Raw genomic sequence first — 129594 nt, 5'->3', positions numbered from 1 at the left:
GACCAGGCCCTAGGAAGTGCACTTTGAGAAAAAGAACAATAGGTAAATTAAACACAGCTGTTTCATCACAATTATATAAGAACAATAAGGGGGCTTTCAAAAATTCAGTTAAAGCTCATTTTTGAATTGCCCCCTTTAAAAAATAATCAAAATCTCCCCCTGTGGGACATGGGCCCCATATTGGGAAGCGCTGCACTAAAGAAGTTGAAAGAATTTGAGAGCTGCCCATTTGTTAAATCTGTGCCACAGGGACTGTTGATTTTCACAATACCTCCGGAGGACCACCACAAATAAAAACAAGTGGATAGTTGTATGTCAGAGAAATTAAAACCATTGGTGGAAAATATTGTTGTTGCAGACTTTATCCAAAGCTGATGTGGGTTTCCAGAATGTCATATTCCGGTTTTGTCATATGTGCTGAACATCTGGTAATACTAACAAGGATCACCTCCCTCTCCCTAAATATGGAATCTTTTTTCCAGAAGGAATAAACTGTTCTCCCCCCGCCCACAACCCCGGAAATTAAAGCTATTCAAAATGGTTTCAGTAAGGTTTTATTTATTAATATTAATATTTTTTTTAGCATTCTCCTTATAAATGTTCATCTGGGGTTACCACGGAGCATATTAGTATCTTCAGCAAGAGCTAAAAATGTATGGCATTATAAAGCTGCCAATGAAGAAGCCAAATATTAGTATGAGAAGCAGCAGTGTCTACAGCCTCTCTCTCTCTCTGTGTGTGTGTGTGTGTGTGTGTGTGCGCGCGCATGCGCATGGGTGTGTGCATGTGTGTATGAGAGACGGGAGGGGGAGAGACTGAATAGAGGAAAAATGGCAAATATAGTCTTGTTTTGGAAGCCTCATCCCTTTGAACATGCATATGACATCACTGCATATACAAAACGGGCAGGGCTTGCATTGCAACAATACATTCACCATTCTGCGTGTTATAGTAAGCTGTGGTGGCCCGGCAGGAGTCAGTGGAGCTGCCGCCAGACTCCGACAGTGAGGGGTCTTATGAGTTGGCCTTGGAGGAGGTGGAGGACCCTGGACAGGGTGTTGTGGCCAGGCCGGAGCTGCTAGAGCTGCCACCAGAATCCGACTGTACGGGGGGTGGTGGGTCGGCCTGGGAGAGGGTGGAGGACCCTGGACGGGGTGTCGATGCCGTGCAGGCTGGAAAGAGACGTGGTGGCCACAGGATACCTGGGGAGCATTGGATCAAGGGGGTTGCTTAACGTAAGGAACAAAGGAGGACACACAGGAAATGATTGCGGGCCTATCTTATGGACAACCCATTCTGACCACATCTGGACCGTCAGACCCGGGGGAAGGGCCCTGCGGTGAGGGATAGTGTTGTGACTCAGCAGAAACCTGTGAGTTGTTTCGGGATGCAGTATAATGAGCAGCTGTTGCTCGTTAAGGATCTCCTCCTGCGGATAAAAGACTGATGGTACCACGCCTTAGTTGCAGAAGTCAACATTCTGTCGTTCATTCGTTTGTTAGTTCCATTCTGTTCCTGGTCTAGTTCATGTTCATGATTCAAAGAAACACTTGGATAAGTGATTTGCTTTATGTAAACCTGGTTTGCTGTGAGTTTGTTTTTGCATTTGCTGTTTAACTTTTTGCCAGAGAATTTATCTATGTTTATTTTGGGCTTGCAGCCAGCTTGAGCCGGGACTTCCTTTGCAAGCTGTGTGTGGCTGTTGTTTTTGAACGAGCAAAGAGGGGGGTCAGAACAGTAAGCAATATGATAATATTTAATAATAGTATAAATTAATAACATTATAAAAAGTAAATTGGAGATGTAAAGTGAAGGAAAAACTATATAGACATCCACATCCACATGTTGGAAGAAATATCCATCTGGTTCCAAGCTGAGAGAAAGATGCTGGAAAAAACATGGAGGCTGATTAGAAGGGAGGTTTGTTGATGAAGCAGAATCACCAAACACATGTGATTCTGGGCAGCTGACAAAATGGAGTTGAGAGTGGGTGAGTTTTTTATACATCCTCTGAGCTTTGTATTTGAGCTTCCTGTTCTTTTGCAAGAACATGTCCTTTAATATTCCATTGGCTGTTGTCAGATTCCTATGGGGTCATGTAGGAATCATATCTGGCTCTATAGGCAAAAGAGGATATATTTGCCTCAGCTAATTTTGTCAGCCTTTTGTTTGTTGGTTATCTGAGTTTCTCTTTTGATCCAATTTTTCTGAATGGATTACTAAATCTGCATTTCCAAAAGATGGCCTCCTCAGTTTCTGCTTGGGGCAGAGGAACTGGGGCTGATTTCTGTCTCCCTTAAGATTTTTTTTTACTTCTCCTTTAGGGGAAATATTTTATCCTGCCTTTTGAATATTTCTCAAAATATTTCATTTCCTTAGGGGGTAGAGACTTCCCACAGACAATAATCTACTAAGGATGGGCTGAACTGAGACATAACCATAATGGAAGCAGTCCTACTAAAAGCAATAAACTGCTTGGATTGATTCCATAGCACATGAAGATTGTAATCCCCCCCATGTGAAATATTGACCAGAATATACTAAAAACACAATTAAACAAAACAATTCTTAAATGTAAAGAAAAATAATGGAAACAAAGAAAAAAGAAAAAGATGTAAAAAAAACCAAGTAAACTAAGAAATCCCCTTCCCCTACTACCTTATAGATTAAATTTATCAGTAGTTGCTGGTTTACTAATAAATACCATATAGTATTATAGTATAATCAATATAAAATATAATTGTAAAATAATACAAAATCTGGAAGGCAGCAAATTGCAGAAGATGCATATGCACAAAGACACACCACACATAAAAGATTCTTTCATTGGCATTCCAACATTTTAATATTCCATCAAATGATTCGGGAGCAAGCAACCAAAATGTTCAGAAGTAAAATGGTGAGAAGTTTCAAAGAAAACTGAGTTTCCCAACCACATTTCTGAATAATTATCCTCCAAATAGATTTGTTTTGCTGAGAATACACATCTACAGTTGACATTAAGTTTTTATTGTTACAAAATGCCTTATTCCCAAATGGGGCAATTCTACGTTCAACAATTGCACAATCGCAGCTACTCAGCAAGTCCTTTGTTATTGGTTTAAAACTAGTACAATTCCACAAGTATGTACACAGAAGAGATGAGAAACATCTCCCTGCAGCACCAGTGGCTGCTCAGATGTTGCTCACCTACCAATATGTATTATGTGTGAATTTTCTCTGTTTTAACCTTTGTAAGCTGTCTAGATGGGTAGCTATATACCTTGTAAATAAATACCGTATTTTTCGGAGTGTAAGATGCACCTTCTCCCCCCAAAAAAGAGTTTGAAAATTTGGGTGTGTCTTATATACTGAATACAGCATTTTTGGCTTCCCGAAACCCTGTCCCCTTTGCAAAAATGGCCATGCATAGCCATGCATAGAGTGTTCCTGGGGGGCGTTTTTTTTGCTTGTTTTTGCCCCCCAGCCCCCAGAAGCACTCTATAAGCCTCCTAAAGGCTGTGCATGCCATTTGTTTGACAAAAAGCGGGTCCTTTTGCGAAAAACGGACCACTTTTGAGAGGTCTGCAGAGTGCAAAGACTTTTTTTTAATTTGCCTCTTCAAAATCTTGGTGCGTCTTATAGTCCAGTGCATCTGATACTCTGAAAAATATGGTAAATTTCTAGAGGTTCCAGAAAGCTGAGAGGCACCATCAGTTCAGTTACTTTCAGCAGACCATAATTTTCCCCATCCTGCAATAGGGAAAAGGCATCTTTGGTGCAGGGTTTCCCAATCTTAGAAATTTTAAAATGTGTGGACCTCAACTCCCAGAATTTCTCGTCCATGCATATAGATACAACATGGGACTAAAGTAACTTCTAAGTAGAATAAAAGAGAACTCAGATATGGATAATTGATTATGGAGAATAGATTTGCACTCAACTTTATGTTCAGGGAATTTCATAAAGATTTGCACCCCAAGCCAGTAGTTAAAGGAAGCAATACTGAATTAGATTTTGTTCGCAAAAGTTGTATTGACTGATATTTGGTTTGGCAAATAAAGATTTGGTAGTTGTTAGTTCCATTTCACAGAGAAATGTCTAAATGTATATAGTTATTCATATTAAAGACTGGGTTCATATTTTATGAAGGGTATAATGTCGATGGTTTGGTTTTGATTTAGCACAATGGGTGAGCCTAGCCCTAAAAAGATGGAATCAATTAATGAGTTGTTTACAGGCTGGTAAACAAGTCCTTAAAGCCAAATCCAACCTCTTTCTCTCTCTGTATCACAAATATTTTAAACATTCAGGCAGCATTATGATTTTGATCTGATGCCTGGTTTATGGTGGTCAGGCAATGCTATAATTAAAAGCTTTAACATATGTGGTATGTCCTTGTCCACCTACAGCAGGGATATCCTAGCTTGTCAACTTTAAGACTTGTGAAGTTCAACTCCCAGAATTCCCCAGCCAGCCATTACAGATTAACAGAGTTGGAAGAGACATTGTAGGTCATCTAGTCCAACCCTCCCCCCCGCCCAAACAGGAGACCCTACACCAGGGGTGGGTTGCTGTTGGTTTTACTACCAGTTTGCACCCCTCTTTCGCATGCACTGTTCAATGTAAATTGTTCTTTGTGCATGCGCAATTTATAGTGAACTGCACATGTGCAGTCACTAAAATCTAAAATAGTGGGGGCCCAGCGGTGGTGAGAGAACCAGTTTGGGGGCGTGGCAGGCCTGGGGCGCTGCCTGTTCTGTGACCCAGGCCTGAATTCCACTAACAGTTTGGCTGAACCGGGTGCAATCCACCTCTGTCCTACACCATTTCTGAGAAATGGCAGTCCAATCTCTTTTTGAAAGCCCGAGTGATGAAGCTCCCACAAGTTCCGAAGGCAAGCTGTTCCATTGGTTGATTGTTCTCACTGTCAGAAAATTTCTCCTTATTTCTAGGTTGAATCTCTCCTTGATCAGTTTCCATCCATTATTCCTTGTCTGGCCTTCAGGTGCCTTGGAAAATAGCTTGACCCCTTCCTCTCTGTCGGAGTCCCTCAAATATTGGAGCACTGCTGTCATGTCTCCCCTGGTCCTTCTCTTCACTAGACTACCATGCCCAATTCCTGTAACCATTTTTCATATGTTTTAGTCTCCAATCCCCTAATCATCCTGGTTGCTCTTCTCTGCATGTTTTCTAGAATCTCAACATATTTTTATAGTGTGGTGACCAAAACTGGATGCAGTACTCTAGGTATGGTCTTATTGGGGCTTTATAGAGTGGTATTAGTACCTCTCTTGATTTTGATTGTATGTTAATGCAGCTGAGGACTGCATTTTCCCAACATCTATTGGGCACTTTAGTAATTTTCTGTTTACAAACCAGTTTGGATCTCTTTTACCTTTATGAACAATGTGGCCGCACTTTTTCCTTATGAATCAGAGCATGTGCGAGAACTAGAAGTGAAAACTGAGCCTGTCACTGTTATTGTGCAAGACTAGGAGCTAGGTGACTTGCAAACTACAGTTTAAAGAATGAAGTTCTCATATGGTGTCAAACTGTTCATCTAAATTATAATTATTTACATTAAAAGGCAATTGTTTTTTTAATTTCTGTACTTTTTTTCCTGGCAGCATCAAGTATTGAGAGGCGAAGAAAGGGAGTGAGGAAAATATGCACTATTGTACTATATATGTCTAATTCAGTAATTGAATTGATGGGTACTGACCACAACATTTTTGGTGGTTTAGCCTATATTCGCTCTGTCTAGTTTGGATTTTTTTTTTTTTTAAGAAATGAAAGGCATTTAGTATAATTAATTACATGTGATTTTTCTACCATTTATTACTGTAGGGCAGGGGTGTCAAACTAGATTTCATTGATGACTGCATCAGGGCTGTGTTTGACCTCAGCAGGGGGGTCGCTGGCCAGGGTGGATGTGGCCAGCTTGATGTCACTCAAGTCGGGGTGCCTGCGGTAGCCCGAGTGCTCTGCCAGCTAAAGTGGTCTACCAAACTTTGTTTTTGGCTGCCATGATATCCTGCAACCCTCTCCCAATGAAAACGAAGCTCGAAAGGGCTGCACATGGTTCTCCTGAGGTCCATTTCCACAGGCAGAAGATTGTAGGAGGCCATGGCAGCTGAAAATGGAGCTCAGGAGCCTTTTTTTGCTGGCAGAAGCACTGCAGACCAGTCCTTTGCTATTTCCAAGGTGGCCAGATCTAACCACCCTGCAGGCTGGATCTGGGCCCCGGTCTTGAGTTGACACTCTTGCCGTAGGGCATGCACTGCAGGACCCAAGCCAGCCATTTTTAAGCTACGTTTTAACTAGACTTTGAGCAAGCTTGATACAGGCCATGTACTAAGGCTGTAATTTAATGTATTTAATGAAAGGCTGTATTCCATGAAAGGCTAAAGCAAGTAGTGTCTCAGCAAACAGCAGCACCTATTTAAGAAAATTCTGTGGATATGTCCCAGGAATTGAGGTTGATTTAAAGGAGAAGCTACATCCAGCTAACTGTGGTTTACCTTGAAAACCTCGCAATGTAGATTTGATCAGCATTCAGAGTTGCTGAGAATTAAGTGGCATGTACATTTAAAAAATATATTGTTATTCAGATTGAAGAACTTCCAATAATCTGGAAACTACAGACTGAAGTGGGAAACTAAAAAAGATATATTGCCGAGTACTTGCCCAGAAACAAACATGGAAATAGTAAAAAGGTGGCCATGGAAATCAATCTGCTATGGAGTGTGCAGCATGGTATGACTGTTGTGTGTTTTTAAATTATGTATTGTTATGTATCGTTTATTTCTTATTTTTTGTCTGTATCCCCCCTTCCCTGATTTGATTTGTTAGCTGCCCTGAGTCCCCTTCGGGGGAAAAGGGCGGCATATAAATATAATAAATGAAATGAAATGAATGAAATGCATATTACTTGCCGAATCAACTGGCCTGAAAATGGACACAATTTTCCAAGCATCAGACCCATAACTATAAAATTTATTTGCTGCCCATTTTGCCAGTGAAGAATGCCCCAAAGATAGACCATGATAAGTAGGAAGGCCATCATGGTGGGCCTTAAAAGTCTAGGGCAGTGACCTTTTTGGCATCGTATCCAACCTAGTATGCGTATGCATGTGCTAGAGCACCAGAAACCCGAAGACCAGGTGGCCGGCACTCACATGTGTGCGTTGGAAACTAGAAGAGCAGCTGGCGACGGCATGCATGCGTACAGAGGATGTGCCATACAGAGGTGGGTTGCTCCTGGTTCGGCCTGGATTGGGCAAACTGGTACTAGCAGCGGTGGAAGGCTCAGGCCACCCACGAGCGGGAGTGTGCCCAAACCGGTAGTAAAAAAATTGGCAACCCACCTCTTGTGCCATGGGTTCGTCATCACGGGCCTAGGTCTGGGTATTGGAAATATGAACAAGAGGGGGCATTTTATCATGCTTGATGGATGTGCCAAAAAGGAAAAAAATGAATTCAAATACATATACTAATTTAGAAGATTTTAAACAGTAATACACAATTGAAATCTAAGGTTTTCCTTTGGGCTGATCGATAAACAGTTGGAACAAGAGTCATGGAACTTTTTTTAAAAATATAGAACTGCAGCAAGATATGTGCAAAGGGGAAAAGATTCAATATTAGCCACAATGGAGGAATGTACAGTGAAGGTGAGGGGAGTCGTCAAAATGGCCAAATTGACGTATTTGATCAGAAAAAAGACATTAAAAGTTTACTATTGACAAGAAACCTCCTACAATTTTTTTACATGAATCAGAAAAATGAAATTATAACCCCTGGTTTTGATGTTTGAAAAAATAAAATAAAAATGGAAGTTATCTTGTAAACTTAGACTAAGAGATAAATTTATGCTTTTAAACGCTGTAAAGAAAATCAGAAGTTACTTCTTTATATTCTTTCCTTTCTTTTTACAGTTTTGGCTTTGTTTTATTCTAAATATTAGAATTGTTAGTTTTCATGACGATTAAAATCTTAATAAAATTATAGTAAAAAGAAAAAGAAACCAATGTAGACATAATCAGCAGAGGGACAGCCCTATTCAGAAGAGAATTTCACTACTTTAAGGAGGGAGTGTAGCCAAACGTTCCTATTGGATTTCAAACTTTTAAAACACTCCCACAAGTGCCAAGTATGAACTCAATCTTAGTTTTCATAATAATAAGAAAGCTGTAGATGTATTAAAAGCACAGCTAGAAATCACACATTTTTCCCTCCAAAAGGGACGGAGCAAAAGCGAGGCTCGGGCGCTTTCGTAGCGCCCCCTAGTCTCCTGCCTTTTGTGAAAGAGCCCTTGCGTAAAGAGCGTAACTGTAAAGGATCAGGCACTCCACCAATCACTGGAGCCACTTGTGTGGAAGAGACGTGCTCAAGCGAGCCCGCCTCTTCCCCCCCCCCCTCTCCCCGTGATCTCACCAGCTTCACATTCCCTATTCCTCAAAACTGCACATGTTGCGGTCGGGATTCCACCCAGCTCCGTCGCTGTTGCGCGTGCGCAAAAGTGAGACTACAGTTCCCGAGAGCCTTGAAGAAGGGCTTGCGGCGCATGCTCCCATCCGGGACAAACACGCTGTTCTCTGTCTCCTCCTCCCTTGCTGCTGATGCAAGAGCTGAGCGCGGCGGCGGCTAGGCGAGCAGGACGGGTTGAGCGAACGAGCCGGAGCGATTGACTTCCTGGGCGGCGTTGTGGGGTTTTTTTCCCTCCCCCCCCCGAAACGGGCGCTTCTAAGTTTCTCCATTGACGGTCAGGGAGAGCCGTCGCCATGTCGGGAGACGAGGTGAGGACAAGAGAGGTGCCCAGGCCTGGGGCGGCGGCGTGAGGCTGGGGCTGTGGCCGCCGCCGCCATGTGAGGAGCCGGGCCTGAGGCCTGCCCGCACTCTGATGAGAGCCCGGTTGAATTGGCTTCCCTGAGCAAAGCCATCTCCCTTCTCCCAGTCTATGTGGGACATTTAGGAGCCAGGCTTATTTTTCACCTGAGCAGTTTTTGAGGGAAGCTTCTCCTTTGTCCTTGGCCGCTCTTCCCCGTTTAATTAAGGGAGCCATCCATTAACCCCCTTTCCCGCGGTCAATGCCACCTCCTTCCCACTGCGGTTTATTTGAGAAAGCAGGAAAGTTTTATATTAACCCCCCCCCCCCGCTGTTTTTAAAAAGGCAATACGACAGACACGGTTGCGGGATGCGTCTAACGTGCTTTGAATGGAGGAGCGTCTTCCCTGCTATACTGCCTGATGAAATGTTGATTTTTGGGTATGGCGTGTTTGGCTCGGAAATCTTCGCTTTTGGGTTCCAGTCTTAAAAGGATCCCTATGAGGTTGCTGCTAGTCTAGCGGCCCGATTTGGTGTCTATTCAAAACGTCTCAAATTTGTAATAACCGAAGCGGTGCTTTCAGATTCAGTAAAAGACTGAATCTGTGCTTGCAAGCACTCTGGTGTCTTTTTATTCCAGAGTAATTGTTGATAATTTTTCAGATCTCTAGAAGGAGCACCAAGACACCTCACATTATTAATATATCCAGGAGAAGCTGTGGCTCTATTAGAGTTGGGTGACCCAATACATTTAAATTAATAACGTAATTTTGAACTCCCTAGAATATTTCATGGGCAGAATAATCCTAATATTCCACCGGAATCCTATTCAGCCTGAGTGCTCTGATGATTTCTAAAGATCTACTGATACCTGAGCAAAAACCTGCTTGGCTTTCCTATTTAAAGGGAAAATGCCTCATTTTTAAATTAAAAGGAATTTTATATTTGGAAGCTTTTGCCATGATCCTTTAAAATATTCCTCTTAAGAAGTATGTGAATCAATTTCTTCCTGTTTTTGAAAATATGTTTCAATTCTTAAATGTGGAGACTAGTTTTGCAGAGGGAAAATTGTTTTATCTTTCAGCCCTTGAGAAATTCTGGGCAATACGGAATATGAATTCGTAATAGATTAGAATATAAAACCAATTTGAGTAGACCTCTACATTATTTATAAAGCTGGTGTTGTCAAACTTTATGGTATTGCTACTCCATAAAATGACTTCATGTGCTTTGCTGTGAATTGAACTAATTTCATTTCAGGTTTGGATTTGGAAAATAAATACACCACTTTTGATCATTAAAATTTAATCTGCATGTCACAAACTTTGTTACTGCGACTTTTCACTGAAGGCATGCCATAAAGCAAGAGTGAGATTTGGCAGTTGCTTTGCCTAAGCAAGTTTGATTAGATAAAAATCCAAACCCCTAGAATAAGCTATTATTCAACTGTCAGTTCATATTGTCAACTCCCAGTGAATTATTAAAATTATGCATGATTGGTTTCTGATTCAGTTTGGTTGGTGGAATGATTCATTTTAGGGTCCCTCTTTATAACAGAAACACTTAGAAAACAGATGTAAAATAAGGGTTTTTAGGAATAATTATTCCTAAAAATAATGCCTGCAGAAGGATGAAAAATGATAATTACCAAATATTTAGAACTTTTCTGTTCTCCATAAAATAAATGATTTAATAATAACAAAATGTCAGTTATACTGGTGCAGTTAAGATGGCTATAAATGTATTTAATTTTTTAAAGTCATTAAATAATGTGGTTTGTGCCAGTATTGTCCGTATAGATCTGTATTCCATATGTAACGATGAACATAATCTTATTTGAAATATTATGAATTCAGGAATAGACACATGTTTTTTTCTTTGTTTACAACTGTTTGGTGGCATATGAATCATAAGTCCAAAATGTAGAAATTTGGTTTTCCCTCCAGCCAAAAGAAATTTAATTTCATCTTGGTATAACAAAGTACTTTACATGAGATGAAAATGTGATTGTATTATACCAACTGAAGGTAATGAATGTATAGGTATTTTGTCTTTTCTCCTCCTGCCTGTAGCTTTCATGCCCCATTATCTGTTTTAAAAAGTTTACCAATTGAAACAACATTGGGACATGTGAAGAATTCTTCCCTGTTCTATAGTCCAATTTATTGACTGGCTCACTGGATATTTGTTATCCTATCTTGACCACTGTTGATATTATTAGGATAGGTTTAATCTGTGTGTGGTGAAAAAATACATATCTCTTCAGAACTGCAAATATTTCAATAGTAATGCTTTACTAGATATTAAAGAGACATTAAATCAGGGATGGTCATTCTGATGCTTGTGGATACTTGGTGTTAATCAGGTTAATCACCTACCTAACTTTTAACAGATTGTTTAATTTTAAAAATCAAAAGGAGACTGGAATACAAGAGAGTGCTAGTCTCCAGCTTCCTTTCGGAGAAAAAGGTATTTTGTGATAGCTGCATCAACTTGGATGATATTTTGAGAGATCCAGCAAAATTATCTCAATATTACATTTATGCCCTTTGATTTTAGACAAGTGCCTGTCTCTGCATTAAGTGGACAGTTAACTGCTGTTTAAGTTGATATTTGAGATGTTTTTTGTTGTCTACAAAAAGAATATTAAAGCTAATTTCTAATATTAAATGCATTCAAAGACTTAGTTTCTTGTCTTTAAAAGTAAATTAATATGTTTGTATGTTTGGAGATGCCTTTAAAGGAAAGATTGTTTTTAAAAGTCCTGTATAACCTGTTCGTGCGGTGTAATTCCATTATATTACTACTCTCAGATGTAGAGCATTATAATTAAGCTTGTAATAGTTTAGACCAGTGGTTCCCAATGTAGGGTCCATGCCCCACAGGGGGGAATTTGGTTTTTAATGGGGGCAATTTGAACCCTCTTTAAACCAAGTTAATGACCTTTTAGGCTTCCTCTGTGTGAGTAGAATTCACTTTTTGAGTAAAGAAAGGATTATATGTGGGGGTTGCATTAGTATTTTAGAGATGCTTAGATGGGGCATGACCCAAAAAAAGCTGGGAGCCACTGGTTTAGATGACGATCTTCATAAACAAAACTTGGTTTTCTGTATGGGAGTGTGAAAAATTGAGAGATCTAGATAGGTTTGGCACAAATATATGTTTTCTAGCAAAAAATCCCACTTCATTCAGTGTAATTTACTGAAAAATAAGCATGGGATTGCAGTTTTCAGCTAGAATACACAGGTATTGGATTGCCTTCAACATTTGATCTGAATTTTTGGAAGACTGTCCAGAATGAGTTTGGTGAGAAAAGTCCATAATATCAGATTATTCTTGTTCTACAGGATTCAAAACTACAATAGTTTTGTGGTTATATGAACAGTTTGATAATTGAGATGAAGTTGTGTTTATTTTCAGATTAATGATTTAGTGTGAGAAGCACAAATTACTACCTAATACTTGAATACCAGATGTTGCTATTCCTTCTGGAACTTAGCAAAGGGTGCCTAAAAAGCTACATATGTTTTGGTAGAATTATTAACAATTGTTAAAACTAGTAGATCTTTAAATTGCTGGGAAACCAATCTTGGTGTGTTGGGTTGTGTAGATTATATCACTGTTTAAGTTATGAAAACTTTTCTATTTTTCCTATATTAAGTTTTCAGTTATTTCCTAATGTATTCTGTACATATGGCATGGTAGAGATCTTATTTGATAAACCCATTTATTATGTTGTGTTTGATTGATAATCTAATGTTTATATTTATATGTATACTTATAAATCTGGAGGATATTATTTGGTTGCAAATTTTTGTTAAGAAAATACTGTTGTTTCTTGCAGATGATCTTCGACCCTACTATGAGCAAGAAGAAGAAGAAGAAAAAGAAGCCTTTTATGCTTGATGAAGAAGGTGGTGATGCACAAACAGAAGAGACACAACTATTAGAAACAAAAGAAGTAGAGCCAGAACCAGCGGAAGACAAAGATATAGAAGCTGATGAAGAGGACTTCAGAAAGAAAGGTAAGTTACTAGAAATCCTGTTTTCTGTTTCTTTTTTATTTTTCTCAAGAAAACATGTTTATAAAGATGCAACATTTAATTTGTGTTTTTACCAGTTTTCTAGAGAAGCCCATATATTAAGCAGCAGAATACCCAATAAAATGTTTGGAAAATGCATTCAGACTTTGCTCACTAGCTGGCTGTGAACATGTTGCTCTCTTACTATTATCCATGGAAGATAGAAATGAATAACTTTGTGTTGCTGGCTTTACTTTCAGGGAGAGAAGGTCATTTAAAATTTACAATTGCAGTGTATGTCTTCAAACTGCCTGAAACATACAGTTTGAAGCACATATTATCTCATACAGCTGTAGTTTAATGGTTTGCTTTGCTTCATATAAAATATTAAACAGATTGCTAGCTATGTTTTTTAGTTCATTAGTATGAGCCAACTGTTAACATTTTAAAATTGGACTCTTTATTTACATTTTTGTGTTTCATGATTAAATTTCATGAGAAATTAAGTGGAGGAAGCTTTGACTAACAAGATGGGTGGCATATAAATTAATTAAATAAATACAAATAAAGAATTATTTTTATTTTATAGTCTGGCTTCTCTCTGACTTATTACTGTTAAGGCCAATAAGGCATTGAATTAAAAGTTGTAAACGCAAGGATTTTGTGATAAGCATGTCTGAAAAAAATACAGACTGTCATGTTTATATTGGGAACTAATTGTTATAGCTTGCTTCTCAGTTATTGCATCCTTAGTTATAGAGATCTACTAGATATAATGTGCAAAAGTCTAAATCAACATTTTATACATTATTGAAATAGACTAATTTAGTTTTTCATTTTTCTCATGTGTTCTACTATTGAAGTTGTCTAACTTCATTGTCACAAGCTTGCTTAAATTTCTTGATAAATATATTCAGGCATGTTTCTTCCATACTCAAATCATAAAATAATCTGAATGTTAGTAATGTGCTGCCTTTCCATTTCAGATGCATCAAAAGATTTAGATGTCTTAACTTTCTTTAATCAGAAGAAAAAGAAGAAAAAAGCAAAAAAGATATTTGATGTTGATGAAACTGAAGAGGGACTGAAGGTCAGTTGACACAGGGTTAAAGGGCATGTTTGTGTCTTCATCTTACTAATGTAAGATTTAGGTTCGCCCCCAGCCCCAAATAACAGTGTATATTGTACTTGCTGCTTAAAAAAAGAAGAAATGTGCTACTGTATATTATCAGTAAAAAACCAAAATTATATTAAAGACATTTTAATACATCACCTAGACTTTTGCTTCATAGGTGACCTCTGAATTAGTTGATTGTTGTCATGATCAACAGAGAGATGTATATTTTAAATTATTGCACATTATTTTATGTTTGCTGTTTGTATCATTAATTTTGTTTCTTTTTCCTCTTCCCTACCCTACCAATTGTTCTCAAGGACCTAAAAATTGAGAGTGATGTACAAGAAACAGTAGAACAAGATGAGGACCTTGATATCATGTTAGGAAAGAAGAAAAAAAGAAAGACGGCAAAGTTTACAGAGGAGGTTGAAGAATTAGATAAAGAGGAAGGTAATTTTTTTTTTGTGGTCTCTTACTATTGGTCAAAGTTGATCATGCTGAAGGTTGATACAAAAAATGTAACTATATTTTGATTTTATAGTCAGGGTGGAAGACAAGCTATTGCAGCTATTAGCATTCTGTCAAATGCTCCAGTGGTGTAGAGAAAACTTTGGTCTAATATAACATTGACCATTTTCACTGATGTTACTGTACAGGGTGCCACAATAGGGTGCTACAGTGTCTTCTACATTGCATTAGCCACAGCAATTTAATTTGTGACTCCAATAAATGAGTGCTTCAATTAGACTTTAAGCTCTCTAATCTCTAGTTATGCAGTCCTTTTCATCTTTGTTCTCTTTGGTCCCGATCTCCATATCTCTCCCATTTGCCTTTTCAAAATACAAAACAATACTTGAAAGTATTTGAAAGGTGTGGGGACAGTTTTAGAGCAACATAATTCTGTATGGGTATTCCAATAAATCTGTGATTTATGGTTTTCCATTTTCAAAAAGACCTTATATAGCATTGTAAACCAGTACAATATATTTTATTAACCAACAGTTTCATAGTTGTAATCAATTTGGAAAGCTCAGATCTCATGCCTGTGTACTCATTCAGATATCATGGGCACCACCAACTAAATAAGAACCAAAAGTACATTCTTAAACTCAAACAGGTATTAAATTTTGTTTGATAAAGGATAAGGATATTTTCTATTTGAACATATTTGGAAACTTCTAACACTTAGGTGTAAAGAGAGGAAAGATAAATTTGCCTTTCCAAATGTTATGCCTCACCTTATTCTTAATACTATTTGGATTAACTTTCCCTTTCCTCCCAGTATCTCCTCATTTAGCAAAGGGTCTAATGTAGGAGATTCTGGTCAAAAATACATGTGTACGTGTCGCATAAAAATATTCTGTGCACATTGTGGAATGGAAATTGATGGGGTCTGAAATAATGTTTGTAATTGCAGATTTGGATGGTGACAACAATAAAGATGATGGAATCTCTTTTAACTCTCTGTCAGGACCTGCATGGGCAGGTTCGGAAAGAGATTACACATATGATGAGGTAAATACTTTTCACACCTTTTTACCAATCCATCTATGGGTCTTTTATTATAATCTGTGGGGATCATAATATAATCTGAGTTTAAATATTGCTTTGGATTTATACTGAAATGAAGAGAAATACAGTTTAGTTATTATCTTAGATTGAATTTTTTATTCTGCCTCAGGATTCTGGAATTCTGAGTAGAATATGCGTATTTTAAATAAAACAATTTGTAGAGGAGGAGAATTTTTTAAAGCTTACTATGCTAACTTTTCTAATTCAGAGAAAATTTTATGCTTTTTTCCTCAGGTAAATAAATTCAATAAAACATGAATGTACTAGTATTAATTTGTATGTTAATCAATATTAATTGATTTTTGATATTCTTTTTTATTCCTCGCAGTTGCTGAATCGTGTATTTAACATCATGAGGGAAAAAAATCCTGATATGGTAGCTGGTGAAAAAAGAAAATTTGTTATGAAACCTCCCCAGGTTGTAAGAGTAGGAACAAAGAAAACATCATTTGTTAACTTCACAGATATCTGTAAACTGTAAGTTTTGTTATATTGCAGTTTGGGACAGGAATTAGTAAAAGTTGGGGTCAAGGAATTGTGTTATTGCTATTGTTCAGTTATGAACTGTAAGTTTACATAGACAAAACAGTTAATACCTCTGCAAGTGCAGAAATATCTTATTCTGAAATGACTGTTGCATGCGTACATGATTCATTAAATGATCAACTGGGAATTCTTTTTAGCCAATCTAGTGAAGTGAATATGGTTTATCTGGTTTTGTGAAATTCCTGTTCATTTGTACTAGGAAAATTCCTAGTTAGATTGGGCTAATAACTGGAAGTGTTTTGGAACCAACGGAATAATGATTAATTAAGAGGAATAATAATAAACTAATATAAAACAATAGCTACCAGGAAATACTGATTTCTTAGCTACATCCTTAACAGTTTTTCTTCAGACCTGTAGACTCAACATCTAAAGCTTGGGAGAGTCAAGGTATAATGAGTTATTGGAATTGAGGCTAGCTTGCATGCAAACATTTAGTTAAATGCTTGAATACTTTCAGCAAAGTAGATAAGAGCATTATCATTTTGAAATAAAGTTATTTTCTAAGTTGGGATCAAAGAGTTCTAAGTGACACAATCATGTCCTTAATGGCCATCATAATTTCTGACAATAGTGGCCCTGAGGGTTATCTGTATAATAGCTGGATGTTTTTATAATGGTACTGGCATCAGGTGTTTTGTTTGGTTTTGACTTACTCTGAGATAGAAATCTATTCATTGTCATTTGTAAACTGTACCTAGTTTGTTGAGATGACATTTCAAACATGTGAAGCCCCAGACAGTTCAGTTCTGACTTGTTGTGTAAATCATTTACTGGAAGTCTATATATAATTCATGTGAAACATTACTGCAAACAGTTTTCTTTAGATAAACAAAATATGCTATTGTAACTTACATTGCATTGCCATATTTGATATTAGATAAATATATCATTTTGCTACCTCAGAGTTTATGAACACATTTAATATGCTTCCCTTGAGGTTATTATCTTGTGTGGTGGCCTAAGCTATCCTTACTTTCTTTTTACTAACTCCTATTTTATCTTCTTCAAATATACTAAAAAGACAGCCTTTAAAAAAATCAGTTATTTGTATTGGCATTGCACATGCCAGATGCTACACTATGATAATAAAAGAGATGTAAGTATTTAAGTACAATTAAGTATTTGTTCTTTTGATAACTAGATAAACTTCCTTACTTTTAGATTACATCGTCAACCTAAACATCTCTTGGCTTTTTTGCTGGCAGAATTGGGTACAAGGTAAGTACTTCAAACTTAGTGGTGTCTGTGATATTTATTCTTCATGAATATTTCTAAATTTTTGATAATAGCCTTTGTACAAAGATTATGACATCTCTGCAACAAGTTGATTGTTTCAAAAATAACAGTGCTGATGTAAGCCATTTTAAAAATTGGTTTAAGTCACTTGTGCTTCAATGATTATATAATGTTATAGAATTCAATGTACAACTTGTAGGTTTTGTGTTTTTAATAAAACTGCAAATAATTCAGGTGGAACTTTTTTTTCAGCCATGTGCCACTCATCAAGGCAGCTGTGCCTTCCTAAATATTTGATGCTACTGCTTTGATGAATTCTTGACAAGTGGTTTCTTTTCCACATTCTTATGTACATATAGAAACCTTGGAAGACGTTCAGAATGGACTTCACCTTCAGAAGGTGAAAAGACCTTCACCAAATCTTCAAGGGTGAAAATCTAAAGGAAGTCTATATATTAGAAATAACTATTTTTGTACTTTTTAAAAATTTAAACTTTAAGGAAATGGAATTTTTCACCAGCTTCCCTTCATATATTTATTTGTACATTAAGTTTCCAACCCACCCTTGATTGATTATTGTAATATTGCTAATATTTAAATGCTGAAAGTCAAATTTCACGAGATACTTACCAAATAACCAGTTATCTATACATAAAGTGATTGCATATTAAAATCGGATATAATTCATGCTGTAGATTTTTCTCACAAAATGAAAGTTCTGGTTCCCACTCTTAGCTCTAAATGTCCACTTTTGCTGAGTTTGTCTGGTGTAGATAATGTCCTTCTAGAGCCTACTGTTTATTACCTAGTTGACTGATATATTAATTCAAGCTCTTTTTTGCAGTATAGGGTTAGTTGTGGTCAAGTAGAGGCTGACTGTTTAATGTTACAGTTTTCCCTTGATGTGTCTATGTGTAATGGGAGTCTCTGACTGTGAAGTTCAAAATAATAAAGGAATTATGGCTTGAACTTACATCTTTCTACTTATGCAAAACATACATATACAATACTGATACACATACATTTGTATACAAGTATTCAAACTTTTGAAAAATATAACAATTTCCCTAAGTGGCCTTAGGGAAAAGTTTAAAGAAAAACTATTTTGCTTTAACTTATAAGATATAAAAGCTTTCTGATCAGGAACCCAGATTAACTTGGATACCACTTCTAACCTTCACAACTTTTGTACACTTTTAAGTTATCAGTCAGCAACATTCTGCTAGCACTACTGATTGCCATTCTTGTCTGCAATGGCCACTTTTTTGGCTTAGTCTGCAATGTGGGGATAAGAAGGATACATAGATGTTGCATTTATTCTCTTTTATTACTCTGTTCCATTTCTATCATAGATGGTCTCCTCTGACTACTGGGTTTTCTGTTGTGCTTTTTCCCCTAGAAGGCAACACATGCCTATAGCATTTTTTTTAGCTGTTCTTTTAGCTCGCCAAAAGCATTTAAAAGAAAATAGCTGTTGTATTTCCACAAAATCTATAGGATGTGCCAAGGATATTAACGTGTGTGTGTGTGTGTGTGTGCGTGTGTGCGCGTGCGTGCTGTTGAGTCAGTCTTGACTCCTGGGCAAGTCCTTGCAGTTTTTGTAGCAACATTTTTGTAAGTAGTTTGCCATTGCTTGCTTCCTAGGGATATGGCAGAATTACTGGCCCAGAGTCATCCAACTGGCTTCATGCCTGGGGCAGAACTGGAATTCTTAGTTTTACAATTTCTGGTTTGTGCCTTTATAACACTACACTAGACTGGCATATTTTTGTGTAGCCCTATTTTGGTTATAAAGTTATCACTCTTTAGGAATGTGCTTAGCTTCACCATCTGATAAAAGATTGCCGTAAATGAAGAACCTTTGAACAAAGATTTGCATGTATTGTGGTGAGCATTTTGGAAACTTTGAAGCCTTTGTGTCGTTGAAAATTTGCAATTCTAATTTTAATATTTTTATTTTATTCAGTGGTTCAATAGATGGCAACAACCAACTTGTAATCAAAGGAAGATTCCAACAAAAACAGATAGAAAATGTCTTGAGAAGATATATCAGTAAGTGTATTCTATAATTGCTGATTTATGCTGCTTCATTAAAAGTTTTTAATCTTGTTTCTTACATAACTATTAGTAGTGCCAAAATTATCATCTTGTAGTTTCATTAAAATCTTCTGAAAGTACCTTATTTTTGCTGGTTGTCAAAAAGGAAAAAGTGCTACAGTATAACCAGAAGCGTCATTTTGAGGAATTACCTGCTATATCTTTAATGAGGTGGCATATAGAAAAATTATAAAATGAATGTTTGGATAGTCATGTTTGTGTGAGAAAATGCGCATTTTTGGTTATATACTAAAAATTATTCATTCTGGTTTTAGTTGATGTAATAGTATTTTTTGTTTCCATGAGGCAACAAAATGTAATGTTACCGCATGGAAGCAATTGAATTGAAGGATATAAAAGTTATGTGGTTATTTCCATGTTCTATTGTCAGCTCTTATTGAAAGATTATAGAGGTGCACTATTAAAGATCTCAAACATCTCCAATACAGAAGACTGAATAATGGGATATTGAAAAGGAAGTCTGGCAAATGTTGCTGATCATTTAGAATGCTTATTTTGTACAGTATGGACAGTGATGTAAACTTAGTGAAAAAAGCTAATAGAATGGTTAGATTTTAATCCTGAACAGACAGATGTTAACAGTGAACCATGTTGATGTTTCCTTTCACAATTCTGTGCTAGATTGAAAAAAGGTTGACTGTTAATACAGTTGTTAATACAGTAATACTTTTGTATCTGCCAAAGCCAAAAGTCAGTTCTCCCATCTTGTAAGCAGCTTGCAAAACATTCTACTTCTTTTGTGTGATATAGAGGTGCATGCAGTAAATGGGCAGAAAAATGTATATTTTAAGGGGTGTTAAACCTTGCAATGAAAGAGATAAATACTCTGTTTACTACTTTTATGTTTTGTAGTCTAGTAAGTTTGCAGTTGGTTTCGATAATTACCTGATCATGTAAATGATAAATGTATAGTGGATAAAAAATTTGTTTACTATTTGTTTATAATTTCTTATTGCTAATATAACTTATTTAATTGTTCCCACAGAGGAATATGTCACCTGTCATACATGTCGGTCACCAGACACAATCTTGCAGAAGGACACCAGATTATATTTTTTGCAGTGTGAGACTTGCCATTCGCGCTGTTCTGTTGCCAGCATTAAAACTGGTTTCCAGGCTGTCACAGGCAAGAGAGCGCAGCTCCGTGCCAAAGCTAACTAGTTGGCTGGTTGACCCTGAATTTTGGGTGCAAGTGGCTGGACAGGCTTACAACCTGAATGAATGGATTTCCGATGTATTAAAAACAAGATAGTAAAAGCTGCTTTGCTTTGGGTTGGTCTGTGAGATTCTTGCAAGATCAGATCCTCAAGCTGTTGGCATTTGCTAACTGAATATTTTACCAACTGTCAAGTGATGAGAAGGGAGGTGCTTTTTAATCTGTTCATAGAATTCTGTAAAATGCAAGAAAAATTAAAGTTATTATAACAGTGACTCTTTCATTTGAATTTTTTGGTTTCTCTGTTAACAATAGTATGAATTCATGCAAGCGTCATGGCCAATTGTGTTATAAAATCATTTGTTGTCCTAATTAAGTGTATTGTAAAAGAAATGGGCACAGTTGAATTAATGTAATGGAACATATCATAGAATATTAAATCACAAATAGGTTCTCCCAGTTGAATATCTCCATGCATATAAGAATTTCATTGTCTGGTTACAAGGGACAAATCCCACAGATAAATGTGAGATTTGTATTAATTGGGTTTAGGTTAGCTGTCTGTAGCCAGCTTTCCTTTGCATTTTGGTGTTCACTTTGTGCATTGGTCTAATAAAAATTATTAAAATATATCAAGATGCCATATTAATGCATGTAATTTTGGGAAAACATTGCAGTGTAAATGCACATTATCATTGCCATAACCTATTTAGAGTTTTTGTAATGCTAGCTTTCAGTACTGTACTAAGAAAGTTAAATCTTTAAATTGTAAAAATGAATTATGTATGTATTACCCATTTAAATGAAAACACAAACGTTAGAAAAAGCGCAGCTATTAAAACTTTAATAATCTTACATTTCCCCCCCTCCCCCCGCATTGTACTTTAAGTTTTGGAAAAGGATACTCATTGTATGTTCTTCCTATCAGAGTATTCACCAATTTCAGGAATGACCCAGAAACCAAGCTGTCAGAAAGTTTGGTGATCTTCATGCAGTAGTTGGTATCCATTTTGTCAGTTTTTTCAGGCCTTAAAGCAGAATTATTTAAGAAGGTTATTGTATTCATTGGGATCTTTCAAAAGGGGCTTTGGATAAATTACAAAAATCATTGACTAAGAGGACATGGGGCTTTAGCATTTGGAATTTTTGACCAAGGACGTGGGAATAGAAATAAGTGGACAAGTTTTGCAATTGAATATTATGAAGATAATCTTTATTGGAGCTGATGCTGAACAGCGTGGGCTCAGATTTGATGGTGACACCAGTTATTGGTGAGTGGTTTAAACAAAAGGGCTCATACAAGCACGGGTCTGCATTGGATAAATTGGAATTTAAATGGCAAATACTATTCACCCCCCCACAAAGTATAGAGTGATGCAAGGCAAGGCAAGGCAAGAAGAAAAATCATAATTTGTTATTTTGTTTTAATTTTTTTGTTCATGTTGTTAGCTGCCCAGAATTGCAGATGCAAAATAAGTGGCCATATAAGCTGTTTAGATACTTAATGTGTGGAATGAGGATTTAACTGGTGAATACTAAAAATGAATCTTGATGTGGTGGTGGGTATATGTGTAAAAATTACTTTCCTTCTGTGAAGAAGTTATGAAATAATTAGAAAAGAGATTGCAATAAAGTTATTAATACCTATCTCATTCTTTTTTGCAAATACTGTGTGTGTGTCTAGTTAAAGAATTATAGAATCTGGAGTCAGCTGATTAATTTGAAAGACGGAGGAAAGTGTACTCATAGTACATAGTATTCATCATTACCAAATATGATTACAGATTGCCAAATTGATGTTTAAAGTTAAGCCCATAGAGCAGGCAGTTTTTATGACAATTACATGACCTCACCAGGGTCAACTGGACAGGAGGTTTGCCTCATATCCTGTATATAGAATTCCTCAGTTATCCAGTGAGGCTAATTGGGCTGGATTACATAAAACTTCATTATGATCTAGCAGGATCCTTATATTTCTTTGCCTGCTTGTATATTTTAAAAATGTGATGCTTTTGAATTTAAAACTAAAACATTTGCAAGATTTAAGGAGGAGTGCCTTTTCACTACTGTTTGAAGATTTCTGATTTATCTTAATAACCCTTGTTATCAATATTGAAAGGTATTTGATTAATGGGTGTTAACTGTGATACTTTAACTAAAGTTGAGTCTAGAATCTTTGTTGGAATTATAATTTGTATGTAAATTGACATTCAACTGAGTGCCAGGAAATTAATTTTTATATTTTCTCCATAGGTTTTTAAGAATAGAAAAGTCTAAAGTCGTTTTTTTTAAATGACTTAAATAGCACCTGAGCTGTAATGAATGTTGGATGTACCTTATAAATTGAATAAAGTCAGGATCAGTGACTCTTGCATAATTTTCCAAATTGTGGTTGTTTTCACAGGATGCTTTTGCAGACTTATCTAGCATTAGTTATACCTGCTCTCGTTTACTTATTTAAATAGAAAAATAAATAAATTCAGTATTGTATAAAGTCTTCTGGATAACGCAGAAGACTTAGATTGTTTGAAAGTTCATAATGTACAAACCTTGTTGAAGCAAAGTATGTTTTATTTATTTTTTTAATTTGGTTTGATTTCTGTAGCTGCTCATCTCAAGTGACTGAGCAGCATGCATTGTAAAAGCATAAACAATTTAAACCAATGTAAAATAAATATATATGAATGCAGAGTAAAATTATTGGCATGGATATTAATATAGATAAAAGAGGTTCCTTCACATTCCCAGTGGCCCAGATCTAGGCACAAAAGACCAACAAGGCCTTGGTCATTGTAATTCCTGAAGAAAGAATGTTCCAGATGGCAGGGGCTGTAGAAGAGAAGGCAAGTCTCCTGCTCCCTGCCAGCTGACATTTCTAGAACGCCTGTTATAGGCACAACCACAACCTGCCTGATAGAATTGGGCAACTCGTTGAAGATTCTTCTTTAGGTAACCCAGCCCAACCCATGAAGGGCTTTAAATTACGTCTTTCATTCCACTCCAGTCAGCGTGAATGGAAAATTGTCAAATAATTTTGAGCTATGTTAATCTTGATTAGAATAAGATAAGAGCCGAGGTGGCGCAGTGGGTAGAGTGCAGTACTGCAGGCCACTTCAGCTGACTGCTAGTTCAGCAGTTCAAATCTCACCGGCTCAGGGTTGACTCAGCCTTCCATCCTTCTGAGGTGAGTAAAATGAGGACCCAGATTGTGGGGGCGATATGCTAAACCGCTTAGAGAGGGCTGAAAGCCCTATGAAGCGGTATATAAGTCTAACTGCTATTGCTATTGCTAATCCTATAATACTTAAATGTAGTGTTTGCCATCTCTTCCATAAGTTGAGAAAATTTAGCAGCTGTGATACTCCAAGTACTACTGTCCCTGATCATATCCTGATGGGCAGTTTGCTCTAGTCTAGTTGATGTTCAGAGATATCTGAATAGTTATTGATCCTTACCTTATAGAATGATAACTAGAAAAGTTTCAGGGAATTAATACGGTAAAGGCAAAAAAACTTTGAGTCAACATTACCTTCTCTGTAAGGTAAGCATTGTGTTCTCAATTTCTGAATCCAGATAAGAACTAGAGTTCAAAAATACATGATTCTTTGGGTCTTGGTCCTAAAAAATTCTACTGGACTGAAGCAACCGGACTTTGGCCAGTTTACTGAAGCAACTGTTTTTCTTTGAAGATGTTTCGCTTCTCATCCAAAAAGCTGCTTCAGCAATAAGTAGACATTTTGAAATACCACAGCACATACATCTACGTATTGGAGAAACAATTGTATTTTTCATTGCCTCATTCATTTGAAAAATGAGAAAAAGTATGTGCAGGATTTTGATTCAGTTTGCAGGGCTAGCAAATCTAGTCATGGTATGTTATGCTTAAATGTGAAGCAACAAAGCTACTTTATGGGTTTCTGCTTGCTGAACATTTTGACTCCCCTTTTATTCTGGCCCTTGTAACATTCTGAAGGCCGGGATAATCATTTATAGTTGTAAGGTATAGTTGGTACTTCAAGTAGCTACAATATAAAAGTGAAGTTTTTGAGTCCAAATCACCCCCCCCCCACCTTTTAAATGAATCTACCTCTAGTCTGAGCTTTTAAATATCTATTTCCTAAGAAAGCTGGCACTATTTTTTCTTATTTTACAATAAAAATTTCTAAAAATTGAGTGTTTATCTTTCTGTTCTTTGGATAGATTGTACATATTTTTATTGCCATCAATGAGCTCTTCTGATCTGACCATGTTGCCAGCATGCCTCCCTTATAAGCTGCCCAGAGTCACCTTGAACCATGAGATTGGCAGCATATGAAATTAGTAACTAAAATGCTTCACTAACCATTCTTAAAAGACATACTCATGAGGATACATCATCTCCATTGCCTCCATTCCATTGCAGACACCTTATGTTCTGAGCTATATGATTTTGTCGTTGATGCCTCTTTATTTTATGGAAATACGGAAGAGAACACACAGGTGCTCACAAATGTGGCTCCCTAATGGGCTGGGTGGAAAACAAGCAGGAGCCTCTTCTGGTTTATCTAGAAAACCTACCTGCAACCCATATAGTTTAATGTGATTACTGCAATTATTTTTCAGTATGGGGTAGGGCTGGTGTTTTTACTATGCTGTGAATTCCACTAAACCTAATGGAATCCTATTAGTATCTATCAGGCTCCCTGATACTTTGGCAATATACAAAAACTTCCATAACAGCCATAAATTGTTCTTCATATTCTAAGTGTGGCTTTGGGGAATAGTTCTGAGATCCAACTGTGGGCAAACGTTTGTGAACCTTTTAGAAATATTTGCAGTCCTGCAGATCTATGATCTATGGTGTGATCAGGATTTAAGTTTTATTAATATATGTAAATGTCTTTAATGTGTATCATGTCTTTATTGAATATATATAAAGTCAACATTCACTGTTCTTGTGAAAATATATAAGAAGCTCTAACATTAATAACAGGGTAAATTGAGATAGCTATTCCAATTTATGGGATGAATTTGAGAAGTTTTCCTTTCAAAAAGCCCAAACAGTCATTTCGGTTGAAGCCTGCTTTTTATCATGCAGATTTGAGGAATGACTCATGCCTCTGCAAACCTCTGAAAAAGGTGGTTGGTGCTCAGGAGGCTAGAAAGGTATTAAAGGTTTCCCCGTCCAATCATGACTGACTCAAGGGGGCAATGCTCATCTCCGATGGAGCCTGCATTGTCTTGAGAGACACTTCTGTCATCATGTGGCCAGCATGAAAATACAGAATGCAATAATTTTCTGGCTGAAGCAGTACCTATTTATCTACTTGCATTTGCATGCTTTTGAACTGCTAGTTTGGTAGGAGCTGGGGTGAGAATGGGAGCTCACTCCATCATGCAGTGCTCAAGTCTCAAACCCAGACTGTTAGTAACAAAACTTAACTAAGATTTTTGCCTCCATCAATCCATAGGAAGATAGTATTTTTTTAAAAAAAATGTTACTTTTCCCAGGAGTGGTCCAGCAGAAATCATTTCAAATGGGAAGATCATACTGAATCCCACGGTTATAGTAAAGGATTTGTAGGAAGTTCTTAATTATCTAAAGTCAGTGTATATGAGTGCACTTTAGGTATAAAAATGAACAATGGTGTTCATGAAGTATATCAAGAATAGCATTTTCAGCAAGCAAATTGGCACCCACTTCAGTTTTGCCAACAACCACCTGGAGGGTACACACACAAATGGACAATGTTCTGTGGATCGAGGAGACAAAAGGGGTACTTTATGGAAATAATGAAAAATATGTGGCAAAACTGAAACTGAATTCCAACAAAAGAACCTCATCCCAACCAAGAAGCATGGAAGTGTACTATGGTTTGGAACTGTTTTACAGCCTTAGGATCAAGAAAACTCAAAGCTATTGAGGGAACAATGGCTTCTGGATTGTACCAGATATTGTACAGCAGGGGTGTCAAACTCAATTTCATTGAGGGCCACATCAGTGTTGTGTTTGAGCTTGGAGCTGGTGTGTGTGGATGGTCAGGGTGTATGTGGCCAGTTCGATGTCACTTGTGTTGGGGCACCTGTTGTGCCTGAGGGCTTTGCCAGTGAAAACGAGCTCCCAAGCTCAGTTTTTCACTGCGATGGCCTGTAACCCTCCTGAGCTCCGTTTTCGCTGGCAGAATCACCATGGGCCGGTCCTTCATTGTTTCCAGGGTGGCCCAGAGGGCCAGATCTAAGGACCCCGTGTGCCGGATCTGGCCTGCGGGTCTTGAGTTTGACACCTCTGTTCTACAGGGTAATGTCAGCACTGAAACTCCAGTGAATATAGATTACATGGGAGGGCATAAACTTGCAGCGTGATAGAATGGGGATCTCACACTATCTGTCCCAGAAGTACTCTGGGGTTATTTTTTTGAGCTATGTTTCCTTGGCATAAAGGCTTGGTAAATTATTGCCGCCACCATTATTCTCCATAAGAAGATCTCACTTAGTGTCTTGCCCCTGAATCCAGCTGTGTTTGAGAGTCAGGGCTCTCAGTGCCTTTGTCACTTTCTTCCCAATTTCTCCCCCCCCCCATTTTTTTTGTCTGTATCTCTTGGTCATGTAGCTTTGTGGTTTGTGGCTAAGTAAATCTGCTTTTCTTACCCCTCCGTTTTGGGCAGTAGACCAAGCTCCCAAGAAATAAAATCAAATTTTATTATTTTCTTTTTGAAAAAGAAATGACAAAATGTAGGAACTCTTCTACCTAAAGTATTATGATTATTTTCTTCTGGCTGTCAATTAGATTTCATTCTAAGTTAAAAAGCAGCATATGATAAAATTGAAGTTTAGTAGAAAAGCACAGGGGAGGCAGTAGAACCCCCCAAAAGGTATGATTATTCAATACTCAAAGGATGTGGAATATTGGCTGATGTTGGTAGCAGGATGAAAGAAGAAAATGGAATGGAGTATCCAGGAAAAAAATATAACTAAAACTCTGAGCGCTAACTGTGGCAGCTTCCACGTATAGTTTGGTTTGGACACAATTTTTAATGTACATTAAATGAGAACAGCATGGAGAGAAAAATATTCAAAGAAAATAGGCGTTGGTAGTGTGAACTAAATTATCCCATGTGATGAAGAGGTAGCCCAAATCCAATATAATATTTGGAAATGTATCTTATTCGAATAGCAATAACAGAAAAAAAAAGATACTGGGCTTACATCATGAATCAAGTTTTTCCTTTTATTATACAGGATTTTATGTACAAATTCCCCTCCCCCATTTCTTCCATTCTTCAGTCTTGCATTTGTTCATAGCAAAACAAAGTCTAGGAAGCATTTTGAAAATAGCTAGGAACGCCAAAGTGACCAAACTTTGCAGGAGAAGCTAATAGAGAAGAGCCAAAAGAATAAAGAAAAGAGAAAAGAAAAACAATGCTTGCCTGTTTTTAACTTGTATTTTCAACAAAGAAATTGTTGTAAATTACTGTGCTTTGAGAGACGCAATCTTCTGTTAATATGTCCTGAAGAAGAGAAAATCCTTACATCTGGTTGTATATCTTCCAGTAGAAATCCTTAGAAGGGTAGGATCAGATCCTCTGAATTTGGCCCATATGAAAATGTGATTCTCACCCTTTCCTGAACAGTAGTTGGAGTCTGAAAGATTGGATTACCCTGCTAAGCAAACAACGCTCCATCTATTTTTGAAGTTGGCAACTAGGAATAAACCATCTTACAGTATTGTACAAAGAAGGAACCTTGAAGAAAAAAAAGATAATGAAGGATAATACAATATTGAAGTAGGCTTCAGTTTAATAAATCACACAACATGTTTTGTGTTTCTTAGTATGGGCTGGTTGAAAGTATTTTCATTTTAGAAAAATGGTTTAAAGGAAGAAATATATGTTTCTTCTGCACTTACCATAGATTTCTTTTAATTAAAAAGAAATCACGACATTTTGTGCTATCTATCTTTTCAATTGCCCATGTTGAGACTCCTAGGGCTAGCTTCTGTGTACCTTTGGTATGAAAAAGTGTAAATTATGTTTTGGAACCTTAGTGGCTGCATTGCTGAGGCATAAAGTAATGTTTCATTCAAAATTCTTATGAAGTGCCTGGGTCAAATATTCAAAATATGCATACTGTATGCTGTATGCCCCAACTTTAGACATTGTTCCTTTCTGCTTTTATAATTATTTGTCTTCTTAATCCTTAGGAAACTGTATGAAGAATTGTTTTACTCCTGAGAACAAAGGCCAGATAACAACCACCTTCATCTTTCTAAGTGACATCTCAGATTATAAAGGGTAGATTTCCTAGTGCAACTATGCAGGAAATGGCACTGGACCAAGGCTAAAAACCAGTGACGTGCGGTAAGGATTACGGTTGGTGAGGCAAGAGCGCAGCAGCGGCGAGAAGCAACGTCCCCGCTGCTGTGTCCGACAGGCGTCTCGCGTTTATGGTGGACATAAATGCGAAATGCCTGTCGGAAACAGCGGCAGGGGTTGCTTCTCTCGCCGCTAGCTCTGCCGCCTCGCCCCCGCCTCCTCCGTCCCCGCCGCGAGACGCCTGTGACACAGTGGCGGGGGTGCTGCTTCTCTCGCCGCTGCCGCGCTCTGCCGCCTCACCCCCGCCTCCTCCGTCCCCGCCGCTGTGTCCGACAGGCGTCTCGCGTTTATGGCAGACATAAACAGCCGCGAAGAAAGGGGAGAGGGGAGCAGGATGGGGCTCCCGGTGGTGGGGGAGAGGGCTGCCCCTCTCTTCTCAAACAAGGCTGCCCTCCCTGCCTCTTCCCCTTCCCTCTCTTCTCAAATAAACTCTCTCTCAAATTGAGAGAGAGTTTGTTTGAGTGAAGTGAAGAAACACACACACACACACACACAGACAAATTACTCACAATAAAACATTACTTACAAATTACAATAATTTTGAATTCCTCTCCCCTGCCCCCTCCCTCTGACCCTTTCATACCTTCCAGCTGCGTCAAAAATGCAAGATTTGGTCTAGCCAGGGCCAGGCAGGCTAGGATAGTTGCTGCTAGAGTCACCACGTGGATGACTCTGTTTAAATGTTTTAAAAAAGCCTCTAAGCCCTCTGCAGGAGGAGGCGAGAGAATCATGTGCCTCATTTGCATAAGAAATTTTTCGCTTTTTAACCCTTGCTCAACACTTAAAAGGCGAAAAATTCCTTATGCAAAGGAGGCCCAGAGTTCTCTATCCTCCCCCTACAGTTAACACTAAGCAGACTCAAAGTCACTGTGACTTGGAGTCTGGCAGCAACTACCCTGGCCTTTTTAATTATTTTAAAAATTCTTTCCTTTTCCTCGCTTGACTAGTGAGGCCCCACCTCCCCCTGCCTCCAGTGACTGCACGTCCCTGCTAAAAACCAAATGGATCATTATGAGACAACCTGGCTTAGCAGGCATGATCCAGATTTCAAATGCAAAACCATACATTATATATTGTGGAATTGTACTCATTGCACATCATGGTACCTCCTGTCTCAAGAAAGTAGACTTTCTACAGACTGTTTTCTTTCCTGCTTTTAGGAAGGAAAAGCTCTATTCTGCATCTCTTGATACAATGACTATTTTAGTAGTGAATGCTGATTACAAGGCTCCCAGTTTAATACTAAGATTTGGGATGTATATATTTATGTATGTATGTGCGAGTAGTAATGATAGTCCATTGGGATGACTACTTTCCTATGTTCTACAAAACTGCTTGGAAATATTGGTCCATGTGTCTTCTTTTGAATTCCAGGCAGAGACCCAATGGCACCCCTATAGATCAATATTTGTTCAGCAAAATATATCAAGAAAAGTTCTAACTTCTTGTGGTCCTCCCTCTTTTTGTTGTTGTTGTGATATGCCAGGCAAAGGAAGGAAGGAGAGGATAATTAATTGGTTTACTATTTCAAATTATATACTATATTTTCTTTTTTATATGAAATGTCAAGGGCAATCTATCACCTTTGGAAGCCATATTAACACTGGAAGCTTCCACCCTGCCACATTCTTGTGCTTGGGAAAGTAGGAGGGGGGATTTAGTAGAGGGAATATAGGCAGAACAGCATTCTTCTTTTTGGTCAAGGTGATGGCATTCCTGCATCTGGAGGAGGAGTGGTTGAATGATGCCTTGAATTGGGACGGATTGGGATTGGACCATGTGATGGACTGATGGGTGCAGGGGATGGGTTTTGACTTCTGACTTAATGAGGGAAAGCCCGGAAATCTCAGATTTGGGTTTCCCCAGATGTGCCTGTATACCTACTCTAATAAATGGGAGCTTTGAGAAAATGCCTGTTTCAGAGTTTCATTGGAGTTGGAGTTTTCAGGAACGTTGACATTATCATTAATAGGTACAATGAGTAGAGAAGGTTGACAAAAATATGATTATGTAGCCTGATGACTATCAAGGGACAGAGAAACACTCCTGGTTGTTAATCATTTGTAAGCCAATCTTTCTTTTGCTATCTTTTCTGTAAATCCCCTTCATCCTTTTCTGTTTCTTTTCATGAAAGGCAGAAAGGCAGCTGAGTTTCAGGACAATAACAGTGGGCTGACAGTATAAAAATGCAGGTTATTTCCCGCTACATGCGTGTGGTATCATATGATGCATGTTGTAGTTCTTCTGTCATCCACCACTATGAAGTTATAAATAGCATGATACAAAGTAATAAATGTTTTGTCAAGAAAAAAAAACCTCTCCAAAAAGGAAGGAAGAAAGAAAAACTTAAACATGTGTTATTAAATCAAAATATGAATAATTAAATATTATTTTACACAATTCAATGTGATTTTGATGTCATGAATGGAATCTGTAAGTTTTAGAATATACCTAATTACTGTAGGCTGGAGTCTTCCACATATGTGAAATGGCTATTCTCCTGAAGAAGCAGGAAAGAAAAGACCAAAAAAGAAAAAGAAAAAGAAAAAGAAAGAATAAAAGCAATCCCCAAATATACATTTATACATATCTACTTAAAAGTGAAGTCATTTTTAAAACGAAAGAGACATTTTAAATAGAATTTGTAGGATCCCCCTTCTTTAGATTGATCACTTAAGCATAAATAAAGATCAGGAAATCAACGCACAAAGGATAAAAAGAGCATCTTTGATTTATGCATGCTAACTTATTCTCTGCAAATGAAAGTTTTGCTATAATTTTTCTGTTTTGCATAGGAAGAATTACCAGGCTTTGGATAGAAATTCTCTATTGTAATAGGAAAACCAGGTAGCTTCTGTGCCTGTTCATTAATTTTTTATTGATTTGTTTGATCTGTAATTTGGCAGTTTTAAGGAAACTTAAAATGGGTGTACCCGAGCCAGTCTGGAACACCGGATACCGTTCCGGTACGGTGCTCCGGAGGCCCCACACTCCCTCCCTCGCTCCTTTCCTACCTGTGCTTTAAGCTTTTGGCGCTTCTGCACACTGTGCATACGGCGCCTGCGCGACACTCTGCCGAGCAGCTGGAGCGTTGCAGAGGCTTGCGGAAGCATCACAGGCAAGTACGATGCACGTGCGCACCGCGTGCGTGCATATGGATGACGCCGAGGCCATTCCAACCATACTGTTTGGAACAGAATCCAGAACCCACCACTGCTTCACATCAACCTGAACTAGGTAACCATGCATTCATTCATTTAAATATTTATAACCTATCTTCTATCAAAAACTAAACTAGAACATTAAGATGGGATAAGAATAATGATTGTTTTATTTATTTATATTCATAGAAGATTCATAACAGGTCCTGTTCACTTGGCCAATGTACATTCTGTCCCATTTCAAAGATGCGAATATGGAGATGTAATGAAATACCTGGAGTGTAAAGCTTGTATTTCTATGCCAGACACAAATATTTATAACATTAAGTGGCTTGATGATCAAATATTTGCAACATTAAATGGTTTGGATTTCTTTAAAATATATTTAAAAGTTAATCTCCACTTTTGGCAAAGAAAAAAGTGACTTATGACCATTTTCACACTTATGACCATTTGTAGCATCCCCATGGTCGCATGATTTACATTTGGATGCTTGACAACCGACTCACATTTATGACAGTATCTTTGGGTCATGTGATCATCTTTTGGTAACCCCTTGACAAGCAAAGCCAATGGGGAAACCAGATTCCCTTAACAACTGTATTACTAATTTAACAACTACAGTGAATCAGTTAACAAATGTGGTGAGAAAAGTTGTAAAATGGGGCAAAACTCACTTAACAAATGCCTCACTTAGCAACATAAATTTTGGGCTTAATTGTGGCCGTATGTTGAGGACTACAGGTGCTACAGCCACACTACATGGATACAGTACTGTGAAAATTAGATGTTCAGCTGAGCGATGGCATGAGGGCAAAAACTGTTCCTGTGTCTAATTGTTTTGGCATGCAATGCCCTATAGCACTGTCCCAAGGGAAGGAGTTGAATAGTTTATGTCCAGGATGTGAGAGATCGGCAGATAACTTCTCAGCGCTTCCTCTGACCAATGCAATATGGAAGTCTTCTATGGAAGGCACACTGGTAGCAATTTGCTGACTAAATAGCAAGGGGGCATTGGAAGTATAAGTATTGACTCAACATCGAAAGTTCAAAACGTTCTTAAAGTTCCATCTCATCCTGGGCACCCTTTTTTTCAACTAATACCATTACAAGTAGAAATAGGCTGAAAAACAGGTTCTATCCCAGGGCAGTAACCATATTGAATTCTATTGTATAGTGCAATATTAATGCAATATCAGGGGTTTTCAATTCAATTGTATAGAATGTGAAGGATGTGTGTTTGTGTTTTATTTTTATGGTTATAATGAGCATGACAAGGGCATTTGATTTCATTGTAGGAGGTGAAATGATAATAAACTAAATTAAACTAAACTAAACATGGCTTTGACAGGTGGATTGGAATGTCAACTTCTGAAGATATCACCGGGTCATATGATTCTCAATCAATCCAATACCCAAATTTAGAACTCTGTTTTTAAAAGATGTCATTGCAGTGGTTAGTTTTTAAAAGAAATGAGGGATTCACCTTTCCCATACCTTCTCCCCTACTAAATAGCTTATTTCCTTTGCATTGTTATGTGCTGAATTTGTTTTTAGGACTGTAATTTCATTCCCATCTTTATATTCAGACAATAGCATATCTGAAAGTAAATTCTCTGGTATTAGCTAAGGATTTACAGATTACAAAACCTCAGTTCATTGATATTTATGGAGATTCTCAGTCATCCAGGTCATGGTTATCCTAAAGGTCCTTTTTTTCAAAACGGCAACTAGATTTTCTTTGTTTCTCCCTGAAGGACTGAAGAAATTTCTTGGATGAGAAGAAAAATGTCTTCAAGAAAAAAACAAAGAAAGCCCAGATGCCTTTTGAAAAAGCACCTTTGAGTCAGTTCACTGATGATGCAAATTTGAAAGATAAAATCTCATTCTTTAGCATCAATAAACACATTAAATGCTTTCTTTCCTCAAATGAAAAGGAAAGGATATGATCTGTGACCCGTCTGTAATTCATTATAATGTTAAGAGATAATTTTATCTATTAATGGCAATGGGAAAATATTACTTTCCCCTGAAGACTGAGAAGTGGTATAACTGTGTAAATCCAAAGTATATCACCTGGATGTGAAACCTATGATTTCCTGCTACACCTTACCAATTCATCATCACAATCATCCTGCACAAGGCCTTCCTCCTCCTCCTCCTCTTCTTCTTCCCCATTTAATGGCTCTTCCGTGTTCGCCTCTGCTTCTGATGATGTGTCTTCCTGAGAAATTTCACTTTTGTTTCCATCTGCCTTTTTTCTAACTTCTGTAAAAAAGCCAAATTGTAAAATACCGATGTGATTTGAGGACCCTGTTTCGTTGGCAGGCTTTATTTGGCTTATCTCAGCATATCTAAATAATCAAGAATCCAAGCTGGAAACTAATTGAGTTTCACCAACTGTCCCTGTATGTTGCCACATTGGGAGCATCATGAAAAATTAAAATGGCACCTGGACTCCAATGCTAGGAACATCTTATCAGAAAGAAAGAAAAAAAATGAATGGAATATCTCTTGGGGAAATGTCTGCAATGAGTCTTAACAGAGCCTATGATCCTGACATCTTCCCAAGGTTGCCCAGAGAAATACCACTTCATTTCTTTCCCTTTTATCATTTAATAGCTGGTTATTCCAAAGTATAATCTGAGATTAATAGCACTGAGTCCAGGATTAGAGAAAAGTAGTCTCACAAATAATTCTTGGCTTTGTTTACATGACTTGGTTAACGTTATTAACAAATCTAGTTAGTTTCATTGTAACTTAATATTTTTTGTGAACCCAGGCCATATGATTACTTTATGGTTCAATACATAATGCAAAAACAGAAAATGGGTTAACTGGAAAAAACAACAACAGGTTAACCTTGGTGAATGCAGTCCATGAATTAAAATTGGGCATGGTTTAGAAGCAATACAAATAATCAATTGGGGATTTGGGCTGGATGAAGAAATGAAAAACATTTAGAATATTTCTATTCTGTTTCTTTTTTGTGTGTTAAATCTTCTATTGCATATAGCAGGGGACAGGCAGAAAAAAAATCAAGGTGGCTTGCTGTCATTTAGATATATGAAATAGAGCAAGGATAGAAAGCCTGTTAGGCTTCCAGATACAACTAGATTGTGTCTCCCTTCATCTGATTAAGATTGATGGAAATTGGAATCCAATCTCTGGAGGACTGCAGCCTATGAATAGGGAAATGGTGTCCTTCAGAGGTTTTGGACTATGTAATCTGCTGAGCTACAGATTCCTATCAGTCTCTGCATCCTTTACTAGCACAACTAACCAATGAAAATATATTCTCAAGGACAAAAAATCAGCAGGGAAACCTCAGAATACTTTTATATTCAGATGGGAAGCCTGATAGTTTTTTGAAATCACAGGTTTCCAAGGGCTATTTGGTCTTGTTCTGCTATTATGATCTTTATAATACAGATGCCAGCAAAATATGCCCATACTTTAGATTGCCTTGAAACAGTCACTTATATTTAATAACACTGATGCGGTTTTACCCAATATGGTGCCTACAGACAGATTGGATTATAACACCATTAATCATCATCCACTTTGGCCCTTGCTGGCTGGAGGTGCTGTAGTTGAAGATGGAGAAACACACACAGCCCCTGTACTGGCTCCTAGGAATGGAACAAGGGCATCAGAGAGCTGGACTGTAATTGCAAAAAGTAACCAAAGGTCTTTTGTCCTGAACAAAGGAAGGCCAGCCAGTACTAGGAACCTGGCGCTGACTTTCTGCACTTGAACTCCTACTGTGTCTTGGTGTTATTGAGGAGGCATTTGCAATCAGCCAACTGACCTGTGGGTGCTTTCTGTTGTTCAGCAATCTGCTCCAATCTGCCCAAGAGAGCATCAATGTTGGATTTGATCTGCGTCAGCTCAGTTTTAATTGTCTGCAGTTCACTGCATTTCACTTGGAAGACAAAAAGTTAGAAGAAAGCCTTATTCTTTTGTCTGGTACGAATGAGCAATTTGCTTGAGCAGAGATTTAATTATACTTCACATATACCTTTTAAGTTGCAGGTCCTGCTTGGCGTCCATCACAATAAGGGCTTATTGGGTTCAGTATAGGACAGGGTCTCGTTTGCCTTTCATAGCTGAGGAGAAGACAGGAGAATTTTGGCAGGTACCATTTCTCCCATCAGAGTGCACCATCAATGGGAACAAACTACCAAAACCTAAAGGCTAGTGCACAGCTACTTAAGGGTTTGGAAGCCCTGTGCTATATTGACTCTGGCAAGAGAGTGATATTGTAGGTATCAAAGAATTCCTTTTTTAATGCTTAGAACGGCCTCCTGCCACACTCTCCCAACTTTGGTGAGGTACAAAATTTGTAGCTCTGAGCCAATAAAGAAACAAAAGAGGAATGTTTCACCTCGTTCCTTGAACTTTTTAGAAAGAATTCCCCTTAATTTATAATTTACATAACTACTTAGTAGTTGACAAAATGATCCTTACAGGTAAATAAACACAAATATATGCATCACATTGAACGGACATGTTGAACTCCTTTATTTAGGATTCTCCATTACATTATTTCCTTATTTTTGTGCCATCTGTCAAGTGGATTCTGAGCTGTTGACAGACTGTCTTAAACTCCACCCTGTCCCCTTTTGCCCCCTTGGATTCTTTTTAAATCATATTTCTTTTCTTTTTGCAAAACTGTATTTCCCCATCCCACTGCTATTTCCTTCTTGTATCCAGATCAGCTATTTGGGGCAAATTACCTCTTGGATCCCTCAGATTGCATCCAGCCTGACATTTATTTCCCAGCCTTTAATTTCATATAATTTTCATTCAGTCTTCCATGTTGGCAAAGCTGAGAATACTGTTTTCACTGGAATGTTTTAGTTTCTTAGGAAAGGAGGAAAGGAGTGTTTTCCTATTTTTATTTCCAAAAAATCTGGTGCATGAATGATGCAGTACAGTTCAAAAGAAGTTCATTAGATGAATGATTAATTCAATAATAGAACAGAGATGATAATTTGAACATCACCTTTTTATTTTTGCAAAAAGCTCAATCAAGGGCATGTATTCTTTCCTCCAGCCATTTAGTCTTTTGTTATTCAGTGACAGTTTGAATTCAGATGTTTCTGGCTGTAGTTACCAAACAATTGTATCTCATTGGCAGCCAGTTTTTGTGGTAAAAAGTACTGACAAAACATTAGCTGAACGGTCTTGCTATGGAGACCAAACTGGCTCATTCTACTATGTGTTTCAAATATTTTCTCTTTCACTAAGTACTTGGCTTGATGTATTTTTTCCTTTTTTCTGTGATGAGTATGTGTTTATTTTTAATGCTTCATTTATTTCTTATTGTCATTGTTTATAATATATTTTGCTTGTATTTTTACAACTATTCCCTTGAGGGCAGAGAAGTATGATATTAATAAATAAAAAACAAGCATTCTTTTCTTTATATAGATTCATTTTAATTCACAGGCTTGGCAAGATCATTATCAGCTCATTCTATCCTTGCCTATCCTGACCAAATAACCAGGTTGCCACTGACTCCATGGTTAGGGGAGATAATGTATATCTCATTGAATATGAAATATATTCCAACCCACTTAAAGAAACAGTTCTAAGATCTTTTACTTAAATAAAAAGCCTTTCCTTGCCACTCTCAAATCTTCCATTTGTAGGTAAGGTGATTAAGAAAGTGTTGCCCCCATCCAAATGCCTTTGGATGAAACTTACTGTTTGGACCCATTTCAATTGGGTCTTCGTCTGGAAGCTGATACCAGAAATATTTTAGTCGTGTAGTTAATGGACAACCAGAAAGTTAATCAACCTAACTCTACTACTAACTGACTCCCAGGAACATTGCTCAGTTCTGGTAATGTTTTAAGTCAGTGTTTCTCAACCCTGGCAGCTTTCAGATGTGTTGACTTTGACATGCTGACTTGAGAGTTCTGGAAGTTGATGTCCACATTTCTCAAAGTTGCCAAAGTTGAAAAATACTAGCATAAGTGACCATTTCCACCTTTGCAGTTCTAAAGACTGCTTCTCCTACTATCAACCTACCTAGTTAGATAAATCAGCAGTTTTGAAGATGTTCTGTAATCAGAGGTGGTATTCAGCCGGTTGAAATCAGTTTGGGCTCACCCATCTGCCGTGGCTCTATGCCATCCTATTTAGCCATGTTTTTCAAGCCGCGTGCATGCATGAAAGCCCCACGCGCCAACAGGGAAGCCCGCACACATGCACGGAAGGTGCGTACACTCACGAAGTGAGCGTGTGTGCACATGTCGAACTAGAGGTAAACTTCTGTGAAACCCACCTCTGCCTGTGATGGATTATGACAATAACCTTGAGGAACAGCAGGAAGTGCCACAACCCAGGCAACAGTCACATAAAGAGAAACCCAAGTCCAAAGCAAGATCTTCTGCTTCTCTAGAAAAAGAACATTCAGAGTTGCATGATTGATTCCAGTCCTTTGAGTTAGACCAGACTTGAACACCATGGTCATGAATACTGAAACAACTTTTATTACAGGATTACAGAAACAGAATCTCGCTACTCTGAGTGTGTCTCCCTATTCCCTACTTTTACCAGAAGGAGAATTAGGGAAGGACAAGTCAGATATTTTCTCAAGTTCCATTCCTGCTTTAGACTCAGATTTTATCTTATCTGACCTTGCCTTCACTGTGGCTGTTCCACCTCTTTGTCAGGTTTATTCTTACAGGTCATTACATGCCCACATTCCAGAAACTGAGCTATCTGGTTCACAGGAGAGGGCCTTCTTTTCTGGGGTTCCCAAATGGTGGAAATCTCTCCCCAGGGAGATGAGTTCTCCAGCACCCTCCTAATGTTTAGGGAAATGGCAACAATGCACTTCCTACCAAACTTTGAAGAGATATTGATTTAATGATACCAATATTAATTCTGATTTCAATTGTATTGCTTTTACTCTCATATATGTGTTTTATTCTTACCCTGCAGTAAGATGGGTGGCCAATAAATTTATTAAATAAAAAATGTTGTAAGCAGCCTAAGTCAAGATAATCATTGACTTAGGACTATATTAGATCCCCCCATTATGATTTTAAGTCATAATGGTTGTAAAACAGGCCAGTCATGTGACTGACCCGATTTCATAACATTTTTGGCAGTGGTTTTTAAGTGAATGCAGTGTTCATAAATTAGCTGCTGCAGTCATTAAGCAAACCAATGGTTTACTATTTACATTTTGCCCCCCAAAATGGAAGTAAATGGGTTTTTTTTTTTTTGCAAAACTGTCATAAAACCTGGTCATGTAATGGTGGAAGGCTGCAAATATTCATAAATATGTCCTTGTTGAGTACCCAAAATTCAATGACTGGGAGGGGTGTGTGGACATCAGAACTTTGAAACTGGGTCATACGTAGCCCCAAGATAAAGTCCATCATAACTTCAAATGTCCACCTGTATGTAAGAAACAGCTATTGAAATAAATTCAAGAATAAAATAAAACCAATGTTTTGCAATATATAAAACACTTATCAGTAATTATGTTTGCTATGTATGTCTGCCCTTGTGCATTTTGCTTCAAAGGCAAGTCTGAAACCATTATAAACATTACCTCTGCACAGTAGCATGAAACTTACATTTTAATTTGGCGGAGCTGTTCACAAGAGCAGCAGATCTGGCAAAGAGCTTGACCGGGATAGTTGCTTTGACACGTCGCACTAAAGGTATGGTGACTCGTGGCCGCTTCACGGGAACCATCCTGGGTATGGGGGAGACTCTTCCTCGATACTCAAAGAGTCTATACAGAAGAAGAAGAAATGCTTTCCGGTAGTGATTCCAGCCAGATACATTAGGAAATATTTCAAATCAAGAGATGAAAACCACTGATGCCCTCTAGAGGGAGCTAAGACTTCATCCATTCCAGCCATCTGTTCTTGCCTGGGCAATAAAGCCCATCAGAGATTACAGTTGATCATTAAACTACTGAGGAGAGGTATTGTTCAACCATTATCCTGCAAGTTAATGCTGACAACTCTCAAAGAAGTTATTTAATAGCTTGCTTTAACAGCAAGATTGTTGCCGTTAATTCATTTTAAAAAATACTTCAATGTTTCATATTTGAGAATTCCTTAGGCAAATCTCTGGGATATTAGAACAGATCATCCAAGGCAATTATTTTGCTGTCCTATCATAGCATCTTCCCCCCTCCACTTGGAGCCTACTCATTTCTTAAAACAGGACACAAAACTAAGATGCAGCCAATAATATTTATACTAAATTACACCAGGAAGGAAAAAATACAGTTGCTTAAGCAATTGCATCTGGATCCTTCTTAGCCCCTAATTCCCAAAGTCTTTTAAGAGAGCTAAAGAGGTTGAGGTGATAAGAAGTGAAAAACATGTCTCACTTTGGTAGAGAGCAAACACCTGGAAGCAAACTGTAATAATATATATATATATATAGATCTGGACTTTGAAGCTAAACTTTAAATGTACCAAGTGCTCTTCTCAGATTCAACAAAGATTGATTCAGTAACCTCTGGGGAATTTTGTAGTTCCACCTCTATGCTTCCTCTGCTACTAGTTCAAAACTTTGCTATTCGTTCATGTAAAAAAAACACCCCATAGTTGCGTTTTTAAAAAGTTAAATTAAAGTTCTTTTCATATACCTCATGACTGCTGAAACCCCTGTTTTACGGCCAACTGGGCGCTTCTATTTTGATTTTAAAAAATGTTAATCTTTTGGAGAGAAACTGTATTGTACAAATGCTCAGACACCTTGGTTTTTCTTAGAAATGGAAAGGAAGAAACAAGAGAGCCTTTGGGTTTATTCAGTGAATTCAATTCTCTAGACAACAAGAGAACTGTCGCTATTGCTACCTGCAAACAGCGATGCAAGAGAACTCAATGGACACTGAGTGTGTTTGATGCTTTTAGAATGGGGCTATTGAGTGGCTACTCAAGTGACAGTGGTAAAATGACAAGCCTGCTATATCTGGGCTGCAAAACCATGGACATCTCCTTCACGACAGCAAAAAAATTTTTTGGCAACCCTTCTGGGGTTTTGCTGCTCCAATAATCTCAATCATGAAGTCCTCTGGCAGATAGCATAGTTGGCTGGAACCCTGTGGAGGAGATCTCCCATAGCGTTTCTTACAGGATAGGTTGTTTTAGGGAAATGCAAGCAACCAGTGGAAAATGATTCCTCATGGATTCCTCATGGACATCTATAGAAGGATTCCTCATGGACATCTATAGAATGTTAGCACCCTAGAGGAGCAATCTCCTTAACAGAAAAACTGTAAGATATTTCTTCAATACCTGTACATAGGGCAGAAATTCAAGGCACGTGTTTTGATCATTTCATTTCAATCTTTGGATAAGAACACATCTGGAACATCTGTCTGGTAATTTGTTAGAGGAATGGAATCTTTACCATGAAAACAAATAGAGGGCCATTATATTTCTGTCACAGATTCTAAATCAAGAGCTAGTAAAGTTTATTACAACCATGCTGTTATCTTTTCAAACTGAAAAAAATTGGAAGTGCCCCGCCTTGACAAAGAAATAAACCAGAATACCCAAAAATATATGTGTGTTATGTCTCACTAATTTAACTTTCTCTAACAATTATATTTTTATATTGTATAACTTAATTTTATTTTGACAAAATTGTATCAGAATTGTATAAATTTGCAATTAGTATTTTAATATACCAGAACCCTAAATTAATTAACAAGATCAAGGATAGTCTGTTATGGGACTGTAAGTAAACCATATTAAACTCACTGAAACTTACTTCTGCACAGGGTGCTTTAAAGCTTTATTTTTTAAAAATGTAGGTTTGAAGTTTATATTTTCATTTTTAGTTTTGAACAATTACAGGTAGCCCTCAGCTTACAACTGTAATAGAGCCTGCTGATCATGGTTTGTAAGTGTCGATGGTTGTAAATCGGGTCACCCCTGTGATTGACCCAATTTTATACCTTTCTTGCAGCAATCATCAAACAATAATTATGGCATTAAGTGAACCAATGGTTTGCTATTTTTATTTATTTGCATCTCATCTTTATTATTTTTACAAATAAGTCAAGGTGGTGAATGTATCCAACATACTTTCCTCCTCCTATTTTCCCCACAATAACAATCCCTGTCCTGCCTTCTAGTCTGGTGCCTTAACCACTAGACCAAACTGGTCAAAACTATAGGACAGTTTTGCTAAAAACTGGAAGTAAATGCCAGTTTTTATAAAATACATGTGACTATGGGATGCTGCAAATAGCTATAAATGTGGGATAGTTGCCAAGCACCCATGTGCAATCATATGACTGCGGAGGGTGGGGGTGGGCTCCAGTTCTCAGAACTTCAGAACCAGTTCGTTAAGTATTCACAGGAAGGCATGTCGTAACTTAGAATGTCAGTAAGCAACTGGTCGTAAGTCAAGGACTATCTGTATCCAAGTTTTCAGTCATTTAAAGAAATCTTTACATCCATAGAGCCAAAAGCAACATATTTAGAAAAGTGAAGAAGCCATTCAAATAAAACCATGGCAGGGTAGAAAATATAAGCAATCTAAATTTGCTTTGCACAAGCATTATGAAAATGCTCCCTTATGTTCACTCTATTTAAAATAAAAGTAAAAAGCAATCAATGTGACAGCCATCGTCTTCTCTTATTTGCTCACCTGTCATAGAAGTCATCTCTGTAGTAATCATAGTCAAAGTCATAGCCACTGCTTTCAAAAATAAAACAAAAAAGAATAGGATTAGTACTATGCTTCACCAATTACTTTTTTGTAGGAACGTCTGTAAAGTAACAGAATTCAGTCTCATAGATCTGGAAGGAAACCAGGAGTTCTGGATAATATATATTTAGAGAAGTAAAACTATATCACAAAGAACTCAGATTTACTGTTGTGTTTGTTTTAGGACACAACAAGGCATTTGGCAGCATCTGCAAAAAACCACGTAATCAAAAACAAACAACCAATGGATTTTCATTATGACACAGATTCTTATCAATGTTACAATGATATGCAGAATCTCAGCTGGCAAAACTTCATTTGGCTCACATACAATACAAAACACACAAATTGTACAAATATATACAATCTGCACATTTTTCACTCTGTGACAGGTGAACCAATCTCATAATGCTTATTCACAATCCATGGATTTATGTGTGAACTGAATTATTGTTTGGTTACTAAAAGATAACTAGGTAGCAGATGGAAATTCTGATCTAGCCAAAAAATAGTAGATTGGGATATCACAGGTTTTTCCTTAAAATTATATGCAATTACTGTATATACTCAAGTATAAGCCTAGTTTTTCAGCCCACTTTTTGGGCTGAAAAAAGCCGCCTCGGCTTATACTCGAGTCAGTGAAAAATTTGCCCGAAATGGAGGAGAAAAAGGGGCTGGGCCATGCCGCTGGGTGACACTCGTGAATGGCCCAGTGCCCCTGTGAGTTTCCCCTCCCTCTGTGTCAGTTTGCCGCGCAGCGCGCACCGCACCATCCCCCCTCCTCACGTTCTAATGTAATGCAGGGCTGTCTTACGATTCCCCTTCCTCCCCCTCCTGCCGCTCTGCAACGATGTCCCACCTCCTCCTTGTTATGGCAAGCAGCCACATAGAGATGTCCCACCTCCTCTGGTACAGTGATCCAATGATAGGAATCACTGTGCTGTGTGTCATAGGAGGCGGGACATCGCTCCCGCGGCTGCACGGGACACGGAAGTATTTCATTGAATACACCGCTAGTTTACTGTTTTTCTTTGAAATAAATATTCAAAAACATTATTGGTATCTATTTTTATTTTTGAAATTTACCGGTAGCTGCTGCATTTCCCACCCTAGGCTTATACTCGAGTCAATAACTTTTCCAGTTTTTTTGTGGTAAAATTAGGTGTCTCGGCTTATATTCGGGTCGGCCTATACTCGAGTATATACGGTAGATTGACCCAGACTCAAAAGAGCTACAAAAGCATTGAATTGGATAATAGATGATTATATCTCTTATGCATCACTGTTGTGACTCGGCTAGAGCCTTGGGAGCTGTTATCAGACTCTGACAGCGAGGGGGCTTTTGAGTCATGTTTGGAAGAGGAGGAGGGTTCTGGACAGGGGTCTGCCTCCAAGCAGGGCTCAGAGAGGCTAGTTGGGCCCCAGGTAATGGCTGAGCCTTGAGCCAGTAGGGAGGACATAAGAGAGACTGAGCCTTGGAGCAGTGAGGAGGAGACAAGAGAGGCTGAGCAAGAACCCTTCTGTGAGTATTTTCAGGATGCATGTAGGAGACGAGCTGACGACGTAAGGCACAACGGAGGACTCCGAGGAGGTGATTGCAACCAGATGTGCCTTGTTAGAGGCTTCCCTTAGGGATAAAAGGACTGGTGGTGCCACGCCCTGCTAGCAGAAGTCAACGTTCCTTGATCCTGGAGTGTGGTTTCTTTGCTGTGCACTTCGAAAAGTGGTTTGACTTCTGTAACCCTGATTCATAGATACTTTGGGAAGAAGGGCTTTGCTTCCGTTTGGATTCTTCTTGTATTTACCATAAGAAAAATTTATGTTTGAGTCTGTTTATATTCTGGCAGAGACTTTAATTAGTTTAGTTTGGCTCGCAGCCATTTTGAAACTGAGAACTGATAAAGAGAATTTCCTTTCCTTTTATTTGCCTGTCGTCTGTTAACAAGTGAAGGATGGGGGAACAGAACACATCACTTATACCTATAAGTGTTACAAATGCAAATACATACATGTTGAACCTCCAACAATTGAAAGATGCTGTGTTTGACAAGGTAGCACAGAGAGCACTTGTCTATAAAGTTCTCAAGAGTCCAACACCACTAAATGGTCAAAACAATAAGAGACAGGAACATGTGGCAGCAGAGCTTCTCACACCTGTTTCAAGGTTGCTGCTTCATAGCCAATGCTGCCCTGCTGAGGCTGTAGAGAGCCTTCAAAGGAGAGGCAGGCTGCACAAGAGCCTGAAATTTTTTCTAAGCAGCTTGCTCTTCCACCATTGTGGGTTTGTATATTTTAGCTATAGCACCTGTCAAGAATTGGTTCAGACGCTATAACTACTGTGTCAGTGCCAGTGGGTGACTTAATAGGCCACCATTTCTATTTCTCTTCCAAGAAGGATATTTTATACACAGTAATGAAAGTATATTATTGCAACCCTTCCTAGAAGAAAACTTTAAACAGAAATCCAGCTGGCAAATCATAGACATTGAAAGCTCTGACATTTCCTAGTAAAAAGAAGTGTAGTTAGGAACACATTTGTTGGAAAGGTCAGCTTAAAAGTGAAAATTTTAATTTTGGCTTGACACCTTTGGCTTGGTGACACAGACATGACATTTCAAGACAATAAAGGCCAAGAGAGATTTAAAGCTCAGTATCTCCATCAAAGCAAGCACTCTATGATTGACGAGTGCAGAGTCTTCTGTATAAAGCTGGGTTAAATATTTTTTTTAATTATTTTTTATTAACAAACATGTAAAATACACACACACAAAACTTAGACGTACACCACATTTACACAATACAATACGAACAGGAGCTTCCTGTTCTTTCTAATAGCAATTATCAATCGATACCGCTCACCCTATATTATTTCCCCTTCTACTGTATTTCATTTGGATTTCACCATTCTTAACCCTCTTATTTTACACATAACTATTATTTTTGAGTTTTGTTATATTCCTTCATTGATAAAAAAAGCTGGGTTGAATAAAAGAGGACTCAGTTGGTGACTTTAGTGCATTGGGTTCACATGTTTTTCCATTATTATGCGGTTTATTTGGTTTTGGTTTTGGGTATTGAGCAAATTCAGTCAACTCTTACTTCTCCTATAAACCATAGGAAAACAGGGTTTAGTGTGCATCAGAGGTGGGTTGCTCCCGATTCGGCCCAGTTCAGCCAAATTGGTAGTGGAATTCCGGACTGGGTCGCAGAATCAGCAGTGACCCAGGCTTGCCACGTCCCCAAACCGGTTCCCTCGCCACTGCTGGGCCACCGCCATTTTGGTTTTTAGTGACTGTGTGTGTACAGTTCAGAGTAAATTGTTCTGTGCATGCCTAAAGAACAATTTTCATTGAACAGCACCCACGTGTTGTGAACTGGTAGTAAAACTGACAGCAACCCATCCCTGGTGTGCATAAACCTAATCATTAACTTAGTACCAGTGGGTGGCTATTACAATAAAATAGGATAGTCTCACAATTATATCCTGACCTTCTTAGATGGAAGAAATAATAAAATATTATTAGTAGATAGAAATAATTGTCCTTAAATTCTATTTCAATCAATCCTAGCAGCAATTTTTGGGGATCTGCAAATGGCCTTATACCACCTGTTCATTTACTTTTTTCAATCAAGAGCTTTGAGGAAGGATGCTGATTTTATTCTGAATATATTGGAAGTCCCATCCTGCAATTTCTTTTTGTTCTTTCCAGTTCAGTATTGACTGCACTGAACTGCAGGAGTTTCTAACATTTCAGATAGGTATTGAACTAGAGGCTGCCCTATGTTCTATGTGGTTTCTGCACAGACTATGTATTCTCATTCCTATTTCTTCTAGTTTTTATCAATTTCATATCCTAGAATGTCATGAAATGTGATTGCATATATATTAAAGATCTGATTTTCTTTATTAATTTGTGACAAACATTTGCAGGCTGTTTATTTAAACATACAATTTGCATAGCATATTTTTCCCTGAAGTAGCTTACTTCAAGCTGCAGTTAGATTATAAAGAGGAAAAAATGATTTAGCCTTGTTCTTGCAGCATTATTTTTATTGTGAAAAAAGCTATCTCCCCAAAGCCCCAAATTGGGACCTATTCAAACAAGCAATTTACCTTTCACAGACTGTTAAAAATAATAGTGCACAATCTCCCTTGGATTGAGCTCAGTTCTTGATGGTTTCATGGATAACTACAAACAAGTTATTTGCCACAGCTATTTTCCAGGAAGCTGTTTTGATTTTTTTTTTTTGCCTAGCCTACAAATGACCCATCCAAGGGGTCCAGGCTTTTGCCGACAACCTTGTTTTTATTCTGGTGGATCCTATGGCTTCTGGGATACAACTTCTATGTAAAATAGAGGAGTACGGTATGATAGCGGGGCTACGTATAAATAAAGAGAAGACAAAACTGTTAATTAAGAATATGACTTTGAACCAGAAAAGGGAAGTACAAAGCCTGCTAGGGATTAACATGGCCCATAAAATACAATACTTGGGAATTTGGCTCATGGAGAGATGTTCCTCTATCAAAGTAGATAACTATATGAAATTACTACGACAGGTATCTAAGGACATGACTAATTGGAGTGGTAAACAACTATCTTTGATGGGCAGGATTGCGACAGTTAAGACATATGTACTACTGAAATTTTTGTTTTTGTTTCAAACGGCACCAACTAAATTGGACAAATTTTTTTTTAAATCCTTGGAGACAATAGTGGCTCAATTTATATGGCAAGGCAAGAAAGCACGAATCAAAGCCCAAATGTTGCAAAAACATAAAGAACAGGGAGGCTTCAGAGTACCCAACTGGGAAGCATATTATAATGCAGCAATTATGACATGGGTGAAGGATTGGGTGACGTTGAGTAGAAGGCGCCTATTGGCTATAGAGGGACACGACCTCCCCCAGGGATGGCACGCCTCCCTCTGGCAAGAAAGAGATACCCCCCATAGGTACTTCATGGGACATTATATTCGGAAGATTTTGATGGGGGTGTGAGAAAAGATGAGGAAAAAATACTATCATAGGGTTCCGTGCTGATTGGCACCGTTAGAGGCCTTAACGCATCCCAGTGTATTTAATTGGACAAGAAACATAACATATAAAGACATTATGACAGAAGATGGCAACATGAAAACAAAGATGGAATTAGAGCAGCAGGGCAGGAATCTGGAATGGTGGGAATATTTACAGATTAGAAATAGGTTTAAAAGTGATAAGGTACAGTTTGGGATCTACCCAAACCCTCAGGGGCTAGATAAGATTTTGTTTGGTGGAGATAAGAAAATGTTATCGAAGATTTATCAGTTTTTGACCTGTCAAGATGCTAAAGAAGAGATGGATAAAAGCCTTCTAATAACATGGGAGAGAAACTTTGATTATGAGATTGAAATGGGCAAATGGTGGGATCTATGGAGTAAGACTATTAAACTTACAATATCTACAGCATTTAAAGAAAACATATACAAGATGGCTTATAGATGGCACCTCCTCCCAACGAGTTAGCCAAAATGTTTCCTGGGTTGGAAATGTGGAAGAAGGATGGCACATTCTACCATATTTGGTGGTCTTGTATTGAGGCCACGAAATACTGGAGAAGGATTCAAAAATGGCTAAAAGAGGTTACTGAGGCAAGCATGGAATGGAAACCCGAGAATTTTTTACTAAGCATACAACCAGAAAACATGAGTAAATCTATATGGTATTTGAGCCTACATATAATTGTGGCTGCAAGAATAACCTATGCACAATTTTGGAAATCTACTACCATACCGCCGGAAGATGCCATAATTAAAAAGATCTATGAATGTGCAGAAATGGACAGAATGACGAGTTGGCTGAGGGACAAAGGAGAAACAGAACATTATCTTAGCTGGAACCTATGGTATATGTGGGCGACAAGGAGAACAGCAGAGACTTAAAACGGGGAAAGTTAAATAGCAGTTGTTAACAATGGGAACTAAAAGTGAACATGGGTATTGTAATAGATCCCTGAACTTTGTAATGAGAAGATGTTGCTTAGAGACTAAACAATGAGGAAGGAAAAAAAAGTTGGGCTGTGAATGACTGTCACCGCGGGGGGGGGGGAGGGGGGTTGTATGTTTAAAACTGTATTTGTATTTGTATGTTTTATCCTTAAAAAAATGTATAACTAATAAAGACTATTTAAAAAAAAATGACCCATCCAAGTATTAATTAAGTTTGATCTTGCTTAGCTGTTCTGTAAACATTCATTCTACTGATGGCATACATTCTACTGATTTTATTCTATACTAGCTGATAACCCAGTGTTGCCTGGGTATTTATTTATTCCAATCCTGTATTAGACAGGAATGGCGATGTCAAGTGGCAATGGAATGGGCTCTTCCCTCCTTCCATGAACGTCACTGCAATTCCTGAAGAGGTGATGGCAAGAGCAATTTCTCCCTGAGCTCTGATTTCGGCGACAATCAAATTAGTTAAAAATGTTTTCCCTATGCCCCCAGAAGCATAATTTCTAATGTTGGATTTTCTCCCTTACCAGAGGGAACCCCCTTGTGGAGTACTGTGAAGCTGTTACCATGGCAAATCTACTGCGCTTACAGTAGAAGCCATTTTAAAACACAACAGGCTGTATTTTAACAGAACACGCACACCAAGGGTTGTTAGGGGTGTCTTACCCAGAGGTGGGTTCCTGCTGGTTCGGCCCGGTTCAGCTGAATAGGTAGTAACTCAGCCAGACACGTGACTGTACCGGTTCTATCCTAGACACTGCCATCTTTATTTTCTGTTCTGTTCAAAAAATTTTGGGCACTGAATTGGTAGTAATACCGGCAGGAACTCACCTCTGGTCTTACCCCCCATAGTATTTTTCTCCAGAGAGTAAGTCATATGTGTACCAAGTTTCATTGAAATTGCTCAAGGCGTACACACAAACAACCATTTTTATATACGTATATAGAAGATATATAGATAGATTCTAATCAAATACAATGAACAGAAATTGAAAATAACTCATGAAAAAAACTGTTCAAATGTTATACAAAGTCACATCTGTGTTAGCTGTAATGCTCAACTTTTATTAAATACAAACCATATGTGCATTCACACATAATTATTGGTCTAGGTCACACAACATGCTTAGCAAGGTCAGTTAAAGTTGTAGCAACTACATTTGCATAAAATGCTAACTGCTTTACTCTTAACTTTTAGATTTTTTTTTTTTTGCTCTGAAATTGTATCTTGTGTAAAGATAACCACTTTCTTCATTGTTTATTATATACAATGGCTAACTTCATGAATGAAACTAAACCAAAACATATAATAATAATAATAATAATAATAATAATAATAATAATAATAATAAAAACCCCGCCAACCCATACAATATGGTGAAAAAAAACGAATAAGAATTCCATACCGCATCGGTCGTCGCGCGGGTTAACAAGGGCCGCGGCGGATGTTGGGGTCCCTGGACATCCGTCGACAAGTGGGCTACAAGTGGACCAGCCAACAAAACGACAAAAATATAGTGCAGATGAAAACCGTGCCATAATGGCCTGTTACTACAACTCAGAGCCAGAAAAAAGAGGATATTTAAAGCGAATGTATGAATTATGGAAACAACAATATCCAGATTCAAATGTTAGTGAACAACGACTAGCAGATCAAAGGCGATTTATTATATGGAATAAAGTGTTTAGTGAAGTTGAACATGAGGAAATTCAGGCAAATTGCAAAACCCAAAAAACAATATCACAAGCGGAAATAACTGATATTCAAGACGCAACTAAAGACACTATAGTAGAACTCCCAGAAGAAGCTCTCAGGGAGGAAATAACATCACCACCACTAGAACCAGTTATCACTGAACCAACTGATGAACTAACTCAAAAACAAAAAGAATTGAAGGATAAGATCATGGAGCATTTTCTGCTTAATGAGGAAAGGCAATGTTTACCATCACTAAAAACTGTGCCTAAGAAAATTTTGGCCCCTATCATGAAAATGGTTAATGCAGTGTTTTCAACAATTGAACCGGGATCCATCTTGGAAACAAACCAGTTAATGTACAGCGCAGCTGTAATAGTCACTAACGAACTAGGCATTAAAATTAAAGTACCTAGTCACACAACAGAAAAAGCATCAAAGCCAAAGTGGAAAATCCGTCTAGAACAAAAAATCAAAAAATTAAGGGCAGATGCTAGTAACTTAAAGAACATGCATGAGCAACGGCTTAAAAACAACAAAATCATAGATCGGCTAATCAGAAGATATAGATTGGATACAAGAAACATCAATGAAGCTGTAGAGATTGTAAAACAGCAGATAACAGCAACAGCTAGAAAAATTGAAAGATATGAGGCACGAATCATCCAATATAAACAAAATCAGCAATTTCGATCAGACCAACGGCGTTTTTATCAAAGTCTTAATGTGAATGGTGACACCAAAAGTGAAAAACCAGAAAAGCAGGCCACAGTTGAATTCTGGAAAGAATTGTGGGAAAATGCAAAGGACTACAACAAGGAAGCAAAGTGGATACATGACTTTGAGAAAAGCATTGGCAACAAACAAATGCAAGTATTAGAAATAACAACTGAGATGATCAAAAATCGAGTTAAAAAGGTAAAGAATTGGACATCACCTGGAAAGGACCAATTACATGGTTTCTGGCTCAAATATCTGACCAGTTTACATGCAATATTGGCCAGGCAACTGAATGAAATTTTACAAAAGGGCCAAATTGATGAATGGTTGACAACTGGAAAACATACTTGATTCAGAAAGATCCAACTAAAGGAACAACACCTGAAAACTATAGACCAATAACATGCTTACCAACAACCTTCAAATTACTCACAGGCATTATTGCAGATAACATGATGGATTATTTGGAAACAAACAACATCTTGCCAGTAGAGCAAAAAGGCAACAAAAGAAGGAGCAGGGGCACAAAAGATCAGCTTCTAATTGATAAAATGATATTAGAAAATTGTAAGAACAGAAAAACGAACTTGAATATGGTCTGGATTGATTACAAAAAGGCATTTGACTCACTGCCACATAGTTGGATCATAAAATGCTTAGAAACAACTGGCATTAGCAAAAATATTACATCCTTTACTGAAAAGGCAATGAAACAATGGAGAACTGAGTTGGCAGTAGGGAATGAGAGCTACGGAATGGTTAATATCAAGCAAGGAATTTTCCAGGGTGATTCACTTTCACCTCTTCTCTTCATCATCGCAATGATCCCACTATCAGTAATCTTAAAAAAAATGAAATTAGGCTACCAAACAGCCAAAAAAGCTGAAAAAATTTCGCATTTACTATATATGGATGATTTGAAACTCTATGGAAAGTCAGAAATAGAAATCCAATCATTGACAAACACAGTCCGAGTATTCAGCACCGATATTTCAATGCAGTTTGGCATGGAAAAATGCGCCACTGTATCCATAAAAAGGGGCAAAATCACTGCATCTGAGGGAATTGAAATGCCCAATGGCCAACTAATTAAATGCAAAGAAAATGAAGCCTACAAATACTTAGGCATTCTGCAGTTGGATAACATCAAGCATGGAGAAGTAAAAACTATTGTCAGGCGAGAGTACACCAACAGAGTTAGGAAAATTTTAAAATCTAAATTGAATGGTGGAAATACAATCAAGGCCATAAATACCTGGGCAATACCAGTTATAAGATACACAGCTGGCATAGTTAACTGGACACAAGCTGATTTGGACCTTTTGGACCGAAAAACCAGGAAACTAATGACAATACACTACAGTTTACATCCACGTGGTGATACTGATAGACTATATCTGCCCCGAAAATCAGGTGGCAGAGGATTATTACAAGTGAAGCAAACAGTTGAAGAAGAAAAACATGCACTGGCTGATTATTTAAAAGACACTCAAGAACATCTATTAATCGAAGTAAAGAACAAAAATCTACTGAAGGCCCAACAGACAAAACAAGAATACAGAAAAGATGTGATAAAATCAAGAATGGAGAGTTGGCAGAACAAAGCACTGCATGGTCAATTTCTGGAAAAAATAAAAGATAAAGTGGACAGTGAACAAACTTGGTTATGGTTAAAAACAGGTACATTAAAGAAAGAAACAGAGTCACTAATCCTGGCTGCGCAAGAACAAGCTATCCGCACAAATGCCATTAAGGCCAAAATCGAAAAATCCTCTGATGATGCCAAATGCAGACTTTGCAAAAAGCTGATGAAACTGTTGATCACATACTCAGCTGCTGTAAAAAAATCACGCAGACTGATTATAAATCGCGGCACAATTCAGTAGCACAAATGATCCATTGGAATTTGTGCAAAAATTATAATATTAAAACAGCAACAAACTGGTGGGAACATCAGCCTGAAAAAGTCACCGAAAATCAGATGGTCAAGATCTTGTGGGATTTCCGTATACAAACCAACAAAATACTGGCGCATAATACACCAGACATCACACTGGTTGAGAAAAATAAGGTCACAATCATAGACATCGCAATACCAGGTGATAGCAGGGTCGCCGAGAAGGAACATGAAAAAATCGCAAGATACCAGGACTTAAAAATCGAAATTCAACGACTATGGCACAAACCAGCAGTGGTAATTCCAGTGGTAATTGGCACACTGGGTGCTATTCCAAAAGCACTGGAATTACATTTAAAACAGTTAAAAATTGACAAAATCACCATCAGTCAAATGCAAAAAGCCGCACTGCTTGGATCTGCACGCATATTACGAAAATACGTTACGACGTCCTAGGCCCCTGGGTGGGGCCCGACTAGTAACCAATGCCAAATCCGGCGAAACAACTGGCCGCTGTGATACAATTGTACAATAATAATAATAATAATGGCTTGTGAACAAATCATGCAGATTTGGTTGATTTAATTCAGTAACCCCAGTTTCACTGTGTTTCTATGTTAACACTATAGCAGTGTTCAGTGTACAGCTTCTGTATTCAGTGTACAGCTTCTGTATTATAAAAAGTCAAGGGAAGAAACTGGGCACATTGAAAAGCCCTGATCAAGCCAACCCACTTCTCATCCAACATGCCAAGTCCAAATGACAGAATATTCTCAGTTAAAATTGATATATTTGGTGACATCATGTAATATAACATCTGTATGTTTCAACTCTGAAAGCTTCGACAATATAGATTATGTGTGTACATTTCTGCCTATTTATCTCTTCTTGCAGCAGTGCAAAGTGTTAGGATCTAGATACTTCCTAAAATTAATAATATTGTAATAGTCATGCAATGGCTCATGAGTTCAATTCCTGAGATGAGGCTTGAAATTATAAAATAAGACCTGGCTACCAAACCATTACAAGTCCCAATTAGGATAAAAACGAACACGTATTGCCTTCTGTTGGTCTATGTAATTTTTTTCAGATAGCAAGGTAAAGGTAAAGGTTCCCCTTGCACATATGTGCGAGTCGTTCCTGACTCTAGGGGCGGTGCTCATCTCCATTTCGAAGCTGAGGAGCCAGCACTGTCCGAAGACATCTTCGTGGTCATGTGGCCAGCATGACTAAAAGCCAAAGGCGCACGGAACGCTGTTACCTTCCCACCAAAGATCGTTCCTACTTTTCTAGTTGCATTTTTTACATGCTTTCAAACTGCTAGGTTGGCAGAAGCTGGGACAAGTAATGGGAGCTCACTCCGTTACACGGCGCTAGAGATTCGAACCGCCAAACTGCCTACCTTTCTGATTGACAAACTCAGCATCTTAGCCACTGAACCACCCTTTTCAGATAGTAGGTTTATCCATATTTTCAAGAAGAAGATATTCCTTCCTCCATTTAAACCATTGAGAAATATCAGAATGTGTTAGAGCCTCATAGATTGCTATAGGTACATAGATCTAAAGATCATTTGTTAAGGAAACTAAAAGTGCCTTGCAGGCTGTACATTGCTTGTTTGCTATTCTTAGTGTTCAAATTCCTTTCCAGACAAGTCGGATGAGGTTTATCATTGTTATAATAAAGACAATCATGCCCCAAAATATCCTGTATTGTATTTCCAGGGACTGCTGTGCCATATTTGTTCAGCTGTTCTTTTTCCATGCTATTAGTTTATTTTAAGGCTTTGTGCAACTTTGCACGCAAACTTCAACATAGCCTCAAAATTTTCTTTCCAAGTAAAGCTCCCCTTCCAGGTGGTATTTCAGGGCAGTCATCTAGCTTCTACCTGGATGTTCAAAAGAGACTCTGTACATGTCAGAGCAAACATTGTACATGCCAGGACAAAATTCAAGACAGAAAAATAAGCGAACAACTTTGTTCATTACTTTGAATCAGATTATTTTAACAATGTGGACTAAGATAATATGTCTTAAGGGAGAACAGAGTACTTTACACAGCCTAATTTGTCTACTGTCTATTTACCTCAGTCAATGTGTCCTTCCCATCTAGGCTAGCTAGCCTTGCATTCCTTTCCAAGTTAAGGTCCACTTTTAGAAGCTGCCACCCTACTGAGTCTATAAGGAGGAGGGTATTACCAAAGGGAAGAAGGTCTAAGTCTTGAGATAGCCACAAATAATTGCTGCTATTTATTCTTTAATTCTTCAATAGTTGAAATATCTAAAAAATACCCCCCTCCTTCCACCCCATCTGAGCTCTGAATAAGATTCCTGGCTGCTGGTCTCTTTGATGCTGATGCTTGGGAGGAAGGGAACATCTCCTTTCTTGTTAACTACCATTTGACAAATGAGTAATACTTCCTTCCTTTTTTTTTTTGCTGACAGAGTTCCTCTTAGCTAAATTCCTATAATTGCTTTCTGGTTACTCCTACTTTGAGACAGTATCAAAAAGTGAAGCAGGGGCATCAGAGAAATCAATTTCCTTCCAGAGCCTCACAGAATGACATGACAAATAGAACAAGTGCAGTTCCTTGAAACAGGGTTGGTCAATTTGTTTGCACTCAAAGGATTGGGAATAGCCTGACAACTTCATCTGTTATCCTCACCAATGGTCTAATACTTCAGAGAATTTCCATATAAGTCTGATGAATTTCCGGTCCATGAGATCTTGAGTATTTCAAATAAGAGACTGGGGCAAATCAGGGTAGTCAAAATATCCCTAAGAATAACAGACTTATTCTGTGGTTTGTGCCTCGCTGGCTGGATTCATACAACATACCTGATAAACTAAAATGGGTTGGATAATTTGATAATGGCTGCCAATAGATTCTCCTGGGACAAATACAATCCGCCATCTTGAGAAGATTGAATATAATTTGTTAGCTGAATTATGATTCTAGGAATGCAAATAAATATTTTGGACCTAACTTCCAGAATAATATGCTTAAAACTGTAGTACTAACTTACTAACCCTAACTAGAGATAGAGAAATCAAACCCTAACCATAAATATTTTTCTGACTGTTTTGCATTTTTTTTTTAAAAAGTGTGCAAGAAGATTTTCATTTCAACTTGGATGCAAAGGCATAACTGAAAATATATTATCTCTAAAGATAGCCACTATCCCTCACATTCCTCTTATTATTCCAAATATTTTTATTTGGTTTTTCCATATTGTTGCTAAAAGTTGCATTGAGAGGGCATAAGGCAGTGAATAACTTTTCCCAGTCTGTAATTCATCTGGCAGATCAGGCTGGTTCACAATGGACTTCAGAAGAATGAATTCATCTAGGCTCCTTAATGGTACATTAGGCACCAAGGGATTCATTTGTAGGAGATCAGCTTTCCCCCCCCATCCAGGTTCATTTTAGCCTAACCATGCTGTGCTTAATTTGAGGTTACTCCATCTGGCTAGATATGAAATTGCCAGTTGTAGATATTTGATTAGAATCCAGCATAGTTTTATAAGATCTTTCTGCATAGATTTTTTTGACCAGGTCTCGGACTTATCAAAGGGCTGAGGCAAAGTTTCCTATATTGTTCCATAAAATTCACTAGTACAATCAATTTACATTTACTATTATGCCACTCTTAATCAAAGATGACATAAAACCTAATGCAATTAGTAAAATTACAATTGTTAGACAACTAGAGAAATTAAAAACCTTTCAGTTTGCTAAAAGGGTCCCTCTGATCAGCTGGTTGGCTAATTTTAAGCAAAATGTTTTTATTTGTAAAACAAGGACAGCCAATAATTACAGGAAGCAGAAGATGTTGTAAGAGGACTACCTCCTATAATCATGCTGTTATAACATCAAGCTAGCATCCTCTCTGAGGAAATAATGTAAACAGATTTCTTCAAAATGATTATTTTAGGGAATATGCAAATATTCAAAATGCAATGCTACATCAGCACAGATGACATTAATTGACCCACGAGTCTTAAAACAATGACTATCACTTCAATGCAGTAGGAACAAGAATGGATTTGTTCAGAAAAAATCCACCCTTTCTATTCATCTAGAATCACAGAATTCAGAATATCAGGAAATTCTGAAGTATCCATGCAAATCATCCAGAACATTACCTGTTCCATGTAATGCGTTACTTTAGATCTATATTGTCTTTTACTCTAAAATTTCAGTAGGGCACTGTAAAGTTAAATTAAATCACAAAACAAATAGAGATCAGAGCAATTATGTATAATGTGCCCACAGCTAAATAAGTATCTTAACAGAAGTACTAGATGCCATTAAACATTTTGTCCTGTTGCTATGGCTGTAGCAAGTGCGTTGTGCTAATATGTTCATGAAATCTGCTAAAAAGTGAGTAAAACCTATACTTGTGTAAGTGCCCCAATTTGCCATATTATTTGTTATTACACATGATTACATTTTATTCAGCCTTTAGTAATGGAAGTGTTTGATGTGTCTATCTAGCTGGGTGAAGGGAATATAACAAGGATGAAGCCAAACATCCTCCTGGGCTGAGGAAAAAGCCCAAGGATGATAAAAACAAGGCAGAACATGCCTTCCCTTTAATCTTCAGAACTTTTTCCTTTGGTAGAGCTGCCTGGAGGAGCAACTAATATTTATCTGAAGTGATAAATAGGATGAAAGAGCAAAATGGAAAAAAATTATTGACAAGACTGCTGTTTAGTAACAGTGATGAGCAAAGGATGAAAACCTCAGTAAATGTTTTTACATGAACTGTGATGTAGCTGGAATTGGGTTGAAGGTAATTTAGTTTTTTACTTGGCTATCATTATGCAAAAACCAAAATTGGGCAGAACCCAGCCTAAAATCTACTTCTTAGTTTATAACCAATCTGTATAATTATCATCACAATTACATTAACAGGTAATTCTCTATTCTGTAATAGATACCAAAACCAAGGTATGCAAATATATGTATACTGCTTTTTTATATCAGTTGAACTTCAATTCTCAGAATTCCTAGCTAGCTTGACATTTGCTTTAGTATCTTGAAAATATCAGATGGGAAAAAGTTGTGATGGAAAGACAAGATGATTCAGTCATTTAATTTAATGTTTTGACTTATCCTTTCTTGTGGTTGCCATCATCAGGTCTTCTTTGCTATTCATCACTCTTATTCCCTTCCATGGCTTACTGCTTCCTTGAATTATATTTCACTTGTAATGTTATATACCTGAAGAGAACAAGTTGGCTAGCTGACTTATCTACAGATGAAACTCGAAAAATTAGAATATCGTGCAAAAGTTCATTTATTTCAGTAATTCAACTTAAAAGGTGAAACTAATATATGAGATAGACTCATTACATGCAAAGCAAGATAGTTCAAGCCGTGATTTGTCATAATTGTGATGATTATGGCTTACAGCTCATGAAAACCCCAAATCCACAATTAGAATATTGCATGCAATCAATAAAACAAGGATTGTACATAGAACAGTATCGGACTTCTGAAAAGTATAAGCATGCATATGTACTCAGTGCTTGCTTTTGGCCCCTTTTGCAGCAATTACTGCGTCAATGCGGCATAACATGGAAGCTATCAGCCGGTGGCACTGCTGAAGTGTTATGGAAGACCAGGATGTTTCAATAGCAGCCTTCAGCTCTTCTGCATTGTTCGGTCTCATGTCTCTCATCTTTCTCTTGGCAATGCCCCATAGATTCTCCATGGGGTTCAGGTCAGGCAAGTTTGCTGGCCAATCAAGCACAGTAACCCCAGGATCATAGAACCAGGTTTTGGTGCTTTTGGAAGTGTGGGCAGGTGCCAAGTCCTGCTGGAAAATGAAGTCAGCATCCCCATAAAGCACATCTGCGGAAGGAAGCATGAAGTGCTCCAAAATCTCCTGGTAGACGGCTGTGTTGACCCTGGACTTAATGAAGCACAGTGGACCAACATCAGCAGATAACATGGCTCCCCAAATCAACACAGACTGTGGAAACTTCACACCGGACTTCAAGCATTTGCAGTGTGTGCCTCTCCATTCTTCCTCCATACTCTGGGTCCTTGGTTTCCAAATGAGTTGCAAAAATTGCTCTCATCAGAAAAGAGGACTTTGGACCACTGAGCAACAGACCAGGTCTGTTTTTCTTAGCCCAGGTAAGACGCTTCTGACGTTGTTTGTTGTTCAGGAGTGGCTTGACAAGAAGAATACGACATTTGAAGCCCATGTCCAGGATCGGTCTGTATGTGGTGGCTCTTGATGCGCTGACTCCAGCCTCAGTCCACTCCTTGTCAAAGCCCCCAACACTTTTGAATGGCCTTTTTGTGACAATCCTCTCCAGGCTGTGGTCATCCCTGCTGCTTATGCACCTTTTTCTTCCACACTTTTCCCTTCCACATAACTTTCTATTAATGTGGTTTGATTCAGCACTTTGGGAACATCCAACTTCTTTTGCAATTACCTTTTGAGGCTTTCCCTCCTTATGGAGGGTGTCAATGATGGTTTTCTGCACAAGTGTCAGGTCAGCAGTCTTTCCCATGATTGTGATTCCTACTGAACCAGACTGAGAGACCATTTAAAGGCTCAGGAACCCTTTGCAGGTGTTATGGCTTAGAGCGGGACACTTTGAGCCTAGAATATTGCACCTTTTCACAATATTCTAATTTTCTGAGATTGTGGAGTTGGGGTTTTCATGAGCTGTAAGCCATAATCATCCCAATTATGACAAATCAAGGCTTGAACTATCTTGCTTTGCATGTAATGAGTCTATCTCATATATTAGTTTTACCTTTTAAGTTGTATTATTGAAATAAATGAACTTTTGCACCATATTCTAATTTTTTGAGTTTCACCTGTATTTACATGCTTCTCTACTACTGTTGTTTTATGATCCAAATCAGCTTCCTGAAGCCTCAGATTTCTGCTTGTCACTTTTCAATGATGCTAGGCTCTGTTGCTTATTTCTTAAAGTCTCTGCTAAGTTCTACCTCATCTGATTTCTCATTTTGCTTGCTGCCCAGGACTGTGTCATCTTCTATAATGTTCAATTTATTTCCAGATAAACAATCTATTCCAATCTCTTTTCTGCCATCACCTTCTCCAATATCTGTCTCAACACTTTCCACTTCCTTCTACCTTTCTTGATAAATTTAGAATTCTATGATTCTCATATTACTCTTCCATTGCTTTCTCTCAGTTGCATTGATAGCATCATCCTTCTGGCACTAATTGCTCTTCAGTTGTCATAAAGTCCTACTTTTTGCTTACTCCTTTCCCTCATTCATTCCCTTCTCCTAATTTTTTGTTTGCAAACGCCTGCTACATGCCACTTGCTGCTGTCTGAACTTCATTGCCTTTGCCAACTGCATGCATGACCTTGCTCAAACACCCATTTGCCAACCGCATGAACTAGAAACCTTGCTCAAGCACCCTTTTATTTGCCAAAAGTCTAGGCTTACATGCTTTCCATGTATGCCTTCAACAATTCTGGGGGGCACAAGGTATCAGGCCTATTTCTCACTAGGCTATTGAAGAATTCTGATGGCTGCAGCCTAGGATAGCAGACTCTGATAGGCTGCCATCATGCATAATTAAATACAGGTGTGGTGAATAACCCTGGTAAAATCCTCAGCAACCCTACCTGTACAAGGCAGATGCTGTTCTCTTTAGTCCTTTGGGTCTGTTGGGCTTCGGTTCTCCAGCCATGTTTATATCTGCAACAAATAATGGTTTGGAATTACTGTAGTATCTTTCCCTAACTGTCCTTAAGGCAAACATTCAAAACAAATTTAAGCTACTTTTAACAATTCTATTGAGATCAGTTTGCTACATAATTTTGTTTTAATACTGAGCAACAGTTATTTTCTTCAGATATATCTGTTATATTCAAATAGAGGCAGTGGTGTTTTCCTTTTTTTTGAAAAATATACAGTATATGGGATATTTATATTCTGTAATTATTTTCAATAAGACCCATGGTCCCATTAAGCATTTCCCCTCTTAGTACTTCATCAATCAATTCATCAAATACAATTAAATTTATTTTCATATTATGAAAGCCTTAAACTCATTCAAAAAATCTATCCCATATAAGGAAGATAAGTCAGCTTAAGTCTTACGCACACAATAATGATCAGGGTCCATTATGAACAAGAATAAATCTCCTCCTTGCTCCTTCACTATTTGCAGGATCTTGAATCACTTAGAAAAATTAATTCATGAAGAATTCAACACCCACCTAAGTCATAGATATTATAACTAAAAGTGTGCCTTCCTATGACAAGCATAGGAAAAGATAGTCAGGCTCCTTAGGTAAAGGTAAAGGTTCCCCTCGCAAATATGTGATAGTCATTCCTGACTCTAGGGGTGGTGGTGGTCATCTCTGTTTCAAAGCCGAAGAGCCAGCGCTGTCTGAAGATGTCTCCATGGTCATGTGGCGGGCATGACTAAACACCAAAGGTGCATGGAATGCTATTACCTTCCCACCAAAGTGGTTCCTATTTTTCTACTTGCATTTTTTACATGCTTTCGAACTGCTTGGTAGAAGCTGGGACACATAACAGGAGCTCACTTCATTATGTGGTGCTTGGGATTCGAACCGTCAAACTGCCAACCTTTCTGATCGACAAGCTCAGCATCTTAGCCACTGCATCCCCTTCAGGCTCTTTATAACATAGAAAATATTGTTTATGTTACTTTAGTCTGATGCACGGGTGCATCAGACTAAAGGAGGAGCCAAGGTGGCGCAGTGGTTAAATGCAGCACTGCAGGCTACTGCTAGATCAGCAGGTCAGCGGTTCAAATCTCACCGGCTCAGGGTTGACTCAGCCTTCCATCCTTCCGAGGTGGGTAAAATGAGGACCCAGATTGTTGGGGGCAATATGCTGACTCTCTGTAAACCGCTTAGAGAGGCCTGAAAGGCCTATGAAGCGGTATATAAGTCTACTGCTATTGCTATTGCTTTAAACTCCTCTGCCATAATACCCATGCTAAAAGCTGTGCTGGATATCAAAACAGATCAAATGTCACCTGTTATAATTGAAGGGATGTTTCTCAATTTTAGCACTGAAAGACTGAATCAGATGCTTTGATCTGCCAAGAAAATTTGCCTGCTCTCCATTCCAATGGGTTCAGTGGAGACTAAGACATATAACCATTTTTCACTGCCTTAAAGGAAACTAAACAAAGCAATTTAAATGTAAAAAGGTATTGCTTAATAGAAGCGAAGCTAAGGAGAGGGTGGGTCTTTCCTACATGATCTGTGAAAGATGGTGCAGCATCAGTGATGATTTGCACGTAGACCCAGATCCTTGTAGACCTATGGCATAACATGAAGATATAATACAGCAGCTTAGTAACGTGAAACAGGCTGGGTTCTGGATCAATGCCAGGATGGAACATCTGCTTTCAGGAATCCTACCCTTCTGTTGACACATTAGACCAGGAGTGTCAAACTGGTGGCTCACGGGCCAGATGTGTCATGCACAGGACACGCCCACTCAGCTCCATGCAGGGGAAAAAACATAATGAAATGTCACGTGACAGCAATGTGACACCACGAGTTTGACACCCGTGCATCAGACTAAAGCAATCCATAGTGGCTTGATTGATTTTAGTTCAGTTTGTCTGTCTGTTGTATTTACATACTATTGCAATTATATGGCTCCGAATAGTATACATTCACAGAAACATAACAGAGTAAACTTTGAAACTATACAAATCCACCGGTAGTAAACATTACAATGCAGTGGTACAAACACACATTTTTAAAGCCTTGCTTTAACTCCATCTGGGTAGCTTTTTGAAAGGCCACAAGTTGGTGTCAGTTTGACCTCCAATGGGAGGCTTCTTCATGTAGGGGAAGCTTCGTACAAAAGCATTGCTCCTAAGCTCCCACAGATCTCAATATTTATAGATTCAGAAGTTGGCTATTCCCAACTAATATGAGAGAACTAAATGCATCAGTTCTTATTTGGAGGTGATGCTGCAAGAATCTAGGACCTAAACCATTTATGTTCTAAAAGTTTAATCCAACATTTGACCAACTTACTGGAAGCCAATACAGCACCCTCAAATAGCATAAGGGCAAAGGGACTCAAAGGATTTTAAAGACAAATTGACTATCTCAATTTTTAGTTATATATCAAGCAATTAACCAATAAAAATCTACTGTATATTGTCCTGTATATATAAAATAATAGAAATATGGATGTTTAAAATTTTGCATTCTTTAAGTTTACAAAGTTGTTGATATATACGGTATTCAAAACTATGTATGTGTCATTTCTATTTTTTATTTTCTTGACTTCTGTGCCTTTTTCATTCAACATTATATGATTATATGTATTTTTAAAAGCATGCAACTTTTTAGTAATGAGTAGATGCAAAATAAATGAGAATAGAATTCTTCATTGGCTAAGTGTCATTGGACACACAAGGAATTTGTCTTTGTGTACACTGAGTGTACACATATGTACACTGAGTAGAACCATTTTATGTGTGTGTATAGTATCATCTGACATTCTGAAAATTATATTTTAGTTTTGTTCTAGCTTTGCAGAAGACAATCAGAGGGCAGAGTGTGTTGTTTCAAACAATTGTTTTCCCCTTAATAAAGCAAAACTAAAATGAAGCAGAATGTCGGAGTTCTTATTTCAAGCCATGCGTCTGTCTTTGCAAGGAAGGGAATAGGTTTTCTGCCTCTGCAGAGGTATGTCTGGTGTTCCTGCTGTCTTCAAAATTGCTACCACCTACTGCGAGATCAAAAATGTCAATTCCTGATTGAAATGCTATATTCAACAACAATTCTCAGCTTACTCCAGGTGACTTGAGCTTCTCAGTGGGTGATATTTCAACACCTCATGTTAAAAAAAAAGTTAACTAAGCAGTTTGTTTCAAGTAGGAATTATGTGGGAATAGATAGAAGTCTGGAAAGTTAACATTGAATATATTAAAGGCCTTGTAGGAAGGCCAAAGCCTCATGCCACACTTTGGCCTCTCTCCTCCCTGACCTCCCAGCGAACCCCAGAGAACAGAACGATCTCCCCGTGGAGATTCTGACCCTCGCCACCCTTCAGGCTTTCCGTAAAGCCGTTAAGACCTGGCTGTTCCAACAGGCCTGGGGCTGTTGAGTTCCACCCCTACTCGAATTGGTTGTGCTTGTTGTGACTTTTTAAATTGTTTTGTATTGTTGTTTTGTTTCTGTTTTTACTATTTTTTGTATTTGTTCCCCTTCCTTTTTGGTTTGTCAGCCACCCTGAGTCCCTTTGGGAATAGGGCGGCATACAAGTCGAATAAACCACTAAACCACCACTAATTGAAAGTCTGCTTAAGCCTTTTGACACTTAGGCTGAAATCGACGAAGGGTATCTTAGACAGATGAAATTGGCAAAGCAACTTAATTAAACAAAGAAAATCCCCTCTAGATATCGAAAGTTCCTCATTTCAATAATAGATTTCCTCACATCAAACCTTTACACTGAGGTCACCATTTTAACTTACAAATGATAAAAATGGCAGAACCTCACAAGAAAGCCAAACCAAGCTTTTCCTCTTTACTGGACAAGGGAGGCTAAGTCCACACACTTTCAAGGAACAACCCAAAAAACTCCTCTATAAAAATAACTGCTTTTTAAACTTTAACTTGTAACCACCTTTGTGTCAGACCTGCAAGCCATCTTTTTTGGGGGGATTTCAGGCCTGCCACACTTTCTACTGTGGGAAAATAGGAGGGGGGATTATATGGAGTTGGGTGATATGTAGCCATAATAACATTCTTCTTAGAAAGTCAAGGTTGTTTTTGTCTTTGCACCTGGCCGGATCTGGATTGGAGGAATCTGTCTTCACGGTAGTGAAAGATTGGACAATATGAGGAACTTGTGGGTGTGGCAGGATCTTGAACTTTCAACTGGGTGGGAAAACCTAGAAGCTTTCAGATTCGGGTTTTCCCAGATATGCCAACATGACATCTCTAATAAAGTGGAACTTTGAGGAAACTCAAGCCTTGGAGTTTTATTTTGTTGCGGGCATTTTTTGGAACCCTGAAACTTTGATTATTGTGACTATTTGTCTTTTCTTCTGAGAGATCTTTGGTATTCTCTGAACTTGGTTGTTTTCTTGTAGAAGATGTTTCATTACCAAAACTAGGTAACATCCTAGTTTGAGTAATGAAACATCTGCAAGAAAACAACCAAGCTCAGAGAGCACCAAGGACCCCTCATTTCAACCCTGAACTACAAATATTTCCTTTATTGTTCTGCTTCTAGCTTTGTCTTGTGTTCTTTGGAAAACCCAGCTTGATTCAGACCAAGAATTTCTTCCAAGAGTCTAAAAAGGAAACTATGGACCAGCATTAAACATATTTGTTTCAATATGGACAGCTAGGTTTCTGGATGCTCAGGAAGGAATCAGAATCATGGCCCTAACGAAGAGGAAGGGAGAGTTTCAAAAACCTGTGTTTTTCAAACTTGACAACTTTATGATGCTGATTGGGAATTCTGTGAGTTGAAGTCCACACGTTAAAATTGCCAAGTTTGGAAAATATTGGTGGAAACATTTCTTTCCTTGCTGAAGTTCTAACCCAAATCTCAATCTGCCATTTTCATGCTGAGGAGTCAGCTTTGAATACTCACTAATCCTCCCAAATGCACAGATTGTCAGGCCTGCAAGCCATCTTTTGCATTGGGCCTTCAGGCCTGCCACAATGATTGCTGTGGGAAACTGGGAGGGGGGATTATATGGAGTGGGGTAGATATAGTCAAAATAACATTCCTTTCTCAGAGAGTCAAGATCATCCTGCCCTGCACCTGGAGTGGCGTGACTGGGAGGCATCTCCAGTTGGGATGGTGTTTGATTGGACCATGTGATGGACATGTGGGTGTTGGGCAGGGACTTGAACTTTCATTTGAGTGGGAAACTTTCAGATTCGGGTTTTCCCAGATGTGCCAATATGACATCTCTAATAAAATGAAACTTTGAGGATTCTCAAGCCTCAGAGTCTTCTTTCGTTACGGGTGTTACTTGGAACCCTGACACAGATACTATTATGCTCATATTGATTGGCCAGTAACCGAGCCTGAAAAAAAATATAATATTGCCTGATATTAAAGCTCTGTCAAAAATCTGCCTTGAAAATTCCTAGGAAAGTTTGTTTGTGAAAGAGGTTTCTGTCTCCCCTCCTCCATTTTCTTCTCAAAAGACTCGAGTATTTTAAATTTCTCTTGGTGGTGATTTGTCTTAATACTGGAAGTGGTGGAGAGCACTGTTGCTATTTGCTGTTACAGAACTGAAAGCATCACATCAAAATCTCCCTGTCTGCCAAGATAATCCACTTTTTTTTTTCTTTCCTGGAGATGAGACTGTGAAAGGCAGGATGTGGGCACATATTCCTTGACCAATTCCTAATAAGATAATGTCAAACTATCATATTTTACTCCCCATTCCTTTTTTTTTTAAAAAAGAAACATAATACAGAACAATTTTCCCATATAGTATTGCTATATAGGTAGTCCTGGATTTACAACCATAATTGAGTCCAAAATTTTCATTGGTAGGCAAAATAGGTGTTAAGTGAATTTTGTCCCATTTTATGAACTTTTTTTGCCACATTTATTAAGTTCTCACTGCAATTGTTAAATAGGTAATATGGAAGTTAAATGAATCTGGCTTCTCCATTGATTTTGCTTGTCACAAGGTCACAAAAGGTTATCACATTACACTAAAGCACTGCAAATATAAATACACACCAGTTGCCAAGCACCTGAATTTTGATCACATAACTATGGAGATGTTGCAACAGTTGAAATGTGCTCATAAGTCACGTTTTTCAGTGCTGCCATAACTTGGAATGATCACTAAACAAATGGTTGTAAGTCAAGGACTATCTGTAGTTATAACTAATACATGTAGCTGTAGATACCAGTAGATAAAGCTACTATACCTGTAGATATAGCTAATGCCTGCATAATATTGGTTTGAACCAGTGGTGGGTTTCACATTTTGTTATCACTGGTTCGCTGCATGTGTGCCCACTCCCTTCGTGAGCACATATGCCACTTCTGTGCATACACCTGGCCTCAAAAATTTGCTTAAATAGGATGGCGTAGAGCCGGGGTGGGTGGGTGGGTGGCGGTGACCCATCTGCGATTTCCGCTACTGGTTCAGACAAACTGGTCCGAACTGGCTGAATACCACCTCTAGTTTGAATGCATACAAATGCTGCAGAAAATGGTACAGACAAGATACTCCAGTTAGTCAGCTCATTATGGTTTACATTGCTAATAGCAGAACCATCTCAGTATATTCAGCTGACTCCCTATTCTGAAGTCCAGGCTTTCTTTGAGATATGTAAAAGATTGCTCAGCATTGTTTCCTGCACTCTCGGCTGTGTACTACAGGATGCGAACTTGCTGTGTCAACATGTCCCTTAAGTTCCCTGTGAAATATCAATATGTAGCCATTTGCTTATTTAATCAGTTTATAGGAATTTAGTTACTCGGTCTGTGTAAAGATTTGGTTTGCAGTTCGATCCTATTTCCAAATCAAATTTATTTTCCAAGGCAAATTGTTAATTGGAGTCATATGTTTCCCCAGCAAATCAAAATAGGTAAAATGTATTATTCAAATGGATTCAGAGTCAATCTACAAACCCTTTATATGCTGGCTTTGCAAAGGGTTTATAGTATAAAATTAGTCTTGTTACAGCAAACATAAATGAATGCAGCACATCAAATTCACACCAATCACTTGCTCAATAAGAGAGAAAGAGAGAAAAAGAAAACACCACAGTGTCACTCACAGAAGCAGATTTGCCTGAAACCACTGAGAGAGAAATGATTTGAAATGAGATGAGCCTTGGTGGTGCAGTGGTTAGAGTGAAGTACTTTTGCTGACTGCCAGCTGCCTGCAATTTGGCAGATTGAATCTTACCAGGCTCAAGATTGACTCAGCCTTCCATCCTTCCGAGGTGGGTAAAATGAGGACCCAGGTTGTTAGGGGAAATATGCTGACTCTGTATACTGCTTAGAGAGGGCTGTAAAGCACTGTAAAGCAGTATATAAGTCTAAGTGCTATTGCTAGTGCTATTTCCTTCCCTTTGTAGCCCTCAAAATCTCCTCTCCTTCCTAGATCCTTTGAATAAGAATAGACAAGAAGACTTGAATAAAGACGGATGCTAGCAACAGGGTCTTGCTTCTTCATATGGGGCAGATATTCTGTTTCTCCGAAAATAAGACAGGATCTTATTTTCTTTTGACCCTGAAAAAACACTTGGCCTTATTTTCGGGGAGGTCTTATTTTTGAGGTGCAGGAGGCAGTGAGCGTAGTCACCTCATTGCTGCTACTGTGTTGCAATGTTTTCAGGGAGGGCTTATTTTTTGGGGAGGGCTTATTTTAGCGCATGCGCTCAAAAGCCCGATTGGGCTTATTATCCGGGGAGGTCTTATTTTTGGGGAAACAGGGTAGAATGTGGGCCAGAAATGTCCATGTAACTTCTCAAACACCTGGAAAATTTTTCTCAAAGTAGTACAGGTAGTCACAATTGGGACCAGAATTTCAATTGTTAACTGAATCATGTCTGTTTTTACTATTTTTGCCATGATTGTTAAGTGAATCACTGTGATTGTTAAGTAAATCACATGGTATTAAGCAAATCTAGCTCCCCTTTTTGACTTCGTTTGTCAGAAGCTGACAGGAAATGGTGATCACATGATTCCTGAACACTACAAATTGTAAATTACAGTACATGCCAGTTGCCAAGCACTCAATTTTGGATAATGTGAACATGTGGATGCTCTAATGGTCGTAAGTGCGACAACCCATCAGAAACAACTTTTTTAGTGTGATTATAACTACAAATGGTTGATAAACAATGATCGTAAGTTGAGGACTGCCTCTGTATGACTCCCAACATGTTAAGCCTGGGCATCCTGCATTAAAGAGAATGAGCTAAACTGAATGCAAGTCTCAGACAGTTTGATCAGAACTATGTTTCACAGGCACAACAAAGGCTTTGCCAGCCAGCTGGCTCTCACATATTATGTTTACAGTGGAGGTAATCAGGATTATCCCCAAGGAAATCCTGTGGTTTCTCAATAGGGTTTGTCCAATATACTTTGAGTTGCTTGTGATTAAAACCCCTTCCTGGGCTGCATGATTATTCATGGCTGATTAGTGGACAGGCTGCTTTTTATAATGAGTGAACATGGGAGAGTTGTTGTTGTTGTTGTATCTCATGGCAACAAAGCCTTGAGAATAAGTCTTTTGGATTGTTTTCATTTTCATTTTTATTTTTACAGTGTTTGCCACATCTTGTGCCTAATTTGATTTGGGACTTCTCGGTGTACCAAATATTGCCATCATTTCCAAGGCATCATTTTCAACAGCTGGTGGCATTGCTGAAGAAAAAGCAATATGCTAGACAAAGCCTGGGCATCTGCTTCTAGAACATTTGTTTTTCTTGCAGCAAACTGTCAGACCAATCTATAGCAAATTGCACACATCAGGCAGAAATTAGCTGCAAAAAAAGTCACATACACTTGAGGAAGGGAGCTCAGGTGGTGCAAGAACCAAGCTGTGCTTTTTCTGCAATGCCTGTGCAATTTCCTTAAAGAAGGTCTTGGCATTAAATGATAATAACCCTATATTTGGTCAATTAAGACAATATTATAAACAAACATATCAGAGGATGTTAAGACCTTAGATAATGAAAGATCTACATCCTTAGACAGGAAAGATTCTGGCTAGCGGGGGCTCTTGATTATTTCTAATGCTGTGTTTGACAGTATTCACTGTTACTAGACAAACAGGAGGAAATGAAAAAAAATATTGAATGGATAACAAGGTAGAATTCAATTTTATATTCCTTAAGGCAACATGCAGCTAAATATAGCAAAAAATATACTAACTAAAAACTAAAACTAAAAACAAAATAAAAATAATAGATACAAGACTAGTTAAATACTCCATGTCAGCATAACTCCACAATGTTCAGCTTAATTGATTAATACAGAACAGAGTTTTTAAATTCTGGGAGTTGAAGTCTACATGTTTTCAATTGCCGACGTTGTGAAATCATATCCAGTTATTTGAGTGGACAATGGCTCCAATTTGACAGTGGGGAATAATATAGTTCCATCCTTGTACTATCTTATTTTGGGTGTATAACACAATGAAATGAGATCACCAGATATGCAGAGGGAGTTTGAAATAAGGTGCTATTAATATTTGATCATTCTTAAATCTATCACTTTTTGTTACCAAAATACAAAAAAACCCATACACACATACCCCATACACACAAAAAGCCACACTCCAAGCAGGTATTGTCCTTTTGTATTCACAGCTCTTGTTTGAAGAGCAGGTGGCAACTATGGGCAAGAAGGCCTTTGCACAACATTTATTGGATTCCATGCTCAATTGTGACATTGCAGCAGAGGTGGGTTCCTACCGGTTCTTACTGGTTCAGACCGGTTTGGCTGATTTTTGGTTCTGCGCATTTCTTTTTTTCCTTTTCTAATGTGCGCATGCGTAGACCTTTTTAAATGCAAATGCGCACACGGAACAATTTTTTGCGCATTGAACTGGCAGTAATGCATTGCAGGATCCTACTTATGCACCCATCATTTCATAGATCAACTATTGCAATGTGCTGTACATCAGCTTGTCTTTGAAGAACATTTGGAAGCTTCAGTTGATTTAAAAAGCAGTGGCATAGGTAGTGGCGGCCTTGTCTCACTGTGATCATGGGCATCTTATCTCCATGACTTGCACTGGTTGCCAATGTGCTTCCAGGGGTGATTCAAGATGCTGGTTATTACCCATGAAGTCCTATTTGATATAGGGCTTGGTTATTTGAAGAGCTGCCTATCTTTCATGGTTTCTTCCTGGCCAATAAGAATCAACAAAGTGAGCATGCTCCAGTGGTGGGTTCCAGATCCTGTTGCAACCAGTACAGTTGCAATGGGGCTCGGCGTCCACCACATGAATGCACGCAGCGTGTGCATGTGTCTTTACCTCTTCCGACACCTCCGTGAGACTCCTTGAGACTCCTTGATGCTCCAGCTGCTCGGTGGAGTGTTGCGCAGGTGCCATTCCCTCTGTGCATGTACGCGGAAGTGCTGAAGAACTCAAATACAGGTCAGAAGCTCGGGCGGGTGGGTGGGCCCTCCAGAGCACCAGAACGGAATGGTACCTAGTGGTCCAGGCAGGCACTGGTACGCCCATACCGGGATGTACCACCTGCAACCCACCACTGGGATGCTCCAAGTCCACTCAATAAGCCATATCTTGGGATCCAGGTTCTTTGTTGCAGTGAAGGGGGGGCAAACTCAAGGTTCATGGGCTGGATTTGGCCCACAGGGAGCTTAGATCCTGCCCATGGGGCCAGTCTGAAAACAGCAAAGGACTGGCCCATGGTACCTCTGCCAGTGAAAATGGGCTTCCAATCTCAGTTTTTGGCTGGGACAGCCTCCTGCAACCCTCTGCCAATGAAAATGGAGATTGGGAGCCTGTTTTTGCTGGCAGAGAACTTGGCACACCACAGGCGGCCCTGACATGAATGACATCAAGCTGGCTGGGCCCACCCCGGCCCCCCAAGATGAAACAAAACCCTGATGCGGCCCTCAATGAAATTGTGTTTGAAACCCCGTTGTAATGCTTACCCACTGGAATGAAGTCCCATCTTGGATCCAGATAGTTCCCATCCTGATATTGTGAAAGGCCTTAAACACCTGGCTGTTTTTCTAGCTTTTGGGGTAGAGTGATGGAATCCTATGTTGAATGTGCTTAACATATGCTTCCATACATTGTCAGCCCATTAAAAATATTTAGTTGGTGGTCTGGCTTCTCTATCTTTTTTATTTATTCCATTAGTCCCCCCCCCTGGGTTTTCTTTATGTTGTGAGCTATTCAGAGTCAATCTGGAATTGGGTGCAATCAAAATTGAATAACAAATGAATAAAACAATTAATAATATTGTTAATTGCATGGATTTGATATCATGATGAAAATAAACAAGTTTATATCTAAAAAAGAGAGGTGGCTTAACAACTGGAATTCAATTTATTCTGAAAGAGGTGATACTGCCTCTAACTCATCATTAGGAAGACCTCTTGATCCCAACCTAACCCTGCACTAACAACGGCTTAAGTGGGAAAGAGAATTCGTGCCACCTTTTGCCATTCCTAAATCAGTCTGATATGATGGCAGTTATCCAGGCATGATCATAGGCTAGCCCTAAGGAATAACTGGAATTTTGCATAAATACAAAATGTGGCAGTTAATATGTCAACTTGGGCATAATATAGCAAGCTCCAAAATCTTCACTAATTGTCATTTATTTTCCAATTTCATTTCAAATGTTGCTTGTAATTATTAACACTCTAAATAGCTTAAGCTGCTCCCAAATTGTCTTGATCTGGCTGAGGACTCCAAGGAAGCCAATTATGGAGTATATTGATGCAGGCTTTCACAGCAAGCATCAATGCAGTGTTGATGAGCTTCCAGGCTAATAAGCCATAGTCTAATTATCTGGTATCCTGATGTTTCACCAGCAAGCATGGCTGGCATCTTCAGAAGTAAAAGTGATCTGCTCTATAATGTACTTTCTTGGAAGCTCACAGGAAATTGAACAGGAACTGCCTGAGCTCTTGAGTTTGTAACATAACTAATCTCTAATTGGATCATATGTTGGAATTTTGAAAATCCAGTTTCTGATTGGTTCCTTGCCTCAAGACAATTTGGTAACTGGCCTACTTGTGACCAGTTCCAAAGGAGCTAATATATGATTGGCTGTCCTTGAAACATACTACTGCTGCTTTTAATTTAGTTGAGACTACTGTAGATTCCAAATGGAATCTATTAATTAAGGGCTTTTATTGAAAAAATAATAATTTTTTTTAAAAAAAGATATAAAATATATCAATAAGGAGCCTTGTTTAACAGGCATATATACTGCAAAGTTGTAAAATTAGGATACTATAACATTTCAGCAAAAATAACCAGACTGAGGTTGAAATTAGAGCTTAGAAGTTTTTAGCTCAGGGGTGTCAAACTGGGCTGGATGCATCAGGTGTAGGCCACACCCACCGCAGCTCCACAAAGGCAAAAAAACCATTGTGATAGGTCATGTGATGTCACATGATGCAATTGAGTTTGACACCTTTGCTTTAGCTTTTGCCTCAAAGTATCCGATAAGTAATTTAATAATAAGCAGCAGGTTGCTTCTTGGAGTCCTTTGCTAATTACAGTAAAGTAGAAAAAACAATAACTTCCACTGAAAGTAATATTCTGGTGTAACACCAAAGGCAATATTAGCCTTTCTATTTCTATCCGGTTCACTGTATTTCTAACACGGTGATGCTGTGGACATTTTATCCCGATATCTAGGGTGGGCTGGGGGTGAAACAGGCTTTGACTCAACCTAACCAAGACAGAGTGACTGGGAGTCTCTGGAAAAAAGGTTCTTCCATCTTTAGTTTGGGGGATGGGTTGTGAAGAGGAGATGGTAGCTGTGGCTAGGAGGGCCTACGTACACTTTTACAATACAATAGCAGAGTTGGAAGGGACCTTGGAGGTCTTCTAGTCCAACCCCCTGCCCAGGGAGGAAATCCTATACCATTCCAGACAAATGGCTATCCAACATCTTCTTAAAGACTTCCAGTTTTTTTTAGTGGTGTGCCAGTTGCACTCATGACTGGACTGGGAGGCCCTGCTTACAGTAACTCATGTCCTTGTAACCTTTGGTATAGACTACAGTAACATGCTGTACACAGGGCTGCCCTTGAGGAGAATTTAGAAACTTCAACTAGTGCAAAATGCAGCTGCACGGGTAGTAAATGGAGCCAGATATATGGCACTTGTAATACCACTTCTGCCTGAGCTGCATTAGTTTCCAGTATATATCTGGGTGCAATTTAAGGTGCTGGTTGTAACCTTTAAAACCCTATTTGGCTTGGGACAAGGTTACCTGAGGGACCGCCTTTTTTCCAAGTTTTCTAGTCATCCAACTAGATTAAATAGAATGGGCACGTTGCAGACATCCAAAGAATGTCAGCGGATGGGGACCAGAAGACAAGTTTTTCCCCCCGGCAGTGGCCCCTCAAGAGTATCGTCCCTTTGGAGATTAGAATGCTCACAACCCTGTTTGCCTTTCGCAAGGGCCTAAAAATCTGGCTATGTTCCTGAGTCTGGGGTGCTGAATGTGTTAAGGGCCCCTTTTCCTGTATGGCCATGTATCTCAGCAGCTACAGGTATGTTTATTTTGGATGCTTTTATTGTTTTTTTATTGTTTAAAAATGTTCAGTGTCTTAATTGTAATATTTTTTTGAACTGCAAGTCTCACAGTCATTGACAGAGATGGGTGGCTATAGAAATTGAATGAAGTAAATAAATAAATAAATAAATAAATAAATAAATAAATAAATAAATAAATAAATAAATAAATAAATTTCACCTTTATATTTGTCTTGAAAATAGCAGTTTTGGGGGTTTCTTATAGCGATAATCCAGAAATCCATTGGACAACTGTTAGATACCCCCATACAATAAATATTTGTACATTTTTGCCCCTTTTGAGTTTTTGGGATGGTACCTTCCTAAAACATTTAAATAAAAATTCCTGGGGGTTGTGGAAAACTTCAGACAAACTTTAAATGATATACTTGAAAAGGTGTCACCCCTTAATTTAATATAGATAAAAATGGAACTAGGGGGGAAAAAAGCTTTTTCCAGATTATACTCTTTTAAATTCAATATGTTATTGCTAATTTGGTTGAATAAACTTTTATTTTATTATATTGTCAACTGTTGTATTTGTCAACAAAATGAACCACTTTGAAGAACTTCCTAAAATCAGCATATAAAGAAAGTAGGTGGATCAGTGAGACAGAATAAGCAGAAAGATGCTTAGAAGTACAGTAGATGGAATCGCATGACTTGTGTGTGGAATTTCCTCCATCTCTGAGGCAAGGGGAATGTTAGGGTCTTTTTTGGAATGGGGTGAGGTAAACATGTGCTATGTCAAGAGCAAGTACTTCAAGACTGCAAAGCAGGGGTGGGTTTCAAACGGATCGCACCGGTCCCTGCGATCCGGTTGGTCGCCGAACCCGGAAGTAAGTAACTTCCGGGAACGGCAAAGCCCCCCCCACGCCCGCGCGCGCCTGCACACCCGTGCCCGCTCCTTACCCGGTTTTTACGAATTCTGCGCTTCCACGCATGCGCAGAACGCATACAGCGCCTGCGCGATCCTCCAGGAGCAGCTGGAGCATCGCGCAGACGCTAGTACGAATGCGCGCGCCGTGTCCATGCATGCGAGGATGCCGCGTGCGTGCGCGAAGACGCCGCCGGCCTCGTTCCAACCGAACTGGTTGGAACGGGGCGAGAAACCCACCCCTGCTGCAAAGGTTGCCTGGCTATTAACTGGTAGCAATGAGATACACTCGTTTTGCTATGTCTGTCACATATTTGGCTATTTATAGCCCAGATATGATACCTTAGCTATAATTCTTATTCCAAGGATTTGGGGTGGGGAGTCTTCAAATAAGTTTTTATGTTGGCAACTGCCAGGTCCCTGAAGTTTTCTTGGCAAAGCTTTCTGGAAGTGTTTGGCCTCTGCCTCCATCCCAGAACTGACTGAGAGTGACTATCCCAAAGTTACTCAGCTGGCTTTGTGTCTAAGGTGACACTATAATTCATGGTCTCCCAGTTTCTAGCCTGATGCCTTAACTCCTATATCAAACTGACTTTCTATTCTAGGAATTAGAGAACCATTTATTTTATAATTGTTTTCCACACAAAACCGCAGCATTCCTAAAATTCAGCAGTCTAGTTGGAGAGGTAGCAGGTGCCTTTGAAAACAGGCCATAGGCTCAAGGCTGGACATTGTCTGCTTTATTCAAAGTGAACGCAAAGACACCCACAGAAGAGATAGAGAGGGAGGGAGGATGAAATGCCTGTTGTGATGTAAACTCTCTTCCTTACGATGTACTTGTATACAGTGTCCCTTCACAAATATTTAAAGGGCAGAACCTGCACTGGTACATTACAAGTCACTATTGCCATTTTGAGATCATTGTGGCTGGTTGCAGATGTCTATGATTATAAGTGCAATTTGTCTATCACCGTGATGGTGAACCTATGGCACGCGTCCTGGAAATGGCACATAGAGCCATCTCTCCACACAAGCAGTCACCTGTTGCTCTTCCAGGTTCCGCTGCACCGGCCACCTAGTCTTCCTGCATGCCAGAAACTGGAAGACTAGATGTCCGGTGCACACATGTGTGCCAGAAACCAGAAGAGCAGCTGTCCGGAGCGTGCATATGCACTGGGCGGCTGCTCTTCCAGTTTTCGGCACGAGTACGTCTGTGCGCTCCCATTTCAGCACTTGGTGTTGAAAAGGTTCTCCAACATTGATCTATCAGAATAGTCTTCTCTGATTTAAATGGCCCTAGAAATGTCTTTTGAACAAGGGACATCCTTCATTACAAAACATGTACTTTACCAGGAAGCAATCTCTGGTAAAACATGTTTGTTACCTGGAAGCAAGCAAAAATACAGCTTCCAAGCAGCTGAACAACTAAGTCCACTGTGCCCATTTAGAACTTGTTAGTGACTTTTGAAGAATCTTAAGATTTCTTAATATTTGTCTTCTAGAGCCGATACTACACTTCTATATTGTTTTGAGACTTTGGAGTGTTTTCAAGCTTATCATTTTGTGTTTGCTGAGGTCCTTGACTTTAATCCAAGGTTGAAAAGCCATTCCTCTTGAAATATTATTAGGACAGTAATGTTTGCATGAAGTCCTACTTTACTTCAAATATTTAAAAATTCTTCTACTGTAGAAGACAAATTTAACTGCAGAATGACTAGGGAATATTTATTTTAGTGTGATATGAAAAGTGCTTTTTACAATTCTACAGCAATCTCCAGTTTTCTTAGAAAATACAGGGGAAGACAGAGAGAGATGCAAGGAGACCTTACCTAGAGTCTGACCGGCGAGTACTCTCCCATTCTCCCCTAGGACAGCAGCCCGTGCATGCCTTTCATTTGAATATTGTACAAATGCATAGCCTTTGTGCACAGAGCAGCCCACCACTCTGCCATATTTAGAGAAGATGGTTTCTACATCTGACTTCTTGACCACTGCTGTGTTGAGGTTCCCAATGAAGACCCTGGAGTTGATGGACTTGGGATCATTCTTGTTTGTGATGTTACTTGTCTGTACTTTCAATGACATCTTGACACCTGAGTAAGCAAGATAACAACCTATGATAAGGTCCATCAATGGAGGCAATGGTGTACATACGAGCTTATTGAAAGATCAGCCATCAAAAACGTGCAGAACACTAGGTGAATTTGAAACAAGGTGCAAGGTGAAACAAGGAGTTTCATACATTGGTATAGTTTAAACAGTATACATCCTGAAACAATTTAAAACAACCTCACTTGGACTCCTGCAAAGGAGTGTATAATAGTGGATCACATACTTCTATGCAATGGAGATGGTTTTGCCTGTATTTATGGTCCTCTAAGGCTGTGTCCCACATCTGTTTATGGCACAAATATGTGCCAGCAGCATATTTTTTTTCTGCAGTTTCCCCAGGCCATTGTTTTAATCTCATCCCGAGCCCATTAGCAACAGAGGTGTAAGTTGTCCTTAGTTGTACTATTGTGGAAGTTTTGTTTTCCTGTAATGCTGATGGCATCCTATGGCAGTCACAAATCCATTACACTGGAAGTCAGGCAATTTCAGGTGACAAGTAGTGCATTGCGGAGACCCTTAGTGCCCATTTAAGGCTGGTGTGAGGATCCACCCTCTGCATGGTTTTTTCTCAGTCTTATCTATTGCCTTTCTGCTGATGTTTCTCTAAAAATTTAAACACAGCAACCCTGTACCAGTGTTACATGGTTTTGAATAACAATGCTAGTGGTATAGCGTATTAATTCACATTAGGTTCCTAGTTACAGAGATATCTTTTCCCCTTGTGCCATCACTCTGCTGAACCCCCTAATTCCCACAGTACTGTCTTATGTCTAGCATATTTACACATGTAGCATGACTCTAGTACTATTGCCCCTCCTCCTACTGGTATTATTATTAGGATTATTATTACTCTTGTTTTATATGTGCACTGAAAGCTTCTACGTCGGAAACAAATTCCTTGTGTGTCTAATCACACTTGGCCATATAAAATAAAGTATTCTCTGCTTCCCCTGCTCTAGTTAAATGCAAATAGCTCTCTATCACAAGCAGTAGAATATGAAACATCCTGTTCAGAATAATAGAAATAGCTTGTGCTTGGTAAATTTTAAATTGTCTATTTGAATTGCATAATAGTACAAACCTGTTAGTTAGCAATGCTACAAATGCTTCCACTTTGGGTTTCTTGTTAGCTAAGTGCAAGGCTGAATTAGTAAAGTAATGAAATGACAGGACCATTTCCCACTGACATCTGAACAAAACAGAGAAGAATCTGAAAGTTGGCATTTGTTTCTTATATAAATAAATGAGAGAAATTCTAAATAAGTGGGCTGTTTGGGACTCAATGCCTCTTATCACCATAAAGTATAAAAACATAAAGTGTTTTTTTCACCTTATTTATTTTATTTTAAAATAGTTATACAACTAGAATAACAACGCTGATGATCCTCAAAACTGTAAAAATAATGACGCCGCAAACCATTGGAATAAAACTCAATAAAAATTCTATGGAAAACTCTATAAAAACTCCTTGCATTTCAGGATGGCACTTGTCTATTCATCAGAGACCATTTTACTGCTTGATTTATGGTAGCATGACATGTGGGAAAAAGCAAGGCAGGGCCTTAAAGGAAGGGGCTTAAAGATGATGTACAGTCTAATTCACCCCATTCCTGTAATAGTGTGTTGATTAGCAACTTTGCCTCCATTGGTTTTTTATGTTCAGAAGAGGACAATGGGGTGGAGTATTCCAGTTTCTTTGCCTATCACACTATATAGGCATAATTCAGATTTGGTAATGATTTAGAGGCAGGAGTGGCAATGGAAGCAGAAAACTGCATGCTGGTATATTTTCTGTTGACTTCAGCAATCCAACTTTCAAAGGTGGGATAGGAAAAAAATGACCAAAAGTTTAATAACAGAATAACAGGGTTGGAAGGGACCTTGGAGGTCTTCTAGTCCAACCCCCTGATTAGACAGGAAACCCTACACCACTTCAGATAAATAGTTATCCAATATCTTCTTAAAACTTGGAGCATTCACAACTTCTGGAGGCAAGTTGTTCTACTGATTAATTGTTCTAACTGTCAGGAAATTTCTCCTTAGTTCTAGGTTGCTTCTCTCCTTGATTAGTTTCCACCCTTTGTTTCTTGTCCTGGCCTCAGGTGCTTTGGAGAATAGCTTGACTCTCTCTTCTCTGTGGCAGCCCCTGAGATATTGGAATACTGCTATTATATCTCCCCTAGTCCTTCTTTTCATTAAACTAGACATACCCAATTCTTGCAGCCGTTCTTCATATGTTTTAGCTTCCAGTCCCCTAATCATCTTTGTTGCACTTCTCTGCACTCTTTCTAGAGTCTCCACATCTTTTTTTACATTGTGGTGACCAAAACTGGATGCAGTATTCCAAGTGTGGCCTTACCAAGGCATTATAGTGTTAATACCAACACTTCATGTGATCTTGATTCTATCTCTCTGTTTATGCAGCCTAGAATTGTGTTGGCTTATTGGCAGCTGCTGCACACTGTTGGCTCATTTTTAAATGGTTGTGCACTAGGACTCCAAGATCCCTCTCACATTACTACTATTGAGCAAGCTACCACCTATACTGTACCTGTGCATTTCGTTTTTCTTGCCTAAATGTAGAACCTTATTCTTTTCACCATTGAATTTCATTTTATTAGATAGTGCCCAATGTTCAAGTTTGTTAAGATCCTTCTGTATCTTTAGCCTATCTTCTGGAGTGTTGGCTATTCCTGCCAGCTTGGTGTCATCTGCAAATTTGATGAGTTCCCCATTTATTCCCTCATCCAAATCATTGATGAAGATGCTGAAGAGTACTGGGCCTAAAACAGTAGTTACTTGGGGTACTCCACTGCGTACTTCCCTCCATGTAGATGCAGTTCCATTGAGGACTACATGTTGAGTGCGGTTGGTCATCCAGTTACGAATCCATCTGGTGGTGATGCTGTCTAACCCACATTTTTCTATTTTATCTAGTAGTAGGTTATGGTCTACTTTATCAAATGCCTTACCTTTATTAAAGTTTGTTTCTTGTAGCATTGAGGAAGAAAGTGTTTGACTATTTCAGTTTCTATTTGTCTAAATATAGCTAGTTCCAAGACACATGTTCTGTAGGCTAAGGACCAGGGATGTCTTCATCCCACCTCCATCTATATTCATTAACACATTAAGAAGGCAGCATCTTCTTACTGCTCTTCATTGCACCCTGTTCAAATCCTGTCCTTCCTGGGCATTTGCCATATTTGTTCAAGCAATTCTGCTCTCTCTAGCAAGAGTCACCTGCCTACGATTTTGATTACAAATCACCTTAAAGAGGAGGGCTGAACACTGTTTTAATATACAGAGCAGTGCTAGCCTTGGAATATCACCGAACAAATCAGATTCACCTTTCCCATTGTTCTCATGCCTTATGAATGATTCATGCCCCAGAGCAATCCAGATGGATTTGCACTCTGAGGATGCAATCTGAACAGAATATAGAGCCACTCTTCATATTTCACTCCTCGTGATGCAGCAACGGTATAATCAGTATGAGTGTCTCAGGTCCCTGTTAGTAATTCTAAAAATCAAGACTCATGAAACAAGAACCTGAATACTCATTTGTTCCAGAGGGCCCATTAGTCATTCTGGTTGGAACCCTTTATTCATTAGTAAGAGGGACTGGGTATGTATGTACGTAAGTACTGATGATGTATGGTAGATGTTTGTGATGGAATAGTAATATTAACAGCCTCATATTAAAATGACCTCAAGGAAGACTAGTTGTGAAAGTAGCTATATGGAATCAGGCTAGAATATTTACATTAACTTTATTTAATATACTTTAGTGGGAATCTTGTTTTTGCTTGTGTATATAATGGGGGGGGGACGTGATGGTTCAGTGGCTAATATGCTGAGCTTGTTGATCAGAAAGGTCAGCAGTTCAGCAGTTTGAATCCCTAGTGCCGTGTAATGGAGTGACCTCCCGTTACTTGTCCCAGCTTCTGCCAACCTAGCAGTTCGAAAGCATATAAAAAGTGCAAAAAATAGAAAAATAGGAACCATCTTTGGTGGAAAGGCAACAGCGTTCTGTGCGCCTTTGGCATTTATTCATGCCATCCACATGACCATGGAGACATCTTCTGACGGTGCTGGCTCATCGGCTTTGAAACGGAGATTTGTACCACCCCCAAAATTGGAAACGACTAGCACATATCTGCGAAAGGAACTCTTACCTTTATAATGGGGTATGAGGATTTAGAAAGATTGTCCCCTCTTCTAAAGGTTGTTTGTTGGCAATCATCCCCCCACCAAATTTACTCATTTTGCACCCATCTGACACCTGAAGCTTTTTGCAACAAGAGCCAAGGTGGCGCAGTGGTTAAATGCAGCACTGCAGGCTACTTCAGCTGACTGCAGTTCAGCAGTTCGGCTGTTCAAATCTCACCGGCTCAGGGTTGACTCAGCCTTCCATCCTTCCGAGGTGGGTAAAATGAGGACCCAGATTGTTGTTGGGGGCAATATGCTGACTCTGTAAACCGCTTAGAGAGGGCTGAAAGCTCTATGAAGCGGTATATAAGTCTAACTGCTATTGCTATTTAAAAAATATTCTAAATTGTTGATCTGATTTAGCTCCTTTCAGGAAACAAAGAATTAGACTCTCTTCTCTCTCCATATTGGGAGCACAGTGGCTTGCATGGTTAGGATGCTGGGTTGAAAGTCACAAGATTGTGTTCAAGACTTGAGTGCTGCCATGGGGGTGGGTTGGAGCTCCTGTCCTTCTCTCCAGCTCCTGCGTTTGACATGAGTGCAATGCAATCTCCATATTTGGATTCAAACTGGTACCCTAAATTTATTGCAGGATAAGAAAGGCACAAACATGTTACCAGCAGCTCCAACTTTAAAGCTATGCAATTCCAACCTTTCTAAGTCTGGCTGGACTCTTGATAATTACATAATTTTCTTGGTGACAGTATGAAAGGATTTGGTGTTTCTTATTTCTAGGATATTTTCCAATTTCCCCAGGAATTTCCTGGTGGAGCCACACTGAGGTTTTATACAGACCTGATCCTTCTTTTCTGAGACCAAGAAAAATGATCTGCAGTGAATTTAGCTGCAGAATCCCCTCTAACTGATAACATGGCAGCTATTCCTTTTCACAAAGTAAAACAAGACAAAAATCTTAATGTATTTTTACCCATCAAACTAAGTGACTATAGTGCTTTCCAGCAGAAGATACCTTGGGTCACTGGAGAAATTCACATTTTTAAACTACTAGTTCTCTGGGCGTGGCTTGGTGGGTGTGGCAGGGGAAGGATACTACAAAATCTCCATTCCCACCCCACTCCACGGGAAGGATACTGCAAAATCTGCATTCCCACCCCACTCTGGGCCAGCCAGAGGTGATATTTGCTGATCCTCCGAACTACTCAAAATTCCCGTTACTGGTTCTCCAGAATGTGTTCAGAACCTGCTGAATTTCACCCCTGCCTTGGGTTACCTGCTTGCAATGCAACAACTGAAAATTGGAAGAAATGAAACAGCAATTCAGATTTGGCACTATAAACTTGACTTGATATACAAAATTCAAAGGAAGCCAGATTCTTAAGAGGAGTGCCCAAGCCATCTGCCTCCATACATTTCAGAAGTACATAATCTGTTAGGTTCCATAAACATAACTTCTTGCCATTGGCTATGCTAGATATGGTTAGAATCATATAATCATATGGCTGGAAGGGACCTAGGAGGTCCTCTAACCAACCTCTCTACCCATGGTAGAAGATGTTACATGATAAATGGTTGCCTCAACATTTCTTGAAAACTTCCAGCAGAGAGATATCACGTCTCTCTTACCATATTTTTTGGAGTATAAGATCCACTTTTTCTTTCCCCCAAAGTGGATGGAAATGTCTGTGTATCTTATACAATGAATATTGTGGTGGGGGAGTGGGTTGGTGTGGTGCCGATCAGCTGGTCTAGAACAGGCCATGGCAGCGGTGAACAGGCTGCAGCAGTGGCAGTGTATGGCCCCGGCAAACAGGCAGCGGTGAATGGGTGGCAGTGGCGAATGGGTGGCAGTGGCGAATGGGTGGCAGTGAATGGGTGGCAGTGAACGGGCTGCAGTGAATGGGCAGTGGCAAATGGGCTATGGCAAATGACCCACAATGACAAATGGGTCAAATGAATACTGGGTGGATGCTGGGAGGCAGAGGCAGATTTTGTTTTCTTGTTTTCCTCCCCAAAAGCTATGTGTGTCTTATAGTCCAGAACATCTTATTGTTGGAAAATATGGTAATTCTTCTTTATTAGGCTAGACATAGGTGGTTCCCTTAACCATTCCTCGTTTGATTTATACTGCAGATTCCTTATTATCTTAGTTACTCTTCTGTGCACTCTTTCTAGGGTCTCAGCATGTTTTTTGTATCATGGTGACCAGGGTTAATGTAAGGGTTAATTTTTTTTTAATGTAGTGACCAGGATTAATGGGGTTTGAAATCCCTCCAAAATCTGGAGGGTAAAAAGTTGCTTGTCCCTGTATCAGTTTTGTCCCCTTGTCCATACACTTGCAAAACCTCAAAACCTCTTTCCATTTTATTTCTGATGAACAGTGTGAATATTTTTTTTAAAAAAATAAAAACTCCAATGCCAAACAAAATTCTTGCCTGCCTCTGTTAAAAGATAAATATGTATATGGTGATGCTTTCTTTTCTGTCTGTATGGCAGAAAGACATGGAATCCTTTTCACAAAATGCTGGTGTACGATGCCATGTTCTTCTAAGGTTTCCACCTGAACGCTGAGTTAGCAATGAAATCCAGCATCTGATAAACTTTCCTTCTTTTTTGTAATCCCTATTCTCTTAACAAGATGAAAGAAAAGAGCGGAATGGAATGAGTTATTTTTCACTCCAGAGCATCAGTTTACACTGAGGTTCAGCCTGATTGATTGCAAACACCTTCTGGACACTTGTTAAAAGCCTAAGAGACTGTGCTCCTTTCCACTCCACCTTCAATGAATTATAGTTTGTCTTAGCAAAAACATTAACTTGTTTCTGTGAGCAAATGGAGAAACTGTATGCTCAACTACATAATGGCATCTGAAAACCAATAGTGCACCATTAGAGAATAGAACTCACTCATTCATAGTGAATTTCATTACTGGAGAGAAAACACTGTTTACAAACACTGGTGTAAAGCCATAAAAATGTTTGATTCAGCCTAAATAATGCATTCATTAATACATTTTAAAATAATGCTGCCAATGTTGTGTTTCAAAAGAATGTTATTAGTTTTCATAGTGCTTTACTATTTTTCCTGTTGCCATTATTGTCATACTAACTAGTAATTTAATAATCCTCAGGTAAGGTTGAGAAAAGCAGATTAATGGTTTTGCTGTGAAAATGATGCACTGAAGCTAGTATACCACGAAGGCTTATTGAGTGCTGGAGACATCAAACTGGCCTACAAGAAAGACAAATGAAGACTAGAACAGAGACATGGCCAGACAAAGTATTACATGCCAGTACATTAAAAAAAGCAGACAAAACAAATAATAAAAGCAAGAAAGGTAAAGAAAGAGACGGAATGGTTGGATTCCTGCTGCAAAAGACCAAGTCTTATGAACAAATGTTTACAAAGCCAGAATTGAGAAGACAGCAACAGATAGCAAATATGATGTTTGCAAAGAAGCTGAAGAAAGACTGAACTACCTAGTCAGCTGCTGCAAGAAGCTCACACAGATTGATTACAAATAACGGTAGGACAAAGCAGCAATAATGGTGCAATGGGATATTTGCAAGAAATAGCACTTGCCTAGAAGTAAGAACTGGTGGGTCCAGAAAATAGATGAAGTAATAGAAAATGAAGAAGCTAAAGGATACAGGGCCTTTAGAATTGAAAGAGACAAACATAGGGCCAAAGCATCGGGAGCATCACTTGATCACTTGTCGATGGCATTGACAAAATTACCACCAGTCAATTGCAAAAGGCAGCTTTACCTGGAACAGCTTACATCTTCTGACGATGCCTTTAACGTTATCAACATCTGAATATCCCAGATCATTGGGAAGGACTCAATAGGTAGATAAAAAGTGTCAAATCCACTCTATATATTTGTGCGACCAATTATAATTTATTAAGTGGTGCAGTGGCCTAGAGGTGGAGCTCTGGCCTCACAATCAGGAGACTGTGAGTTCGATCCTAGGTAGAGGAAAATATTTCTCTCTATGGGCACAATGAGGATATATCTGCTGAACAAAACTCCACATTGGCAACAGGAAGGACATCCAGCCAGTAAAAACTCAGCTCTATTCAGTTGCCGACTCCACCCCGCAAGGGATTATGGGGTCATTAAAAGAAAGATGATTATGTGCCGGTCAACTCCCATCAACTCTGGGCAGCTTATAATTGTTGAAGCATTTTAAAACTAAGAATTATAGAAAGCATGCATGCCCACACATAAAGCATCACAAGATAGAAGAACAATGGCAAATAAATAAACAAAAAGGGAAGAGGAAAAAAATGGGTGAGTGTGTGGGCATCAATCATCTTTGTAACATATTGAGATTGGAAAGGAGACCAACAAACCTTGATTTTAACACTTTGCCGACAATAAATATAACAATGAAAGGGCACTGTTCCTTTCTTAAATGTAAGAGCATAAGATAATATAAAAATGTGGTTGGATTAATTCAAAAGCCATCTAGGCCAACATTTTGTATCCCACAGCACCTGACCAGCTGCATTCAGGCAACCCACAGGCATGGAAAATCTGTGATTTGACATTCTCCACTGTTACCCCTTAGCACTTATGATATACTGTATGTATGATTCAGGAGACAGCATATACATCAGGACTAGTCATCATTAATAGAACAATGGATTTGTTTAGTTCCCTCTTAAAATCATTCAAATGGATGGTCAACATATCTGATGGAAATGAATTATGTAGATTAATTAAGCTCTGTAAAGTAATTCCTTTTATTGGCCATTTATCTGCGTACATTCAGTTTAGATAGATTTTCTATATTGTGAGGAAACTTATAATATCTCCAATTAGATTTACATATCATACTTTCTTTTATATACCTCTGTCCTGCCTCTCCTTACCTATCTTTTCTCCGAATTGGAAACCTTACTCACTCCAATCTGTACATCTAGTGAAGCTTTTCAAACTAATTAATCATGTGGATTTGCCTTTATTGGATCTTTTCCATCTATAAGATATTTATTAAGTGGTTTGACCAAAATTGTTCAATGTATTCCATTTATATTTTCACCAAAGAGCTATACATGGTGATTTGGTGATTCCAAACTGGACCTCACTGGTTAAAAAAATATACCATGATTTGAGGGGAAAACTAGCATGGAGAGGCATAGTACTGTAGGAGAAACCTGACAGTCAAATCCTCCTATGTAAGAAGTGCACATCTGAAGAAGAATATTTGAAAATGCTTCCAAATATTATTCAGATAGAAATATATTGATTATGTATGTGAACTGGATTGACTCCACTGGAGATTTGAGCTAAATGCAGTGTTTACAAGACCATTGTTATATCAAAGGAAAGGAAAATATTTCACAAACTGTTGAATTTTAGAACATATCTTACAAAGAAGTACATCTTGGGAAAATGCTGTACTTCATATTGGCATTCTTATTCCCATGTTCCATGCATCACAGCGTGCTCTTTGGCTGGCTAATACCACATAAGCTTTGTTTACAGATTCAGTCAGTTGAGATGGAATCAAAAGTGTGTGTGGCTTTGTGTGTACGTGTGTCATCTGTGATTGAACATGCAGCAGAAATGTTACCCAGGAGCTGAGTTATATTTTATTCACAAAATTATTTTTTTTAAATTGATCTTGCAGTCAACTGTCAATCACCAGGTAATGAGCCACTGCAATGGGAAGAAAAAAAAAAGGGCCAACATTAATGAGCTCATAGGAGTATGAAGAACCAAATTGAAGATAGATGGAACATTGGGTAGAAACATTGATATTTCTGATTCTTCCTGTGTTATTAGTTGTTGCCTATTTTCAGATTTAAATCTGAAATTGAGTGTCTTTGTTAGGAAAGTAATTCATTAATTACTTATTTATTAAGTAAGCTTATATAGCTGCTCATCTACCAGAAGGAACTTGGGTGACAAAATAAAAAAAAAGCACAATAAACTTTATGAAGACCTGTCATCTCTCAGGAATCCTTGGTGAACACACAAAATTCAACAGCACAAGGACTCTGTCCATTTTCTCAGGAATAACCAGATTGAACTCAGCACAGATGAGGCTAACACATATAAAGGACGGTTGCAGGAATTGGGTATGTCTAGTCTAGAGAAAAGAAGATTTCCCCTGGTCCCTCTTTACCAAATCAACACAAATAGAATAGTTGTGCAGCCATCTGAGGATGCAGTAAGAGCAGAGAACTAAATACATTTTGCTTTTATCATTTATTAAGATAATCCTTAGTACAGGCTTGTATCTGTGCTCAGTCAGACTTGTTCTTTGTCTTCTTCCAGTGCTGCTCTAGGCACCTCTTGCATCACTTCATTTCTTACAGCTGCTTCAAAAATCATGGAGCCATTCAGGATCCTCGTGGACAGAGAGGCTGCATAGACATGATCTGATCCAAGGTTGCCACCAGTGCTTATTCCAAGCAATGACCAATTGAATTCTCTTCTGTGCAGTTGAATCAGCCAATATAAATTTATGGTAATGTATGACAACTCCAGATCATATCATCATTGCCCTGTAATGAAACCATTAAAATAGTCCTGTTCATCAATCCCAAAGGTGCTTTTTTCAAAAGGTAACCAAGAAAGTCAAGCCAAGAAATTGGCTTTTGGAAAAAATACTTTTGGGACATCCATAACCTGGATGATTGATGTCTCCACAGACATCCTGTCCATCAAGTTTCCCCCTGCCACCCTCCCTTAATTCCTTGGGCTATTAAGGACTTACAGAAAATAACATCTGTGCCTATACCAAAAATGCAAAATTGGCAGATGAGTCTTGCCAACTTGCCAACTTGTCAGCTATATAATTAACATATAATTGATCTTAGTTTCAATTATGGAAGTATGACCACTTCAGTAGATTAAGATCAGAGTTCATTATACATATAGGAATTACAAACAAGATTAAAATTACATTTCAACTAATTAGGTGTTTCAACAACACCACTAATTTAAATTGGCTTCCTGCATTCAAGCAGTACAGAGTTCAGTGCATGGTGGAAATATCTGTGGGTTTTCTGTTAGACTGAAGGTGCCACTATTATATTGGGAGAGACACACACACTGGCTGAGCTATTTACAATTCTGGGTTGCTCACTTGGTTCTTGAAATCTCCATATATGAGACATACAAATTAAGAAATATAGATATGTTTTTGTGTGATCCTTGTTTCTTTCACCTTTTCTATGAGCCTGATATTAATTCTTCCCTGCTTTCAGTGGTTGAGGAAACCTTCAGATCTGAAGCATAGCAAATGTGACTGACAGATTTACAGAGGAAATGAGCAGCTACAAGTTGCTTTTCCACTTATTATTCCAAGAAGTCTTCTCAATAAATATGACCAATGTCTAGAAAAGCAATAACAATTTTTTTGCCAGATGATTGGCTGATTATTTTTTGGGATGTTAAAATATGCTCACAACCACATTATTAGAATTACAGTACCCTAAAAGAGGGAATCAGAGGGAAATATGCAATTTAAAATTAATAGTGGTCTTATTGCATAAATTTTATTTTAATTTTCTTTATGCCAAATGAGATAAGCATATCAAAGATGGGTTAATTGTGGGTTTTAGTAGGGATAAAACAGATTTATTCTCCTGAGCTAGCAGTGCTTAAATTTCACACATTTGAACCTAGCATGCTATCTAGACAACAGCAGATCTCCCATGAATCTAACATGCTCTTTAGACAAAACAACAAACCTCCTATTTCCAAACCACCAGGAACAATACAGAGGCAAACAGACAGAGATCAAAATAGAACAAATGTATTCTATATAGAATTCCTATGATGATCAGAACATATTAAGCAGGAAGAAGTTAAGATGGTGACAACTCACAGTTCTTGTTACAAGCTCCTGAGTTGTAACTAGACCAACAGCCCCTGGCTGAGTCACCAAATTTACCATCCAGAGCAGTGATGGGATTCAAATAATTTAACAACCGGTTCTCTGTCCTAATGATTTCTTCCAATAACCAGTTTACCAAACTGCTCAGAAACTTAGCAACTGGTTCTCCCAAAGGGGTGCAAACTGGTTGAATCCCACCACAGATCCAGAGGCAAGAAAATTCAGACCAGTTCAGGTAGTGAAAGCTGGGGACCATAAATCCAATAAAGTGAACATTTACAAAGAATGGGATTGGAAGAGACCAAAGATGATCTAGTTCTGCCTTCTGTGGTCCCAGTGCCCAGTTTGATGCACTGAAAAAGTCCACAAAGCAGGATAAGACTAGAGCAGCACATTCCTGTATGTGAATCTTAGCAATTATTGTATTAACTTGCAATTGGTTCCATCCCCCTTTAAAGCCAGATAAGTAGGTGGTCATTATTGCATCTTCTGGTAATGAGTTCACTGTAACGTGTGGGAAGGAGTCTTTTTAGAAGGAACATAAAATATTAATTAACACAATTAATTGAAAAAAAAACATATTTGTCAATCATACATATAATAACGGAATAACAGAATTGGAAAGGACCTTGGAGGTTTTCTAGTCCAACCCCCTGCTCAAGCAGGAGACCCTGTACCATTTCATCCAGTCTCTTCTTAAATGCCTCCAGTGATGGAGCACCCACAATTTCTGAAGGTGTTCACAATCAGTTTAAAATTTCCAGAGGCGTAATAATCAGAACAAGCCTATCTCAGTAGTTTAGTGAGCAGTTACTCTATTCCTTGCTGCTTTCTGTTTTTCTCATCTATTTCAAAATCCATCTGCTACTGAAAGAATCTATGGAGACATTGTGAATGACTTTGAATGGTACTGCAGATTGATCCTTACCTACATTTATACTTTGCCTTTGGCTTAAGGTGGACATAGCCTTTCCTCCTCTGTTTTCCCTCTCACAACAGCTACCCTGTAAGGTAGGTTGGGGTGAGAGCGAGTGGCTAGCTTAGAGTCACCCAGTGAGTTTCTACAAGTCAGGGTGGATTTTAAACCTCGGTTTCCTCAGTTTAGTCCAACATGTAAAGCTTTCAAAGGGTTAAGTATACACTAAATGTCTACATTCAGAGACTGAATGTCAAATGCTGTCTACTAAAGTCTTGTTTATAAACGTTCCAGAAATATAAGAATTATGTCCATTTCTGGTACTAAATGGACATTACAAACAGCTCAGCAAGATACCTTCTAGTGTGGTATGACTTGGTTTGCAGCTAAGAGGGAGGCAGACAAAGCCAGCAACTTAGAATCAAAGACGTGTTGATGTCCAAGAAAAGTCAAGATTTCAGATTATAGACAGGAGAGTAGGAATGGAATTGAACAGTGTTGCAAGACAACAGAGTTTGATCCCACAGGGAATTTAACAAGATTGCAAAGTTAAGAAAGATTTGGCAATCATATGGGGAAAAAGCTGACGGTGACTTAATATGTATATTTAAAACAGAAAATAGGAACACAGAAAATAAAGTTCTGTGAAGAGTTAGCATAACCCATACAGATTTTACCCAGCTTAGTATCAATTCCTGTTAGCACACATTTGGCAAAATACCCCCCACACCCAAAAAATGACCCCTTAATAGAAAGAAAAAAGAAACACACTGTAAATAGTGGACTATTAATTTTTAAAATATTTTTCCCAGAATACATTATTTAAAAAGCTCCAGAACAGTCCATTAAGACTGATAGTAAAGCTATCTATTGGCCTGCTAGAAAATCAGAAGGAAAATGAAATGTTTTTGTATAATTATTGTCTGGCATTATTGCAGGCAATTTTTTTAAAGTGCTTTTACCAGAACAGTTTAGTTACAGACATATACTCTGTGAAGATGGTATTCCTTGGGGTTAATTTAGTAAACATGTTTTAACGTAGCTTCTTTGCTAGGCTTCAAATTATACTGTGGTTCTGTTGGATGGGTTCATTAACTGGCTGAAGAACACTTAAAACATTATTTGGCAAAAACAATGCCATAGGACAATGTTGGCAAACCTTTTTGGCACTGAATGCTGAAACAGAAGTGCATGTGCATGTGGGGGAACACCAGAAACCAAAAGAGCAGCTCCCTGGCGTGCATGTGTGGGAGCGCTGAAAACCGGAAGAGCAGTGCATGCTGGTCTCCTGATCTTCCGATTTCAGACGCACATGCGTGCACGAAGACCAGTTAGCCGGTGCACATGCTTGCACCGAAACCGGGAGTTCGGCTTCCCAGCACGCGCATGCATGCCAGGGAGCTGATCTTCTGATTTCTGATGCTCCCTTGTGTGTGAAGACCAGCTGGCTGGCGTCATGTGCACGCTGGATTCTGGAAGAGCAACTGGTGACGGCGGGCATGCCTGGAGAGATGGCTCTGTGTGCCACTTCTGGCATGCATGCCATAGGTTCACCATCATGGTCATAGGATATTGATATTATGTGCCTTAAAAATGCATGATGCCCTGCATTGCAAAAATATTGCAAAAATATCCTCAAGTAATCTCAACAGGTGCAGTTATCATACCATGTAGCTAATACGTAATAAATAGACCTAAAGTCATTAAAGCTTCTGCTCACTGCCTGAATTTGTCACAAGAAGGAAAGGTGGGAAGGATGACAATGTTGGCTGAATATTCAAAATGCTTCAGGGAGCATTTATCCACATGATTTTAAAAACATCGGTCCTCCATTTATTTTTTTATTTCTACATTTTTGTTTGGCTTGGATGTTAGGGAAGATTGATTTTTTAAATAAAAAACTCTTAAGTGATTTTAAAAATTCTCAGTTTGCTGGAAATATTCAAGACAACCGTCAGTCAAGCTGCCCAGCAGCACATTATCTGATCTACAAAGTCATATAGAAGAAGAAAAAAAACCTTTACATGTGCTCTTGGGCCTTTGTTTGCATCTGTTTATTTCCTTTCAGTATAAATTGAATTGGAATGACCCCATCACTATAACCAGAAGATTCTGAGTTGGGATTTTCAGACATCTCGCTTGAAGCCAGAAGCAGTTAAACGCTTCCTTCATAATACCGTATACAAGTTTTAGGCACAGAAAATCGAACAGGATGCACAAGCATAGAAAGAGGATGAAACCACTAATATTTATTGCATGATATTTTTTGTCTATTTCTTCCAAAAATACTTCATACATCACCCTTTTCCAGGACTGATTTCAGGCCTTTGCAGATTTTCATGTATACTTATATGAAACAACAAAACATAATAACATATGAGAAAAGAAATAACAAAGAGAATAATGCTTAAAATTGAGAGGTGTCATCCTCTATATATGTCTTTCTATTGTTGGAGATTAAAGTTCAAAGACATCACACTAAATTTCAATTTTAGGATTTTATAAGCTTATAATTATTTTGAATGAGTAAGTCTAGACATAGTTTTCATTAGTTTACAGAGGATGAAAGGAACAAACTACAGCTCAAAATATCATTTTTGTCAAAAACATTTGGAACACATAGTGTAAGGGAAGAGTCACTGGAAAAGATCCTGAGGCTTGGAAAAAGCAAAGGAATTGAAGATGAAGCTATGGAAGATGAAGCGGCTAGAACATACTGCTAATGAAAAAGGCAAGAGCTTGCAGAAGTAGTTGCTAATTTAAAAAATCCTAATAAAATGATGTCTATCAATTCATAAATGGTTGAAAGTAATATAACTACTGTCTATGGAGATCCCCAGTCATCCAGGTCATGGTTGTTCCAAAGGTGCTTTTTTCAACTGGACTTTCTGGTTTTGAAATATTATCCTTTGGGATAATATGACTGCTGAATCACAACAATTGTTGAATATATTATACTTCATCAGAATCTACGTACATGCCATAAAGAGTTGGGTTCATGAAGAACATTGTTAAAGCATATCAGTAATGTTGATATTATTACACAAATCATGGAACGCATTTGGAACTTGGAAAGTATTTCATACTCTCCTGTGATGTTTAGTAAATATTGCTGCATGGATGAAGTTGAGAAGGTTCTCAAGTTACATATCAAGCTTGGAGTCATCTCCAACTTTGTCATTGCAAAAGTTGTATAATGACACTGAAACTTACTTATCAATGAAATCTCTAACAAGCAATTTCTTAGATATTCCAATGAAGGCGTGTCCGTTTATTGTTTGTTACGGTTGAGGTGCTTCTTATTTGCATTTCTATATTTCCATTGTCAGGAAGGAAAAGAAAATCTATGGACCAAAAGACGTTTTGTCAGTTTGATTCTTGAAATGAACGTTGAGAACTAAGTCATATCTAATCTTCATGGAGGATCTCTAAATTTATGACCAGCTTGCATTCTGGGGATATTATAGCTCACCACCCCTTGAAAAATTGACTCCTGGGTTCTGGCAGAGGAGTGGAGCTGCAAAGAATTATCTTAGTTTTGTCACACAGGTGAATCTACTGCCCTTATATTCTTTTTTCAGACTGAAGTCTTCAGAAAAGATCTTAGCAAAGAAAGAGGGAATGAGTGAATGTGAGAGTGACCAGTGACTAAGAGTAGCCTGGGAAAACAGGGGGTAAAATAAAAAACTCCAGCTCTGCTAAATACCTCAGAATAAGTTTTATTATGTTCTTTTGTTCTCCACCTCCAATTTTATTTAGAGGTAGTTCTTCAAAACAGTTTCCAATCCAAATGGGAGATCTATGTTCCTGTTTCTATGCTAGAGGGCTGCTTTCAAAAGCTTTAGAAAAGGATCCGGAGCACTTAGACTCCAATCTCCACTTGCTCATGAACTTCACTAATTGTGTTTGCGTATGGCAAACCTTCCTCTCATCTTGATGAACCCATAAGCTTGTGGGATTGGGAGTATTAAACAAAGGAAAATTATTTCTGCTTCTGGAAGAATATAATACAAATGCAATTCATGTAGGGATTAATGATGCAATTTTCAGCAAAATGTTCCAACTATGTATACTCCATCTCTTAGCCCTGCTCTCCCCAAGTTCTCTATTTCCAACCTATAATTGACTGAACATTTAGGATTGGATGGTAAATGTTGACACAGTTGTGCTGGAGCCCCTAAATTAATTTAGAAGCCCTGCTGATTTGTTAGTAGCTCATACTTTTTATTGGTCAACAGCTGATATTTGAGAGTCACTCCTGAATGGTACTCTTCAATTTGCCAACATGTGAATCAGAGAAGCCTTAAGCCAACATAAATATTGTATTGCATTTCACTGGGTTTGCTGAGAGTGCAAATCAAAGCTGTCAAGGACTATCTGCTATTGGTGTGTAATATGACATACACATAGAAGTTGCATTATACTGCACCACCAAGAAAAAAGAGAACCACCTCTCCAAATTTAGAGTGTGGATTTGGTGCCACAATACAGGACAAATCCTTAGATTCATCCAAATGTACAGGTGAAATATTGTTGGAACCAGAGTATGTACTTGAAAAGAATTCTGTTTATTTCACAATCAACATAAATCAAAGTTAGTAGTGCAAAAGGAGAGACTTTAAACCTAAGACTGTGTTATTTATTACTAAGAAATATCTTCCATCAAGATATTTCTCAGCTTAAGTTGACATTTGTTTATTGAAAAGAATTATGTTTACAATACTACCAACAGAAGTTGAAGCTATTTATTATAGAGATAGGGTTTGTTATGTCTATTGAACACTAATAAGTTTGAGGTTGAGTGTATATGCTTTACATGGTTCATCAGAGAATATTCTTTACTTTCCATCCAAGGGCATCAGTGAGGAAGGGGCAGAAACATCAAGATAGGAGCTCTGACATTGCATTTTTTAACATTTATCACATGCACAAGTGTGTAGGACAATTGTAGTTTTGAAGTTATACATTCTAGAATATTTTCCCCGAGCGACATGTGCTTATTGTATTTTCCTTATTTGCTTTCCTTTGCTGTAGTATCTAACCCATACTTTACATTGCATCACATTATTTGTTGAAATAGGCACTCAATGAAATATTTGTTTAATAACTATGATCAACTTGGGGGGGGGCTAAAGACTTCAGGGTAAAGGCCTTCACAGTACTGCTTAAGCTCTCATTACAGTACATAGCAGTTTACACTGATTTTTGTCCTAACTTCTCATCTATTCAGATAACACTTCTTTATCCTTTCTGCTCCCAGCTATTCTTAGAGATGCAGGCATGAGGATTCCCATTTTTATAATTAATCCTAAGAAAAGCAGACTCCATCCCAACATTGATTCAAATAAAATGAGCTAACTCCTGCTTCACACCCAATGTTAGCAGTCAAAAGAAATAAAATGCCACTATCACAAATGCCTTCTTCCGAAAGCTACATTCTATTCTTGATCTAAATGTTTCTCAAATTTGAATGGAGCCCAAACAATGATATTTACAAAAGCTTAAATCTTTGACCAGTTGGTTGTGCCTGTAAACAATAATATCATCATTGCCAGCATGTTAAGCTATGATTTGGAAGCATGTGGCCGTTTAAAGCCACACAAAGCAAAAAGCAAAGCAGATTGGTGATTCACTACCCCAGAAAAGGATTTGGTCACTAACAGCCATCAGTTATGAAAAGGCTAAGCCAGTTCAGAGAACAGTATTATTTTTCAGGTCTGCCCTCTCTTTTTCTTCTTCTTTTCCTTCTTTCCTTTTCCTTATCATTCAGATTATTAACTTGGAAATTACATGGTATTGTGGTATTACACATATTTCATTCTATTAATTAGCTTGACAAGTTAAAGTTTGAATTAGTTTTTTCAACAAAGGAAAGTATGAAAGACTTTTGAACAACATGTGGAAACTTTAGTAGTTCTGCTTATAATATTCCAGATTTTTCATCTTTCCCACTTTTTTCTGTTTAGAATATCCTTATTCTGATTATTAATTTTGAAGTTACAAGGTATTTTTATGACTGTACCTCTGCTTATTATTTTTAATATATCTATGCATTCATTGGAGGACAAATATTATATTATTATATATGTATATTGAGTACATATTAGGGCAAGAAAAGATGAAACTTCCTGATGACTCTAGAGAAGAAGGATGTAGATTATCCAAACTAGGTTGCTATATTTTTGTAAAGTGAAGAGAGTCAATATTTGGGAATAGTAAAGAACAATTGTTTATGTTAGAAGGTGCTAGTATCAGTAGAAAAGGCAGGCTTAATTCTCCATAGAAAAGGAGAATGTAGAGCTAACCGATCAGTCCATTGCAAGGTGTTGCTCTGAAATCCTACATTCCTAAAGTAAAGATCATGTCATAATTTATATTTCTTTTGCCATCTCTGTATATCATTTCAGAATGTGTATCACTTGCAACCTTGTGGGCTGTGCGGCTTTTCTGTGTTCCTTTGGTGAAGAAGATAACTGTAGCCATGCATGCTGATAAAAAATACTTTATTCCTATCTCCCATCTATCTCCAACTGTTTTTGTCCCTTCATGGTTCCATGAAAATGTGTGTGTGTGTGTGTGTGTGTGTGTGTGTGTGTGTATGTATGTATGTGTATATGTGTATGTATGTATGTATGTATGTATATATATTTGGTCATAGAATGCTGAATTGTAGTGTGATAGAGCTGACCAGAGCTGTATAAGCATATCTAAGGTTAAAGCATCCCCAACAGATGGTGCTATAGTCTTGGCCTGAAAACTCCAGTAGGAGAGAGGCTGTATGTCCTATTTAGATGGTTGATTCCATCATCATACTTCTCTTGCCATCAGAAACCTTTCTTCATATCTTCTCTAAACTAACCCATATTTTTCCATTAGGCACATGAAAAAAAGATTGTCCTCTTCTGTGTGACAAGCTCCAGTTTTTAAGACAGTGCTAGTATACCACATCATCCTCTGTCTGAACATTACTTCCTTTCACCATGCAATCATCTCAGGTTATTAGGATTTTGCCATAATTCCCTGCCAAGCCACATAATACAGACACACTTGTATTATCTATTGGCTGTTTGTACATCCAGGACATGTTTGATTGTTTTTAAGTTTGTAGCAATGGAAATTCTGTCCTCTTTCAATTTCATATACCAGAAAGTCTCTTTATGTATATAGTTACATAAAACTATGGAATCCATGATGCTTTAAACAGGAATGATATTTATGTCTACATAAGCATAAAACAGAAAATTGCTAATATAGAAAGTATGATATAAGTGGGATTGACTGCAATTGGACTGTGAACTGGGACAATTACTGAACTGATTTCACACATAGTTGTTCCATCTAATCCTGTTTTTTGTTTTTACTAAGCGGTGAGAAGGCGAATCCTCCCCTTCTGGCACATACTGCAGAAGGTTTGTGGTATGAGAGAAAAATAGGTTTCACTACTTATTCCCCCTTAACTAGCATTAAGCCTTTGTTTACTGATATTTGATGCTTCTCACGATTGCATTGTAATACCTGAGAATATTTCATGCAAATTAATGTTGATGTCATATCAACTGCACTGTTTTTTTTATTTTTTTATAGCATAAATGAATTCATTCTTGGGAAATGTGCAGCATGGCATTCAATTCCTTTTCTCTCTAGTAAATTGCATCAATCTAAGAGGAGATGCACTGTAAAGAAGAGAATTGACTTCCTTGTGTTTGAAAGTTTAATATCTCATGTAGAGGTATAAAATCTTGGAGAGAAATAAACTAAAAAAAAACCCAGGAGTTCTTAAATACAACACTTCAGTCTTCTTTTGTTCTGGACACAGAAAGGCTGCCTATATTTTATTTGTTGCAATGATAGATCATAGTTTCCTCACTTAAAGAGCAAGAGCAAATTCATACAACACATTTCTTCATGATTTGCTGACTCTGTAAACTGCTGAGAGGGAGCTATAAAACACTATGAAGCGGTATATAAATCTAAGTGCTATTGCCAGTGCTACCAGTGTTAATAAGTAACCCGCATGATCTGGGTTTGCTAAACAGGTAAGATAAACCATTGTGGTTCAGTTTGCCACACAAAAATATTCCCCATTTCTAGCATTCTGAAGGCTAGTAAATGAGACCTATCAGGAGGTCTAAAGGGGAAAAATTTGCAAGTAGAACTATTAAGGCAACCTCCATATATATTGCTTGATCAATTCATTCTTCTGCCCAGACTACCTTCCTTCCAAAATCTACTGTAATTTTCATGTTTCCAAAAAGCTTGTATTTAGATGTAAGAACCTCATTAAATTGATGCTAAGTAGCAGCCAAAATTGTGGAAACCTTTTGGGAAAAGCATAGTTTTGAGGTTTGGTGGCTAATAACATCACTTGTTTTTGAAGCAATACCATAAAATTATATATCAATGGAAAGATAATTTAATCAAGAATGTAACGCAACAAGGTTTGTTCAATTATCCATATTATATGAAAAGTTATAGTCAAATATAGCCAGCAATAAAACTCAGTTAATAGAAGCAATGATTCAATCTTGGTTTCACATTATAACAGCTGCAGAACTAAAAGACTTGGATCACACCATGGAAAGATGTAAGACTAAAGGTTACACACCTAAGTATTAACTAACATGGTGATAATTTTTGTATATCTTGTTTTTTCTATGTGTTTCACTTCTCTTCTTTATAACTGCTATTTTAATAGTAAATGTTGCATAAAAGTTATTGCATTACATTCTTGATTAAATTATATTTCCATTGATATATAATTTTATAGTACTACTCCCCCCCCCCAAAAGTGGTGTTATTAATCATCAAACCTCAAAAATACTGTACACTTTTCCCAAAAGGTTCCCACAATTTTGGTCATTACTGTATCTTAATCCCTCTTTTCCTCCTAAAGACACAGCCAATTAGAAGGGTATGTTTGGTTGTGTTTGAGAATTCAAAACATCTGTAATTCTAGAAAACTGAAAGATTTAAGACCCTGAGCTGACAGAATAGCAATATAGCAGTGGACTTATATACCGCTTCATAGGCCTTTCAGGCCTCTCTAAGCGGTTTACAGAGAGTCAGCATATTGCCCCCAACAATCTGGGTCCTCATTTTACCCACCTCGGAAGGATGGAAGGCTGAGTCAACCCTGAGCCGGTGAGATTTGAACCGCTGACCTGCTGATCTAGCAGTAGCATGCAGTGCTGCATTTAACCACTGCGCCACCTTGCAGTATCTATATCCTACAAATTTTTGCAGCTTAGATCAGCTAAGATTTCTTGAGATTGCACAGCCATCACAAAAGTCTAAAAAAAAACCCACACAGTTTTTTAAAGAAGGGCTGACAGGTGTGTCATACGCAGCCAAATCATCTCTGATGTATTTTTTGTATTTTGGATTCAAACTTCAACTGTTCCTGATTCTTAGAGGCTTAAGAATATGGTTACTTGCATAACATGATTATCTATGGTTAACTTAAGTGTGGTAGCTTAGTTAATTTGTCTACGTTTGCATGATTTTCTGTTTGCCGGAATTAATCACATAACATGCCAGGGTAAGATACGATTGACTATTTGGCTATGGAGATTCTCAGTCACTCAGATCATGGTTGTCCCAAAGGTGCTTTTTCAAAGGGCAACTGGTCTTTTTTTTTTGTTTTTCTTTGAAAACATTTCACTTCTCATCCAAGAAGTTTCTTCAGACAGTAGAGAATCTTCAAAGAAAAACAAGAAAGTCCAGTTGCTTCTTGAAAAAGCACCTTTGGGATTGACTATTTGGCTTCTGAATGGGGCAGGAACACAGCCCATTATATCTTTCTGGAGTATTTGGTTTTGGCAGAAGCTATTTCCAAATGACTGAAAGCTGGGATTTTAATTTTTGTTTAATTTTCAAGAAAGTTAAAGATGTACAGAAAGTCTCTCTCAGTATATTTTTTATTGAAACTTGCCAGCAAAACTCTCTATAGAGCTAATTGTGCTTAAAATGAATAAGGTAATTAGACATCTAGGCATACCAATCCATTCTCATATTTAGTTCAAAACTCTATCAGGGAGATCTAGCAAAAAGAAAAAAATATTTTTTTTCTTCATCATCCTGCACATACTACTACACCTGTTAGTAAGACAAAGCTGAAGAACTCTGCTTCCATTTTTCAAATTAAAGCAAAGAGAATCTTACATAAAACTCATATGGTAAGTTCAGCGTGCATTAACCAGCTCTTTAAAGTGCTGAGCACTTCAACCTTTTCTGAATTTTTCAAATATAAATATCAAATTTTTCAAATATAAAACTGCATCCTTCTCCTTTCCAGAGGTTTGTTAAAGGGGAATTGTTATAACAATGTACCAGTGCAAAGATTAGATTAATATATGTTTTATCTGAATTACTGTTTTTGTTATAATTTTGACAATGATTCCTAGGTTATGATGAAATCATTTTACCTCTTATCTTGATTGTATTAAAAAACCAGCCTGTCCTTAGAATGGTTTGTAGTGGTTTCCTAATTTGCAGTATATATTTTGCACCTGAGCTACTATTGAAGCGCTTTAGCCCTCTTTACGTTTAGAACCAATGAGGAAGCACAATAATTACTATCCTTGTCTGTCAATATTCTTTTTATGAAACAGAAGCTTCATATAATAAAAGTGATGATACAAAAGAAGACTGAAAGGAACTTGTGTCCCAGAAAATTGTTTCCAATAATATATGTTGCTACTGCAGCATCCAGAATTCACTTATTGGCATAGAAGACCATCTTCAAAATACATTTGCTACCTTCCATAATCCCAAATTCAAGGCTTTGTTGTGCTGCACAATGAAATACGCCAAAAGTATCTGCATTTTGTGTGTGTGTGTGTCAAAAAGTCAGAACAGTGGCTAGTAAAGCCACACATCTATTTATGTAAAAAGAGGGTGTGGCTTTGATTACATGCATGCACTGCTGCCCATCACCTTGGCTTTTGACACCCTCCCATGCAGAGATGGGCTTCACATAATTTAACAACCGGTTCATCTAGTGCAAAACCAAAAATGTGAGTGTGCTTTTCTGAATTTCCATGCTTGCAGGCTTCAAACACACAGGAATTTCATGCAGGCGGCTTCCAGCACACCTTCTCGGGCAGCTGCTGTGAGTAGAGTGGGTGAAGCGCGGAAATCAAATGGGCTGCGTGGGTGCGGGCGAGCAGCCAGAGAGTGAAATATATAGGATGGGATAGCACTGGGATGGGTGGGTGGGCCCAGCTGGTGGTCAGAACTACCGGTATGGGTGAACCGGTCCGAACTGGCAGCAGCCCACATCTGCTCCCATGCCCTTGGAAAATATTTAGATTTGCATCCTTTGAAGGATGAAAGAATTCTGATATATTTGCCATTTCAGAATTGAAGGAAGCCACCAAAATGATTGGTAACCTCCATTGGCTGTGAGCATCTACGTAGGGAATACAGTTTGATCAGTTATTTTGGGGTGCAATGGGAAAATGGTTATAATTGACTTACTTTGATTTACTATGGCAGGGATGGGTAGTATCTTAGTAACTATTCATTTGTGAACCACATTCCCTTATTTTGTTTTGTTTTGCAGGCAGTACTGTACTTGTGATTTGAGAGGGCAAACCTTTAACTTTTTAAAGACTGAAGCAGTGTGTGTGTGTGTGTGTGTGTGTGTGTGTGTGTGTGTGTTTGGAAGGTTTCAAAGCATTTAATACTTCATAAAGTAAAAGAAATCCAGACATCACCGCTTAAGAGAATTGGAGAGGGCCCCATTTAATTTTGAATGTTCTTCCATTTAAAAAGCTTCCTCTATGAAACAAGCTGGCATACCACATGAAGTTTTTATTATTTTTTGATGGGATTAATGTAATACTGTATGAATGTACTTAAAAAAATAGACTCATTTGATTATGTGCCATTAAGACATTTTCAACTCTTAGTGACTACATAGATTTTCTACATGAAAGACCCACTTACTATTAAACTGACTTCTGAGAAGTCATGTATGAGATTGCCCTAACAGAGGGGTTTTAAAGGAAACAAAATTCATATCTTTCTTTTTAAAATCCCAGTTGTACTCTGAAAGAGAGATAATTCAGAGTTCTGCCATTGTAGCTTTCAATAATATCCAACCTGACATTTTTCAAATGTTTTTCAAACTCTGTTTCAGAGTTCTTAGCCAGCATTGTAGTCCAACAAAAATAGAGGCTACCAAGTTTGGGAAACTTGTTGCATAATGTTTAGAAAGCTTTGAGAGACATTTTTGTAGCTTAGTACCATGCTGGCATTCTGCAAAATTATTGATGTTTTCTGCTCTAATAGCCTAAGGCCAGAACTGGTTTATTTGATAAGCTATTTTTCCTTCCTAGCATTAAGTGTTTTGCAGTACAGATTAGCTCTTTAATTGAGAGCCAGGTGTCTTAGAGTCCCCAGAGGCTGCAGTCTTAGTGATGAACTGTCAGAGAAGAAGACAAGAGGTTCTACTTTTCCCTTTTTGTGGATGGCTCTGGTTATATCAGTGCAAATACAACACATGACCAGCTGTTATTTCCTTCTTATCATGGTTGTTCACAAATGGGAATTCCCCCCCCCCAATTCAATATTCTCACAAGTTTCTAAAAAGTTATATAATTAATTGACCAAAAGAAATCCCAAAAGTATGTTCTGTAACAGAATCTCTAGTTCCAAGAATTTGCTTATGCTTCTACATTATCCCAGCAGTTCTGATATTTGCATTTAGAGTGCAAAAATGTACAGAGAGAACTTTCTAAATGTACGAGGTTTCAGTGCAATCTCAAATTCTGTCTGATTCACAATTTTTTTGTGAAGATTCTACCCCAAAGACAATAAGTGCCCCACCTATAAATACCCTAGACTACATGGATTTGCTTCCATCCTGTGTGTTGGGAGTACACTTATTAAATTTCTGAACTGGGTCCCTGAAGCCCTCTATTCTTTCCTGATATCATGCTCTGGAGGCCTCACTACAAAAATGATACTTCTGTAGAAACTATAATTAATGTCAGAGTTAGCCCCTAAGATCTAAAATTAAAGAAGCATCAACTTTTTTTTGAAAACTATAATCACTACAGCACTAAAGCACTACAGCACTTCTCCAGTCTGGTGCTCACTAATTGTCTTGGAGTTCTAAAAAATCACAATCAGTACATACTTGGAGGAAATCGGAGAGTACCATGTAAACAGTCAAAAGTTGGATTACGTGCATATTATTCTTAAATTTTGTAAATTGCCTATATTTTGGAAGGGTTTTATATTTATTTATTAAACTTTTGATATAAATAGCAATGTAGACTTGATTTTACCGAGCATCTACCACAAAACATGTTATAAATATCAATGTTCTCCTGTTTGAAATCTGGATAATGAAAATAATGTTAAGTGCAGATGATAAAAGAGCAACTCAAACCTACCCACAGAAAATCCCTAATCCCTTATATATTTGGGAATAGTGGAGACACTATTCAGATCAGAGGACATGATATGCAATCCTGATTTTAACCTTATACATCTCTCTTTTCTCAGCCATTGAGAAAAAAACTATCAGCCTTCATTGTGCCTTTTGTTATCTGAGGCAGACCAACAAATGATGACATTTTGTATTACACAAATGAATGGTATCCAAGGCCAATCAAGCTATGTCAGCATCTAAGGCAGTTTGTTTGTTTGTTTGTTTGTTTATTAGTTTTGTATGCCGCCCACTCCCGAAGGACTCCGGGCAGCTCACAATAAACAGGGAAAGGGAAAGAAATAAGACGATACAAAGAATTTTAAAATGCACAACATTCACAATTGAGGCGGGGCTGGATATTTCAACAGCCCCCAGCCTGTCGGAACAGCCAGGACTTGGTAGCTTTACGGAAGGCCGGGAGGGTAGTAAGGATCCGGATCTCCATGGGAGCTCATTCCAGAGGGCCGGCACAGCAACAGAGAAGGCTCTCCCCCGGGGGGTTGCCAGCCGACATTGGCTGGCCGATGGAACCCGGAGAAGGCCAAGCCTGTGAGATTGAATCGGTCTTTGGGAGGTAATTGGCAGGAGGCGGTCTCTCAGTTAAACTTACAAAATATTTTCCCTTGGCCCTTCCTGGTGATAAAACTAAAACAATCATGAATTTAAAATGCAATGATTTGCTACCTTTTCATATCACCCAAAAATTCAGCTGCCTGAGGCCACTGCTTTTTTCTTCCCATTTGTAGGTTGAACAAGGCACACCAATGCTCTGATGAAACAGAGAACGCAGCCACAATTTACCTCAAAATTCCTACACCACACAGGAGTTACCCATGAACTACAGCAATATAAAATATGAAGGAAGCCTGGTTGTTTTTATACCATAGAGACAGATACAGCATTAAAAATCAGCACACATATTAATATATTATACTAAAAATTACTAGCTCTATCCATTTCTCTAAAAATAACTTGGGGAAATTTACAAAGAAATTCTCAAATGGCCTTTTAAATATTTTTTTCTGGTCAATCTTGTCCAATTCTCAGAGGCTGCCTGAGTTTTCCCTGCAGTTTTCTTGGCAAGGTTTTTCAGAAGTGGCCATTGCTTCCTTCCTACAACTGGCAGAAAATGACTGGCCTAAGGTGATCCAGCTGGCTTTATGTCTAAAGCCAGACCACAACTTACAGTCTTCCAGTTTCTAGTGTAGGAAGTTATCACCCAGCCCTCTCCCAGAAAAATGAAATATCCTAGGAAATATGGAAAAGGCAGAATATTTCTCTGGATGTGAAAAAGAAGAAACATATTTTAAAGACAGAATAGCTCCCTGCAGCTTCCTGCCCCCACCCCTGTTGTCAATGGGCCATTAAGATGGCCAAGTCAGTCCATTTATATAATAAAAAATTCTCCCCTTCAGCTCCAGAGTGATAGGATTAAGGCATGGTAATATTGGCCCTTTACCCAATTTACCACATGACATCTGAGAACTCAACCAAACCAGGATTTAGGGCACAGCCTGGAGAGTTGCCCCTGCATGGCCCCATGGGAGTCTGACAACCAATCAGTATACAAGCTCAAGATCATAAAAGTTCAATAGCATAAAACCAGGGACTCAGCATCTCAGGCCTTCCTTCTCTTCTTCTCCACCAACATTGAAGCATGTGATCACCTTTTCTGTTCAGGACTCAATCCATGTGGTCCTGTCCACCATTAAACCTTCTTTCCAAGCAGCCTCCATATCTCCAGTGTCTTTTCCCCTACTTGGAGCCAAACCCAGAAGGACATTTCTTTCAACACTAGCCTGATGCCTTAACCCAAGGGTGTCAAACTCACATCATCACAGCAGCATCAAGTGATATATTGTGACTCCCCCCCCTTCGCTAAACCAGGTGTGAGTATGGCCAGCAAGTGATGCATCCAGCCCGTGGGCCGTGAGTTTGACACCCCTGCCTTAACCACTATATCAAGCTGATTCTTTTGAATAATTACCCCATCATCGGTTTCCTTCTCAGAAGGTGGATGAAGAACTTTGTGGATCTGAAGTACCTAAATATGTTCAACGAACTAAAATTATAGAAAGGGATGAAAACGTCTATTACTCTTCTGGGAATTTTGTTCTGATGCATAAGTTGTTTGGGGAGAAAACTATTGAGAGAGTGGAAAATTACTTTAACAAAAAGAGACAAAAAAGATTGTTGAATTAATTTAATAAAGCTGGGATTTTTTTAAAAAATAAAATAAAATCCTGAAACTCTCGAAGGAACAAATCTTAAAATACCTAATTTTTAAGATTACCATTTTTAAAATGTTTATTTACCTCCCCCCCAAATCTCACAGGCCCCCCACAGCCTAGAGCAGGACTATTGATGATTCAGAAGATGATGTTGTACACTTCAGCTAATATTTTTGTAGTGTGTATGTACGTGTAGCATGTCAGATCAGATTATCTTGGCTACATTATTTAGGTCAAACTCCATCGTTGGGGGAGACTGCTAAATTTGGACTGTTTTATTTTTATTTATTTATTTTGTCAAGCATGTATTAGATAACATATATAAGTATAAACATGATTTTGAATACATGGATACGAATAAAAGGGAACATTAGGACAAGGACGGTAGGCACATTGGTGCGCTTATGCACGGCCCTTACAGACCACTTAGGAATGGGGTGTATTGGACTGTATTGGAAGTGGGCTGTTCAAACATTGCTGGCATGAATAAAGAGGGCTGATGGCAAAACTTTGATGTGAAAGATGGATGAGCATGTCTTATAAATAGTGACTGCAAGAGAGAAGCTAGTGATTGAGTTATGTAACTAATACAATAGCAATAGCACTTAGACTTATCTACTGCTTTATAACACTTTACAGCCTCTCTAAGTGGTTTACAGTGCCAGCATATTGTCCCCAACAATCTAGGTCCTCATTTTACCACCCTTGGAACAGTGGTGGGTTCCTTCCGGTTTGGACCAGTTCGGTTGAACTGGTAGTGGTTTGGGAGCCTGGGTTGCTGGATCTGGCAGTGACCCAGGCCTGCCACGCCCATGAACTGTTTCCCTGTGTGGCACCGGTGGCGCCAGTATCTTTTAAAACAATTTTAATTGCACTGTGCATGTGTGTACATGCACGCAAAGGGCACACACAAATGAACTGGCAGTAGTCTCTGCCAGAACCCACCCCTGCTTGGAACGATGTTAGTCTGAATCAACCTTGAGCCCGCAAGCATTGAACTCCGGACTGTGGGCAGAGTTAGCGTACAATACTGCATTCTAATCACTGCGCCACCACAGCTCTTTTGAAAATCCTATACAAATGTATGGGGTGTAAAACTCACCCATGGATCCAGACTTCTGAATCCAGCACCAGGTCTCCTTGGCATATAAATTAATATTTTGCCAAATAAAAAGAGGTGTAAGTTTTACGTATGATAAAATTTCATCTTCCTCTTCTGTTTGTAAACTTTGAATCATCTGACTAGATGGAATTTTTCTTTCTTTCTATGGGTTGTTAAAGGGTATTTAGAAGCAAATTGGGTCCTACATGCTGGAGAAACATGTCTGCTGATTCTCTTAGGAATAGAAAGAAATTGCATCTTTGTCTCCCCATCACATTTGGGGTTATTTTAACAAATGAAACAGCTATTTTAATATTCTGTAAGGCTTAAGAAAACCAGGTTGCCTCTTAAGCCTCACTCCAAAGAAAGGAAAATAAATCACCGTTCTAGTCCTTCAGCTTTTGTTTGTTTTATATTTTTTTTTAAAAGGGCAAGAAAAACATGCTTTTCTTTATCAGCAGAGGGAGTATGGTACTGAAAATGAGTTTCAGAGTTTATTGATCAAAGTTGTAACTGCTTTGGGGCGTTGACAGAAAGGATTTTGTCTCCTTGTTTGCTGCCTTCCCTAAATAAAATTTAGAAATTGATAATTGTAAAATAAAATTTGAAACAACACTGTTGTGCCTTTTTAAGGAGAGAATTAAGAGGAAAGAAGTTGCCCAGCCCACTTTTGAACTATAGTCCATTGGCCCAACTTCCGCTAACTTGAATGTTGAATTGAGCTTTGCTGGACATACATATCTCAAGAGAACTCAGCCAAAATCTGAATTGTGGCTTACTTGTGATCTCCTATATAGACAACAAGAGATGTCCCTCAAACCTCTGCTTCATGTGCACTTCTGGAAGTCTGCCATTCAACATCTGATCTGCTCCTATGAGACTCATCACCTACCTCTTGCTGCTTTCCCCTCTTCCCCAATGCCATGGTATTTAGTAGCAGCCTCTCAAACATATATTTAAAGAAACCTGTTCTCCAACATAATGGAGGTGGGAGGCAAGGAAATCTCTGTTGATGCATGAGCTTGCAAGATGTATATATCTAGCCCTCAACCCATCTGTACTGTAGTTATTAGAATATATGATTGGAGCTGTCTTACTCAGCCATGAAGCTAACGTGCCTTGGGCTTTTCCTTAATCAGCTGTGAATGATTGCTTTATACTTCAAAATCCTTTTATATCTCTCTGTTTTAGCTTAAGGTCGGTAATTGCCTGACAGAGTTTTTGATGTATATTCTTGGAGGTTTAAAAGTTTATAGTTTGTTAGGGTCTTAAAGACACAGCACTTAATCTTTAAATCATTCTTTCAGACATAAAGCACCTTTCTTTTTAAAGAAACAAAAATATAACATAGTTGCATGAAACAACTATGCGACCAATTAGATCTCACAGATTGGGCCTCCTCCGTATTCCATCAGCCAGCCAGTGCCGGCTGGCAACCACAAGGAGGAGGGCCTTCTCAGTAGTAGCCCCGACCCTTTGGAACGAACTCCCCGTGGAGATTCGTACCCTCACCACCGTCCAGGCCTTCCGCACAGCCCTTAAGAACTGGCTAGCCTGTCAGGCCTGGGGATAAGGATAGCCGCCCCTCCCGAATGATGAATGTATGTTGCTTATTACTTTTATTATATGTGTCTACGTCATTGTTTGTATTCCCCCTCCCTGATTTTATGTGAGCCGCCCTGAGTCCCCTCAGGGAAAAGGGCGGCCTACAAATGTTAATAAACATCTCAAAAAAACAAACAAACAGCATTCACACAATAAAATTGCTAAAGTACTCCATCTTAAGGCTTGTAAAGAAAGGCTGAATTATGTATGAATAGACAATACAAGCAGCTGAACTGCAGATGTAATTAGTCCATAGCTTGAATGGTTCATAGTTCAGGTTCTGTTCTACTCTTATTATTTACTAAAAAATTCACATAAGTTATGAGCAGAAAACCAGAGATAATATTGCTTTTCTTTTTAATCATACCAAACAGGTCTAGTAATGCAGAGGTGCTATTCAGGTGAACCGGTAGCAGAGATAGGGGGTGGGCCAGCCCACCTGCCCCGGCGCTATAACATCTTATTTAGCCCTGTCTTTGATGCCGGGTGCATGCATGGAAGGCACATGCAAGAGCAAAGCATATGCATGGAAGGGTGGGCACATGTGTGGAAGATGCATGCACCTGCAAAGCGAGTGTGGCAAGCTGGTGGCAAAAATAAGTGAAACCCACTGCTGTAGTAATGTATATATTTATCTGTTGTGGTCCAGCAGGAGCCGTTGGAGCTGCAAACAGACTCCAACAGTGAGGGGCCCTATGAGTCGGCTCTGGAAGATGTGGAGAACCCTGGACAGGGTTCAGACTCCGAGCAGGGACCAGAGAGGCTGGTCTGAGGAGGCGCCTGAAGCGTGGAGCAGCGGTGAAAGCCAAAGGGAGTTGGCCCCTGAGGTCAGGCCCTGGAGCAGTGGGGAGGAGCTAAGGGAGTTGGTCCTGGATGCCAGGCAAAGGCGGGCAGCAACTACACAGATACAAATGATAATTGGACCCAGGTGGTTGTAATTAGGCTCCTCCCAAGAGAGCCTATAAGGAGAGACTTTGGGAGGAGGCTGTTTGCAGGATTCAATTAATATACCAACGCTGGAGAAGCTCTCGTGTGTATTTCTTATCTTGGAAGTCTGGATTGCTGCCAAAGTCTTGTCGGTGTGTTAATTTATTGTGAATAAATTGTCTAGGAGTAATCTTGTCTTGGAGTGCCTTGGTGTATGGAGAGGGTGGTCAGAACATTTATCTATTTAAGAAAATATATACAACTACCCAACTCACACCCAGAGACTATATCAATAACCCCTCTCTCATCCCGCTTGTGATAATTGTCAAATAAGCCATCTTGAGGTCCCCAGATCCATTTGCAAAATCAGGTCTTCAGACTCTGTCAAAAGAGTATCAAAGTGGGGCCCAAACCTATCTCCACAGGGATGATGTTTCACTAGCATGGAGCCACTACAGAGAAGGCCCTTGTTCCTAGTAGGTAGGCCAGGGATCTGCAGCGTTCTCGGATTCTCTGCTCTGATGGGTAAGGACTGAAAAGACAGTCCTTCAACTAATCAGGTTGCAAGCTATATAGGGCTTTGAAGGTGACAACCAGCAACTTGAATTGGACCCAGAAGCAAATTGGCAGACAGTGCAATTCCCCATAGGAGATGACAGATGGATACCTCTCAGCCTGCCCCAAATCGACTTTATGTAGATGTTAAACATAAGTGGATAAAATATTGAGCCTTGTAGGGACCCACAAAGCAGGGACCTAGATGGACCTCTTGCTTCCTATCACTCAACTGACGAAAAACCAGAGAGGAAGAAAATAAACTAGGACAACACAGAGCTCTCTACTCCCAACCTCTGAAGTTTCTCTAGAGCAGTGATGGTTAACCTTTTTTGTCATCGTGTGCCAAAATCATGTGCATGCATGCAACAGCACACGTGCACACAGCCACACCCATAATGCAATACGCGTGTGACACCCCCATGCCCCCTACCCCTGTGAATGCACATGTGACAGCCCCGCACCCTATTTTGGGCCTAGTAGGCCTCCCTGCAGCCTCCTGGGACAAAAAATCAGCCGTGAGGGGCGTGCTGCATACATGCATGCACATGCGACCCCATGCATGTGCGCAAATCTCTTGCATGTGCCCCTCCCCTTACACATGTGTGGCAAAGACTCAAAAATCAGCTGGCCAATGGGAGATGCATGGGCATGTGTGGTGTAGCTGAGCTAGAGTGACAGCTCACATACCTGCAGAGAGGGCTCTGCATGCCACCTGTGGCACATATGCCATAGGTTAACCATCATGGCTCTAGAGGGATACTATGGTTAATGTTATCAAAGGCATCAAGAAGTCAAGTAGAGTGAGGATAGACACATTACCTCTATTCTGCTTCCACCAGAGATCATCATAAAGTGCCAACAAATGCATTTTCCACCCCATATCAAAGCCTGAAACCTGGTTGGAAAGGTCTACATAACCCATGCCATCCAGGAACCTATGGACCTGCTGTGTAACTACCTCTCAACACCCTTCCCCAGAAAGGGAAGATTTATTTAATAGCAATAGCAGTGGACTTATATACCGCTTCATAGGCCTTTCAGGCCTCTCTAAGCGGTTTACAGAGAGTCAGCATATTGCCCCCAACAATCTGGGTCCTCATTTTACCCACCTCAGAAGGATGGAAGGCTGAGTCAACCCTGAGCTGGTGAGATTTGAACCGCTGAACTGCTGATCTAGCAGTAGCCTGCAGTGCTGCATTTAACCACTGCGCCACCAAGATTGGAAACAGGAGAAAAATTATCCAATAGCAAGGAGTCTAGAAATGGTTTCTAAAGAAGAGGAGCCCCACAGCCTCTTTAAAATGTGGGCAAATGTAGGAAAGCATTAATCCCTACTAATATCTGCTTCTATGCCACTTCCTGGGAAGTTTTGCAAACTATGAGGGGCATGTGTCTAAAACACAGGTGCTTGCACTCATACTCCCTAGGAGTATGCCCACTTCCTCAGGTAACAGAATCAAACCATCCAAGATAACTGGCAAGAACTTGCCTCAGGTGCCTCCACCAGATCAGCAACCACACTGTCATCTAATTGTGAATGGATTTGAGTGATTTTGTCTTCAGAAAACCAGCAAATTCCTCAGTGCACCCCTTCATGTAGACTCCTTCCCAGGAGGAGATGGCTCACTTTAAAGAGGGTCGTTGGCTGATTATCTGCAGATGTAATTAGTGAGAAGTACTTATGCTTCATTGCCTAAAATGCCATGAAGTAGGCCTTAATAACAGCTCTTACCCATGTTCAATGTAGTTCATCCTTTGTCTTCCTCCAGCGTTGTTGTAGATATCTATTTGCCTATTTCATATTCCTGGGTATATTGCACAGATAAAACTATGCTCCCTCAAACTGGAATATCTATATAGAAACTTATTTAATATTTTATACAACTTTCCACTTTTTATTATCTTACAATCATATTTGCCGATGTTATGATTCTTAAAGTTCTGATAAAGCATTACTAAATACCATGGTCAGAGTTACCATAAGGAATATAAATTGCTTTTTGATACACTGGTGGATTTGTTCACCAGAATACTTTTTCCTTTATTAGCTTAGGTGGCTAAATGCTTTGCCTTGAAGATTTCATATATTCAGTTCAGATGTAGTCCCTGTTTAACAATGGCAACAGGGACTGTCAGAATTGCTGTTGCTAAGTGACACAGTCGTGTGAAATTACACTTTATGACCATGTTCCTTAGCAAGGGAGTGCCAGATCTCAATTGCAGTTGTAACTTGAGGACTACCTATATAGTGAAGGCCATCAATTTGAGGATTGGTCACACATTTAGTTTTTTATCACTGTCATGACTGCAAACTGTTATAAAGTGAAGCAATCACTAAACAGGACTATCTGTAGTAAATAATTTATAGTAAAAGAAACCCTGGTCAAGATGTGGAAAGGTAAATTCATTGTCAGATTTCTTTCCTCAGGACTGACTACAATGAAATTTCCTCACTAAAATGAAGCAAGATGAAATAGCTTTTACAATGTCTTGAGAACCAACCTTGAAAAAAAGACAAATTTAGGCATGCCCAGCTAATACCAATATAAGAACACGGTATTTATTTTCATATTATTTAAACTGTCATAGCTTCATAGTTCATATTTAAATGTCTAAGAATATAAACAACCTAGAACTACACCTCCTAAAGTCTGATCTAAGCATAGTACACAAAATTACCTGCTAAAATGTCTTACCTGTCAATGACTACTTCAGCTTCAACTGCAATAACACATGAGCACGCAATAGATATAAACTCAAGGTAAACTGCTCCAAACTTGATTGCAGAAAATATGACTTCAGCAACAGAGTGGTCAATGCCTGGAATGGACTACCTGACTCGTTACTTCCTCTAATCCCCATAAATTAACCTTAAACTTTAACCTTAAACTGTCTACTGTTGACCTCACCCCTTTCCTAAGAGGACAGTAGGGGCGTGCATAAGCGCACCAGCGTGCCTAACGTTCCTGTCCTACTGTCTAAAGGCTAAAGATAGAATGCCATGCTTTATCTGACTCTAAGATTGTAAAATACTCAGAGGTTGGTCTTCTTCCCTCATTTTTTTTCATTTTTTCATTTTATTTTTCATTTTATTAAGATTTATAGGCTGCCCTTCTCCCTGAGGGGACTCAGGGCGGCTTACAATCACGAGGGAAGGGGGCGCAATAATAAAAGACAAACAATAAGTGAACAAAATAAAATGGTAAAACACAACATGCATTCAACAGTCAACACTCGGGCGGGTAGATTGGAAACCTATCCCCAGGCCTGCTGGGAGAGCCAGGTCTTGAGGGCTGTGCGGAAGGTCTGGATGGTGGTGAGGGTACGAATCTCAACGGGGAGGTCGTTCCACAGGGTCGGAGCTGCAACAGAAAAGGCTCTCCTCCGTGTAGTCGCCAGTCGACATTGACTGGCAGATGGAATTCGGAGGAGGCCCAGCCTGTGAGATCTAATCGGTCGGAGGGAGGTAATCGGCAGAAGGCGGTCTCTCAAATACCAACTGTCTTACCTGTTCCTAGATGAGGATGCATGTCAGTTTAAGTTAGCTTTTTTTGAACTAGGCAGCTCTAAGATGTGCGCCCTTCAACTCCTAGAATCCTCAGTCAGCATGCTGGCTGGGAAATTCTGGGAGTTGAAGTCCACACATTGCCAAGTTTGAAAAACAATGATTTATTTATTTATTTTTATTTATTTAGTTTGTCACTCATGTACAAGATAACAAGAATAAGAATAAATATGAATAAGAACACAGGAAATGGGCACAAAATCTAAAGTAAGACAACAGTGTATCTCTTCTCGGTGCAAATGAGATGCAAATTCACCACTCAGACTAATCAGTCCCATAGAGCTAGGTTTTTTTGACAATTTATGAGAAAAAAACCACACATTTCCTCAACTGTTCTTTAACAAGCCGTCAGCTTACTCCCATGTTACAGTCATTCTGCTCCCTGTGTTGCACTGCCTTTGCAGAGTTTACAGCTGAGCAGATGATAAAATTCTTCATTTGTTTGTTTTGGATACTGAGGTGGTACATGATGTTAGACTGCTGATTAAGTAACCATCATCATAGGAGCAGGGGATTAGAAAGAAAGAGTTGAGATAATTGAAGAACTGCCAAGGCCTTATTATGGGGAAAGTTGGTAAGCAATTTACTGTGCAATTTCATTCATGTTTATTCATATATTAGTGCTAGTATTCTACATTGTGTGTTTAAAAAAATCAAGGTAGAAAAGAAAGGCAGTGGTGGAGGGTGGAATGGTGTTTGACTTGTCTATCCTCAAATCAGAATGGATTACCATTTTTTGCTCTCATCACAGTGACTTGGAAGGCAAAAAAATAATAATATTAAATTGAAGAGCCAAAATTGTGGTTGGGAGATGTGGTTCAAATGTTAAAATAGATTGAAGAATATGCTGGAAAAATACATGAACAGAAGGTATGATCGTTATCTTGGTTGGTTAGTAGTCACGTTCATGAATTAGAGGTATGAAGAAGAAACATTAAATATCCCAACTCAGAAATACAGTTCACAGGTAAAAACTACAAAGGAGCTAAAGGATTTAGCACTGTTCAAAGGAAGATGGAAAGACTTTCTAAAATCTTGTACAAATGAAATTGTAGAATGAATGAAAACTTTGTAGAGAAAGAATACATTCAGGAGTCAATTTTCTTTAATAATTAGATATATACGCTATAGACCTACTGTCAAATTTACAAGCTTCTGGTACAGATGAAATTCTCACTGAATTATGTAAAGTTGCAGAAGTAATTATATCAGTAACAGGTTTGGGTCAACAAATATTGAACAAGAATGTGTAGCATAGAAATTAGGAAATACTAGTGTGTACACTTATATTGAACTTATGCATTAATTCCTCACACACTCAGAGTTTTGCTTAAACACTTTTAAAGAACAGAAGTATATATGGAAAAAAGCTAAATAAACAGGCTTTGGAAAAGATAAAGGGATATGAGATCAAATAACTAATACAAGACATATAATAGAACAAGATAATATGAGAAGGAAGTTTACCTTTGCTTCAGCAAGATTACAGCAAGACTTTGTGTAAATCAGGCCAGAAAATGGGACACATTAAAGCTAATGGCAATGTCAGAACATCTGATTATTTTTCTCAGGAATCTTATAAAGTGATTTATTATGAGACTGGCAAGATTCAGAGAGATGACACCTGGAATATAAATAGGAGATGAGAAAACAATTTTGAGTTATGTAAATGACATCATTGTTAGCCAAAAGTAGAAATGATTTACTTAATCATTTTTAACTGAAGAGTTATTAGGAAAGTAAAAAAAAGTTTATCTTAATACATTCAATATTAAATCTCAATTTATTTGCAGCTTCTATAAGCCATATTTCAAATACGACTATTAAGAAAACAACATAAATGTTGGTCTGCATATTTAGGAAACTTTAAGCAAGAAAAAAGAAAACAAAACATGTTTTTTTTTTGGGGGGGAGGGTTTCAAGAATAAAAATGGTCCATGTTCTGCTAAAAAGGAGATTAATCCTTGTGAAGAAGGCAGTGAAAACCCTATACAAAATCATGAAACATAAGGGCAATTAAAGGACAGATCACAACACAGTAAAATATATGCATGGCTATTAAAGCTAAATATTAAGAAAGAAAACAAAAATATGTCTTCAAGTAATAGATTTGGAAGTCATTACTAAGAACTTCATGGACTGATAAATTGGAGGGAATAGGAGAAAACGATGGAGTGATTTGATGAATAAGTTAATTAAGTGCTTAAATAAATTAAGAATAAATCCTTGGAAGAACTGAGATGTTACCAAAGATAGCTGAAGATGAGTAGTATTTATCCATATAGTAACCAGGAATCAAATTTGACCATGGCATCTAATTAAATGATTTAGGAAGAACCAGAACTAATTTGGTCCAGTGATTAAGATGCTGACATAGAAACCAGGTCACCAGGAATTCTATTTCTGCCTTAAGCATGAAAGCTGGCTGGGTAGGGCCAGTCACTCTTTTTCAGCACAACCCACTGCACAGGGCTGTTATTGTGGGGATAATATGGGGAGAGGGGAGTATTAGGTATGTTCATCACCTTTAGTTGCTTATAAAAGTAATGAAGGCAGTATATAAAAAAAAAACCTTTAAAAAATCCCAGGGTGTAAGAATCAAAATTTATTCAGCAATGGTGCAATGATCAAGAGAGTTTCCTACTACTTAACTGTGGTGTAGATAGCTGGTTGTGCATTGCAAATGGTATGAATCTGAAATGTAATTTCCTTGCAGTATAAGGAACAACTCTCATTAAAAAGTACATATGCTTTGGAGTATTTTAGCTTCCTGATCAATCTTAGTTTGGGATGCTTAAGGACCTGCCCATGTTCCCTTGCAAAACATTGGATCAACCTAATGATGCCTGTAAGGGAAACATAACTCTGAGTCCATAGGGATTGGGAAATCAGTCAGTTATTTGCATCTATCTATACACTTATAGATCCTATGTTTTTAATTTGAGCCAATTAGATCCCTATCTACAGTATTTGCACCTTCTCAATACCACCCAAGCTGCTCTCATTTCTGACAGCTTTCAAACCTTGTAAAACCTTTACAGCAGAGGTGGTATTCAGCAGGTTCTGGAGAACTGATAGCGGAAATTTTGAGTAGTTCAGAGAATGGGTAAATACCACCTCTGTCTGGCCCCGCCCCCAGAGTCCCAGCTGATCAGGAGGAAATGGGGATTTTGCAGTATCCTTCCCCTGGAGTGCGGAGGGAATGGACATTTTACAGTATGCTTCCCCTGCGACACCTACCAAGCCACACCCACCATGCCATGCCACACCCGCCATACCATGCCCACTGAACTGGTAGTAAAAATGTTTGAATCGCACCACTGCTTTAAAGAACAGGATAAAATGCTAGTGTGATGTCAACAAAACCACAAAGGAACAGCAAGGAGATCCATTAATCTAAACTTCTCCATAAGCATGCAGAAGAGCTGCTATCTTATGGGTAAGTGAATTACTCAAAATGTTGATTCTCACCTGGCTAAATTCAGATTCTAGCATCTCTGACTGAGGTTTATTAAGGGTTCTAAATGAACTCTCATGTTTAACAATAGGATTCATATGAATTTTTTATAGCTTCTTGATACTGTCTCTTGAGTTCCTTATTAAAATTCTTTTCATTTTTTCCCCTTTTGTTAAACAAAATGAGGAAAGGAGAACATGCATTTCATGTTCTGTAGATAAATGTAGCAAGTAGATTTTTCTATAGTTTCCTTTCCTAATCACTGGGAATCTCATACGTCGTCTAACATGTTTTTTGACAGCTGCAAAATAAATTTTAAAGGTCAGTTGAATCAGATAAAGCCCCTCTTGGCAGTCTTTGCATCCTTAGAATTTCATGGCTAACATTTAGCTTATGCTACCTAAGCTGCTAGTGAGGATTCTTTAGAGGAAAGAGAATCTCAGAAGAAAAATTTACAAAATAAAGAACAATTAAGCTAGAATGTCATAAACAGTCCCACTGGTGTCCATGACAGCAGATGATTCTACAAGCATTTGTTTCCTTTTAAAAAGAACTCTTTTCTGTGATGTTTTGGATCTAGCACATTAAAAACCTAGGAGGACTACAATGAATAGATGGTCGTGACTAATTTCTCTTGAATTACTGTGTAATTCTTTATCAGTCATGTCCTAATAGGCAAGCAGAATGCTATCTTCTGTCTGCATCTTACACTCAAACCCGCCTCATTGCTTTTCTCAGCAATGTATTGATGAGATTTTAGTTAATGAACAAATGTGCCAGGAGTGCTAATTACTTGCTAAGTGAGAGTGATTTAAAACAATACTGAATCCTTATCAAGTGACCTACTTTGGCAACAGCTGTGAAAATGGCTTAATAGCTTCCTGAATGAAACTTGGTCAGATCTGAAGATAGGGATCTCATTTAGAGGAGCTGGGAATTCACTGTCACCTGATTCACATATACCAGGGATGTCAAACTAGCGGCCATGGGCCGGATACATCACATGTAGGCCAGGCCCACCCCAACACCATGAATGGGAAAAACATTGCAAAATGTCATGTGACTGCCATGTGACACCACGAGTTTGACACCTGTGACATATACTAATCATAGTTAAGAAAAATTATGGCTTAATGTGATGTATGTTGCAGATGATGCCTACAAAGCTTTTCCTTCTGCTATGGCTATGCTGTTGAAATGTGTAGCAAGGCCTGTTTTAACCTTTATAGCACCCAAGACATTCAAAATGCTCCTCAGAAATGGACATGATGTGTAAGTTGTTGTTGTTAGTTGCGAAGTCATGTCCGACCCATCACCTTCCTGTCCTCTACCATCCCCCAGAGTCCATTTAAGCTCACGCTGACTGCTTGAATTACTTCATCCAGCCACCTCATTCTCTGCCACCCCCTTCTTCTTTTGCCCTCAATCATTCCCAGCATTAGAACCTTCTCCAGTGATGTAAGTACCCGTTGCCATTTCCAAGTACTAACTTACAACAGTGTGCTGAACTCCTATGCCATTCTGTTACTTTGGGCCCGCAGAGTAAATTTGTTTGCACATTTAGTCAGGGTCCTTGAGCCTGCAAACTAAGCACTGTGGCTTTTTACTTTTTTGTGCATGTAATGCAAATAGAAAAGAAAAATTTTGTGTGACTGTGACCACCATCTTATTTTTTTATTTTATTATTTTATTTTATATTTTATTTTATTTTATATTTTATTTTATTTTATTTTATTTTATATTTTATTTTATTTTATTTTATATTTTATTTTATATTTTATTTTTATTTTATTTTATTATTTTATTATTATTTTATTATTTTATTTTATTTTATTTATTTTATTTTATTTTATTTATTTAAATTTCTCAAGAAGGAAATAAGTATGAAAAACACATGAAAGAAATGGCACAAATAAATGGATATAAATAAGCAAAACATAGCATAAACACAAAAAGAGTACATATAAATGGGACAGTAGGACAGGACGATAGGCATGCTGTTGTGCTTATGAACTTCCCCTTAGGGATCTCTTAAGAAATGCGTAAGGTCCACAGTAGAAAGTTTAAGGTAAAAGGTATGGGGGTTAGAGGGACTAACAACAGGATTGGGTAGGGTGTTCCACACATTTACTATTCTATTGCTGAAGTCATTTTTCCTGCAATCAAGATTAGAGTGGACTACATTTAGTTTGTATCTATTGATAACCCTTGTGTTATTGCAGTTGAAGTAAAAGTAGTCATTAACAGGTAGGACGTTATGGGCAGATTATCCTGTGTGCTAAGTTTAGGTTGGAATGTAGATTGCGCAGTTCAAAATTATCCAGTCCTAAAATTTCAAGCCTGGTGGTATACGGAATTTTATTACGAGCAGAGGAGTTGAGTACTCTTCTTGTGAAATACCTCTGGACCCTCTCTAATGTGTTAATGTCCGAAATGCAGTGTGAGTTCCAGGCAGGTGAGCAGTATTCAGGTATAGGTCTGGCAAAGATTGTATATGTCCTGGTTAGCAGCAGAGAGAAAACTACGTAAAATAAGGTTGACAACTCTGAAAGCCTTTTTGGCAATGTTGTTACAGTGAACTCTGGGGCTCAGGTCTTTCAAAATGAGTACTCCTAGGTCTTTGACAGAGTGTGGCTCATCTTTTAGATCATTTCCACCCAGCTTGTATTTGATGTTCTGATTTTTATTGCCAATGTGTAGGACTGAGCATTTCTTAGCAGAGATTTTTTTGTTTGACCATTCAGATGCATAATCTAAGTTGTTTTGTAGAGTAGTAGAATTGCCTATGATGTTAAATAGTTTTACATCGTTGGCAAAGAGGATGCAGCTGCTTATAATATGGTTACATGTTGATTTTTCTGAAACCCAAATGGCTACCAATGTCTCCAACTCAAGCAGGGGATGTATGTAGACAAAGTGTGTAGGCTGCAACAACTGGATAAGTGTGTGTGTGTGTGTGTGTGTGTGTGTGTGTGTCTACGTATAATATTTCACAACAGAAAAATTCAACAAACCAAAAATGAAAGTTAATCTTTATTTTTTAAAAAAACTCCTTCCAAATCACTGGCAAAAGAAAGCCATCTATATATGACTATTCAGAAAGATGGAGCTTTCCAACAGGACTTTGAATCATGAGATTGACAAGAACTACTGTCCATCCTACCGCACACACTTAGTGATTATTTAGTGATGCATTTGGGGCTGCTTTCTGTCTCCCTATCTTGTTGATGGTGTGCATTTTGATCCAGCAGGAAGAAATAGCAATCTTATTTACAGCTTAGAGAAGATATTCAAAGGCATATTAAGTGGCCTTGGAATTGCACTTTCTGATTTTATGTACACATTGAACCGAGGAATAAAGTGGTTTATTGATTTTTACTTATGATTTTTATGAAGCTAACCATAAACCATAGCACGATGTCTTTCTAACTGTCATGCCTCTTCAAAAATAATCCATGGTTAGAACAAACCTTGTTGTGAGGGTTTGAAAACCTTTGGTTCCTTTGGATGAAGAATTTAAGACAGAATCTTGTTGCCTGTTTTGCAAATGCTTAATACATTAATTCTAATCCCTATTTTGTTTTTAGCTGAAGGCAATATGCAAATTTATATGTATAAAATAGTTCTGATAGTTCCATCAGCTGCCATTCACATGAGAGGATTTTATCTGGGATCATCTAGGTGGTGGCAGGATGGAAGAGGTTATTTTATTAGGAGAAGATGGAATGCAAATGCAATCCTTATACAAGATACCTGGTACACAGTTTTGCTGACTGTATTTACTTGCAAAAAATACATACCTGAAAAGGGCAAATCTGAAATGGATTTATAACAATTAAAAGTTTTAATTCCTTTTATGTATAAATAGCAGTGGTGGCATAGTGGTTAGAATATAATATTGCAGGCTAACTCTGCCCACTGCCAGGAGTTTGATTTTGACTGACTCAAGGTTGACTCAGCCTTCCATCCTTCCGATGTCAGTAAAATGAGAACCCAGATTGTTGGAGGCAATATGTAACTCTTAGAGAGTGTAAAGTATTTTTGGGTATATAAGTATATAAGTCTAAGTACTATTGCTATTGCTATAACTTTGCTTTACACAGGGAATTTTTATTTATTATTTCTTCTCACATGAAATGACTGTGGGAGGTATACAGCAAAAAAAAAAGTATAGAAGCAATACACATGTCAAATACAGTGATATTAAAAAATATGCAAACAACACTGTACAACTTTTAAGGAAGTATCCCACTATTCCAGGGAGTACATGGAATTTGGATAAAACAGTTGCAGAGGAGCCGAGGTGGCGCAGTGGTTAAATGCAGCACTGCAGGCTACTTCAGCTGACTACAGTTCTGCAGTTCGGCTGTTCAAATCTCACCGGCTCAGGGTTGACTCAGCCTTCCATCCTTCCGAGGTGGGTAAAATGAGGACCTGGATTGTTGTTGGGGGCAATATGCTGACTCTGTAAACCGCTTAGAGAGGGCTGAAAGCCCTATGAAGCAGTATATAAGTCTAACTGCTATTGCTATTGCTATTGCTATTTTACTGTTCTTCATGAATGATATTTTCTCTCTCCCAGCTCTTAGAACATATCTGTATATATTTCTGAATTGTCAATGACAATACAAAGACTGTATTTTGAAACAGCCTTCATAATCCTAAGACATTGTATTAGAAAAATGTAGAAAACAGCTTAGAAACCATTATTTTGTGAAGCTACATTGAAAGTTATACTAGAAGTAAAAAGTTATTAATGACTGATATAGTTTGGATTGTGCAGACAAGATAACTATTGAGGGGGAAAACTGTTTAGTTATCACACAGTAAACACACTTCAGTTCAAAAATCTATTTACAATTTACAACTAATAATAATAGTACTTTAGTGATTGTCATCTATCTTCTCTATCATCTATCATCTCTTTTCTACTATTAGCTAAATGAGCTTCAATTATTTCTACAAACAGATTTCTTTTCAGCAGGCTATCAGCAAGAAGCAATAGTCTTGTCAAAATAATCTTGTCAAAATAATATGACTTGGCAAAAGAGGTCTAGGGCCAGTTCATATCCCATATCATAATCATATTCCTCATTGGCAAACTGAATGAAAATTAACATTTCCTGAATAGGAGCAAAGACTTTCAATCTTTGATCATCGTTGAGAGCATCTACAATGTTTTTTTTTGGTTGTATCATCACTAAGTTGTGTCCGACCCTTCACAATCCCATGGACCACAGCACAGCAGGCTCTCCTATCCTCCAATGTCTTTGGGAGTTTGCCCAAACTCATATTCACTGCATCAATGGCACTATCTAACCATATCATCATCTGTCATCTCATTCTCTTTTTGGTTTTACAAATTCTTTTTGAGATTTGCATTTATTTCAGGAAGTTCTCTATATTATCCAAGATTATTCTTATATACGAGGACAACTAACCCAGCTCCATGAAATGCCTTTGTTAATACATTTTTAAATATCTTTCTTTTATCTTCAAGCTTTTTTGTTCTATTTGAGTAATTCAATTGTCTTGCTGTTTTGGTTTTTTATCTGTGTCTCTTAATAAGCCACTTTTCTTTTTATTAGTCAATTGTTTAAGTTTTTAAAGATAAAAATAACTTTACAGCAGCAAATACACTGTCACCAGCTTGATACATTGTACAGCCTTTCTGAGTTTCAGTTTCACCAACTCATACTGGGAGTTGATCTGGTATGTCCCTGAATTATCCCGTATGATATTGTGCGTTGCTGTTTCCAACAATAATTCTCCAGAATTCAGAAGGATCATAAAAATATTTTCCACTGAAGGTTGAAATTTTTGCTTTTTGATTTATTGGTGTTTTATTTATTGGTTTTTGTATTTTTCACAAGGAATAGCATATGGTCCAGCTAGCTGAAGTCCAGTACTTGATTTCAGGACAACAAATGGTTGTCAGGTTCCAATTCTTCACAGATTTTCCGGCAATATTAAAGGTCTTCAGGCATCTTGAACTGATAACAACTTTCTATTTGCTGCGAACATGACCAGGAATATCTACTTTGCTAGCTTGCACATTTTTTAGTTCTTTAATTTTTTTCCACATTGCTTTTGTGCATCTGTATGCCATCTCTGCTAATTGCATCTCATCATTTTGGTACCTGTTGCCTTTTATGGCTGTAATAGTTTCCAAGTTTTCCTTGTGATGTCATTGCACAAGGACATGACATCAAAACAGAGTGATAGTCTGTTCCACTTCCAACTTTGCTTGTCAAGCAAAACCAAGAAAAACTTTAAAAAGGTAAAGGTTCCCCTCGCACATATGTGCTAGTTGTTCCTGACTCTAGGGGACAGTGCTCATCTCTATTTCAAAGCCGAAGACCCAGCACTGTCTGAAAATGTCTCTGTGGTCATGTGGCCGGCATGACTAAATGCTGAAAGCACACAGAACACTGTTACCTTCCCACCAAAGGTGGCTCCTATTTTTCTACTTGCATTTTTACATGCTTTCAAACTGCTAGGTTGGCAGAAGCTGGAACAAGTAATGGGAGCTCACTCCGTTACACAGCGCTAGGGACTCAAACCGCTGAACCGCCGACCTTACTGATTGACAAGCTCAGTGTCTTAGTCACTGAGCCACCTTTAGAAAAACTTTACAAAAGCACATTTTTAACAAAAATATCTAAAATCAAACAGTGAATTTATTTTAAAAAGAGATCTGTTTGGTCTGGTGGTTAAGGCTCTAGGCTAGAAAGCAGAAGACCAGGAGGTCAAGTCCCACTGCAGCCATGAAAGCTAGTTGGGTGACTTTGGCCCAGTCACTCTCTTTCAACCCAACTCACCTCACACCATTGCTATTGCGGGAAACTTTTTTGGAGGAAGGTGTATTAGATACGTTTGCCATCCTGAGCTATTTGTATAAAAATAAAGATGGGTTAAATTATAATCCCGTTTCCATATTTTTCACATGAATGTGAAGGACTGTGCTTTAAGTGGTACCAATTACTTTATATGGTAAACATTAAATGACCATAATAAAGGACAAAAGTGAGTTTTTGAAAAATAAATTTAAAGGACAGATTTTTGAAATAAAGGGCTGCCCTTTATAAGGAATGCATGTCACTGTATTCATAGTACATGTTGGTTTATGTATATGCCACTGTGGTGGCAGAACATTAGTTTTTCTTCAGTGTTGATGAATGCATCTGAGGTGTAGAGATCAATCCCATGCATCAAGAATATTGTAAGAGAATATAAATGGTATATTTTAAATAACAGCCATATTTCCTCAACTTTAAGCCGCTTGAAGCCTTTTATTTTTCTTAAAAACTCTTGACAGCCATTTTGGAAATCTACATATATAATGGATTAACACTTTTTGGTTCATAGGCAAGTTGTAAACATTGTATCCGAATTTCCCTCAGGTGAAAGATTGGCTTAAATGCAATTCTCAGTCAGAATGGCTGGAAGCGCTGAAACACACTCCAGGAAAGTGGAAACTGAGAGACATAAAGTTCCTAGTGATAACCCTGAACCACAAAGATCCTAATGATGCACAGCTGTAATGAATAAGATTCCAACCAAGAGCAAGAGACAAACCCATCACTTAGTTAACAGCAGGTGGTATTTGCATATTAAAGGATCAGTAACCGTTTAGAAGCTGCTCTTTTGTGGAGGGAACAACAGCAAACATGAATAACAGCAATTACACTATGACAATTGGCAGCATCTCATCAGGAACTGTATGGCAGAGAGAAGAGATTAAATTTATCTAGCAATGAGTCACAAAGCACTGCTGAGAAGAAATGACAGTTTCTTGGAGAGTGCCTATACATACTGCTGCTAAAGAAAATCTGTTGGCTTCTGCAGCCATTCATTGACATTTCAGTCTGTTCCATAGTTCAGGATAATTTCTTTAAAAATTGCTCATGTTTGCATATCAAACAATGTCATGTTTTGGTATGTTCATAAGGAATAGTTTAATATAATCTTCTGACATATCAGCTTTCCAACATTTGGTGTTTTCAGATATGACTTCAAAGTTTTTTCCCCTATCCACTTTTTTGTGTTGGTCAGGTACAATGGGTGCTGCAGTTCGACATATGTGAATTTGACATATGTGGATTTGATAGCATGGTACCATTCAATTCATTGCTGTTGAAATCCGAACTGGAAATTTCATTCTATTGCATAACCTTCAAGGCATTGACCGCACTTCAGCAATAAAATGTAGTTTTGACAAGTGCCTGTTTGAGTGGGAATCTGATATATGCAATCACTTGGAGGGAGGGAGGGAGGAAGGAAGAGGGAGAGATGGAGGGGAGAGGCACCCTGATATAATAACTACATTCAGTTTAGTGGTAATGCATATGGGATGTAATGCCCACAATTTCCATTGGATTTATGCCACTTTGAGCAATATCTTTAACTATATGATTATGTAGATAATAAAGTTTGCATCTTTTGCAGACAATCGGGAACAATGTTGTGTACCTCCTCTCCAATTTGGCCCAAAGTGTGTGTGTGTGTGTGTGAGTGTGAGAGAGAGAGAGAGAGAGAGAGAGAGGGAGGGAGGGAGGGAGGGAGGGAGGGAGAGAGAGAGAGAGAGAGAGAGAGAGAGAGAGAGAGAGAGAGAGAGAGAGAGAGAGAGAGATTGTTCTTCTGTAGTCAGTGCAGTGGATCTGCTCCTCCAAAAGCCATGCTTTTGGGTCACCTCTGGTTCCTCATTTCTTGCTTTGCATAATATTCTCTTAAAAGGTCTCTATCATGATAATCAATAAATTGACAGTCTCTTGAAGGAAAAAAAATTGCTCTAACAAAACACTTGGCTCTTATAAACATACCTTGGCACATATTCTGTATAGCAACTGGTGGTGGCTTATCCAGGTTTGTCATCTTTGAATTCCAGCAGGCGGAATTTGCCAATTGCTGCCAATGTAGCATTGCTCAGAATGGCTCTACAGAGAGCATGGAATTCTCATGGGATTTATCCTAAACGATTTCTTCCCCATTCCAGGATGGAGCAAAGCAGCTGTGTGGATGAGCCCTTTTTATTTTTAAAACCGTTTTTCTTCTTCAAGAAGGATAAATCTTTGCTAGTGTGCAGCAGATGCTGCTAAAGAATGCACCTCCATATACTTTTATATGTAAAGTTGAGAGAATTCCTGAAAATTTTAATTTCCTGTACTTCATTAAATTATCTATGCAGCCATATCCAGCCATTAAAACGGGATGCACTAAAATGTTCCCTGATGTTGCTTTGGCACATATCTGAAATACAAAGGTTTCTATTTTTATGTTTTCAAAGCAACTATGAGATACATTAAGTTGAAGTAATCAAGATATTAAAAAAAATCTTGAAATATTAAAACAGGAATAAAAAATAATAAAAGTGAAAAAGGCAATGGAAAGACAGAGGCAGAAAAATACAGATCATGAAGGTTGCCTTCCTGTCCCCAAATAGGTCATCCAGCATTTGAAGATATGGACAGAATTGTAGGGTACGAACAGAACAGAGGCTGATCCACAATTCATCTCAGAAACTACAGTCTCTGTGTTGTCCAAAGATAGATAGCGATGTTTTTATGAGGTTAAAGTTCACCTCACTAAATTCAATCCTACCATAACTGGCTTCTTGGCATCAAATGATTTTCATTTATAATACTTGACATCCGTGCAATGGAAAGTAGTACTAAATGTGGGGAAAAGATGAGATCTCTACCTAAATTACCATTCCTGAAAGTAAAAAGAAGTCTATGCATGCCAGAAGAAAAGTCTACATAATGATAGAGGTTCTTCTATTTTTGACCTTTCAATGATAAATTGTACTCATTCTTTTCATTTCCATATGACCAGGATTGACAATTTTTTTCATGAACATAGGCTATACTTTATTTTTAATTTTTTAAGTTGGAAAGATCACATATAACTGCAATTTTGTTTTCCTTTTTCTAGATTTTTTTTGGAATGGGACCGGAAAACCATGTAAAATCAATTTTAGAAGTCATGCATTAGATTTCTTTTTTCCCACATTGGAAAAGAAGGCTGTTTGTCCCTTTTTTGTGGGATGTCTTTGTTAATCTTTGCCACATATTAATCTGTGTCAATACATGATGCATTGAATGCTCAATCATCAGGTTAATGGCCTGAAGTGATTTCTCAGAATTGCTTCAATTATTAAGAATTGATAAGCTGTGGTGGAGCATTGGTTAGAACGCAATATTACAGGCTAACTCTGCCCACAGCCTGGAGTTTGATCCTGATGGGCTTGAGGTTGACTCAGCCTTTCATCCTTCTGAGGTCAGTAAAATGAGGACTCAGATTTTTGGGGCAAACATTGAAAATTGCTCAGAGAATGTTTGCAAAGCAATATGGAGTAATATATAAGTTTAGGTGCTTTTGCTATTGCTCTTATGAAATTATGTAAGGGCAGACTTGATTAGACAATATAGCAATAGCACTTAGACTTATATACTGCTTTATACTGCTTTACAGCCAGTGGTGGGTTTCAAAATTTTTTAGAACCTCTTCTGTAGGTGTGGCCTACTTTGTGGGAGTGGCTTGCCAGCCATGTGGCTGGGTGGGAGTGGCTTGCCAGCCATGTGACTGAGTGGGAGTGGCCAACTTGTAAAATGTGGTGAAACTCACTTAACAATGCTCTTGGTTAGCAACCAAAATGTTGGCTCAGGAACTCTGGCATTGAAGTATGCAAGTCTTAAAACTGTCAAGTTACAAGACCCTTGCACCCCTAACCCTTTAGAAAAAAAACCACAGGGTTGTTCAAACTTGACAGCTTTAAGACTTGTGGACTTCAACTCTTAGAATTCCTCCTCTCGCTCTTCATCTTGATGATGTGCAGAAGGGCGGGAGGAGGGAGCTGGAACCGGTTCTAAACGGTACTGTAGATTTGTGGAACCTCTTCTATAGAAGAGGTTAGAACTGGCAGGAACCCACCACTGTTCACAGCCCTCTCTAAGCAGTTTACAGTGTCAGCATATTACCTCAACAATCTGGCTCCTCATTTTACCTACCTTGGAAGGATGGAAAGCTGAATGAACCTTGAGCCTGGTGAGATTTGAACTGCCAAATTGCAGTCAGCCGGCAGTCAGGAGAAGTAACTTGCAATACTGCACTCTAACCTCTGTGCCACCGTGGCTCATATATTGAATATGAGGCCAATGTGTACTGTTTTTCATCACCAGTGCAACATAGTCTGCTTCAATGAGATAATTGTTACTCTGCAGGTGACATTCTCTGCTTCAGTGCTTTGATTAAAAGTGCTTGAAGACTTGCTGAGACAAAGAAAAGGTGCTTCAATCAAACTTTGAAGGAAGTAGAGAGCTTCTCTGAAGGTCTGTAAAGCCCTATCAAATCATACATCAGTTTTAATTGCATGAATCTTGGTTGTGTAGCAATAACTTGGTTTATTTCAAGTGTGCTTTTATATTCTGTATGTAGAAGCTATATACAGTCTAGCACAATATTATGGTAATTATGGTAGTCAAGAATCAAGATCATTTGAAGTGCTAGTACCATTCTATAATGACCTGGTAAGACCACACTTGGAATATTGTATCCAGTTTTGGTCACCACAATATAAAAAAAAATGTTGAGACTCTAGAAAGACTGCAGAAAAGAGCAACAGAGATTATTAGGGGACTGGAGACTAAAACATATGAACAGTTCAGGAATTGGGTATGTCTAATTTAATGAAAAGAAGTACCAAGGGTGACATGATACCACTGTTCCAATATCTTAGGAGCTATTACAAAGAGGAGGGGAAGTCAACACATTCTCCAAAGCACCTGAAAGCAAGTCAAGAAGCAATAGATGGAAACTAATCAAGGAGAGAACCAACTAGAACTAAGGAGAAATCCCCTGACAATTAATCAGAGGAAAGACTTGCCACCAGAAGTTGTGGGTGTTCCAACACTGGAGGTTTTTAAGAAGAAATTGGACAACCAATTGTCCAATTGTCCAATTGTATAGGGTTTCTTGCTTGAGCAGGGGACTAGACTTTAAGGTCCCATCCAAGTCTGCTATTATATTTTTGCTGTCACTGGATAGTACAAGACAATCAATAACTATATGAATAGTTACCCGTACAATCAGTGAAGAAGTGAAGGAATCTATTATTTCTATATTTTCTGCTTTCATTTTGTTTTTAAAAAGCAGCTGGCTAGTAGATTTTTTTAGTAGAGATTTAAGGCAAAGCATGGAGTCTTTCTTATGCCCATTTTATAAGAAGTCTGTTCTTGATTTTGATTGTTTTTAATCCAATGAAGAAACAAGCAATGCTTGGCAGATGATATGTTTTCCACCCTCAAATCTTTCCAGATGGGAAATGACTGTTGCTTCATAAGAAACAATTTTAAATCCAGGCTTTTGATGTTGTTATGATTAGACAATAATAATGTGTCTGTCCAAAATGAAAA

At 38.4% G+C, this 129594-nt stretch overlaps 2 protein-coding genes and 1 pseudogene across 2 annotated transcripts; 1 reads left to right on the top strand and 2 right to left on the bottom strand.

Moving 5' to 3' along the window:
* Positions 1-8576: 8576 nt before the first annotated feature.
* On the top strand, positions 8577-21377 carry EIF2S2 (eukaryotic translation initiation factor 2 subunit beta). The gene is made up of 9 exons (XM_032218169.1): positions 8577-8780; positions 12654-12834; positions 13818-13921; positions 14266-14398; positions 15366-15463; positions 15849-15997; positions 17231-17287; positions 19272-19357; positions 20409-21377. Exons 1-9 carry the CDS (start codon positions 8766-8768, stop codon positions 20582-20584), a joined length of 999 nt encoding a protein of 332 aa, XP_032074060.1. The 5' UTR covers positions 8577-8765; the 3' UTR covers positions 20585-21377.
* A 10008-nt stretch (positions 21378-31385) lies between these two features.
* RALY (RALY heterogeneous nuclear ribonucleoprotein) lies at positions 31386-77329 on the bottom strand. Its single transcript, XM_032218881.1, has 7 exons — positions 77074-77329; positions 60740-60812; positions 42739-42786; positions 39693-39853; positions 35903-36016; positions 34205-34359; positions 31386-31430 (listed from the first exon to the last, which is right to left on the bottom strand). The coding sequence occupies exons 1-7, from the start codon at positions 77327-77329 to the stop codon at positions 31386-31388; spliced, it is 852 nt and encodes a 283-aa protein (XP_032074772.1).
* A 44746-nt stretch (positions 77330-122075) lies between these two features.
* On the bottom strand, positions 122076-123147 carry LOC116509440 (annotated as a pseudogene).
* Between the last annotated feature and the right edge of the window lie 6447 nt (positions 123148-129594).

Source organism: Thamnophis elegans, chromosome 5, assembly GCF_009769535.1.
Source record: "Thamnophis elegans isolate rThaEle1 chromosome 5, rThaEle1.pri, whole genome shotgun sequence".
NCBI lineage: Eukaryota > Metazoa > Chordata > Lepidosauria > Squamata > Colubridae > Thamnophis > Thamnophis elegans.
Note: the sequence above shows the minus strand (reverse complement) of the source record. Positions and strands in the feature narration are given on the sequence as shown.

What these genes read in the sequence shown, in the direction of transcription:
- EIF2S2 (XM_032218169.1), top strand. An exon ending in AGAGGACTTCAGAAAGAAAG is followed by an intron (nt 12,835 to 13,817) that starts GTAAGTTACTAG and finishes TTTCCATTTCAG; the next exon opens with ATGCATCAAAAGATTTAGAT. An exon ending in GAGATTACACATATGATGAG is followed by an intron (nt 15,464 to 15,848) that starts GTAAATACTTTT and finishes TATTCCTCGCAG; the next exon opens with TTGCTGAATCGTGTATTTAA.
- RALY (XM_032218881.1), bottom strand. Translation starts at nt 77,329, where the DNA reads ATGTCATTGAAAGTACAGACAAGTAACATCACAAACAAGAATGATCCC. An exon ending in ACAGCATCTGCCTTGTACAG is followed by an intron (nt 42,787 to 60,739) that starts GTAGGGTTGCTG and finishes TTTTGAAAGCAG; the next exon opens with TGGCTATGACTTTGACTATG. An exon ending in AGAGATGACTTCTATGACAG is followed by an intron (nt 39,854 to 42,738) that starts GTGAGCAAATAA and finishes TCTTCTGTATAG; the next exon opens with ACTCTTTGAGTATCGAGGAA.